Source organism: Mytilus californianus, unplaced genomic scaffold, assembly GCF_021869535.1.
Source record: "Mytilus californianus isolate M0D057914Y unplaced genomic scaffold, xbMytCali1.0.p SCAF_7, whole genome shotgun sequence".
Lineage (NCBI taxonomy): Eukaryota > Metazoa > Mollusca > Bivalvia > Mytilida > Mytilidae > Mytilus > Mytilus californianus.
Window position 1 is genome coordinate 71,856,656 of NW_026262723.1, and position 144,179 is coordinate 72,000,834.

Below are 144,179 nucleotides of genomic sequence, written 5' to 3' on the forward strand. Positions count from 1 at the left end.
GATTCAGCGGTGCAAAAAGGTGAGCAATTCTGATGAAAAAAGTTATTAGTAGGAAAGTTGTTTAAAAAGTTTGCACATGGGTTGTTTGATTAAATGTGCAAATTGGTGTTGGATTTACAAATATACAGCAATATGTCTAACCTGAACCTAGAGAAAAAGATAAAATTTGATCGCTTTGTATCACACAGTTCAGACTCCACACTTTATATTCATTTAACATAGTTTCAGATTTTGAACCTACATGTATATCATTTTTTTAGTATTGAGGGGATATTGAATATGCAGCAAAAAAGGAAGGATGACCTTTATTAAATAAAGTTTAATGATATAACTGGTAAACAAGAAACTTCTTCTGTGTTAGAAAGAATAAAAAGAAAGAAGAAATAATCATGAGTCAATTTGTGAAAATGTCATATTGAATTCATATGAATTAACTTGATCTTTTGAATTCATTGATTTATGTAAGATGTTGATAGACAATGTCAAAGTGAATTTCTTTCCCCTCTTAACAATATTAATTCAGACACTGCATGTTTGTATTACACTAACATACCTGCAGCCTACTAGTAGCACTTTTAATTTTAACTGTTATTTTTTTTGTTTTAGGAATTCTGACTTTATTTTATCAATTCCCTATGATATAACAAAACTGCACATAGACATTCCTCTAAGATATATTTGTTAAGTTAATAAGGTATTTCTTCAGGCTCTGTCCAGATTGACAATTGATTTGTGTGTAGATATATAGACAATCTAACATTTCTAGGTCCTATGCATAAGTTTGGGATGTTGAAATATTTACAAGTATATATATGTACTGTTAGTTTATACAGTACACATAGAGTGGTTCAGGTAAATTATGTATAATATTATTCTAAACGAAATTTGTAAAGTAAATTAAAAAAATTATCTGTCACCTGCCATTTTCTAAATGGCCTTAAAAATACATAAAAAAATCAACGTGCATGGATTTTAACAAAATTTGATATCTATTACCTACATGTATGTAGAAGATGTCCTGAAATAATTCCTGTTGTCTAATTTATTCATTGATTGTTATCTTCAAAATGGGTGTCTAAATACTCCAAAAAACTTTCATGGATTTTGGATTTTAAGGAAATTTTCAATCTAGGTAGAATAAGATATCATGAATTGGTGTCAAAAATTATGCATTTGCTGCCACCTTCAAAATGTATTAAATAAATGTAAGTGTTTCAAGAATGTCCAAGTGGGTCCATTGCTGTCATATCAGTTTTCTAGTTGTACTAATAAATGATTACCTTATTGACTTGCAATATCTATTAGTTTCACATTAACATATCACTGACTACACTACTTTATATTTACTTTTTCCCATTTCGTAGTTTTATTTTCTGTTCATTTACATGCAAAACACTTTTTTTCCTTACTGTATTTTAGCGGTTGTACCCTTTGACATGTATTGTAAGTATGTGTTTACCTGTTCAAATTCCTTATTTGTTTATTTTTGTATGCATTTTTTGTCACACGTCAATGAAATATATATTTTTTTATATAGTTATTCTAAAAATTCATTTTCAGCTAAAAGTAAATTTTGTCAGTTTTCGTGTAATAAAAAACATTTGTTTGAAGTCCATATGAACGCTTGATTAAAGTATCATATGCATGTTGAAAATATATATTTTCTTATAAGAAAAAGTAAGGTCTTGTATAAAAAACACCTTTCTGAATAAATGATGTAAATGGTTTTTGACATCAAATAATATGTAAAGCATGACCCTTGAACTGTATATATTGTTCTGTTTCTTCAATATTACAAAGCATGTCAAATACTTTCATCTCTTTCTCAATTGATGAAAATGGTACATATACCTGAATAATAATTGTATTTACAAACTTGTATGTATTAAATAGTTCAAATGTAAATACTGCTATTTATGATTTTATGCAGGTTTGATTTTTATGCCTCATCTTCTATAGTAAGGGTGCAGTATGTTTTCCTTCTGTGTCTCTGTTTACCAGGAATTTGTGGTCACATCAACTTGGAACTTGTTATTATAATGTGAACTTTTTGAAATATATGCCAAATAAGGGGTTGGACCCAGATTTTGTAGTTCACTAATTTGACACTAAACATCATGGAAACGTGATAAGCCATGAAATGTTATCCTATGGATCCATATTCTTATGTTAATGATTTGAATAATATCTTACATAGTATGTGATCTAATAAGCCTCCCTTTTTTTATCAAAAATACCTATTTCAACTCGACCTTATGTTTCAGTTTTATTTAAGACCTTACTTGTAAGAATCTCATTCACTGTCAAGACCTTACTTACAAGAACCCTGTTCACCACACTACACCCTACACGTCTAATACCTTTATTGTAGAGGATGTTTTTTGACAGTTTTCCCATTCATACAACTAATGTCAATACACAGAACTAACCTGTGACCTGCATGTACAATTATTTCATTTCTTCTGTAAAAAATAACCCACTACGTTGCAAAATTCATAGTAGTTAGGATTACAACCAACCAGTCTGATATACTCTTCAGAATTGTAAAAGTCCTGAACTATTTAGGAACTTACCTGAAAGAACGACTATTTTACCTTTCAATTAATAATTTTGTGGAGCATCAAGATTATCATTTACATAAGAAAGATATTCGCACATTATTCCTAAATTGAAGATGAGGATATTTGCCATTGTGTATAAATATAGATTTGTCTTTCATGCATATTTCAATACTGTCTTTATAACTTTTCCAATTATGGAAAATATTCTAGATCTTCAATAATGACATCAGCAAGAATTTATATAAAAAACAGCTTTGTTTTGCATATTTAAATTGAATGAGGACACTGAATGTATGGCTTTCCTGATTCTTAACAAAAACTTGTTAATTGTTCCATTTTTCAAAAAAAAAATTATATAGTTGAACCCCCCCCAAAAAAAACAACAACAAAAATATCAAGCCATCTGTTACCTGTTTTTCTAGTGTGCAGTTTTCACTTGTTTGCATGATTAATATTATATTGAAATGAATGAGGTTATGATTTTATTTATATTATCCCTTTTGAATTTCTAGGTAACAAGAATTATCTCCCTTCTCACAAAATCCTTTTGAACCATTGTTGTTTAATGAATATACAGTGGCAAATATTTCATGCATGTTCAGGACATGAGAAAAATTCTTTTTATAGCCATATATAATTGTATAGCCAAAGTTATAATAAATTTTTTTCTTTACCCAACCAAATTCAAATGTATGGGAGTTATACAAAAAGTGTTTTCTTAAGAAATTCATCTCTCTAGGTCCATAATTATACATTTTACCATGATGCTATCTATTTTAGTAAATTTTTCGATGGCTTTTTCTTAGAAAGTTTAACCAACTAACATTGAAACTTCCAACCAACCTAACTACTTTTATTAACTGATTAACACAATTTTTCTTTAAGACAGACCATCAATGATTTACACTTACACATAAAGAACCATTTAACCTTGGAGAATTTAAGTTAAAATTGGTCAATATAACTGAAAGATTTCATTTACATTTCAGGTCCTAAAAGTCGACTACAGAACAGATTGCTATTCCATTTATCACACAAGTTCAGTGATGAAAAACGTTTGATGGGCTTCCATCAGAACTTACAAGACATTATAGAGGATCAGTTATCCCTAGCATCTATACATTATCTCCGCAGTCATTATCAAGAGGCTATAGACATATACAAACGTATTCTCTTAGATAATAGGTTAGCACATACACATTTAATTGATGGTAGTGCAAATATGAATTAAAGGTTATCTGTATACATAGGACAATGAGATAGCAACCCATAGAAACAAATAAAGACATCTAGAGGTGTAAAAATCTTTTTATTTTACACTCCTTACTCATCTGATTCTTATATTGTCAAACTATTATGTAGTCTTGCTCTTTTTAAGTCCATGAGCTTTCATTTAGAAGAATTGTCATGATTTAAGTTTATAAAGAAATAACAGTTTTAACACATCTTGATGTTAAGAGTTTTATGATTTGGAACACTAATTCTGACTTATTTCTGCAAAATAGATACTGATTAATGTAAAGTTGTTAATCTCAGTGAATTTTGTGGTTAGACCCAAGTACCACAGCAATAAAGAAAACTCGGCCCTTAACCATGGATTTTTTTTATTTCAGGGATTTCCTGGCATTAAATGTATATGTTGCTTTATGTTACTACAAGTTAGACTACTATGATGTGTCACAGGTAAGTTAACATAATTGCACTCAAATTTATTCTTTTAAAATAGCAGCTATATTATTATCCTGATTATATATAATCTTATACATCTAAATATTATATATTGTAAAGAAAATTCTTATGGGGCAAGTGTTTGTTTAATAATGTTCTACAACACTCTATATTTGTGTACAATATTTACTGGCAGTCTCTTGGGTGTTAAAAACTGAAATATCTTTGATAAACCAGTTGTATGTACTCACTACACATCACTGGTACTGCAAGTTCACCTTGTCTTTTTTTCCAATGTCTGGTGCAAAATTTTTTACCCTTACTATGGTGTTGAAATGATGAGGGAATCTACACATGTCTATTTAAACCAACTTCTTAGTACACCCATCCATTTGACAGTGTCCCCCTTGGTCAGTGAGTCTGATCAGTTCGGATTTTAAATTCCTCTACTAGGATATAGCATCTCATCTTTACAGTTAACTTTCTTCACAACATACATTTTAATCCTAAGGCTTAATTCTTTAAACCACAAAATGTTTGCAATCATTTACAAATATATTGTTTTTGTTGCTTATATTGACTCCTGGTACAGATACTCTTACGCATTTGTTTTCTTCAAATGAATTATTATAGTACTTGTATGGTTTTGAAACTAATTATATTGTATCATTGTAGGAAGTTTTAGCAGTATATTTACAACAGTATCCAGACAGTGCTATAGCCTTAAACTTGAAAGCATGTAATCATTTCAGATTATACAATGGGAAGGCTGCAGAGGTAGGAACACACATATAGCTTGGCTATGGAATAAGAGGTTTGCTGGCAAAAAATGTACATTCAGAGGAACAGCAATTTTTTACAATGCATTTCTTTTTTCTTTGTTTTTCATGTCTTAAAATTTTGATCGGATAAAACAAAATGATCTTCTGTCTTAGCAATAATTGCCAAATGCAAAATCTGAATTTATTTGAAAATCAAACATATTTTTTCAGAATGTATTTTAAAAAAACTTCCAGTAGGCCATTAATATATAGGCAGGTAGTCTGCTCCATCTGCTTCCATGCCATAATTTGAGAATTTTTCAACCCTTTTAATTTTGAATATAGAAGAAAAAATGGAGGTCAAGTCATATATTGACAATTTTCCATATAGGAATATAGGGATAGGGTCCTTGATTGATTGAAACATGGCATTTCATGTTGTTTTATTGCGATAACTTAAACTTGGTTTAACCTATCCTTTTCAAATTTGATATGCAGTTTCTGACAACTACATTGAGGTTGAGTCAGATTTTGACAATTTCAGCTAATGCTGCTCAAGATTTATGGCCCTTGTTTTATTTAACGCTCTAGTAGAAAGTTGAGTCATTCATCTCCCTTCATTCAAGATAAACTTAATTATCATTGCGTGATGTCGAGGTTGTTATATTTATTCTAAACTAATATTTATATGTTATAGGCAGAATTAAAGAGTTTACAGGAAATGGCCTCACCATCATTTGTGTTTGCTAGAGATCTCATAAAACATAACCTGGTAAGTCATTGTCGCACTGAGCACTGATTTGGTAAGTTAGTATCAAGTCATGTAGTACCAAAAATGTCTTATACTATTCATAATCATCTGTATAAAAGATAAATTGCATGAAATACAACTGTAAAACAGAAATTATGATTGAAACAATTACATAAAATATATGATAAAATAGCTCTAATAAGAAATTTAGAATGTTAATGAGAGCATTATATCTTTGTTACCATTTAACTCACATTTTATGATTCATAATTTTCTTTACAAACAAGAATGTCCATAAGATGTGAAAATGAATTTCACTTTTACTTTTATTCATAGTAAATCAGTTTTCATAAAGGTTACAGAGGTACCTTTTACATTATGAATTCAATAACATGTAAAGTTTTTCGACACCCATTTGATGTCTTGCAAATGATATTGTTCCAATTAAATGATTTTATGTTTTAGGTTGTATTCCGTGGTGGAGAAGGGTCATTACAAGTATTACCTCCCCTGATTGATGTGATACCTGAAGCCAGACTTAACTTAGTTATTTATTACTTAAAACAAGGTAATAACAGATAATTTGGCAGGAGATAAAAATAAATCAATAAATCTTGAGCCTCTGCTACAAGATTTCTAGGAAGTCTACTGTAAATGGATGATCCTTTAATAATGTAATATAACCACACTAAAATAACTGTCAGATTAATGAAAATTGGTACAAAATGAAAAACACAATGCTCCATGGCAATATTTCTATTTCAGATGATGTAACAGAAGCATACAACTTGATTAAAGACTTAGAGCCAACAACCCCACAAGAATACATATTAAAAGGTGTGGTTAATGCTGCTTTAGGACAAGAATCTGGATCAGTAAGTACTTTATTGTTATGAGTTGCTTAGTAACAATAACTTTTTTGTAAATTCTAACCAAGTGTTATATATTGTAATAGCTTCTTGATATTTAATTATCATTGTCATTCAGGTTTAAACTATGTCATTTAAAGTAATTTTTCTACTGACATGATCGCACATTGTAAAACTTTCCTCTTGAACATGTGTAAATGACATTCCATTTTTCATCTTAGTTGTAATGCCTTGAATTTGTCTTGAAGATATTTTTAAATGTCTTCTTTGAACTCTATTTTGCATAGATGATAACTTACCAAAGTGAAAACAATAATCTTTATTATTAAAAATGCATTGGTAAAAATAGGAACCTACCCAGAAAGAAAAGGGAAGTGGTCCTCCTGTTGAAACAAAGGTATCAGATTTTTAAGGAAAATTGAAGTGTAGCTTTTTATACCGTTTTTCTGGTACTTTTTGCTAATTTTTGGTTCCTTCATTGGCTTTTAGGATATTGTAGTAGCAGTCTTTTAAAATCTTTAGATGTGTTTAGCCTTTCAGATTTCTTTATTTGGGATAGAAGCCTCTTTTACAAAAAGACTATTACTTCAATGCTTGATTTTCATTTTACTAGTAAACATTATTTAAATCACAAACTAGGATGCACTGATGTAGAATTTTTTACTTTGAAAATTTAAATGCATTTTGACAAAAATGTGTTCAAGTATTCACCCCTTGTCACCCCTTTTACTCTTATACATTAAGTGAAATGTTATTTATTCAGGATGATTCAACTGTGGTAAGAAAGTGTCCTATTGAATTAACAAACATCTTCGCACAAACTAAAGTTACTAATTCATTTAAAGGAATGCATTACACTTTAAATATTAAAAAAGTTCAAATTCATATGAAAAAAAAGTACTCAAGTTTGTTAAAATTATTACACTAGTACTAAAAATTGAGAAAATTTAATCATGAAATATTTGTTTATTTAACAAAAGATATATATAGATGTGTGAGTTGCAAAGACTTCTTGTTTCCCTTATATTGGAACACAAGCAATTCCTTAACCGGTCATTCATAGGTCTCATTGATATTCTGATGTGTGCAAACTGCAAATAGAATTTCCTAAACTTTATGTATTGGTACATGCTAATCATTGAGTTCTATATTAATCTTGGGCTGTTTCCAAATATAGATAAAATTGGATGTTAGCTGAACAGAGGTCTAGAAATCTTTCTCACTGTCTGGCATGTCAGAAAAAAATTTGGTTCAGGCAAATAGACTTTCAGAATGTGTCTGACCAAATGTATGATAGAAATATCTCAAAATTGTCGATAACTATATTATTAAACTGACAGATTATCTTTCCGACCTCTTATTCTTAGAGGCTCTCAGCCTGGAAGTCTGACACACTATCTCATACCAAGAATTTGTATGTCTGGGTAAATGTCTCCATAGTTTGTTGAAGAAATTCGAAATTTGCTGAATGTTGTTTTAAGTTTTGTAATAACATCCTGTTTTGTTTTTGGCTTTCATATAAACAATTATTGTCGAAATTTCTTAAAGTTAGATAGCAACCAATTTAGAATTTCCAAAATTACAAACAAATCCAAATTGCATTGAATTGTACTTTTTTGTCAACTTTTCCCCTCTTTCCAATACATATAAGAAGCCATTGTCAACTTTGGAAAATTGAGAAATATGGATGACCTCTAATGTTAGTTTTTTTTTTGGCACATTTGAATATTGCACTTGATTTTGATCAATAGTTACATTCTAGTTTTGCTTTTTATCAATCAACAAATAGGAAAAGAAAACAAATTGTTTGTGAAAATGAGATAGAACAATGTTACAACAAACTTTTAAAGATGACTTCTATTAATTTCAGAGAGAACATTTGAAGATAGCTCAGCAGTATTTTCAGTTAGTTGGTGGATCTGCCAGCGAATGTGGTGAGTATTTTATAATGATATTGAAACTATTTGAGACTAATGTAAATGCTTCCTTGCAAGTTGATTTTTGTCTAGCCTGTGAAAGTCGCGGAAAGAGAGACATAGATGTTGCTTTTCCTGATGCTTAGGGGTCAACAATTGTTAAAGTTTTCTGCTTAAGTCAGTCAGTTTGATAGGAACTACTGATAGATCATTGATGTTTTCTATCAAGTTGCATTACTATCAGCACATATCAGTTTGATGACTATTTCGAGGCCCTTCCCCTAGGTCATTGTCCAGCGACTTCTATTAGTAAGCAATTTTCATTGTTAGGTTTTCTGATCAAGTTAGTTTGATAGGAGACTACTTGTGATGGACAATGATTTTTTCTATAAAGTTGTATTACTATCAGTACATCTCAGTTTGTCAACCATTTGGAGGCCCTACCCCCTAGATCATGGTCCAGCAACTTTGAGTTAATAAGCAATATTTCAAATGTTATTATTATAATGTTTATCATAAAAATGGTTTGTTCTTACTAAAGGGTTGCCGAATTATATACAAAGTACGTAAGTGAGTTTATTGTTGATTTATTGTTTTCTTTTAGTTTTCATCGCAGAAGCAAGACATAGGTACTGCATTTCCGTAGGTGTTGCCCCTGTATGTCATGGTCCAGTGAATTTTAATTTATTACCAATTTTCCATGTTAACTTTTCTGCTTAATTTGATTTGATAGGAACTTCTTATGAAAGACAATGATGTTTTCTATAAATTGCATTACTATCAGTACATCTCGTTTGACAATCATTTAGAGGTGCTGCCCTCAATGTCATGGTCCAGCAACTTTGAATTAATTAGAAATGTAACTGTCCATCAGATTGTCTTTTTCTTAATTTTCTGCCGACAGGCGAGATATATCTCTGTGCAACAGTTTATTTTTTGTATTTTCATACTTTTTTAATACATCTTTACTTAAAGGAGACAGTCACTTTTTGAGGACTGTGTGTTGCACTCTGTATGTCTTTTGGTAAATTTTGTTGTTTGGTTACTGTCTTATTGACATCAATGACATCTTCTAGTCAAATGTACATTGAATTTTATGAAACTTGATCCAAAGCTTTTTTTATTATCAAGGGATAGCAACGTTAGAGAAGCTTCTTTATTAACAAGATCTGAAGTTTATTGAGCCAATTGAAGTGATGATGTGAACTTTGTTATCATAAATTACCTATATTTCATTGACATTATACTTACATAGTGTCTACATTGTTGACATGATATTATACATACTTATTGATATTTTCAGACACCATTCCTGGCAGGCAGTGTATGTCATCCTGTTTCTTTTTATTAAAACAGTTCGAAGATGTATTGATATATTTAAACTCTATAAAGGTATGGTGATCTAAATAAAGTTATCTCTGAATATTATGATATTAGTGTGCGTAAGAGGAGAGAGTCCTTGAATATCCTATTAATAAAATTAAAATAATACTACAGTACACTAAAATTAGACAATTTTGGCTGCAAAATAGTTTTTTGACTCTTAAATACATTGTCATAATGAAGCAACAAGTGAAAAACCTAGATATTTTTTTTTTTTAATGTCAAAACCATATCCATAAATTTTTCTATAGAAATCGTGCTGAAATTTTATTTGAATTTTGATGGATTTTCATAGCAATTATTGAAACTCTTGTGTATAGAATTCAGTTTTATTTTCCCAAGTATGTGTAGTGTTTGTGTAAAATAGTATTTAATGAGAAATAATGTTTTTATGTTCTTGCAAGTTTCATTATATAGATTAAAATAATGCTGTCAAAAAGAAGGATACTTATGATTGTTGATATTATTTTTGTCCACCACTAGAGTTGGGAATAATATTGACATGGCTGTTTCCAAGGTCAATGTCAATACAGTATTTTAAGATAAATACAAGGGGTGGGGCTGGGGTATCCTTTTATGAGCTTTGCTCATAGTACCTTTAGTTAACCTAGAAATTAGATATACCTATGTGTTGCTTTTGTAAATAAAATTCTAGAAAACAAACAAATCTTTAGTCCATCTCATTAAAAGTCATTGTTGTATAGAATAGAATTGAATGATATTGAAAAATGTTACAGCTTTTTGTTTTCTTATATTGAATGATTATGTAACAAACTAACGAACCATACCTGCCAACCTCTGAAACCTTCAAAGAGGGAGATCTCCCTCTCAGCTATGACAGCTGAGGTGGAGATTTTGCGCGAACGACATTTTCAAATTAAATATATGACCTGTTTACGTATTCATCTACAAAACGACAATAAGAGTTAATAAATATACTTTATTTCTTCAATACATGGTTATAATCTATACAAGGCGTTTTTTTTTTTTAGCCTTTTTCAATACCTCCGAGTCTCATAACTCATAGCATTCCATATTTTGATTTTGTTGTGTGTCTCACACTAAGCATGCTTTCAAACATCGTACAGACCACCAGAAGAAATCGAAAAGTTGACTGAACATGATGTGCAAAAAGATTCATTGCCAAGTTCACTTGGTCTTGGTCGTAAAAATTGAAAATCTTTCATTCAAATCTGCTTGACATTTCGATTTACAGTTATCTATTTCTTCTTTTTTACACTGCTGCTTGGTCCAGACAAAGACCTCTATCTTGTTGGAGTTGACATAGCAGAACTGAATTTCGATTACTTATATATCGAACATAAAAACTACTGACCAAAGTTTTTAATGATCGCCGATTGTTTATTTATTTCTATTGAAAGTAATGAAAAAGCCAGAAAATTACAAACGCTGGTTATTCCAGGTCAAAATATCCAAAAGTGGGAGATTGTATACTCCCGCGCGGGAGCGGACCAGCAAGTGGGAGATTTCAGGAATTTCATTGTTTGGGCAGAAGACTCCCGCTTAAAATGGGAGGGTTGGCAGGTATGTAATAAACAGATATTAGACACTATCAAAATTAGACTTTTCATTAACCTCAGCATTTATTTTTTTGTAGAGTTACTTTTACAATGATGACACTTTCAACTTTAATTATGCTCAAGCCAAGGCAGCTGTAGGAAACTTCAAAGAAGCAGAAGAGGTAACATAACATTAATCATCATTTGGCCTATATGTAAAGGTGTTAAATGCTTGGGTGTTACTCCTGGTATATTTTTATATTTCTAAGTACTGGGTGCTTTATTTTTGTGTAAAAATGTTGGTTTTTTTGTCAAAACTTTATATTTATTAGGTAGGAAAAAAATTCAATGAAATGAGCTTTTAAAACCTTTAAGCAGGATTCTCTTATGTTATAACTTTGCTGTTATTAGAATAAAAACTAAACATTCTAATTAAAAGTTTTATTAAACAAACTGAGACACTCTAGGATCAGTTACATTAAAATAGGGAAATGATTATCAATGTTAAAATGATTTAATTACAGCTAAATGCTATTCATTTTTAAGAGCTGATTAAAAGACAACTACCCAAACATTCCACAGTCTATGGAAGACTTACATCATATGTATATATATATATATGAAGATTTATTTGTTGATAGATGTTCAATATTTTATAGGTGTTTTTATTAATACAAAGTGAGAAGACAAAGAATGACTACACATATCTCAGTTGGTTAGCAAGATGTTGTAAGTACTCTGGAGTAGATATATCTTCCTATCTTTGCCTACTGCAAACTCTTTTTTGGTTAAGGGTTTAGTGGTTTTGTACATTGTACAGATTTTAGATAGCCATTAGCATACCAAATATTCAGGAAACAACAGAAAAATAATAAACAATGAAAATTGAATCCATGTTTAACAATGGTATTTTCAGAGTTAATTACTGTTCATCATGTAGTTTGTGTTGTTTTACATGTATACAATGTTATCATGATGAGAATTTGGTTTAATAACATGAAAAATTGTAAATAACAAAACTATTGAATGAATACGTTTTTATGAACAATATTTAACAGCACACATTTCAATTATTGAAGAAAAAAATGTATACACAAAAAAAAACCAATCACATGCAAAAGAAACACATTTTATAAATTGTTACAAGATGTATGAATACTTTTATAGATATAATGAACAGAAAGGCACGACTGGCCTGGGAGTTGTATCTAAAGATGGAGACTTCAGGAGAATCATTTAGTTTGTTACAACTTATAGCAAATGATTGTTACAAGGTATAGCATTAAAGAAACTTTAAAAAGTTGAAAGATCATGTTTTCCTATGGTAGAATTTTTTCAGGCACTTGTCTTACAATATTTGTTAGTTTCTTCTATTATAATGTTTGAATTTCATAAGTAAAGTTTTAAGGAAGCTAGAATTAATGTTATTTGATTTTTAAATTATCAATCAGTCCCAAGAAAAAAAATTCAATCAAAATTTGGTTGGTTGACAATGAATGAATTATACGAATTATTATATAGATGGTGTTGATTTTAATGAATTTCAGATTGTGATAAATTCCAATAATCTCACGTGAAATATTTCTATTCACTTTGTGACTTTCCATGCCTATAACCGGCATCTCACTTTAGACTTCCAACTCAAGATTTGGGCCTTAATAATTAAAACAATCAATCGTCTGGGTGCTTTTAAAACAACTACTTGCTTCATAATAATTGCACAATCTGCATCAATCTTCTCAAAGTGACAATCTGCCATTTTGACAACTGAGTGCAATACACATATATTCATACGCCAAATAAGGACAGTGAAATCCACATTACATAAATTGAATCTAAATAACGCCAGTAACACAGCAAAGAGTTTTGATAGACGTTTCTATATAATAAAAAGTATAACTAATTGTTGTAAAAAATAAAACCTCTTGTGACTGAGTGCAGCTATCTTTTAAACTGCTGCACTCGTTTAATTCTTCTGGTCATTTGGTCACACTTTATTTTTGATAATCAATTATGTTGATTGGTGATACTATAAATATCACTGATCATGCTTAGGTTAACTTATTTTCAGCCTTAATAAATTAACAGACAAAATTATTTTTACTAGATGAAAGTGTAATCTGGGATGTAATGAGGAACTTGTAAATATTGAGATGATTCAGTGAAACTATACCTTGGATTATTTTCCTCTAAAAACTTTCTATCTAATTGGACAGAATTCTGTGGGAAATATGTTCCTATGCCAAATGACTTGAGAGATATAGATTCCACCACTGCAACAGGTGTGTTATGATATTTCTCCACTCAAGACAGTTAAATTCTAATATTTAAAGCGTGAGGCTTGCCGAGCTTTTTGAATAATTTAAATTTAACTGTTGAGAGTGGAGAAATATTGTAATACACGAGTTATAGTGTTGAAATCTGTTTCTCTAATGATTTTTATCCTCCTTTTCAAAGATTTGCAGAAAGTTGTGTTCTTTATATGTGACGTCATCAGGCATGGTCACCTTTTTTTCATGACATCACTATTGAAATTCATAAGAAACCAAGAAAATTTGACGTCATAATTAAATTTCGACCTATGATTTGCAGAGAACAGTTATTTCACTAGTGAGGAGAAAATTTTTTTTCACAATCGGTTGGGAAATGTGAAAAAAGTGAACAAATTAGAGAAATTTACATTCATTATGTTCCATTATGATTTAAATGCCAGGTAGAAAAAAAACACTTAAATCAGATATACATGTACTACTTCCATAATTCTAAATTTACATAAGCAGATAATGATGAAATATGCTTTAAAGGATCAGCTCAATTTCAGTTTAAAATAAATGAAATTTTCATTTGGATCCTTGGTTGCAGATAAAAAGTAAAATCCTCTATTCTGGGTTTTGATCACAAAGAATTTAGAAATGATTAATAACTTATATTTCTTTTACTGTAGATGGGACAGTTTTACTATGCAGCTAAGGCATTTGATGTACTGGAGAGACTAGACCCTAACCCTGAGTATTGGGAAGGCAAGAGAGGGGCCTGTGTGGGGGTATTCCAGATGATTATAGCTGGACATGAACCTAGGTTAGTATATCAAAAATAGTTTTCCTTCTGTGGTTTTGTCATCATTAAACACAATAAATTATATAGAACTTGTCACAACAATAGTTTAACGCCAAATATTAAAATATTCCAAAAGATGATCAGAGGATAACTCCAAACACATATCAATATATCCAGTAAGATATTTAAGAATGCAAGCACAATATTTTCTATTACTGTGATATACATTTCTTTAAATGCTGTATTCACTGTTGAAAATTCCACGTTTGAGGTGAATTCCACATACTTAACTTTGAAAAGAGAAGGGTAACTAGGTAAAAACAGGCAAAGTCCTATTTCATAGAACTATGATCCTACTATCAAATTGCAGTTTTGAAAATACAATATTTAAAACAAAAGAAGTACTTGAAAGGAAAGAATGGTGACTTTACAATGTAGAGTCTGTCAAATACTTTCAAGAAAGGAGTTAAAGCTTAGCATTATGTTATGTGTCAACACACGAGTTAGATATTTTCCGTGAACTACTTGCTAAATTTTTTTCCTTTATCTGTGCAGAGACCAGCTACGTGAAACTATTCGACTGCTGCGGAATACTAATAATCCACAAGCAGAATATGTTATAAGGACACTGAAAAAATGGGCAAAAGATAATACTGTACCAGTTTGAATGTATTATTGTACACCATTATTTTGTTGTCGTTTTTATGCCTTTGTATATTTTTATGCCTTTGTACATTTTTAAAACCTTTGCAACTTAATAAGAAGATTAGTTTGTTTAAAGTTCTGAATTAGTTGTTGAAAAATATTTTAAAAGAACTAATCAGATGATCTTTAGCAAGGATAATGACATATAACAAAATTTACACATTTTTATAAGAATATAAATATATATGCATAATCACTTACATATATTATTTGCATAGCACAGCTAACTTTCATTATCAGTATAAATTGTAATTGAATTTCAGTAGTCATTTAAATTTACACAATTTCATGAGTTGTCATTAGATTGTTGATCACCCTATGTCTTCAAGTTGATGAATATAGAATAAGCTATATTTTTTAACATTTGTATAAATCTTAAAATATATACATGACTCATTTCAAGTCTGCATAATGGAAGTTAACTGTACTTACTTGCATGAAACACTTAGGTTTTAAGTTAGAAAGATTACTATACATTGCATGCTTTTTGCCTGTAGTATTAACCAGTAGTATATTTGTAGGGACACTTTACGGGATGTCATCAACATGTTAAGGAATACCAGTAATCCACAAGTAGAGTACATTGTACGAACCATGAAGAAATGGGCCAAAGACAACCTAGTCCCTCTGCCTTGAGGAGGTCTTCTAAACTGTGATATTTATTTGTTAAACACTGTTTTATTTTGGAGATTTACTGTAAAAGAATAAAGATTTATATTCAAATTCATATTACCACATTATTCTAAACCTTGAAAACTTTATTTAGATAATTAAGATCTTACTGCATGAAAACTCTAAATGAAGTTTCAAACTGCCAATTGTGGCGAATTCACAGTATAATGGTATGATAAAAATATCTATTTTCTCAATATACATGTACTTCAACACAGACTTACAGCAATATAGAAACTATGCAGTTTCTACGTCGTATTTGATGTTTTTTCATGGGTCAGCGATAGCAATAAAATTAAATAGTGATGGAAGAAAAAGTTAGCCATTTAAGCAGACATTACTTGTTTTTTAAAAGTTTACTTATGAAAATTGTGACAAACAAGGTAATTGATTGCAAGACCTGTCAAAATAGAATTTTTCAGTATTTTACAAAATATTAATTGCTGAAAAATTATATCTTCATTGATTTTACTTATACAAAGCTGTGATGCTGTAATATTCTTGTTTATTGTGCATTTGTTGAATATAATAGCATACCAATAGAAATATTTCTGTCACGCTTCCCTCCAAAATCCACCCTTGAAAATTTTCATTAAGCAATGAATACCTCTACCATTCAAAAAGCTAAAGATGGTATGATTAATTATGATGATCTACTAAAATGCAGTATATAAATACAATCTGCTTTGCTGTACAATGTATTTTAACATACAATAATTGCATGGAAGTTAGATAATGCTTGTCCACTTACTGCAAAGATGATATGTATAATTAAAGAAAATGTTGAACACAATACTAACAGTGCCTGATGGTTTGTATATCCAATCAGCTTCAGTCCTTCATGGACCTTCTTGAAAGACAGAATCCAATGCACCTTTCTCTACTACAACATTTTATCATGAACTGCTATGTCCAATGTCAACTATTAATTTCATCTATCCCACAAGTTCATTCAATTGTACTACAATTATGTTCACATGTAATACAGAGTATTCAATTATATTGTTTATGTAAAATACATTTAATTTACATGGAAGTTGTCTGAATGAATCTTGCACTTTCACCCAAGATATTTCTCAAGACTTTGTTTATCATCTTATTCCATCCAGAAAAGTGCTTCTGACACACTTAATTTATAAAGTGTTTTTATTTCATATTGTACAAGGTAGACCAATGCAACTCATAACACTAGTATTTTTTGTAAGAAGAGAATATTTCTTCTGTTTTCTTGTTTGTTAATGATGTGTGTTGTATTTATAATTCTGTCCTTTTAAGGGTTTACTCTTTAACTTGTGCTGATTGTTTGAGTCCATATTTTTGGATTTTAGAACTGTAAAAGGTTAGATCGATGTAATTTCCACAAAAAAACAAGTAAGAAACCATAAAGCTTGCAATAGACATTTTGTATTTCTCCATAAAAAAAATGATAAAGGTAAAGTCTCTTTACTAGGAAAATCAAATGTAAAAGCTATATACCTGTAGTATGTTTTAAGTCCGTCCTGAGATGTACAGTGATATTTTTTTACTATTTATGATGCATTCCATTTGTAAAATAGATGTTAAATTTAAAATATGAATATTGATAATTTGTACAGCAAAATAAAATATTTATAAAGCTGTTTGTGTTTCTTGATTGGTATGTTTTAATGATTAATTGGTAATTTATGATTTTGCTTTGGAAAAATATGTCTTTTTAATATCATGTGCTTTAAAAGGTCATAGCTTTGTGGAAAAAAGGTTTTGGATAACAATCACACCCTGACAATAAAGATTGCCTTGGTATTTAGGAATCTGTCCATCTGTCTGTTATCCGTGCTAGTTATCCTATTTAAACTTTTGAATGCCTTGCAAGATGTTAATGACAGTGTTCTCATCCTTTCATGATATCTAGAAAAAACCTTGAATTTATTCCATTTGTGCCAGGGCTAAAACAAAATTTCAAGTTTGTGGAAATGGCAAAAGTCCAGGAATTTCTAATGTTTGTTAGTTATTTTTATGCCCCATTTTTAGGCCAGGGAGGCATCCTTAAGTGATACCCTTGACCGTCTGTCCTTCCATCCTACTGTTTTTCTGCCCATCCCATTTTCATTGGAAAGCTAGGTTAGCTTGAGTGGGGGCATTCGTGTCCTCAGACACATTCTTCTTTTATTTTTTTTTTAGTTCAAATTATTTCCCTTTTGCAATGCAATGTTCCATTAAGAATTATTGGTATTGACATTGATATGAGACTTTGTTTTGCCTTTGATTTAAGAACTAAGTTACGTAACATGACTCAAGTCTTTGGAGTGTTTGTTAGAAAGGCTATTTATTTGGTATACTTCCTAAACTTAATGTCTTACAGTCAATTGATAATTACGGTTTCTACATATACAAGTATTGCTTCTTTAACAATCATTTAAGATATATTAATTTCCTGTAAAAACCCTGAAATGTTTTGTTGCAAAAATAGTAGGAACCCTGTACTGACACTAGGTATTATTGTGTCCACTAATAAAGTGTGTGTAGTGTGGATTAGGTTGGAATGTCTGCCTGCAAAGTCAGGGTCACAAATTAGTTTACATACCCATGATATTTAAGTCCAACTCAGTTCTTGAATGCCTTGATAGATGTATTATTGTTGTGCAACACCAAAGTGTGTGTTCCTAGACCCAATTATGGTTGAAATATTTGAATGAAATTTAAAGGTCACAAACTTAGTTCAACTTTACAACCCGCCAGTTATCCAATATCAGAGTCGTGTCCAACTCAAAACTTATAAAAGCCGGTATTCCAATATCAGAGTCGTGTCCAACTCAAAACTTTAGAATGTCAATAAAGATCTTATTTATACTTTGTACTGTTGTTGACTACTACCAGAGGTGTCATGAATAAGATCCACTTGTCTCTTGAAGGTCAAGGTCACAGATTCACATTTTTAAAGTTACTTCCAACTCTTTTGCATGCCTTGAAGGATTTTAAGGATACTTGATATTATTGTTGCCCACCACCAGAGTACCAGTATGTTGCAAATAAAGTTCGCCGTAAATACTACACAGATGTTCTTAAGAATGAAATTTTAAATTCATCTTTATTCAAGTCCGTGCGCTCCACAGAGGAGTCATATAGTAAACAAACATATCATAACCACATCACAGCTCAAGCCTCTTCTGAACATTTGAAGTTTCCTACTATGTATTGGTTACTTAAACTACACAAAAAACTAGTAAAATATCGTTTCATCTCGGCCTCTAGTAAGTGATCTACAACTAATCTTTCAGTGCTTTTAACTAGTTCCTTAACTACTATCAAAGAACTTATCATTAACTTTTGTAATAAAATAAATGAAATTAGTGGAATTAACTATTTTTGGAGTGTAAAAAATTCTTTGGATGTTTTAGATAAATTACATGCTTTTGATGGTCCTTGTGATTCTGTTGACAGTTTTTACTTTTCAACTCTTTACACTACATTTCCACACAATCTTATCAAACTAAAGTTTTCCTATTTAATTAAATGGTCATTTGGTAAATCTGAATGCAAATCTATTTGCTGCAACTCATTTAAAGCCTTCTTCTCTAATGAGAAAGGTAAATATGCTAGATATACTTACTGGAGGTGTGATGAGATGATTGAAGCTGTTAATTTTCTCCTTGATAATATTTATGTACGTTTCGTCAATAAAGTTTACTAACAGGTATGGGCGCCAATTGCGCCCCTTTAAAAGCAGACTTGTTCTTGTACTGTTATGAATCACAGTTTATGACCAAACTCAGTAAAGACCCATCTAAATTGCATTTAATTGATAAATTCATCAACACTTACCGTTATCATTATGATATTTTTTCGTTAAATAATCAAGAATTTTCTAAATATACTGCGAAATTTACCGAAAGGAACTTACTTTGAATAAATCAAATATAAACGGTAATAACTGTCCTTTCTTAGATTTAGATATTTCAGTTTTACACGTAAACTCTACACTAAAATTTACGCTAAAGGGACGATTTATCGTTCCCTATTGTTAATTTCCCTTTTTTGGATGGTGATTTTCCTTTGGCACCATCTTACAGTGTTTATATATCACAACTCATTCACTGTGCCCGTGTCTGTTGTGACGTTTTGGATTTTAATGAATGTAATCTATGTATTACTGGCAAATTATTAAGTCAGGGATTTCATTACCACAAATTACTTAAAACCTTTACTAAATTCTTCCATAGATATAAATATTTGGTTTTGAAGTTTGGTTGTACCTGTAGAAAACTTATTTCAAACAGGATAGCAAATCCTCATTTTTACAGAGATGTTGTTTACCGAGCCCAGAAATTTAGAAACGTTGGGTAAACTTATCGATCTTGTAAATAAACTGATTCTAAAAGGTTACCAATTCAACACTGTAATTAGATCTTTGAATATTGTTTTTATTGGTATTAATATTGATTTTGTTATCAGTAAATTAAAATCAAACTAAATATTATTGTTATATACATATGCACATTCATGGCTCTACAATCTGTCGATACCTGTATCTTGGCATTGCACAAGGTCATATTTTTCTCTGACTGTTTATAACGTCTACACTAAATCCATTGGATGTTGGATGTGTACTGATTGATAATTTAGTCTTAGATGCATGATTTTTTTTATTAGTTGTAATTGGCTTTGAACTAGCTGTCAGTAACTGCGAGTACTCTGATATCTGTACTTAGTGTCTTTTTGTTGTTTGGATGTACAAGTACCCGTCCATGTCCACTCTGTGTTTTTGTTAGATGTATTTCTATTTGTATCCACCTGATGAGTTGAGCCTTTTTCAACTGATTTTTATTGTTTATTCTTATGTTGTACTGTTACACCATTGTCCCAGGTTAGGGGGAGGGTTCAGGGGGCGGATCCATGATTTTTGGTAAAGGGGAATGCAAAGTTAAATTTCGGCGAGCTGCGCGAGTCGAAAATGTTTTTGAGGTAAAATTATCGAAATATTCTTTAAGCTGAGGACAACCCATGCTTTGCAAATTTTAGGGGGGCACACGCCCCCGCCTGAATCCGCCCATGGGGTTGGTGCCTTCAAACTAGTTTAACCCCGCCACATTCTGTATGTGCCTGTGCCAAGTCAGTAGCCTGTAATTCAGTGGATTGTCGTTTGTTGCTGTGCTACATATTTGTTTTTCGTTCATTATTTTGTATATAAATTAGGCCGTTAATTTTCTCGTTTGAATTGTTTTACATTTGTCATTTCGGGGCCTTTTATAGCTGACTATGCGGTATGGGATTTGCTCATTGTTGAAGGCCGTACGGTGACCTATAGTTGTTAATTTATGTGTCATTTGGTCTCTTGTGGAGAGTTGTCTCATTGGCAATCATACCACATCTTCTTATTTATATTCAAATGTTTGGCTGCAAGATTAAGGTAAATCATGAGTAAATACAGATGATTTTGTGAGCTTCATCTAGTTTTTTTGCACTTAACAGTATTTTCATTGGTTTCTTTTCTATAATATTAAAGATAACACTTCTAAGTGGAAATAAATAAACTGTAAAATTCCTTGTTATTTGGCAGTACTTAGACTTCCTCTTCATCCGTATGACTAATTGTTTTGCTTTCTTCGCTCACCTGGCCTAAAAGGTTATGTGAGCATTGGCAATCACTTGTTGTCCGTCTGTCGTCTTAAACTGCCAGAATCGTATATAGTTAAAAAAAAAAATAAAGCGATTGCCTGATTTATTGGAGGCTGTCTAACGTCCAACAGCAAATATTACATGCATATTTTATCTCTTGCTATTTATGAAAAACATGAGTCCAAACAAGGTTGAAATTTTAGAAATGTCCAAAGTATTGAATATATACGATTAATTAACCTACGATACCAGTTCCAGGGTGCACAGCACTAATTGTTTCACGATTCATACATTTATCAGGTAGAGTGTAATCATGAACCCAAAAGACCGAAACAGAACAGCCAATACCGTCAGTACAAGCCAAAGTCGACTTTCCAATAGACACAACTTTATTTTTTGTATAATTTCATAAACTGCAAAGGAAAAATTGCCAATCCCAAGTTCTCCTTAACTGACGTCACTTTCAGAACCAAAATGAATTGATTTGTAATTTGTTGGAAACTACCCTATTTTTATTTAGACCATAGCAGTAGCGAAGCAGTGTACTTGACAGGTGCAATCCTCAGAGACTTCACAATCCATCAGCAGTGAAATTTTGTGACAGTTATTTAAAGTATCAAACCGGTCACGTGTTTCTGGAATCCCCTTCATTGGATACACTAGAAACTAAAAGTCTTAAAATACATCAACGTATGGGCTTATCAAATCTAAAAGAGTCTCAACAGAACACTTTAAGCCTTTTCTGGATGACAGACTGATGATATGTAATAACCTAAGTTAAAGTATGTAATCACAAAATTTAACTGAAAATCAGGAGGTATGATAAGGGCCCCTAAAATTGATAACAAAAAAAGTGACAAGTTAATGCAGTTGGTCATTTTAGCGAAGAAATGTCTTTGGTGTTTTTATTGTAACGGCAAAAACATGTCGTAATCTAAATTTGACCAAACATGGACACTTTATATATAGTTTTATGTTAAATTGAACATATTCCACTTAGAGCAACATTTTTTAATAAAAAAAAAAACATTGTTGCAAAATATCCTTTTTGGGTAATGTTATATTCCTCCTCCATAAATATGGATGAAAAGATATTAAAAGGATGCAAATTCACCGATGTTTCCCTTAAAGACAAGAAGTTTGAGGGTTTACAGAAAATATGTAAGATATTCAAAGTTGAAGTTTATTATTTCTGACAAATAAAAGACTTACTCTAGTAAAAATTATTAGAATGTTGTATCATTATTATTCATTTAAAGGTTTAAATTTTTTTTAAATAAATGATTGTTTTCATATTTCCATAAATCAAAATGCTACTCAGCGCTGAAAGTTGCTGTAGAAAGTATTTTGATCCGAAATTAACTTTTTTACATTTTTGCATCGAAAGACCTCTTTAAACAAAATAAATTAATTTATATTTGAAAGACAGTACATATTGCTTTATTTCCGTTTTGTTCTTCTTTAAGATTTTTGGGATCTACCAAAGTTGCGTGAGTTGTCTATCGCAAGGCGTTTATAATTTGGAAATCTGTCTGAAAAAGCCCTAACGATGTTAAAACATCAAATATCTAGTACATACATTCGGCTGTGACACTGGGGACATCATTTCAGTAAAAAAGATTGATTGGAAGACATTCGAAAATGTCCTTCGTGTGAAATAAATTCAGGGAAAGTTGGCTTTTCTTCTTTTAAACATGGCTTTTCGAGTTAGTTTAAACATATTTTATTTGCAAAAGTAGCAAAAGGGATTTGACACAAGTTATAACAACATTAGTGACGTCCTCTCCCTATAAAAATATAAAAACAAAATAAAATTATATAATGACGAAAAACATAGTAGGATGGCCACAGCTGCATGCCGGATTGGGTTTAATATTAACACGGCGCAGATGTGCATTTAAAGAACTGCACATATTTCTCAAACTTGTATGAATAATATTAAGTTTTCTATCACCACAACTAAAATAGGAGGGTGGCTGTATCAATTTAGATTTCATCTTTCGTTTGAATATATTTATATTTCTGGAAATACGTATGTCGGGATTTAGGCTATTCCATTCAATGGTAGTAAACGGAAAAAAGGATTTTCTGGTTATATCTAGTCTATACCTGGGTACTACATAATTATTACTGTTTCACAAATCATAATTAGATAATTTGACCAACAAGTTGGGGCATTAAATCGCAGAGGTAATCAATGTAAAGAATAGAACATATTGAGCTTTCTGGACTTTCTTCTGTCTACTAGCAATTGTCAGCCTGTTTCGAAATATATAGCTTCCCGACTAGCAAACACGGGCAACACAGTTACTAATCATCCTGCTTCCAACTGAACATGTTCTAAATTGTCGGAATCTTGTTGAGTACAACCATCCCATAACTCACATGCATATTCCATAATTGGTCTTATAAATGTTAAGTATAAACGAGCAAGATAATTTCTATTCAATACATATTTCAATTTTTTAAGAACATTTAATCTTGTGTTTGCACCATTTAAAATGTTTTCTATATGTGTATGGAATTTACCATTAGTATCAAAAGTAATTCCTAAGTGTTTGTGACAGGAGACAAATTTTACTGCTTGATTTTGAAATTCTATTTCGATATCATCTGGGGAAGTATTACAGGAGAATATCATAGCCTTTGTCTTATTAATATACTATATAATAAAATATTAATTTTCGCGAACCATTTAGGTCACAGAAATTCCAAAAAATGAGATCAGTAAGGAGAGTTGTACAAATGATGTGAATACACAGAACCCGGATCCAAATTATCGTTTACTAAAATTATTCATCATTTTCTGTTTTGTATGTACTAACAACATTTCATTTTTCTACAATTTCGATTAAAATATTATAAAACCTGCAGTTCAATAGGTCACATGCCCCAAATAAACATTCCCCGATTGGTCGAACTACTGTGGCCTCGGTGTAAAGCAAAGCAAGCCTCGATGTAAAGATCACGCTTCCAAAAATAGAGGTATGTCCCAACTTAACATTCCCCGATTGGTTGAATTGCTGCTCGATGTAAAGCAACGGAAGCCTTGATGCAACGAAGAAAAGGGGTTGACAGGATAAACGTAATCGTTATAAATTTTAACTTCATGGTTCTTATGCAAGCAAATTTAATAAACAATGATTTTATACAGTTGTGTTATTGTTTTCACCTTACATAGGGCTTTATTTCTGATCTTATTTCTGTGTACACAATTCTGAATCTACATATTTCACCTATATCAATATTAGGTAATCCGTTTGGACGATTCCATATACTATTATGTTTTAGGGTTTTTAGCTTCAGTGTCGAGTTGGTGTATAATATTGAGGGCTATCTGCGAGAAATAAATCTTTTTTTCTGACAGATTAACTAAATCCAAAACCAATATAAAAATAGTTAACACATTTATTTTATTTAACTGAGTAAATTGATCGGAATGTGAATGATACATAAACTTCTTCTTCTTCTTCTTCTTCAGTTATACAACAAAACTTCAGGATACTGAAGATTACTTGTTGTTGCGCATGCGTGTTTAAATTTAATTTTCTTGTAGATGCCAAAGAACAAAAAAAAAAAAAAAAAATATATACAAATTTGACAATTTGTGCATGTATATTACAAAAACTAGTGATTAAAATAAAATTTATATACAAAAATTTAAATCAGTTGGCAGAGAACACCTTGTGTAAGGTGTGCTCTGAAACTGTCAACTGTGGTTGACTGTACTGTGGCTATAGGTAGCATGTTCCATTGTATGATGGTGTGTGGGAAAAATGACCACTTATATGTTTCCTTTGTGGTTCGTATATGTCTATAAGTATTTGGATGGTTTTGTCTTGTTCTACTGTCTGTTGGTATTAAAATTTCAGATGGTATGGCAATGAGGCCGTGAATTACTTTGTAAAATATAATAAGACGTGTTTTAAGGCGGCGTTCAGCTAATGTTGGTAGTTTTAAATTATTCATCATATTTGTAACGCTACTGGTGTTATGGTAGTTGTTACAAATGTACCTAGTTGCTCTTCTTTGAACCATTTCTATTTTTTGGGTAGCATCTTTTGTGTGAGGGTCCCATAAACTGCAGCTGTATTCTAATTTAGGTCTGACTATTGCTTGATATGCTCTTGATTTAATGTCTGTGTTTGATATTTTTAAATTTCTTTTAAGGAATCCTAAAGATAAAGGAAACCTAAAATTCGTTTTGGTCTATCCCAGTGATGACATTTGCGCGGGAATTTAGTCCATTGACATCGTAATATAATTTACTTTGGATTATAATTATCTTTAGATGTAATGTTACAGGATTTAATGTGAAATCATTTGTCTCTTCTTTTATAGTACACGAGTTTGGCGTCAGGTTTGTACACATGAAGTCTCTAGTCTAAAAAAAGCCAGTGACAGAAGGATAAACAGATATTGAGATAAGCAACTGTCTAGGGCCAAGTAAGGGAGGTGAAAAAGCCAGTATTACGCAGAACGATAAACAGTTACATAGACGGATCCAGGGGGTGGGGAAAATTTGGTTGATTTTATAGGGAAGCAGGGGCGGGTCGAGCCATTTTATAAAAGGGGGGTTCCCAACTCAGGACAAAGGGTGGGTGGGGGATGTGTTCCAACTATGTGTCCCCATTCAAATGCATTGATCGTCCAAAAAAAGGGTGGTTCCAACCCTCGGAACCCTCCCCCGGATCCGCCACTGGGGAAGCATGACGGGAGTGGGCAACCCTTAGGTCAGTCAGAGGCCACCCCCTTTTATGAAAAGTTGTGGATCCACCACTGAGATTTATATAAGCAGGTTTTCTTTGTGTAGATACCTTAAAATATCACCAACTGTGACTGAGTACAGAATTTGATTCATTTTAGCTCATTAACTGGGCTCACTTGCTAAAAAGGTTCATTGCGGGCCTGCTCACTGGCTAACATTTTACGATATTCATGACTCGTGTAGAAAAGCCGATAATCTATACATGTGTGTGAGGAGTAGTTATCAAGTTTCCTTTCGTCTGTAAAAACTGTCTTAGGCCAAGTTAGGGAGGTGAAAAAGCACGTAATAGAAAGATAAACAGATGATCAGGTTTTCTTCATATTAATCCCTTAAAATATCCCCCACTGAGGACACCAATTTGATTCATTTTAGCTCATTAGCTGTGCTCACTCGCCATAATAGGTTCATCGCGGCTTACTGGCTAATATGTGTAGAAAAGCTGATAACCTATACATACATGTACATGTATATGGTCAGATCATATGTTTTCGTACGTCATATGAATTTGTACTGTGCATGCCTTTTCAATGGAAATTGTGACGACAGTATGCATTCTTAATAGCACGAAAAATGATGAGAAGAGGATACATATGTCAACCAAAACTTTTCAGCAACGTCAAAATATGTGAGGACACCCTATCAAGATCTATCAAGCTTGTGTTCATGTTGCGTTAAAACTGTTTTAGGAAGGTGAAAAATACCAACAACATAACAATAAATAGATAATCGATATTGTAAAATATCAATGTGTTGAAAAGCCAATGATCTACATATATACTTAAATATGTCAACCATAAAATAAAACTGATTTAATTTACACCACAACTGTTGAAAAAACCTTTATGTTTATATAACTTATCTCATTCTTGTCCATTCAACTGACAGAATTGGTGTACATTTCATGAACTCTTTAATAACAAGAATCATCATGGACTATTCTTTATAACAATATCTGTTAGCCATTGAGGGGTCTTTTGCATTCAAAGTTTAGTTTTAGTGGGTTTGTTTTGCGAAAAAGAACTCAATTTCCAGATCAAAGTTAATATTTTCTATATATTTTGCTGTGTCAAAATGACCTAATAAATATAAAGGACAGTACCCATATAGACCCAAAAATGGTATATCACATTCTACACATGACATTTTAGCAGGAAAGACTGCCATTGGAGTATATAACTTTTAACCTGTGTATATATAATTGAAATACGATAATAAAATTCATGTCTTTTTCAGGACCTCTGATCCAACCATGTAGTATGGCATGTTTGTGAGATATGGTTTTGGTGGATAGGATGTTCTTGAAGGACCTGTAGTACAAAGTATATCACTGGATTGAGCTCTTTGTCTAAGTGTATTATTAAAGTGCTTTGCTTTGAGCTCAGTTCATTGTTATGCAATTCATTCTTTGTGAAATAAAGATTTGACAGACAACTCCCATGTACAAGGATTTGTCAGGGTAGTATCCATTCTATGTACAATGTAAGTAATAAGGAGATAAAAGCATTTTATTATGATTTGAACCAAACATTTTTTGTCCATTAACCAAATTTAAAAAAAAGAACAAATTTACCCGACAATGCTACACTCGCTACTAGCAATATGATGCTAGGTTGTTTTAATACATCTGTACTGCCTACTGATGACTCGGTCCTGAGTGTAAATGGTCATTCAGTATGTTAAAAAAAAAGGGCAAAATTTATAAGGCCTATCTGGCCTATTTAATTTCTAAAACTATATTTCATTGTACATGTTCAACATTTTTCATTCATTTGTTTATTTCTTAATTTGTGTGAATTAACATTGTTACAGTAAATGTTAATTACTACACTTTCATACCACAACAAATACTGTATTGTATCATTTATATTTGTATCCATATAACAAAAAAAATTGAAAAGAGAATAATTTTGCAATACCTTTTTCATATTGAATACTATAACTTTTTTGATATTTAGACATATTAAGTAGATTTTCATAATACCCATTTGACATGCTTGAAATTCTATCGGATTACTTTTGGAGCAGTTATGAGTCTTTGAAGCATGCTCACAAAGGTTTTTTTGTTGATATCATTTTCATATTGGTCAAAACTTTTTTTTGCTTGGGCCAGCTTTGGAGGAGATGTTATCAAAGAATTGATAAAAAACAACACAGAAGTTTACTTTCTAGCTCTTCTAGCCCCAAGCATCATGTCAGGCATTGTCATTACTAAAAACCAATAAATGTCTTCTAATCTGAGAAACAATTTCAACATTTTAACAGAATATTTTACGAATGATACTTACAATCCACCACAAAGTAATATAAATAGAACCATACAAATAGTGAGCAAATACATATAAAAAAGATGTGGTATGATTGCCAATGAGACAATTCTCCACAACAGACCAAAATGACACAGAAATTAACAACTACGGGTCACCGTACAGCCTTCAACAATGAGCAAAGCCCATAACACATAGTCATTTATGTTATTTATGTACACAAAATAAACGAAAAACAAATATTATGTAACACATAGACAAACGACAACCACTGAATTACAGCCTCCTGATATCATGTTCTCAGATATCATCTCCCATTTAAAAAAAAATCACATGAAAAAATGAACCTATTATGTGTTGCTCTCCTAGCTACAAAATGAAACCAAAATCAAAGGTGTGGAAAATATTCTATCATAATCATTTGGTAATTAATGCAATTAGTGCCTCTTCCATGCCCGTCTTGAACATAAAATCTAAATATTAAATAAACCACACTCCTCATGCTCAGGTTGGTTGTCATCGTGCAACACAGTTAATAACAACATATAGGAAAAACATAGAACTCCTTTTGTCATATAAAACACTGTCAAACATCCAAACATACTATCCACATTCATCTGTGTCCACACTTGTTAGGATTACAATTAATTAGCCAATCTTAAGATCATGCTGAGATTTGTTCTAAATCGCTATTTAAGACTTCCTCTATTGTGTAAGGACTATTACTGGAATGAGAAAGGCATGTGTCATCAGCAAACAATCGAGTTAGACTTATCAAATTATCAGCTATGTCATTTACATAAATAAGGAATAGTAGGGAACCTAATACTGAGCCTTGCGGAATTCCTGCATTAGTATTCTCAAAAGGCGAATATGAAATTGAAACAAAAACACTTTGTTTTCTATTTGAAATATAACTTTCAACCATTTGTACAGTTTTCCATCAATACCATAATTATGCTTTCAGCTTTATCAAGAGGCCAGTATGCCATACCCTATCAAAAGCTTTCGAGATATCACATAATATTAGAGATGTTATACAGCGATCATCAAGTGACATACATATCCTATAGTAAATTTCTATTAGCTGGTGAACGGTAGAATGACCTGGAATAAAACCTGACTGGAATTTGTATAATAACTTGTTTGCTATTAAGTGATTAAATACATTTTTGAATACAATTCTTTCAAATACTTTGCCCATTGCTGATAATAATGATTCAGATGGGTCTATAATTGGAAATCAGCGATTTGTCTCCGGTTTTGAAAAGCGGCATGACAATAGATATTCAAAAGGCATGCTTTGTCTTAATTTTCAGTGACTAATTAGTAGAATTACCCGATGTCTTTACCAATTTTTTCATTAAAGACCAATACGATTTCGAACTTCCACATGCGAACTCATCCAACAAACTATTCGCGTTTAAGTAAAATTGGTCTTTTGTATATCGTTTTAAATTATTCACATTATTTCTTTGCTTTTTATACTTATTCAAATCAGGAATACTATTGGATCCACGAGCTTGTTTGTGTGGTCTATTACGTTTTCGTATTTCTCTTCGTAGGTCAGAATTAAACCAGATTTTATCATTTTGGTCGTATCGTTACTTCTTTTTGTGGGATACAGTCATTAATATATCAAAGAAATTTATTTGTAAATTTTTTACAATTTTGATCCATACTATTTTCAGCATTGATTATCGATTTCCAATCAAAAGTAGCAATGAGCTCGTTACATTTGTGAAAATCGGCATTTCGATAGTCCCAAATCATTCTTTTATATAAATAGTATTATTTTTTGACCTAGTGAGATTATTCAAGAATATAATAGTGCCATTATGACCACTGTACTTACGATCTATTTGTATTACATGGGAATCGTAGACATCACGTACGTGAATCTGATACTAAAATAGGATCTAACAAGGACTGGCGTGTGGCACAAAATCTGGTTTGTTCGTTTATAACATTTGTTAGTCCATTTAGTCTCATAATGGCTTTTCGATATCTTAAATAGAGAGTGGGGCTATCAGTTTTGACCTCTGCTCACAGGTTTTCATAGTTTGATAATGTATGCAAACGCTATATTTTAATTGGTAAGTCAATGCAATTAGAATGCTTAATTGATAGAGAGAGACCCTTTTCACACAAAAAAGTATATTTTTTACAACGTTAAATATATAACGCCTTTAATGTATTAGGATATTGCATGAGTTATCGACAACAGAAGGGTGACAGCCGTGTGTCCATACATAAACAACGAACATACTAAACGGATTTAATTATATTAAAAACGCAAAATATCATATCTTCGTCTTCAGACTTGCTATGCTCGGCTAAACATTTTCGTGCGACGAAATTCCTGGATCGACTCGCGATTCCACTTTATCATGTTTATATTAAAAATTCATAAATCTTCAATTTTTTCAACTAGTTCAGAATAATTCTGCGATTTTACGATTTCGTCTCCTCTGTTGTTTTTGAGCTGTGCTATCATCAGACTCGTCTTCACTATCTGTCGGCATTCTGCTTTGCTTTTCTTTCTGTTTCTTCTCCTTCTGTTTCCTGTCAAAGTTGTCAGTGTTCCATTCATCTTTTGGAGATGGTGTTCTACGTCGACGGTCCCGAGACCTTGTTCTATGTCTTTTGGGAGATGGTGTTCTTCGTCGACGGTCCCGAGATCGTGTTCTTGGTCTGTCTTTGGAACGTTCGCGTTTCCTTGGTCTTTCACGAGATCTGTCACGAGATCGTTCTCTGGGAGTGTAATTTTCATCTTCTGATTCTGACATAAGCCCGCTGTCCTTTGTTCGTCCACGTTTTGGTTTTCTGTAAAATGAATAATAGGATATGTTTATTCAATTTATTTTACAATGTAAAAGTAATTGTATTTGGTAAAGCCAATGCAGCTGTAGATTTACAATGGAGAATGCTATTTTTTTTTTGCCGTTTATTTTGCACGTCATTGGCGGTTAACGGAAAAACGGAAGAACTAATTCTCAAAGATGATCCACAATTTTCAAGGAAGAATTTTGTTAGTTTTAAGTATATATTCAAAGTCAACTAAGAAGGTGAAAGGCACTTCTTGGTATTGAGAATTTTTGTGTGCTAAAACTATTGATTTAAATTTCGTGGTTGAAAAGTTTTTCATGAAAACAAACAAAATTACCACCGCCACGTTGTCAGCGAGCATTAAGATTATTTCTAATTGAGTTTTTTGCGTTTTTTTTTTAAATTTTGAAAAGAAAATTTCTTTAGTGAAACATTTAAAAGTTCAATTGGTGATTGTGTCTTTTTGTCTATGTTTATCTGTCCATTCAAGTCTTTTAATTATTTTTTGGTCGCCCCATTGGAATCTTTCTTATAAAAAAGTACAGCACGACTAATTTTGGCTTAAACGGTAAATAAATTAAAAAAAGTCTAGTTTTTAAGAAACTTATTTGAGGCATACAGCGTTCGTACGTATATCCTTATTTTTATAGTAGTGTTTTACAAGCTGTCGCATCTACAAATATTGAAGCAAATGTTCAAAATACTCAGTGTTTTTTTTTAAACTTGTCTTACATATTTACTATAGCAAACTTCTTAAATTTATTGTAAACTCAAGAGTGCATACAATGAAATGTCTACTTTACTGACCATGATTGATTATATGCTGAAAGTGTTTTTTTTTCTATGTGCCTATATATTTTCAAAGATCCATGACATTGAGGTCAAGGTCAGATAAAACCTGTCAGACTAACATGTACAACTTACAATTACTCCATACACTAAATATATTTGACATATTGCTTATGGTATCTAAGAAACAGACCAAACAATGAAAATGAGATCAAGGTCAGATGATACATGCCAAACAGACATGTACACCTTAGAATCATTCCAATCACTAATTGTTTATAGTATACCGGTATACGAAACACTCTTAACCAGGAATGCTATAATTAAAGATTGACCGATGAACAATGAAAGTTAGATCAAGGTCAGATAAACCCTGCCAGACAGACATGTACACCATACACCAAATATAATTGCCATATTGCTTATAGTATACGATACGAGGACCAAACCATGAAAACCTAATATTGACAAATGAACCCAGATAATGAGGTCAATGTTAAATACCTGCCAGACAGATATGCACACCGTATGATCATTCCACACACCAAATATAGTTGACATATTGCTTATAGTATTTGAAAAAAAACCAGACCAAAACACAAAAACTTTAACATTGACCAATTAATCATGAAAATTTGGTCATTTGGTGTTCAACGTCCAGTGGCAAATCTTATATGCATATCAGGACGAGGACATTTTAATGTGATATAAATATGAACCCTACTACACTCCAAGTCTGATTTTTAACATGACAGATCACAAAGTAACAGCCCACAGACATGTCACCCTACCTGAGCATATTATCCCGACTGCTAGCCGACCAATATTTGCTCTAACACCTTAATACTGCATGTTAAGCAAAATAGCAGCAAATCTTAGTTTTTAAGTCATTGGTTTGGCCCGGCCATGGATCGAACCACAAACTCCCGCATTGAGCGAGAATGCTACCACGAGACCACCAAGGCGTTTTATTCATTTGAACATTTGATTGATTGATTGGTTTTTGATTGCTAAACGTCCTTGACAATTTGAAGAATCTGGCTAATAGATAAATAATGTGTAGTAGAATCTGAATATAACTAGCGACACACAGGGTTAATCTTAATTTAAGTTACCCTTTTAAACCGAGCTCATATAAATGTCACAAATAATATCCAAAAATTGTAAAAAAATGATATTCAGGGACAATAACTCCAAAACAGATAGACCTATTTTCTCCAATATTCAGGATAGATACATCTTGTTTTGCTGACCCTTTTATCATTTTACACTATAAAGCAAGCACCTAGTATTCAGAATAACAGCAAATAACTGACAACAATTGGAAAATAAATTCGATATTTCAGGGGCAATATCTCCAAAACAGTGATTACGATTTTTCTCTTATTTTAAGGGTGGATGCATCTTGTTGTGCTGATCATTTTTGCTATTAACACTTTTAACCTAGCTCCTTTAGTTTCAAAATTAAGTCAAAACTCTGAAAATTGGTAAAACTTACATTTCAGGAGGACTTACTCCATATAATGTCTACAGATTTTTCTGAAATTTTTAGATATTGAACATGCCATGTTAATCATTCCATAATAGTTTTTTGAGACAATGGCCAAGATATGCCTAAAAGTTTAAAAAAAACAACATTTTAGGGATAATTACTCCAAAACGGATAGAATTTTGTAACATTTTCAGGGTAGCTTGTTGTGCTGACCATCTTTACTCTGCTACTAGTTTTTCCTTTGGGACAAACATAGAGGGATGTGATATGATTGCCCATGAGACCAGGTGTCCATCAGAGACCAAAAAGACGTGGACGAAAAACAAGTGAAATTTGAATGTGTTTTTGATTTGGTGTGCTTCAACAATGTTATTTTATAGAGAAATGATTAGTTTTAAATCATTTATTTTACTTGTTTTTTATAGGCTTCATATTTTTAGCAAATATTGGGGTCTGTCAAGCACAATCATGGCGCTTTAGAATGTTCTGGTATATGATTTTTTTTGTGTAAAATCTAACCTCCCTTGGTGTGGCAGATCACAAATGATTTGGATGTATCGAGTCTGTAATGCTTGGCCTCTTACAGACTTCTCCTATGACATTTGTTTGCTTAACATCCAGTTGAAAATTCTTTATATACATGTATACACAAGACGACAACATGCAAATACAATTGCAAGTTTTGCCTAATTCTGCACACTTATGAACTTGGACATTAAATTTAACCAAGGTCAATTAAGAATCAAATCTAGGTCATAGTGACCAAATTTTGTCATGATGCTGGCTTATTCATAAATATACATTTCTACAAAAGGTTAGATGCAGTTCCCAACAAAAATCAATGAAGCATAAAATGTAGGTTAATGTCTTACTTTTGCCTTGATGCTGACCTACCCCCTAAAAATGTGATATTCACACAAGTTCATTTAAGCATGGCATGTAGGTCACAGTGACCTATCCATAAAATGAATATAATTACAAGTTTAGAAATCCTATGACTTATAGTTACATTGATAGATATGACCTCAGACTTCATCAAAGTCAATGCAGCATTAATTGTAGGTCACTGAGCTACTTTTGCCAAGATACTGAACAATCCCAAAAAAGGGATATCTATACAAACAAAATAAGACTTCTTTAAAAGGACTAAAAATAAGTCATAGTTCTGCTTAGTGGACTTTCAGGGTTGAAGAGCCAAACATTTTGATTGCCACTGTATTGCCAGACATTAGAAGTCCAGTCTACTGTGTTTTCTCTCATATGTCAGTGCTTTTTGTCATTTTATGCTGATGGCAGATCATTGATAGTATCTGTTACATTTTTTGAAAACTTTTTTAGGCTCAGTGAGATTAAGAGAGCTTGACAGTTGACACCCTATGTAGACTCTTGTCTATTGTTCAAAACCCTTTGTTGACCTCTAGACTGAAGTCTTATGATTTTTTTGTGTCAGTGGGTTGTCATCTCACTGATGTATATCTCTTTGTAATTATATTTCAACATTAAAAATCAAGTTTCTTCTTTATTTAATAGTACTACAATATATAAACCTCATTATAAAAGTACTACAGTGAAGATTAACAAAGTGACAAGGTTTCTTTTCTATAAATGCATTAATAAATAATATAACAATAAAAAAAAAGATACATTAAAATTGGACATTTTAAGGACGGTTGAAGGTTAGTATCACAATTTTCAAAACAACTATTTATTTCAAGGCATTTCAATTATTGGAATGCATAAAATGTTCAAATATATATTTATCACAGTTTAGCTTACTTGTATCAACATAAAAAAGAATAAAATAAATGTCTGAACCAAATTGGAAAAATAAAAAGGACACAGATCAGTGTGGATAGTAATTGGTTGATAAGTGTTAGTGTGTTTGACTGTGTTTTCTGAGCTTTTTCTATGTCTTTCTAATATGTTTCTATGTGGATACGTTCCACAATGACAGCCATCCTTTTTAATAAGTAAAACATTTCAGATGGAAACAAATTACTAGAATGGATCAATTCAGATAATGTGAAAAGGACTGTTACATGCATGTTCCTGAATGTTATTACTAAAACTATACAAGGCACAAGATAATGGTTACAAAAATTATGAAAAATGAAAGGTGAAATGAATGATTACTTTATCAAGGTACAGGCGCAGATCCAGCCAATTTTGAAAAAGGAGTCAGGGGTTCAAACCCATAGAACACTATGAAACATTCAAATAATTGAAAAAAAATTGAACACCCCTCCAGGATCCGCCAATGAGGTCAAATGTAGCACTGTTTAGTAGTCAAAATCTGTTCATGAAATCCTTTTCTAAATCCTTTAAACAATTAACTATTCAAAAGAAAAAGAAAAAAATCAAATATTTTAATTTTCTGCTCCTCACTATTGGATCAATAGTGAACTTTAAACTAAAAATAGGCTATTATAAAGTATCAAATGTTATATTATGACTTGCAAAATACCTGTGAGGAGGACTGGAAGTGACAGAGAAGTCTATCATTTTCATGTATTTTTTTTGGATTCCAAAAGCTTTTTTTTATCTATGTAAAAATTAATTTAACTTGAACAAACTTAATATCACATTACTGTATACTAATAATCAGTGAACTTTTTACTGGGATGGCCAAATCAAACCACATTTGCTATTTGTACTCCAATTGTCTTTGTAAAGTCATAGTTGCCATATTGGTTTGATATAGGCATCATTGGATAAAGTTTACAACTAAAACAATCTAGGAATGTTCTGGCAATTTGTTAAAATTTGCCTATGATTTTCATTAGAATTTTAAGAAGATTAAGGTACCTAATGACACAGAAATCAGATGCAAAGTGATGATCTCAGAGGTATAAAAAAAAGATGAACATTCATTAATTCATTTCAAGAACAAAAAATGTATATAGGTTGATAAAAACTTAATAACACTTCCCTTTTATTCTCAAAATAATAATCATCCATCACCAATTCTAAAATGATGATCCATGCAATAAAATCATGGTTGTCCATTTTCTTCACATACACACATTCATATTGTATTTATGTATAACAATCTTCATAACTATAATGAATGGTTTACAATACAGTACAGATACAAACAAGGAATTGTTCTGAAAATATTTACTCCCCTACTTTCCCAATAAAGTGAAATCTGTGGGGTATAAAAATAAAGTTTGATTTCAAATTGGTGGTGGGAAATGGGTTTATCTTTTTACTCTTGAAATAATTTTCAGATCCATAATCATTACATTGACAGAAATATGGCAACAAGTTTGTCTTAAACTGATGTTTGACTGATATTTCTAAACATGAAAATGTGGTATTAGAGGATAACATGATTATTCAAGCATTTTCTAACAGAAAAATATATTGTTATTACAAATGTTTCAAATTTAAATATCATTAAAATGAAAGTATTTGATCTTCCAGGCAGATTTGCAGGACAAATTGGTATTGTGCCAAAAATACAAAAAAAACTGAAAAGAACTTAAATGGTGGTATCTTATACAATTTATATATCAAACAGTTCCTGTAGGTGGTGGTTTTGCTGGCCTTAAGGTACCAGTATTTTCTGTTTCCAGTTGCTTTCGAGAACGAATTTGCCATAGAATATACATAAGTTTTGACTTCCATCGTAACCATCTGAAGAGAAACAAAAAAATAAGCTATAATGCACTCAAGAATTAACATAATAAAATTAAGGAATATCATTCTATATTTATCCTTTTCTGTTAATTTGAAAGACATTTGTTCAGGTTTTTAAGGATCGTTTTACATTATATTTACTTTTTTTGAAAAAAGTTCTCTTCTGAAAAAGGGATAAATTGAACATGTATGTTATTCTCAATCAAACATAGTACATGTAACAAACAAAAAAATATATAATCATAATGCAATTCAGGGTAGATAATAACAAGTGAGGGAAATTTAAGCTTTAAGTAAATTTATAACTTTTCACATGTTATGATTTTTGTGAAGTCAGCATTTTATTAAGTTTTTTGATGATTCCATCTCAATCATAAAGTAGACATATTATAATTGTCATATTAAACTAATTTATACAGATTTAATTTCTGACTTAATATTTTGTAAATTTTAAACAAATGGTTAAATTTATACAATGCAATGTTCATAATAGCACTAAATATACACATGCATAATAAAGAGTTTACTTTTGATATGAAAGTATCTAGAATACATTCAGGATTCAGGCAGAAATAAAACACAAAATATCTCTGCAATAGCAGTAAGTTATTCAAGTTTAAATTTTGTGCCAAGAGCAGATTTTGACAAAAACACCTTAACAGGACCAAAATTAACACAAAACTCGGCTCTGAAATCAAAGGGTGATCTTCAATTTACAAATAATTTAAATTACAAGTTTGGTTTATTTAGTAACTATTTCTGTAATCAGATTCCAAAGTATGCATATCTTAAAATGAACAAAATAAACAAAACATTAGAATTTTTGTTACAAAGTAAAGAAAAAGAAAAAAAGAAACTAATGAAGATAGTATTCTTGAGTAGAAAGAAGATGAGTACCAGTAAGTATTTACAGATAGAATATAAATAAAATCTAATACAAAATTCTGAAATTTAAAAATAGTAAATAAAAGAGAATGAATAACAATAGTTCTCTACAAATTATATGTATACATCATACATATATCTACAAACAACATAAACATTAACAAAGGTAAAGAAAAAACATACTGACAAAGGATTAGTTTACATTTTTACTCATTTAAAATAAACTCTCTCAGTCATTTGATGACCAACCACGTTAACACCATTTACCTAGTCCAAATAATTATGACGTCTTGAAAGGCTATTATATTTTTTTTCTTTGACGCCTTACATCTAGTAAGGCGTCAAAGAAAAAAATATAATAGCCTTTCAAGACGTCATAACTATTTGGACTACCATTTACCAAGAGAAATGGTAACAAAATGTTCATGACTAAATTTGATGCATGGTACAGCTTTAGCTGATATTTACAGGAAATTTTTGTAGAGCTATGCAAGTTTCAAAATTATTTCCAAAAACATGTATTCCAATACAGATATAATCTCCTTTATCATTAGAATTTGTCAGTATGTTTTTGAATAATGCACTCTGAAATAAAGTATCAGAAGTTACGTTGAAAGTCATGTTACCATGGTTTCCTAATATGTCTTTTTCCTTCTGTAAATTCAACAGAAACTATTCAATAGACTAGCATAATAATTTGAAATATTAACTGATTCCTTTATGATGTAAAAAAATTGAAATCAGAATTTTGTACTGGGCAAAAAGAAAGAAATATTTCAAGGTCATTTCCCATTTCAATAATTAGTTAAGGTTTTGGAACACATAAAATCTGAGAAAACTATCCCAAATAATCAAATAAACATAAACTGTAAATTCAGAATTTTCTGTGTACATTTATCATTGTGATTATTGACAATGTACAAAATGAGAAATTTATTATTAAAATTTCAGGAGATGCTGTAAACAAATACCCAGTAATGCTTTCAAAATTTAAAAATGTGAGTTTTCATATTTTGAAAAAACTATCCTGTAGCAATTTTGCAATAATAAAAACATTGCAAAAATTTCTGATTTTACAGTAATTCATCCAAGGAACATTTATCTATCAACTGTATTAAGTGAAAGAATTGTGGCAGGAACAACTAAAAGATCTATGTAGTTGCAAGTCAACAAAAGCATTTTTAAGTGAACCAGACCATACTGTACATGGCCCACTAACAGATGATTGAAGGACACTTTCCCTCAATAGGTGTTTTGTAATTACCACTAGGGGGTGTTTAACGACCTTGACTACCCATGAGGGTCTCTCACGGTCAGTATTGTAATTAGTGAAAATACAAAGAGACATTTATACAACACAAAATTCATGCTTCAGTTTGTTTATCTGACAACATTTAATTTACATGCATAAACAGGAACAGTAAATCATGCAAGAAGGAACATCAATTAATGTACAACGTTTACCTGTCTTTGTTAGCTAGTTGAGCAAACAACAGAATTATTTTTAATATTTAAAAGTTGTTTCCAAATGATAGCATATGAAAGACACATATTCAGTAACTGTTTTAATATATTTTCAAATGTGAATTAAGGACCAATTAACTATCATGATAAATAAATACTAGATGGTTGCTGATATTTGCTTTCTGATGGTTTTATTAATTTTTTTCTAAATCAATCGAAGTTTACTGTAAATTTGCAGTTGTAAAATTCACTCTACATTCAGAATATCTTAATATATTATAAGATTGAATCCATACACAATATATTTTGTCGATGGATGGATTGATGGATGAATAAATGGAGGGATGGAGGGAGGGAAGGAGCAATACTCAGCAACCAGGGGGTAAACTTATGCTGCAATCTTCCTCAACTTCAGAGACGTTCTAGCTCCAATGAAACAATGAGGGAACGATATTTAACCCACTCTGATGAACATTCAGATATCTTGCATGATAAATTAAAGAATCAGCATATACCGGTATATAAGTTTGATCTGGCTCAATGATGGATGGATTGATGTTAAACATCCAGTGACAAATCAAATGCATATTCAGAACAAGAAGATAACAATGGGATATGAGTATAAACCCTGCTTTGTACTAGACTGACACATTGAGCCTTATTTTTAACATGCTAGCTCCCAAGGAAGACATTTCACCCTACCCTGACACATTATTCTAACTTTAAGCTGACCATTTTTTTCTCTTACTCCTTAATGCGGCAGGCTTAGTGCAGAAGCAGCAAATAACAATTTTCAAGTCTTTGGTTTGACTAGGCTGGGGTTCAAATCCATGACCTCCCACCTTGAGGCGAACACACTACCATGTGACAACTGAGGTAGTTCTGGCTCCATGCATGAAGCTAGAGATCAAACATCAAACCAAAGTAAAGCATGCATTTAAATCATTAAAATTATCAAGGTGAATGAACACACTGTAATATTTTGACTTTTTAACAGAAAATGCTGATTGACTGATCAATGCTTTCTTAATGTCCTGTGGGAAATTTTACATGCAATGTCATATTCATGGCAAGAACAAATTAACAATAAATCCATTGGTAATGTTGTGCAAACTGGGATGGGGATGATAGATACACTGCCATTTGAAAATGAGGCTACGTTGGTTAGAGGCAGCAATTTTCCAAGCAACAGGCTACCTACATACATTCAGCTATAGATGTTGTGTAGGTGATTTGTGTGTCTGTGCAGGACATACATGGAGACATGTGTTCAGTGATTTTTTTGTGCATGTTCAGTGGAATGGTTAACAATATGGTTACCAATATATCATTTTTAATCATTTTCATCATCACTGAAAAAAATATGAATATTGTCCATCAACACACTACATGTATCAATATTCAAAATAATGTATTTTATACATAGATAACATACCATTTACCTACCTTATTGTTTCAAATTAGTTTTGTTGTCATTTCAAAATCTAATTCTTTACAGATGAATTTCATTTTTGACATTTTTAGCATTAAACAAACATTAATTGATTAGAATGAAAAAAAAATCCATAATGTTAACAAAGGGAGACAAGTCATTATCAATATCACATATAAAGTATAACTGTATCAATATCTGAGCTAAAATACAACATTCCTACAAGTAATGATGCATCCTTATCATTCTGTATCTGATTATAAGATGACCTGGATGAAAAAGCACCATAAAAGTTTGTCATATATTTTATAACATTCATCATTTACTAACAATTGATAAAGAATGAAATAATATTATCTTTTTAACTGCCATTTTAGTATAGTACTAATATAGCCAATCACTGTATGAGTGAGAATGAAATCACATTTTGAAAATAAATTAGTATTTTGATATGACAGACTTCCTTGAGTGATTTTCCAAACAATGTAACATTTGCATGATTTGTGCCATGTACATCCCATCAATCAAAAAACAAAATTAATACTTAGAACAACCCCTCTCCCCCCAAAAAACAACAAAACACATGTACACAAACAAATAATGCCAACTACAGTAGTATACCACCCAATACTACCCAAAATATTAAAATGTTTACACCAAAATAAATCAAGAACAACAACTGACTAATTTGCATAATTCAATCATTTTCTTACTAAAATTATCATTATTAGAAATGTAAATGTGGCCGTTGCTATTATGCATTTCACGACTTTCTCTTGCATTATTTTTTTTAATATACTTAGCTGGCATTTTACTAGTGCATCATATCTAGACAATAAACAAAATCTGGTGCATACATAAAACATACATGTGCTACAAAATGAAATAAACAGTGCCATTAGTAAAATAAAAACAAACAGAAAACGGAATCCTGTAACTCCAAAACATTCCATCATTATAAAGCTGGTGTCTTTGGTGTGATCGCAAAATAAAAATAATTTTACAATAAATAAAACCTATTAGGATTTTGTAACATCTTATGCAGTTACTGGCTTTTGCCAAAAAAATATGCAGTAACTGAATTTGTAACAAATTAAGCAGATACTGGCTTCTGTAACAAATTAAGCAGTTACTGGCTTTTGTAACATATTGTGCATTAACTGGCATTGGTAACAAATTATGCTGTTACTAGCTTTTGTAACAAATTATGCAGTAACTGGCTTTTGTAATAAACTATGCAGTAACTGACTTTTGTAACATATTATGCAGTTACTGGCTTTTGTAACATATTATGCAGTTACTGAATTTTGTAACATATAATCCAGTAACTGCAGGCTTCTGGTTGACTTTCAACCATAATCATGTTCAATATCCTCCTGAAACCATTCTAAATGTTTTATAATTTATCTCAAATGATTACTTATAAAATTACATTATTTTTTTCTTTTAAAAATGTGTCCTGGGCTCAATGATAAGGGTATCTTCCTATCCATTGCAAGTTGATTTATATTGCTGTGTGTGCATATCAAAAAATAAAAAAACAATTAAAATTTTGAAGGAATTGTTGATTAATATTGCAGCAGTTAAGATACAAACAAAGAACCCTCATTTTGAAATTTAGTCAAGGAAAAAGTAACAAAGTTCCGATATATGCAGGAAATGGTTAGGATGAATAATGAACCTTGAAGTATTAAGGTGTGTATATGGAAACATTTTTAAGAATCTGTTTAAACAGTAGAACAACTTACTGTGCAAGTTAACATTGGTGGATGAACACACAAGACAACAGCATAGCAATTTATATTGCCCCCTTCAAACTCTGTTGGGCTAGCAAAACAAACAATGCAAATACACTATCAATGTTGCTGTCTTATCCCTTAAAATAATCAAAAATGTAAAGTATCCTTACTTTCAAAACGTCTGTTATTTTCAAGTTGTTTTGCAAATATACAAAAGCATACCATGTAACTGCACAGATGATCAAAATCCTGTCAATCTAGGTTTTATTCTTTTGCTATGATGACTTGACAAATCACAATACTACTGGCTATGCAGGCAATGGGGACTTACCTATAAGCATTAGCAACACTGTGTCTATTGACATCAGGCGTGTCATCGCTCCGTCTATTGGGATCTTTGACAAAATTTCGAGGTAGGGGTTTTTTCACTAGCGGTTCTATAGCAGTTCTCAATATAGCTATTTCTTCTTGTAGTTTCTGAATTTCTTCAGCTCTCTGTAGACAAGAAAATTAACTGGTGTGTTAACAATTATTAAGTTAAAAACATTAATATAATATCCTTTTGCTTGAGTGTTAAATAAATGCTTTTATAAAAGTTTCTTACACAAACAATTTATCATAAATAATAATTTCAAGAAATTGTTCGTGAGTTCAAATTTTGCTTAATGTTTATTTTTCTAATTTGTGTATCAAACCTTTTGAAAGCATTTATTTATATTCAAAGCAGCATTATTTGTAGCTGAACAGTTGAAGTTCTTCATTTCTTGTACCAGCTTGCAGATAAATACTTCAGAGCAACCAAAAAGTTGGTATTGTAAGGGAGAACATTTTTATATATGAAGCTTTTCTACAATAGAACTCAAACTTCCTCAGCAATATTTTTGTGGAATTCAGTGATTTAAATTTCTTTTAATTAAAGATTTCAAAGTTTTCACTAGAAATGTATCAAATTATGTATTTTTGTGCACCAACAAGTGTCTCTGAAGTATTATGCATATCTGAAAGAAAAGGAAGTTAACACCTAAAAACCAATGTCAACCTGAAAGAAATGTTGATCAAGAAATTAGTAGAGACATTCCATATTTTTTCTACAACATGCAGTATTAATAAATCCCAATACTGTTAGTCTGGTAAGAAACCACACCACATGCTACTATTAAATAAGAAATCATGGTTAATATATGAGAGGTCAAAGTTGTAAGAACACAGGTCAGAGGTGAGAGTTCACAGCAGTGAAAATCATTACCATTTCTATGAAGTCTATACATTAGACAAACTGACTGGAGTCCCAGATCCATCATTTTTTGTATTATTCTTGTTTGTAGCACTCTTTCTGCCTGTTGTTGGAGTCACATTTCTAGAATTTGTTTGGTTGCCTGTTGGAGTCTGATTACGACTCTGTGATGGTGTTTTATTTCCTGTGGGAGTTTGATTTCGACTCTGTGATGGTGTTTTATTTCCTGTTGGTGTTTGATTTCGACTCTGTGAAGGGGTTTGTTTCCCATTCTGTGCTGGTGTTTTATTTCTGTCCTCAGAGGGTGTCTGGTTCCTACCATATGAAGGTGAAGGAGATTTATTTTTCTGATTTTTTAAACTGGTTTGAGAATTTGTCCTTTTTGTTTCATTTCCTTCAGGAATTGGTCCCATTCCTGCATTATCCCCAGGACTTTTCCTGCCTTCCTGAGTTGTAGCCCTTGGATTTCCTGTATGAGAAGGGGTAGGATCATCCCAGGAGGCAAATCCTGTGTCATACCCATCTGAGGGATCATCTTTCATACCATTACTTGTGTACCTAGGCATGCCAACGTTCACCTTGACCTGATTCACTTGTGTTTGTAGGTCTTCTAGACCAGATATTCTCTGTAAATTTATCAACAGTTCAATGTTATCCACAGACAAGTTTATGATACAGTTCAAATAAATTTGGTAAATTATGGGCAAAAAACGTTCTAAATGGTTTTCCTAAGAACAATCTTTTAACCCTTCCCCTCCTCTCACTTACTTTTCTCTTAAAATATAGTGTGCAACATTGTAATCTAACAAAAATAGTATGATATAAATCAAAATAGGTCGTAGAAGGCAAAAGATCAAACACTTAATTTTTGTAAAATATGGATGATTGCCAATGAGACAACTATCCACATGTTCAAATGACATGGATTTTGCACATACTGAAAGTTGCTGAAGTTATAAATACCTTCTAACCCTTTTCTTAGTGAAAACAAATGCATTGAAACAAATAATAAATGGAGACCCCAGTAATTTGTTCACATTGGAAAGTTCTTTGTATGATGATATTAAAGAGGAAAAAATGCAAGTTTGCTTTTAAAAAAGGAATCCATGTAATAAATTCCAAAACTTTACAGATATTTTTTTTATTTTATTCTACAAAATTTTTTGTGGAATATCTTAGGATAATCAACAAGTGATTTGTTTGTTTCAGCTCCAAATCAGTATAACATCAAATTTCTACATTGTTGTCTGATTCTGCCTTTGTAAAAGCAAGGAGCTTATTTTCTAAAGCATTTTAAAATTTTAAAAATATGATTGTCTTCATTGGAGAAATAAAAAATCTCACTTTATCTTGTAACAGATGTAGACACTTGAATGTATATTTATATTTCTCTAATTCTTAACTAATTAATCCTTTCCAGACCTGTTGACTATCTGTTTTTAATCAACATGTGATTCATTTGATCTCAGTTCTTCATTGATCAAAATTTAATTATGACGTCAAATTGTTTTGCTTACCTCTGAATTTCTTATTGTGACATAAAGAAAAAAGGTGATATTACATAGAAAGAACACATTGTTTTGCAGATCATTGGAAAAGAAGGATTAATTGTGTCTGCATATGGTATAAAAATCATTAAAGAAACAGATTCTACCTCTATTCTCGTGCAAAACAATATTTCTCCACACTCAACAGTATAATTTTAAATACTTAAAACGTTCGGCAAACCTCACGTTTTGAATTTTAAAAAGCATTACTATAATTCCTAAAATTACAACAACAAAAAAAGATACAATCATGAATAGGATAGATAAAACTCCAAATTATTGGCTTGATTTTCTACTATTACAAAATGTATAAAATGTCTTTTTGCTAATAAATTCAAAATTGCTTCTAATGTTTGCATGTAGAATTTCTTAACTAGGTCACATTCAATTCAAAAAGAAAGAATAAAGGTATCTATTTATGTTAGATGCAGTCAAAACATTTTTTAAAAGTTCTTTTTATCTGCATCTTTTCATTTTACTTTAACTTCTAACTAATTATTCATAATATTTCAATGAAAACGATCAATGAAAATAAATTTGAACAAATATACTAACCAACTTCTGTTCGGACTGTATTTTCATCCCTAATACAGTCTTAACTGTTTGTATAGAATCTGCTAATTTCCTAACACTGGCTTGTACCTAAGAAAAAAAAATAAATCAAACTTATTATTTCTCTGCAACATTCTATTAACTGTTTACTAGTAATACAACCTAAATTTCTTTCACTACAATGTATAGAAACTGTTTCATTGCTACAATTCTCTTTAAAAAAAAATCCCTAGGTGTATCCAAATGGATGGATGCATAACATTCAAAGGTTATCTTTCAACTCCATAGGAAAAGAACATGTCAATGTAATAATGTATATGTAAAACATACAGAATTAGATAATTAACATGCTTGCTCACATGTGAACGTTTGCTTGGCCTTGAAACAGCAAACACCAATATTCAAAATCTTTGGTTTGTGCTAAAGGTCGCAAACTACCTGAGAAAACCAAGTTGTTTATGTAATTGTGTGTATGTTTTCTAAATTCAACATATTCAAGTATACAATATGAGGTAACACCAACCACTTCTTACCAAGAATTCTAGGTTTGCATGTACTTTATAATTTATTACATATAGAATAAACAGTTTTTTCTTATTTCTAAGCAATTTACATTTGAAATTTTTAATATAATACAATTATTCTTTTTTTTTTTTTTTTCCTTTTCATATATTATTTTGTCACAGGTGAAATATATATATTTATCATTGTAACAGTTAATATTTGAATTTCAAATCATATGGACTACAAAACTAGCAGTACAAAAAATTACTATGCTAAAATTAAAATAAACTTTATTCTAAACTGAAATTATTTTTTTTAAATCTTAAAATTCTATTCTTAAACAATCAAATATTTTATTATTTAAATAAAATTCAGCAAACACTACATGTATTCCTATCTTAAAATAATATGTCAAACAACACAGAAAAAAATATTTCATTCTCTCAAATTCAAAAATCCTAAAAAAAAATTAATAAAATTGAATTTTCTGATTTGCATCTACTTGCATCTATTTGAACAAAAGAATTTCAAGTAAGGCACACATTTGACTACAAAATTCACCTCTGCTGAATTACCACCTGTTCCTGCATTTGATGGTCTCTAACAGTAAATATATCACAAATGTTAAGAGCTATTTTAATCTTATTCCCCTTGCAACCTAGATTACAGGGTTTTGTTTTTAAGATTTTTAAGGAGATTTGTTACAAATGTTATGAAACAAACACTTGGCAACAATCAATGAGTCATTTAAAAATACAAGAACATGCTGGAATAACTTGCCTGCTTTACTGATCATAATTGAATTATATTTTAAGAGTCTTTAAGAATAAGGTTTTACTACAGGTATTGTATAAACTAAACAATTATCCATGGAAATCAAGGTCAGATGAACCCTGACAGACAGACATTTATTCACCTTACAATCATTCCATACACCAAATACGGATGCATACATTGTTGTGCTAAGCATACCAAACTCGTTATTCAAAGTATTGGAAAACAAGAAATAGGGATCTTATATCCAAAAAGCATGCACACCTTACAACTGATCACAATCAAGCTGCTGATCAAATATGAAATCATTCTGACTGGTAGTTTTTAAGAAAAATGTGACTAAAGTTTTTGTTTTATTTAACATGTTGATAATTCAAATTATCAGCAAACAGGAAGTGGGAGTCACACAGATCCAAAAAGCCCTCGCATGATACAACTCAATATGGCCAAGCTGCTGACCAAATATAAAGCCATTCTGTGAGTAGTACTGAAAAAATTTAAAGTTTATTCAACATATTGAAATATTCAAAGTATCAACAAACAGAAAGTAGGTGTCTGACAGATCTGAAACACAAACATTACCAACTTATCACTGTCAAGCTGCTTTTAGAGTGGGGATATTTTATAGTTAACCTATTGCTTATAGCATCTGAGAAATGAAACTAATCACATAAACTTTGCGTTGACCAATGAACCATGAAAATAAGACCTAGGTAATATAAACCCTACCAGGTAGACATGTAATCCACACCTTAAAGTAATTCAATCCACCAAAATAGTTCACTTGTTTCTTATTGTATCTGAGAAACAGGACTAATAACAATAAACTGTTGACACAGAGACATGTCCTGCCTTCATTGAAATGAGGTCATGGACATCTGATATTTGCCAAACAGAAACTTCAGAACATAAGGCATTTGTATACATGATATCAAGTATCAAGTTCTTCTATCTTTTGAAATATAAAGCTTTATACAAACAGTTTATGCCCTCACCAGATTAACATCCCTATGTTTCAAATTTTGCAATATTTGACATACACGACAAAAAAATACAGGTCATGATAATCTCTCAGTATTGCTGATATTCTACATGTAAAATATTGACCCTAATGAAAAAATTTAACATCAAGGAATTCAGTCTCTATACACAAAATCTAACAACCAAAAGCTCTACTGATCTTGACAGTTCTTAAACAATGTAATATAATTTCTTGTGGAAAGATCTATTTTGTGAGGTATTTAAGATATTAAGTTGATTGGTGTGTGCTTTATGGTTTTATGTTGTTTTAAAACTGCTGTCAACTGATGGAATCATGAAAGATTGTCATACAAGTGGAAGATTGGCAAAATAATATCAGCTTTCAAAGGGAAAGTCTGAGTACCAGGTCATAAAACAAATATCTAATTGTTCCAAAAGCTGATATGTTAATGCAAGCATTTTCCCATTTCTGTCAGAGAAAACAAATGTTCAATCTAGATCAAGTTTTGCGTAAACAACATATATACATACATTTTCTAAGTCATGTATTGTAGCTGGATGAGGATCTCTTCTGGCCTTTAATTGTTGAATTTCTTGTTTTAAACTATCAACCTCTCGATTTCTGAAAGAAAATATTATCCATATTGATTTAACTTTCAGGGAAAAAAATGTTTTACACACCTATCTGCATAAATTACTCCTTTCAAATAAATTATTAAGCACATTTATGCACTAACAAGAATAAATGCATGTAGGAATCTGATGTTCAGTAGTTGTCGTTTGTTGATGTGGTTCATAAGTGTTTCTCGTTTCTTGTTTTTTATATAGATTAGACCGTTGGTTTTCCCGTTTGAATGGTTTTACACTAGTAATTTTTAGGGCCCTTTATAGCTTGCTGTTCGGTGTGAGCCAAGGCTCCATGTTGAAGACTTTGACCTATAATGGTTTACTTTTATAAATTTTGACTTGGATGGAGAGTTGTCTCATTGGCACTCATACCACATCTTCTTATATCTATGTAAATATATCCATTCAATTAAATGTGAAAGCATAAGATTATCAAAAGTTATAACAGCCATCTTACATATAGATAGGTTATTTGTTTCTCTATCCTTTTCTGCAATTTGTATTTACTTCTTTATATAAATTAGCCACAAAGATAATGTCATTGTACTTAAAATAAAAAAAAAAAAATCCCCATAGTTTGTTATACAAACCTAGCATCAGACTCTGCTGTCATTCTAGAGTTCATTTCTGACTTAAGAAGTGTCTGTTTTTCCTGCACTGCATAGATCTAAAACACGTAAATATACATTAATTTTCAGTCAGTATAAACTTTTAATGATAATTTAAAGAGGCTGATTTCTTATCTTGTAAAAAAAAACAAATCACGATCTCTACCAGTGTCAGATTGTAAAATGAAATAAAACTCTGGTTTTACTATTAAAGGCAAAACAATAAATGTTCTTAAATGCAAAAATCTTCCTAAGGTTTAGCTTCACCAATATCAGCAGTGGATATTATGACTGAGGGAAATTAAATGCCTAATGTAGTATGGACATTGTAAATACAGTATACACATTTAGGGTTCAGTACAAAACATAATGATTTAAAACTTTGATTTGCAAGAAATGCCCAGAGTTCAATTTTTCTCTGCAAGAAAAGTATCTTTATTGAAGTTATTCTTTATCTTTAAGTAACAATACATTATCAACTTTTTATTTATAATTTTAATCAATTTCCCAATAATGCTTTAAAAACCCTATCAAAAAGTCAAACAAGGGTACCACAAAATCTACGGGTAATTGCCTGTTTGCTGATTAATTTATTGACAACTTTTATAGACCCATAATGATTTAAAGCTTGATTTATTGTATAGACACCTGTCTACTCTTGAAGACAATATGTAGCCCACTGGATGTCTTTTTAGTTATTCTTATTGTTTGGTTGCTGTGTCAGTGACGTATACCCCTAAATCTCCTTGTATACACATTACCTTGGTGTTGGAGATTGTGTTGACAAGGTTGCAATCTTGACCCTTGACCTAAATGACTTTTGATTCCAGATCTTGGAAATCAAAATAGTCATTATCTGGTCATGATGATAATTTAGACCAAGTTTGATGAAGTTCGTTAAACATGCTAAAGTGGGTCAGTCTTGTCCAGGTCCTTCACCTCAGTTTAACCTTGAATCCAACTTTGAAAACTAATAGGGATAAATTTGTTTACAGGGGATAATTATTACAATATATGTACCTCATCTGGTAATTTGTGCACACTATTTTGAATTTCTCTTAGAGACGATTGAGTGGTGTCCTGCCAGACAGTGATAGCATCCACTTTTTCACGTAAATTTTCTCCCAATACTTGTGAAGCCTACAATTGAGAAAAGACAATACTAAAGCAAACTTTACAAAAAAATATCACAAATGAATAGTTAATTTGACAAGCTATTTACCGGTCTATGAAAATTTACTTCCAACATTAAAAAAATTTAAACTTTTACAACATTTTTATGATGATAATGATATGATACACAACACAAATGTATATAAATGAAATGTTTGGATGAACTAAGGAAAATAAATAGTTTTAAATTTCAATCCTAATTTTTAAATTTGTATAGATATAACAACATTCAGTATTTGTAAGACTTAAGACAAACCAAAAACTACCTATACATTGCAAGGAATGTACTTCAATACAAAATAAGTATGATAAACTAGACAAAACACACAAGACAATTTAACTTATTAAACACCTCCCCAAAATTAGACTAGAGGCTCTAAAGAGCCTGTGTCGCTCACCTTGGTCTATGTGCATATTAAACAAAGGACACAGATGGATTCATGACAAAATTGTGTTTTGGTGATGGTGATGTGTTTGTAGATCTTACTTTACTGAACATTCTTGCTGCTTACAATTATCTCTATCTATAATGATCTTGGCCCAGTAGTTACAGTGGAAATATTTTGTAAAAATTTACAAAAATTTATGAAAATTATAAAAAATTGACTATAAAGGGCAATAACTCCTTAAGGGGTCAATTGACAATTTTGGTCATGTTGACTTATTTGTAGATCTTACTTTGCTGTACATTATTGCTGTTTACAGTTTATCTCTATCTATAATAATATTCAAGATAATAACCAAAAGCTGCAAAATTTTCCTAAAATTACCAATTCAGGGGCATCAACCCAACAACGTGTTGCCTGATTGGTCTGAAAATTTCAGGGCAGATAGATCTTGACCTAATGAACAATTTTATTTCTTGTCAGATTTGCTCTAAATGCTTTGGTTTCAGAGATATGAGCCAAAAACTGCATTTTACCCTATGAACTATTTTTTAGCCATGTCGGCCATCTTCGTTCGCGGGCGGGTCATCGGACACATTTTTTAAACTAGATACCCTAATGATGATTGTGGACAAGTTTGGTTAAATTTGTCTTAGTAGTTTCAGAGGAGAAGATTTTTGTAAAAGATTACAAAAATTTACGAAAAATGGTTAAAAATTGACTATAAAGGGCAATAACTCCTTAAGGGGTCAATTGACAATTTTGGTCATGTTGACTTATTTGTAGATCTTACTTTGCTGTACATTATTGCTGTTTACAGTTTATCTCTTTCCATAATAATATTCAAGACAATAACCAAAAACGGCAAAATTTCCTTAAAATTACCAATTCAGGGGCAGCAACCCAACAACGGGTTTTCAGATTCATCTGAAAATTTCAGGGCAGATAGATCTTGACCTGATAAACAATTTTACCCCACGTCAGATTTGCTCTAAATGCTTTGGTTTCAGAGATATAAGCCAAAATCTACATTTTACCCCTATGTTCTATTTTTAGCCATGGCGGCCATCTTGGTTAGTTGGCCTGGTCACCGGACACATTTTTTAAACTAGACACCCTATTGATGATTGTGGACAAGTTTGGTCAAATTTGGCCCAGTAGTTTCAGAGGAGAAGATTTTTGTAAAAGTTTACGGACGACGGACGCCAAGTGATGAGAAAAGCTCACTTGGCCCTTTGGGCCAGGTGAGCTAAAAATAATAATAGACGTTCACACTGAGTGAAGGGGTCACAACTGTAAATCACATATATCCAAATAAATAAAATTATTTACATTCTTATTTCAAATTGCCTTTACTATTCTAAATTTCTAATTTAAAATGGAAAAAATTGTGCAACGTGAAACTTATAAAAAATTGTTTAATATGTGCAATTGGTGACAATAAACTAAATAAGCAATATTTTTTATTAACTGCTTAATATGGTAAAGCTGTCACATCTGTAAAAAAAAAAAACAACTAAAAAATATTGGGCAGAAACATAAAATACTATAATAACAAATGAATTAAGGTGGATCGGGACTATTCGACTGCGCATAATTTCACACATGAATTACCATGCACACGAAAAGTTTGTGTCGTAAATTCACTATTATTTTTTTTAATATTTTGATTGATTAAAAATGTTAAATCATTGTACTTTTGTCACTAAAAAATAATTATTGTTATTATGTGTATCTGTGAAAGACTCAAAATGACATTTCACCCAATTTCACCATTTTCCCGCCAAATTTTGGGTTTTAAGGCAATATATTTTTTTTTCCTTATCGATGACCTATGTTTTTTATTTTCTCATTCTTTAAAGCTATATTTCAGCTTTTTATATTACAGTTTTGGACCAAGTGTCACAGAACGTTTTTTTGATATTCCGATAAAAATATGTCAACACCTCTACTTTCCCTATCATTTCATTGAAAAACGGTCCCTTTTACATACCTCTTTAAAAGTAATATTTTGAGCTTAAATGGTCCGGGACGCCCTATTTTTTTTCGAACAATTTGATTCACTCTCTGTAAAGATTAAAAAAACAAAAAATACGGCACTTCTGACAGAAACTTCGAATAGTCCCGAGCCACCTTAAATATATTTTCAGAATTGTGAAATTAGCAGTACAGATTTTTAGATTAATATTAAATTTAATTTTCAAAAAACTGCTTTGTCTAAAATTGACCATCCTTTTTTGTCCGCAATAATATATCTAAATTCACTCCTAAAATTTTTACCTTCAGGCCATATCACAACAACAAGGATTAAAGGAGTACATCCTAAAAATTAACTAGAAGATGTGACATTTCAAATTATTGCTAAAAATATAATGGGGGTATACATCAATAGCTGAAATTTACATTCTATTAATAGACTTAATTACCTCTGTATTATCCTTTATAAATAAAACAAACAAATTAATTGTTGAAGTACAATATATTCATAGTTTTGAAAAAAATGTAAATAAAGGAAATTCATGGTTGCAAACATATATAATGGTATTGCATATCTGAAAATTACGTGTTTTGATAGTTAGTTGATCTTAGAACAACTAATCAATTCCAGAAAAAAGGTATAGCAGCAATCTAAATGCAGATTAAATGTCAATGAGACAGCAATCCGACTAAAACAGGAAATATTTATACTTCCAAATCACCTACATTCAGCCCTTGTTTTGGAGGCGTTTGTTTTGCTCAATCTCTATTTATGTGTTTTATGTTTCTTAAACTGTTGTTTGACTTTTTTTCTGCCAAAGGGTTATCTGACTTTTTTTTTAATTATAATTTTTGATGTATCATCTTTTTTTTACAAGACAACGGAAACAAATTACAGTCTATATGATGTTTTTTTATATATAAATTAGTTGTTTACCAAGCAAGTGATGAACTAATTTTAAAATATGAGCTATTACTTTTACCATAAGAGTACATTTTACAACCATAAACTCTCCATAGAAAAATAAAAAATTGTGATTTAAAAAATATTTACTTGTTGAATACCAGTTTTAAGATTTGAATAAATAATATTAACTTTTAGTAACCGTTTCCTCTTCTACATATTTTTAATAAGTTGATCAAACAGTGAAAGGATTGAATAGAACAATAAAAAACTGGTGTCAACAAAGTGCTATGGAATTATAGAAAGAGTTCAGGAGCAACTGAAGTTTTGTTTCACCTAAAGAACAAATGCTGTCAAAAGCTTAAATGGCAACAGTAGTTTAGGTCTGATGGTCAAACACACTTCTATCGTCTAAGAACACTTTCCATTGTTGTATTGTATTGTTGTACCCTCATGTTTTGAGAATTTTTTTTATAAATAAATAAGTACAAAACATATTGGAGGATTTATATTATTAGCCACTCAAAAATAAACAAGACCAATTATTACCAGATATGGACCTGTGTTGCTGCATGTAATTGATTGAGGTTGCATGTATACTGAATGATTCCCTTTCTTTGAAAGCAAGAAAAACTTTGACGAAAATTTTCCTTGTACAATGAGTGTTGTAAAATGTCAAACTATCACCAAACAGGAAGTAGCTGATGATAAAATAGCTTACATGCTTTAGCACATCATAATCAAGCTGCAGACCAACTATAAAATCACTCCCTTCCATGCAAGCCAAGAAAACTTTGACAAAAAATTTCCGTGTACAATGAGTGTTGTAAAATTATCGGCAAACAGGAAGTGTCTTCACAGCAAATGTAAAAATTGCATTTACGCTACAAATCTTCATTCTCAAGCTGCACCACCAAATATAAAATCATTCCCTTCCATGCAAGCTAAGAAAGCTTTGATGAAAATGAGTGTTGTAAACTTTCAAACTATTGGCAAACAACTCATCATTATCAAGCTGCAGACCAAATATAAAATCATTCCCTTTTAATAGAAGCCAAGAAAACTTTTAACGAAAGTTAAAGTTTTCTACTCAAGGTCTTTTGGACGGATGGACTGATGAACGAACAGACTGAGTCGAGTGGTATCTAGCCCTGCTTCCACCTTTGGTGACATAAGTAACAAGCAGGTAACAATGATATCAAGTTCGACAGTCAACAATGATATCATGTCCAACAGTCAACAATGATTTCTGTTTCCATGTCCAATAGTCAATTTTTTTAACTTTTACCTTGCAACAAACTACTTGAAAAAAAATTTGATAATTTCAATTTTCATATTTTCAAATCCGTGAAAACATGAAGGTACAACAAAAGTTCCATGGTATATCACTCAAAACCACATTTTTGTTCTGTGATGAATTGCACTATGAATATTCACTGCAAATTTTTTCTGCAGATCTAAATCTATAATTCTGCAGTTATCTATGTGTACTATGTAAAATATTGTTGTGTTCTAAAACTCCTGAAAAAAAGTATCTAGTCAACTGCAATGAAAATCCATGTGTTGTACCCAGTACCTCAATAAGTTCCTCCGTCTGTGTGCATTAAAAACGATTCAACAATATTGTAAGTATTTTAATTCTTTGTTTGCTGTTTTTCTAAACCAATCAGCACATTTTCACAGAGAATCAGCCCTTTTAATAGTATCAGCATAAATACTTATTAACCTTTCACAATTAATATTTATTTCCTCTTTTGCAACTTTAACCATGTGTAATATTACCACAAATGAAGCATGCTTCCAAATCCATAAACTATCATTTTAGTACCTCATTTTCTTGCTTTTTCTCATTTAGTAATTTCTAAAACAATTTACATAATAAATTATATAATTCTTTATACTGATGTTACCAATTTTCGTGCAACTGGTCACATACTGTGCACATTAAATTAAGAAGGCTTTGTTCAACCAATTGCTAAAATGTTTAACCCAATAACAGTTTGAATTTACCTCAATAAGCCGATCAACTAGTAAAAAACTTATTGATTACATGAAATTGATAAAGCTTATTGATATAAAAATAAGGAGATGCGGCATGATTGCCAATGAGACAACTATTCCCCCAAGTTCAAATGAAGTGGATGTAAGCAATTATAGGCAACCATACGGCTTTCAACAAGGAGATAAACTGTTGACACAGAGATAATGTAAAAAATTGGCATAAGTTAATGAAAAGGCAGTATATTAGCAAAACCCTAGTAAAAGAAATAAACTATACAGTTTATAATGTTATACTTTCACAGGTTTTATGCATTTGTATACGCATAATATACATGAAATGTGCTAACCCTTCAAAAGAATCAGATATCATAACTTTTTTTATAGTAGCTCATAATGGCAAGGTTTTTAATGTTGTTGTTTGTTTGCATGTACCCATATGTTTGATCTTTGAATGTTGATAGTTCATCTATCTAGGTTTGGTTTTTTTCACTTCCAGTCTTGTATGGTATCTATGAACATTGCCAATGTCTAAATCTATCACTTGGTAATGTCTGCATGTCTGCATATTGATTAAAACTACATTTTAACACCAAACAGCATGTATAATTTCTAAATTCTGAACAAAATAAAATAAAAAAAAAAAGTTCTACTAAATGTCCTTATTAGATAAACGCTAGAACTTAAAATAGCACACCAAGAGATTTTGAACATAAAAAAAATCATTAAGAGATTAAACAAATTGGATTGTGTTTAAATTTGGCATATCACAAAGTTTCTGAACAAACATATTTCATTATCTTCCCACTATCTCTCAAACTGTTCATTTATAACATAAATATATCTCTGCTTTGTGATATTACGGCTGTTTGACCTAATCTTTGCCTTAATGCTTGTCTTAACAAGTCAGCAATCCCATCGCAATTGTACCGATGTTAATTCTATTGATTTAAACATATGTTGTTAGGGTCATAAAAAACATTGAATGTTAAGTTTTCATCATGAAGACAAAGCTGATTTATACATCATTAAGCTTTACAACCATACTTTTGGACTCAGTTATGAAGAAAAAATCTTGGTATTGTTATAAACATATGACATTTAATAAAAGAAGAATGTGTGTGAGAACATGAATGCCCCCACTCAAGCTTTGCAATTTTCCAAGTTAAAAAGGGGCATAACTCTAGAACAATAAATGCCTCTAAACCCGTATTTGAACTCTGTCTGAGTGTTGTGGTTCTTAGCATTGTGTATGAGTTTCATAAAATTTGGATAAGACAAACTTAAGTAAGAGTGTGGAAACTAAAATGGGACAGACGGATGAACAGAAGATGAAGGGTAACACTTAATGCCCCTGTTGTCTATGGCGGGGGCATAAAAACATTTTACAAGCTTCATATCAATATTATGAAAGACTGATATATAATGTTCATTCTGAAGGATAAAAAACCAAATTTAAAATGAAATCCGAGCAATATCTACAAACTATCTATACTGTCTTTTATGGACAAGAAACTTATTACTAAAAACAGATTCAATCAAATAAAAATAATAGAAGATTTACACTCCATTATCGCAAATACTACTTTATTACCTCAGGATTTTTTTGCTTTGCCGTAAACTATAGTGTACATGTAGAATATTTTCAAATAATTTTGTAACAAACGAATCAAAATTTTAAGTTTTTGTACTTGTTAAACATATGATTTTAAACGAAAGAGTAAGGTAACATTTATGAGAACAAAGAGTTGAAGTTATATTTCAGAGCTGAGTTTAGCTAATTATCCTCTTAGTGTTGAACAAGATTAGAACACAACACTACAAATAAACATATACACTCTTCAAGCAATGATATACAGTGTATGTAAATCATAAAATCTTTTTTAAAAACCTTTCATCTGTTAATTTATAGATCCTATGAGCTGTAGTCGAAAATTTTCTCCCTTCTTTTAATTTTTTGATTTAAAGTGTACCTAGTTTCAGAGCGAAAATGGTTTGCAAGTCAATCAAACTGTCAATTTATATTTAAACATAAATATCCATATATCTTTTGCAGCTTTGACAAAAGCCCTTCCCAGAAACTCATTACCAAAATCACTAATTTTACTCTAAAATCATAATTTAAAGTTGGTTATCTCTCTTTTCTGGAAGTACAACTGTTAAGCGGCAATGAAGCTCAAAGAATAGTCAATGACTGGTGGTTTTTAATCCCTGTACCTAAGGAACACAAGAATTTATGATATTCCCCATTACTTTTTCCTTTAAATATTTGAAAGATTTATAGTATGTTGCAGTGATTTTTTACAACAATATTATGTGTCATTCTTTCATTCATTTGGTGCAAACATTTGTTTTACCAATTTAGATAAACTCTTAGGCTGTTTTAATACAGGCTGGTTTCCTTCATCATTTTCCTGTTATTCAAATTACAGTTACTCAAACACACCAGATAAACTTTAAACTAAAAAAAAGTGTAACGAGCAGTGTGCATTAACTTGTTAAAAAAGGGAAGATCTGAATCAATTTAGATTTAAATTTGGCAATTTCATATATGCTTCATTGATCAGATAACTATAAAATATAACCTCACATCCTCAATGTGTACAAAACCTGATTTTGTTTTATAAATTTTACTCCTTAAATAGTTGCATTCAAACAGAGATGACTATTTCAATCTTAAGAACAATGGACCTTTACATTCTTTTAACCTGAGTCAACAAATCACTGAAAAACTAATAATAATCTTTTAAACCATTATAACTTCTTTATACTGTTCAAATTATTGTTCCCATATAATAAAAAAATTTCATTTTAAGATATACAATTTTCAAAACTAGAGATTTCATAATAGGCAGAAGTGAATAAACTTTACGTACTGTTGCCACTCTAGCTTCAAGTTTTTCTTCATTATCATTCATTCTATTTTTCAGATGAGAAATTCTAGCATCTAAGTCTGTCATTCCTCGAGTCGTACTGTCTTTTGATTCTGCTATTGTTTGTCTCATTTCTCGACGCATCTGTCAAATGAAAGATTTTTTTATATCATTTTGTAATATATTTGAGTAGAAAAAAAGCTAATTTTCATTAAGCTACTACTTCAATGACTTTTTTTTTTAAGAATAACTATACTTTGAAATGGGTAAGTGCAACATATTGATCAAGGAATAATGTCACAAGGACATAAAATACCAATATAAATCAGCTGTGAAAAGGGATTTAACTGAACTAAAGATTATCCTTAATAACTAATCATATTGTTAGTAATAAAGATTCATTTTAACAATTTATTCATTTAATAGAAATCACTCTAAAATGGCTAAAATATCTTTATTGTGGTTTCTCGTAATCTTTTATCATCAGTATCAAATAGTCTATCTACATTAAATCTTTGCTGTTACCTTTTCATTCATAGTATGAAACGACTGGGTTACACCACCTATAGCTTGCTGTAGAGTTGAGGTAGCAATCTGTAATTTTTCATTCATTTGTGACAAACTTTCACTAATATTTTTTGTATTTGTTTTTCTGAAGAAGAAAAAATAATATATATATGAATCTTTTACAAATACAACATTTTTATATACATAATAAATAATGGACATAAAAAAGGCTGCAAGTCACTTCTAAACTAAATAAAAGAGAAAATGTGGTCACTAATGTTTAGAATATTTGAAGCTAATATCAGTAACCATACATCTGCTCACAAATTTTGATGCAAGGAGTCTATCCTCTTTAAATTCTACCCAGACTTCCAGAGCTACATTAAAAATATCAGCATTGAAATAAAACTGTTAAGAATGTATATTACAAAATCAATGGTAAGGTCACCTGAAGCAAGTTATTTCATCTGAGCAATATGGATATTAATATCTAATAATTGCTTAAGATAGAATGGAAGTATAAATAAAAATGGAAATATTTTTTTATTCTTTGCAAAATTATAGTTTAGTAAACATCACAGAGCTTATTTTCCATAGTAGTTTAAAATTTTGATATTTTGTTTGTTAGGATAATACAAGGAAAAAGCACTATAAAAAAACATCAGAGATAGAATTTTGAGAATAAAATTTAAGAAGATAGCTCTTTTGAAATGCTTTCCGAAAATTAAAAAAAAAAAAAAAAAACTTGGGTCACAGCACTTATTTTATTGCTACATAAAAAAAGTAGATAATTAACTATACATCCTTGTATAAAAACAAAAAAATCTTGAGTTATGTCCCCTTATAAAGCAACCATTTAAAAACTTTTAAATGAATAAAATAACACCTTTTATTTATTAAAATAAGTTACAATATGAAAGTTAAAAAAATCTAAAAGAAAATTCCAATAAATAAATTGAATTTAAGCTTATAAGATTTGCTGATTGTAGTAAAAAAGACATGCATCAATTGCTGTCATTTGTGATTCAAAAGATTTCGAAAAGACTCCCATACTACTTTTCAAAATAGCTCTCTATGGAATTTATACAGAAATTGTGAAAACTATACTGGCACAATGCATACATACCTCTGTGTAATTTCAGCACTCATTAATTTTTCAAACTGTCTTTTATTTTCTAATGTTTGTTTCTCTATAATTGATATTGATTCGTCTAATTTGGTTATTGTTTCTTTTGATTTCAATTTTTCAGCCTGAAAAAAAAAGGAAACAAGGTTTGGAAATATGAAAAATGGAGAAAGATTTCTTATGTACCTGAAATAAGGAGCTATTAAATTTTCTGGCACTTGTTGTTGAACAGATGTCTCAAGTGATCACTGCTTTTTGTACTTGTTTAATTGATTAAGTACATATCTCACAAGAGAAAGTGTGGTCATATACTTCAACCCTGGTTGAATGTATGACTGTAAAATTTATAAATAATGGTATCCCTCCAATATTTAATCTCAACACACTACAAATAATAACTCTCAATTTTTAAAAAATTTCTAATTCTGGAATAAATGATCACTTTACCAACCATAGAACTAGATCTTTAAATTTTAAAAACAAAGTCATATAAAAGATGTTGTTAATATAATCACACATTCACAGGGAAAAAAAAAGTATGGCAACCTTAAATTCAAAGGAATTCTCTAAGCTCGTGTGTATATATATGAGAAAATTTATAATACCAGACCAAAACAAGAGGCTGTCAGATTGACAGCAAACTGGATTTCCTTGCATGAAAATGATATTTGCAAATCTGGAACCCCAAACAGGATCAAGTAAAATAAAATAAACGAATTTTTGAAGGGTTTAGGAATGGAAAGGCCAAAATCAATCTTGACCTATTTATCATAATCGACATAATATTGGAATTTAAGAGAGTATATAAGTACACACACATTTGTTAGGCAGAAATCATGCAGTCAATAATGAAAGAAATTAGTTTATGAGATTATAACCTTAAATATGAAACCATCTAATCTTGTGGTCACTCCAATAATTTTCCAGAAACCCACTTTCAAACAGTTGTTGTCTTGTTTCTTCAAAGAATCAACACAAAATTCGAACTTGACCTTCTTTTAGTCACAGGAAAAAACATATCTAAATTTGAAAAGATTTCGTCAAAGCTTTTTCAAGTTTTTGCACGAACACTATTTGACAGCCCCCTGCCGCCTGCCGTGCATCACCAAATTCATAAGATATTTTCCTTCAGAATTCCGGTTAATAAAACACATACTTTAGCTGTAAATATCCATACTGTTCTTTATACCATACATGAACTTGTCAAGTTTTTTAAGAATAAAAAGTGTATAGAGGACATAAAAGGAAGGAATCCAAACCTGAAGTCATATCCAGCTTTGTCAGCAGGGGACAACATTTCTAAACATATTAAGCTGCTAGGCAACCATTACCTTTAAAGATTCTTTTAAATCAATGTTGAGTTCATCATGTGCATGTTTTATAGCTTGCCATTTTCTGTCAGTCTCTTCTCTTGTTGCTCTTTCATACTCTCTTCTTTGTATCTGTTCTTGTTGAATTAACTGCAAACAAATCATTAAACTGTTAACACAGAAACATACCTCATCTGCTTTGTAGCAAAATCAGAACCTTTGTTTGTCTGGACTGTCATGTAACTCTTATTTTTAATCATGTGTATATCACCAAAGTATTTCTAAAACTCATCTCATTAGAAAGCTAGTAACATTTTAAAATATGTGATTTTGGTGTTTTGGCAGATTTTTGAAGTATCTGTTATCATATGCCTTTTCTTGGTTTTGTTGTGCAGTTTGATTGCTACCTCATTTACATTTATATCCTTTGACTGATATGCAGTAAGATAAGAATAATCTTTAATTTATCTTAGTCCTTACTCTTTCTAAATTTAAATATCTATCTTGCATTTCTTCTCTCATTTTGATTTCTTTAGATAAAAGTTTTTTATTAACATCTTCCACAGTGTCTGCTACTTTAGAGGTCAAGGTCATTCTTTCAGCAGCAGATACATGCTCCTTTTCCCGTAATAACATGTCTACTGTGTGCATGCTTTCTTCTCTCTTTCTACTGGCATCATTTAATTGCTGCTGCAGCTCATGTACTCTGTTAAAAAAGCAAAATACGATTAACTAAATTTTCTCTGTACACATAATGCAAATTCAAAAACTATGCATGCATTTTGTATTATAAATTATTGAACAATAACAAAAATGCAAGATAAAAATTACGATTCTATAAAATGCTGCATACAAATTATTCTATTAAAATCTATAATGCAAGTTTTTTTTTATGCAAAACCTATCCCATTGCAAATTTCTCAATAAAACAAAATTGAATCTTTTACTGAATTTACAGAATAATGTTGAAAGAATAGTAAAACTGAAAATTAAAGGAAATCATTACAGACACTTGATATTTTATGTTGACCCTAAGTTATCTGATTAGCTTTATTTTGTGTTATTGTGTTGCTGTCTTCTTGGCATATACCCCACTTCCATTTTATATCAGTATCATAAAAAAAATATTTTTTTTTACATTTTATAACATACATCATTTTCTTATCTTCTTCCCTAAATTCAATCAGAATTCTGCAATCAGCATTCACTGTATTTTTGTCCCAATTATTTTTTTAGATATGTTTAGCTTTTTAAAATTGTTTGAAGCTCAACATTATACATAATTATTACCTTTGAGAAAGTGTTGTTTCTAAATTTCTTCTCTCAGTAATTTCTATGTCATGTTTTGCTCTAAGATCAACCAGCACCTCTCTTAGCTCTGACAATCTGTAATACAGAACAGTAAATAATCAATAATAATATTCTTAAATATACCATCAAATCATCCATTTATTCACAAAATCAAAGAATCTGTGATTTGTCAAGGGAGGTAACTTTTGAAGATCAGGGGGATAATTCATCAGAATATCAGAATATTACCATAAATCAACCAATTTTCACACATTTTTAGTGTAATAAAAAGTTTCTATCTTCAAAACTGTAAGAGCAGCTAGACTGACACAGTATGAAAATATGATTATTTCGTTACAGTTGACTAAGTTCAGGAACCTTTGTTACAAATTTACTAGTAAAAGAAGGTGTATTTTGTAAGTTTATTACCTAGTTTCTACCTGTCCTCGTAACTGCGTTGTCTGATGTTCTGTTTGACTTTGTACGGTCGACTGCTTACGTAGATTGTCAAGCTATAAAATAAAAAAGTCTAAAGTTAATTCTAAGCATAAAGTATTTATTCAACTTTACATTATTAGTCCTTCAAAGTAACATTTTTAACTACAAAGTTAACAAAATAAGTCAAAATAATATCATTCTTTTCTTTCAAACAAATCTTTGAAATAATACCATATCTTTTAAACATTATACTTTTCAAATACACTTAAAAACCTTGTTGGTCTGTTTTTTACTGGATGTATTAAAAAACCATTCATAAAGATGAAAAGTGTCCACAATAAAATATGATTCTTCTCAGTGAAATTCTGTTACATCCTTGCTATTTAGTATCCTTTTTGAAAGTGTCTTCATTGTGTGATGATTCCTATGGCTAACCTCAGCAGATGGGCAAATTTTAAACAAAACCCCTCATCACCAAGGCAAATTTTACAGGTAACACTTTAAATGACACCAAAGTAACAGTGCATTGCAATAGTTAATCATATTCAGTTAACACAACGATATTTACCCTGTGTGAAAACATCTAACAGGAATATGACACACAAAGATCTTCCAAAGGGAGATTGCTTATACTATTAAAAAGAACTTACAAATTGAAATATTAAGTTGTCATTTATTGCAAATAAACATAACTATTGACACAGAGATTTGTCTTGCCTGTCGACATAAAATTCAGAAAAAGACAATGTGACGGACATTGCTATTCAAAATTCAAACTCGCCAGACCATGAACTAGTGGGCAGGGCCTAGAAATATGACAAACTGAGATGTACAGACAGCAATGTAACTTTATAGAAAATATTGTTGTCTATTGTAAGGAGTTCACATCAAACAGATTAAAGCAGAAAACTAAATGAAAAATGCTAAATAATTCATAGTTTCTGGACTATGACCTAGGGGACAGGGTCCTAAAATAGTCATTTAACTGAGAAGTACTGATAGTAATGCAACTTCATACAAAATATCATTGACCTATCATAAGTAGTTCATATCAATCTAATTGAAGCAGAAAACTTAACATTTAAAATTGCTATATAATTCAAAGTCACTGAACTATGGCCTAGGGGGCAGGGCCTCAAAAAAGTCGTCAAACTGATATGTACAGATAGTAATGCAGCTTCATACAAAATATCATTGATCTATCACAAGTAGTTCCTATCAAACTAACTTAAGCAGAAAACTTAACATTTAAAATTGCTAATTAATTCAGTCAATGGACAATGGCCTAGGGGGCAGGGCCTCAAAAAAAGTTGACAACTGAAATGTACTGATAGTTATGCAACTTCATACAAAAAATCATTGATCTATCACAAGTAGTTCGTATCAAACTAACTTAAGCAGAAACCTTAACATTGAAAATTGCTAACTAATTCAGTCACTGGACCATGACTTAGGGGGCAGGGCCTCAAAATAGTTGTCAAACAGATATGTACAGATAGTAATGCAACTTCATACAAAATATCATTGATCTATCACATGTAGTTCCTATCTAACTAACTTAAGCAGAAACCTTAACACTTAAAATTCCTAATTAATTCAATGTCACTGAACCATGGCCTAGGAGGCAGGGCCTCAAAATAGTCGTCAAAATGAAATATACTGATAGTAATGCAACTTTATATAAAATATCAATGGTCTAACACAAGTAGTTCCTATCAAACTAAGCAGAAAACTTGACAATTGTTAAAGCTGTTGTTGCTATCCCTATGTCTCGCTGGAGGTGAGACAAAAACTATAATGTTCATAAAGAATTATCTTGTAAATAGCCCCATTAATAAAAAAAATTATTTGCCAATAATGCATACACTGTGCTGTGAACCCCAGAACAAGTTCGTGTGGCCATATTTGTTGCCAGATTCAATATTATTTGTGTGTAACAACATGCAAATCTATGTTCAGTGCATCCTTGAAAAATGTTCTGATATAATTCTTTTATATTTGTGTTAAATAAAACGATCAGCTTTATTGTGTGATGAGCATACTTACCCTCTATAAAAATATAAATATATAAAAAATGCTTTATTGAAAGCGGATGTTGCAGTAAAGTTTTCTTTAAAATACCCTAAACATTTGCTTGAAGTGAAAACAAAAGCTTCAAAAAGAACAATTTGACAAACTGTTTATTTACTGTAAATAAATACATGAAAGAATAGCAATTTTATATTATAACTCAGCATTAAGTAAATTGAATAAATATGTTTTTGGTATCTACATTATAGCATATGGGAGTAACAGAAATAACAGTAAGGCTAACATATATATAAGAGTACTAAAAAAACAATATACCGGTAGTAAGTAAGTTTTGACCAAAAAAAAAAAACCTAAATGTTTATATGTAAGCATAGAAACTTTTCTTCATAGAAGTTCTGTTTTCAAAGTTTTATAAATGGCGAAATGCTTTTGATTTAATTATTCTCTACTAAAAAAGAAAATAGGAATACAAGTTTATAAAATATATAATTTCAAGGTATGGGACAAATAATGGGATGAAAAAAAATCTTTTTAACCATTTTAACAATATCTACTGTAGGTTTAATTTGAAATCTACTACTCTAGAGCTAGTTACCTCTTCTGTCTGCATGCAATAATTACAATGTTATCATGATTAGGAAGAAAGATAGACTGAGATAGTACTAAACTAACATCAAATACATATCATATTATGTTCATATTAGATCGGCTCCATCTGCATGAGACAAGAGCTAAATATAAGAACTTTTAATTTTATGTAAAATGGCCATTGTATGGTATGGTTTTTGCTCATTGTTGAAGGCTGTACAGTGACCTATAGTTGTTCATATCCTCGTCCCTTGGACTCTGGTGGATAGTTGTCTCATTGGCAATCATACCACATCTCCTTTTTTTTATGTTGATTTCTCATGCTATATGTGTCAAATGTGACTTTTTAAGAAAAACCTGTCTGTCACTATGTAGATAGTGGTAATAACAAATTGGCAGTATCACAGATTGTTTATCAAAATAACAGTTGGCTGATAAATGATGTTCACTAATGCTGTGAAGATAACATAACCAATTTTTTTTTTGCCGATTTAGCACTTTCCACAAAATGTAGGTTGTAACAACTATTGTTACAGGAGAATGGAACAAAACGTTTACTTGATGACTTGACTTTTGATTATCATTGACAGAATTCAATCTTCAGTGAGTGATTAAATTACATGCACATTATTTTAAATTAAATTTTCCTACCATTGATGTCCATGTATCAAGAAGTAAGAGTCACAAACAATTCATTTACATGATAACAACATACAATCAGGATGTTTTCATTTCAAGTTGTCCAAGAACCTCTTTTCAAACTAATAGATGAAATTAAAGACTTGAATATCATTAAACCAGATCTTAATTACATCTACACAACAGGTTATATAGAAAACAGCAAACTATGATTGAAATATTTATGTACAAAATCTATTTCTCACCTACAGTTAAAACCAGATAACATTCCACTTTTAACCTGAGGTAACAGTCACAACTACTGTATACAGTTAGAACTAACATACACAACTGATAATGGGAGATAACTCTCCTTTTCCAGAATAGTTTACTCAGGATATATCTTGTACAATGTAAAACTATATTTAGTTAATCATAAAGTAACTTAGTTATCTTCATGACTTACAAAATCAGTCAGATTTAAGTACCTGCAATCTATTGTCATCTTCTAGTTTCTTTGACTTATTTTTGAGATCTGTGGACACTGTAGCAAAAGTTGCAGTATGTTGCTCCACTCTCATTTTTAAATTTCTGATGTCGTCTGCCATTTGTAATGTTACCCGTTCTAACTGTTGTTTTGATTGCAAAACTTCATCTAAATCTGTCCGCACATCTTGTAATCTGAAAATATTTATTCATAGTACTGTGGATTCATTATTATTCGTTGGATACCAATATTCATGGATTTCGTTGGTACAGGTGAACCACGAAATAAAATGTTCAACGAATGACAAATTTTCTATAGGCTTGTATGCAGACTTTTGCAAAACCATGAAATCAAGTATCCATGGACATACAATCTGTTCTCAACCCACGAAAATAAATGAATCCACAGTATAGTTACATAAACAAAAAAACTTTACTAATTCTTCTTTAAAGCATGCTGTTATTGCATTGATGTTTTTCAATTTGTGATTCTAGTGAAAAGTTTTCGTCTGTGTTTATTTTCATGTTTGGTGGTTTTTAGATTTTGTATCACACTTTTTTACAATTTTGCTGTCATTGAAACACGGAATTTTGCAATTATCAATAAAGTTTATTCTTTCTTTTTTTGTAAACTTTTTTTCATATGGGCAATTCTTAATGACTACTGAAAATACCATATACTCTAATATGTCACCTTGAAGACTGAACATACCATATATTCTATTATGTCACCTTGAAGACTGAACATACCATATATTCTATTATGTCACCTTGAAGACTGAACATACCATATATTCTATTATGTCACCTTGAAGACTGAACATACCATATATTCTATTATGTCACCTTGAAGACTGAACATACCATATATTCTATTATGTCACCTTGAAGACTGAACATACCATATATTCTATTATGTCACCTTGAAGACTGAACATACCATATATTCTATTATGTCACCTTGAAGACTGAACATACCATATATTCTAATATGTCACCTTGAAGACTGAACATACCATATATTCTATTATGTCACCTTGAAGACTGAACATACCATATATTCTATTATGTTACCTTGAAGACTGAACATCTTTTTTGGTGACCAGTTCTTGCTGACTACTTTTTACTGCCTGTTCAACACCTTTCGTATGATTAACAAGTGAACTTAATGCCAACCGTTCATCATCAAGTTTGTGTTCAGCTTCTTTAATTCTTGAACCTAGATGCTGAATAAGTTCATTACTGACTGTGATAGCATTTTCAATATTTCTTCTGGCACTTTGTTCCTCACGTAGCATATCATCATTATGTCGGGTAGAACCTTTTAAGTCACCTTGAAGTCTTAGCACCTCTTCTAACAAAGCACGGTTTGATTTTTCTGACACTGCAACTCGCATTTCTAACTGTCTAATTCTTTCCTCTGGTTCCATGTCTGAGTTATTTCTTATTATTGGACTAGCTTTTCTTTTAAAAACAGGAACCAGTTGGCCATCCATATGTCTAGGTGATATGTCAGGTAAAGATGGATACTTGCTTTGGAACTGTACTGGTGGCCTATGAACAAAAATGTTTAATAATTACAATAAAATACTGAAATGAAAAAAAAGGTACATTTAACTTTAAGTATAGTTTTTGATGAACTGACAGTCTGTCATTGCAGATTATTCAGTACTGAAAAAATAACTTAGACAAAGGCACACTTATGTACAATTTTAGACAGTCTTTTCAGTTTATCCAGAAATAAAAAAAAAATATATATACATAGACACACTTATATATAATTTAAGATAAACTATCCTTGCAGTTTATGCACTAAATAGATAATTACCTAGACATAGCTGATATAAGAACATGAATAACATGAGAGTATTCATGAAACTACTGAAAAATGGAAAGTTAACAACAGAAAAAAGAAATAAGCAAATTCGTCATAGATTCTTCAGTACCATAATGCAATAAATGAATACTTAATTTCTTAAAGAGCTAATTATTCTTTCATTTTGTTCCAATGATTAAAAATATAAATTACTTTAATCTCTGATGACCAGATCATTTTGTTCATATTTTGCTTATGGGGGTGAGTTTAAACCAACAGTATAATTGGGCAAATTTGCTATTGCATATGGAGAGTCATAATGTTTCCAACAGCAATTCTTATAGTGTTTTGTGTATTTTAAATCGAAAACCTACAAATACTTCTAAATTAATTATAAATGGTCACACATTGCAAATTTATAATTTCTAAATAATGCATGCCAACTATAAAACAATTCAAATAAAAATTATTGAAATAAAACAAAAAAAAGAATAGCAAACAACAGCTTATCAAATTGTCCTTATAATGCATAAGTCAGAGGCAAAATTATATTGAAATAAATAACTTGAGTTGATATCAAGCGATATCCAATTCTAAAGAGTTGCTAAAGCTATTTCTCTTATGGTGAACATTCTCTGTGTGAAAAAAAAAAGAAAATTCAGCAAAATGTTGTTCATTTCTTTGGCACCTAAGCAGTATGATGTTATTCTAAGGTCCTCTTCCAGTGTCTAAAATTAACATCAGATGTTTTTGAGGTTTTTTTATGCTTCAGATTGGAAGCAAATTTGACAATTAAATAGAAGATTTTCCGATAAAAATGTCAGTGTTTTGTATGTTTGTGAAATCACAGATATCTCCATTGTAATGAAGGAAAAGTAGATCTTTTTGACCTTTGAAGGTCATCATTGACCTAACGAATAGACATTTTTGTTTTTGCGCAGAATATGCCAACCAAATTCACACATTTTTCATATTACTTATTCATGTCACTTTCCATTCAGTGCACTCTGAGAAATATCTCTTCAAGTGAGAAATAGATAACAGGACACAACCATAAGAGAAAAAAAATTAATTATATCATGCTCCATTTTTCAAAATAAAAAATTCATTCACGCCATTAACTATATCTATATCATCAAACAAAATCATAAAAAGCAAAATAAATATCAACCTCTGGAGACTATAAAATATACCTTGGTGTTGACTTAGCTTCTTTCTCCATCCTGTTAATTAATAAACAAATTAAAGAAAATGTTCCAAATCATTGAAATCCATCCTTTTCCATCCTGTCAACCTTTTTGTAACATACATCAAAAGATTAAGAAATTAACACATTAATATATTATGAAGTAACAATTACTGTGCAATTCCCATCTTCATTAAAAGAAATCATTTATGTTATTGGAAACCACTAAACATAGTCATTTCTCGTTAAACAGGATAAGTTGAAAGTCGATAAGTTCCACTCTCTCAACCAACAGTACTAAATGTGCTTCATTGATTTCATAGGCTATAATCACTGAAAAAATATAACTTTTCTTATTGATTTTACATTTGAAAAAGTTATATTTGCATAAGGTCTGAGAAAATTAAAATTTTACTACATTTCAAATAAATTCATCAACTAGAATTCTCACTAAGAGGTGCTTATATATTTTCTCATTGTAATGTGACTTTTATGATTTTGAGACATATATATATATTAAAAAGATGTGCTGTTGGAAATTGGGGCCTTGGGACTTATTGGTTTAGACATTGCACATGAATCAATGAAAATTATCCCTTTTGTACCATTTGTCTGCCTCTTGTTACAGTGTAAACTGTCTAGAGACTAAGAGTGTTAATAAAAGTTGAAGTTGAAGTTTGGTATTGCATGCATTTAATTTCTTTGACATTTGTAATCCGTTATATAATTATAAGAATTCATTTTATCCAACACAAAATATTTCAAAATAAGCTGATACTAAGACTTAGGCTATACATAGCAAGTATATATAATACAATTCTTAAAGTAGGACATAGTACTTTTAGGGAAATCTACAAGTCCAAGATATCATGCATAAATGTGTTTATATAATCTATCAGATATATTTTAAGTATAATCAGGTAAAATTGCCTAATTCCTACCAAACGTTTTCTTGTATCTTAGATAAATGTAATAATTTTAACAGTGCAAGATCATAAACCTATAAAATTAGAAATTTAAATGTCTAAAACCTGACAATTTTCAATGTTTACACATCAATTATTTCTTGTTGAACATATAAAGATCTTACCGTAATGTTATATGTCTAATACATAAGTAAACATATAAAACGTTTTGAATTTGTCATCCCTTTTTCATGAAATTTATTAGAGTATAATATGAATGTTGTTTGACAATATACATTTTTTTCAATTGTAATCTTTTTCTTTTTGATACAATATAAAATTACATGATCATATTTAGTTTTTATTTGATTCAAAAAGTTCATATTTATTCATAAACATTTAGTTATTTTCCCTTAAAAATAGGTGTAATTTATTTTATTATATTTAACATGTTAGTCAGTAGATCTTAATTGATTCAGTGTAAAAAAACATCATGCCTCTGCTAAAGATAAATTGGCTGTTTTCATTGTTTTTTCTTTATTTTGGCACACTGAATGAAGACAATAAACATTCTTTTAACATGAATATGGACTTTTGTAACCTGTAAAGATTTATTGAAAAATTGTAACAAGCTCCATACAACGGGGCCTACAATGACAATACATATTATATTGGAATCCAGGAAACAAATGTCAAAACTAGCAAACTAAAACAAAAAAGTCTTCTCTTAGCTGCAATTACCCATTCTTAATTCAGAGCATTAATTGATCAAGATTGGAAAAAAAATCGTTCACCAAAAAATAAGCAGAAACATTAATTGAAAAGTTAAACAATTGTATGTTTTTGTTTTATTTTATTTCATTCCAACAGATTCCCATTGGGACCATTTAAGTACTGGTTAGGGATAATGTATAGATTAGAAAAATAAATATCTATTCTTTTACAACAACAGCAAAGAATAAAGTTGCAGCAAGCAATCATGTAATGTTAAAAATCGTATCAATAATTCAATTCTAAAACTTCTGATACTGAATACATTGTAACAATCAACAATTAAACATATTGAAAAATTTCAAGAAAATCAAACGATTACTGGCCAGACATTGATTATCTTATTTCATACCAGAAAACTATTATTTAATTTTCTATAGTGTCTGAAAATGTGTTTCCTTACTACATACATATATATAAGTTTAAATTTCTCTTCAAAATCAGGTAAAAAAATATAACAAACTATTAAATCTATATTTTCTTTTCTAAAATGTTAGTCTGGCAATTAGTGTTGAGCTTGTATATATTGATGGTCAAAATTAACTGGGTTAAAACACCTATTGAGAATCCCCTACAAGGAATTAAGGTGGAATCTGTCTGAATTGAACCTCATATGGATGGGAGAGTTATTTTGGAAAAGACAGGTATTTGGTTTATACAGGTTAAATAACTAAAGAATAGATTCACTGTATGTTCTGATACACAGAGATAACAAGACACCAACCCAACAACAAAAGAAACAAAAGAGGTTGCCAATAGACAAAATACACATACAATTTGTCAAGCTCTAAAACAACTCTTGAAAAGTTAATCAATAAATTGAACAGAAATCTGTCAAATATCTGCCAAAATCAGTTGTTCAAGTAGGTTTCCAGTTATGCTTGGTTCAGTTTAAACATGGTTCATTGTTTATAAAGCAGACCTCTGGCATATAAGAAATAAAACAAAGTCATGTGACCTCCTACATCTATAGTGTTCTCAGTAAGAAAAAATTTGTAAGGTTTCCGCAGAACCCAGTATCTCGCCTACTTTTTCTGTTAATAGCAGGCTCAACAAAAATGAGGAAGTAAATCAATAAAAATATTCCTCTTGATACTATCTTTTGATTGTAAGAAGCTTCTGTCCAAGTTTGGTAAATTCCAGGATAGTTTATGAATCTAATAAATGTTTAAAAACTTTAACTGCAGACAGAATGTAATGTTAACTGGAAGAAAACAAAATTTCCTTCTAGATACTAGCATTTGATCATAAACAAGCTTCTGACCAAGTTTGGTACAAATCCAAAATAGTATAAGAAAGTTATTAAAATTTTAAAAACTTGAACCACAGAGTGAATATGTTGTTTCCTGGCAGAAAATCTAAGTCCATTTAAAAGTAAAATACGGAAAAAATGGATTTATTTTTTTTATAAATTTCCTTCTAGATACTAGCTTTTGATCATAAACAAGCTTCTGTCCAAGTTTGGTACAAATCCAAAATAGTATAAGAAAGTTATTAAAATTTTAAAAACTTTAACCACAGAGTGAATGTAATATTTACCGGCAGAAAAACTAAGTCCATTTATAAGTAAAATATGGAAAAAATGGAATTTCATTTTTACAAAATTTACTTCTGGATACTATCTTATGATCATAAACAAGCTTCTGTCCAAGTTTGGTAGAAATCCAGGATAGTTTAAGAAAGTTATTAAAATTTCAAAAACTTTAACCACAGAGTGAATATTTGTGGACTCCGCCGACGACAACGATGAAGCCGACGGAATGTAGGATCGCTATGTCTCGCTTTTTCGACTAAAGTCGAAGGCTCGACAAAAACACATCATATATGTAATACACATCCTTGTTAAAGAGAACAACATTTTTCTTTTACGCTTCACACTTATTTCAAAATTTCAAACTGACTGCAAAAAATTGCTGTATTTTTTATCTAAATAATCTTACTTCATTATTTAAAAGGCTTATATCTCTCTAATCACTAAATAATGTAAATTATATCTTCTTTGGTTTGTTTTTTCACCTCACATTCTTTAAATTTCCAAATATTAGTATGCTGCAGTTATTTGTGGTTTTTGGTATTAAGAGCAACAAAATTTATTGTTCAAGTGCAAAACATCAACTTCATTCAGTGTTTTATTGGGATGTGCTCCTTTATGAACTAGATAAAGAAATGATGATTACAATAGTCCACACAAAGTTCTATGTCCACATTGCATGCATCATATGGAAAACCAACCCCCATTGTCAGGTTCTTTTTTTTTTAATTTGTCATTAAACATTCTCTTTTATCTATTTTTGTCTTAAAATTAGTACTATGAAGCCTAGCCTTAGCAGCCTAAATGAACTTTGAAAGAAGATATTTAACTTATTTCTGGAATACTATTACACCCACTTATATCTAATCGCTGTATCAAATAATACTTCATTAAACTATGACAGACATGAATTCCTTACTGTGCATGCACAACAGTGTAAATCATTTCTCAGAACTGTTTCCTAATTAAGAACATACAAGCTGAAACTGAATTGTAAAAAAATGAACTTCAGTTCCAGCTTGTAGTTGTTATTGCATTCAGATATGAAGGTGCTTCACTGCAACATGCTCAAAACTGCATCTAGCACACTAGCCATGCCTCTACCCTTACCTTGGAGTTGGAGAAGTGTACTCATTTGACTGGTCATACCATTCTGTCCTAGTGTATGGTCTGGACTTAAAAGTAGCCATTGCACTTAACCCTTAATACCTACATTGATAAAATTTACTAGAAAATTAAATAAGTTATAAATTTTTAATACTCTTAGTAACTGTATCTGTATGAGACTGCATTCAAATTCATAAACTTACTACTACAACTATCGCTTCAAAATTATGTTATAAACCTAGGTTGCATAAAAATGAGAATAGGGTTCCAGAAAGAAATTTGTATGCTGTTGTTCTATCAGGAGCTTTTGTTATATGAATACTCATAGATGGATCCAAGGGGGGTCCTGCCCCCCCCCTCCCCCCTTTTGTGGGAAAAATTTGGTTGGTTATCTAGGGAATCACTGAAGCAGGACTGTAGGGGGCCCCCTCTTATGGCAGTCAGTGCCCCCTCTCCCCCCCCCCCCCCTATAAAAAGTTCTGGATCCGCCACTGAATACCCCAAAAGCATGTGTATGATGGAAAATTATGTCCTATTAGATTTGTACTTCATTTTACCTTATGACTGGTTTACTAATTAAGTGCTAATGATGTAGAATACTTAGGTTCTGATTAGAATATCTGTCTTTCCTTGAAATCAATATAGTATTCATACAATTATTATTATTACTGTTTTTAAAACAGTCGTCAAGCATTAGTTTTTACTACAGACAGTACTATACTATAAAATAATACAAATATATAAAGGCAAACACACAAACTCATAGTTGTTTAAGAGGATTGACTTACCATTCAAGTGTTTTATGCAAGTTTTGAAGATTCATATTGTCAATTATTCTTTCATTTATAGCTAGTTATTGATTATTTCATTTATTATTGATGAAATTGCATCGTTTTGATATTTATAAATATTGTGATTTATAAATCAATTGGTAAATGTAATTTAAAGTTGTTTGATGAACTATCCAGTTTAAATATAAATAACTTTCTACCTGAGCTTCTTATGGTTTTTTTTTGAAAACCAAATCATGAAAGAAATAAATTGAATAAAAAAAAAGGGGGGATAATATTAAGTAAATATTTTTTTCTTATAATTATATAAAATTAAGTGACAAATTAGGTAGCCTATAATATTAAATAAGAATAAGATGTGGTATGATTGCCAATGAGACAACTCTCCACCAGAGACCAAATGACATAGAAGTCACTCTATGGCCTTCAACAATGAGCAAAACCTATACTGCATAGTCATCTATAAAAGGCCCCCAAATGACAAATGTAAGACAATTCAAACAGGTAAACAAATGGCCTGATTAATATTCAAAATAATGAATGAACAAGAGTGCACACGCTGAAATGTCTCGCCTTCTTTACTAACCATTGATTTTATGTTGATAGTCCTAAATACAAAGCTTTACTACAAGTAACACATAAACTTAACATGATCAAAGAAAATGAGGTCAAGGTCAGATAAACCAAACGAGAAATACATGTACACCTTACAATCATTCAATAACCAAACATAGTTGACATATTGCTTATTGTTTCTAAGAAACAGTCTTAAACAAGAAAATTTAACATTGACCAATGAACCATGAAAATGAGGTCAAGGTCAGATGAACCATGCCAGACAGACATGTACACTTTACAATCAATTTAGGCATTAAATATAGTTGACCTATTGCTTATAGTATCTAATAAACAAACTTAACCATGAAAACTGAACATTGACCAATGAACCATGAAAATGAGGTCAAGGTCAGATGATACCTGCCAGACAGACATATACACCTTACAATCCTTCCATACATCAAATATAGTTGATCTATTGCTTATAGTTGAAGAAAAACAGAAAATGAACCATGAAAATGAGGTTAAGGTCAAATAAAACCTGTGAGACTGACCTGACATGTACATCATAAAATATTTCCATACACCATTTATAGTTGACCTATTGCATATATTATTAGAAAAAAAGACCAAAACTCAAAAATTTAACTTTGACCACTGAACCATGAAAATGAGGTCAAGGTCAGATGACACCTACCAGTTGGACATGTACACCTTACAATCATTCCATACACCAAATATAGAAGACCTACTGCTTATAGTATCTGATATATGGACTTGACCACGAAAACTAAACCTTGTTCACTGATCCATGAAATGAGGTAGAGGTCAAATGAAAATTGTCTGACGGGCATGAGGACCTTGCAGGGTACGCACATACTAAATATAGTTATCCTATTACTCATAATAAGAAAGAAATTAACATTACAAAAAATGTTGACTTTTTTTCAAGTTGTCACTGAACCATGAAAATGAGGTCAAGGACAATGGACATATGACAGAAGGAAACTTCGTAACATAAGGCATCTATATACAAAGTATGAAGCATCCAGGTCTTCTAGCTTCTAAAATATAAAGCTTTTAAGAAGTTAGCTAACGCTGCCGCCGCTGCCTCACTATCCCTATGTCGAGCTTTCTGCGACAAAAGTCGCAGGCTCAACAAAAACGAAAATGATATACAGCAACAAACGACAAACACTGAATTACAGGCTATATATGACCACTTTTCTGTTGTCAAATCCAAAGGCCTATGGTGTGTCTAACAATATCTCAATTATTTTTGGTTTATAATTTTTCATGAAAAAAACTGTTATGCAGTATGAGCTACATGTACAACTGTATTTAAGAAAATATTTATGTAGTTAAAAATATGCACAAACCAACTGTTTAGACATGATTCTTCCCACAAGAAATGGCAAAACAGACAAAAAGCTGCAAATGAATATTTATGTTGAAAATAATCACAAGAAGTTTGTATCATCAAATTGCATTTAATAAACAAGATTAAAGAGTAGTTCACATTTTTTCTGCAGTTTCTGTTGTCATTACAAAAATTGAAGACTTTCCTTTAGCCTCGAATTTAAGAATTTATTCTGTTTAACTAAAATTACTTCAAACTTATCAAATTCAAAGAAGTTGAAAAAGTTTCAGGGGAGATTATCATTAACACTATAATGCACTCTGAACGACCTGTTATTGGTTTGGTTTATGACAAGTCTTAAAAATGGAATCTTATCAGTGACACATGATTTCAAATCTGAAATAAAATCATTGCGCAGAATAACCCATTGAATCAGACACAAAAAAAAATCTGCTTTCTTCTTAAACAAATCTAAATGAAACAGAAGACAAAATTTTGTTTTTGTCAGAACTTTTAGGTACATTGTTTATTTCTGATTTTTACTCTGCTTTTAGAATTTGACGGGAGAGGTTGTAAAATTTTCCGTTCATTGGAAAATTATTTTCCCTCAAAATATGAGGTAACAATTGGGCAAACACATTTTAGTAACAATTTTAAAAACTTTCTCTAAAATTATATATAAGCACGGTAAAACAAATTTTTGTGTGTAAATATTTCAAATCATAACAAAAGCTGACTCTTATAAAATAAAAATACAAAAATGACAATACAAAAAACTTATAAAACTGCCCAATAACAATTGGTAAATAGAACTTATTTTGGCATGTAATATGTTGATATACTTAAGTTTTGAAATGAGACAACACTGCTGACATGACATTAAATTTTTCACTAATACATATTTATAATAGTTTTTTTTTAAAATAAAACCAATTTGGCTGATGTTTTACTATAACTTTTAGTTTTAAATAATCTCAAAGATGAAAGAAAATTAAACACAATTACAAAAAAATCACAATTTTGAAACTCATTTATCTCGAAAACAATTTAAGCACTGTAAAACTATGTTATATTTCATGATTTTTTCACAGAACATAATTATCTCGATCTACATCATATCTCAAAACTACAAAAATGACAATATAATACTGTATTTTTTCATTTTAATCAATTTTCACTTGATGTTTAAAAAAACAAAATACCTCAGTTATTATGGAAAGTTTTAAGCATCTAGCTAAGTAGCTCTTATTGTATCATACCCATGTATATTTAATCAGTATAACATTATTCAAATTGATCTCTGCCATGTAAAATCCATTACTGACCAAATTTTTATACAAACAGTTTGAAAATTATCTAAACAGAATTTGTAACTAAAATCTGGGACTAAGCTAAAATCTAAATGATTTCAAGTTTAACTGACATTTATAAGTTTTCATACTCTTTCTTAATGTAATCAGCTTTGTCTATGGAAAAATCCTCCACATATCACGAAAAAAGAAAGTTTGATCAATTTATCCAATTTTACTTGTCTGAGCATAATAAAACAATAACAATATTAGAACAACCAATTTGTTTAATCAATTGATTGCAAATAATGAAAATGGTAGCTTGCTACAGATATGTATAACTAACATGCACTATAATAGTATGATTTCTGATGAGACATTACTACCCAGCCGAGATCAAAGGACGAGGATATCAAGACATCCCCTCAGCATGTTAATTGAGATGCAGTTAGGATTATCCATGTACATGTACTTGCACAGCTAGTTCAACTAGCTTTTTGACCATGACTATTTATAACATACAGTTTTCTTCCAGGTGCAAGACATATATTATAGTAGTAGTGAATAATAATGCTAAGTTTCATCCTTGAACTACAAGGGATTATAAAGTTTGAGAGCATAAACAATTTTTGTGTATAGCAAGAATGATTTATTCAAAGTTTGACTTTGAAGTTTAAATCTCATGAAGATTAGATTAAAAGTCTCAAGACAACATTAAGAGTTTGCTGATCTGATTTATCTATAAGTTTTAGCAAGTTGTTTTCAAAATGTTATTATTAAAGAAAACAATTTTCAAGTCTAGTTTAAGTAACAATCTGTGGCGATATTTTAAAACTTCATGAAAGGCTTTAATTTATCTTGTCTATTATTGTCCAGAACTAGGATACCAGATACCAAGATAAGCTGGACAACGTCAACAAACAAAATTATCACATAGCGTTTTCTACTAAAAGATTCAAAATATGTAAAATGTTTGACATTTCTTTTATTTTATGAGAACCTTTTCTAACCCTAAATTTTACATTTTCACAAAAACTAAAGACCATTAATGACGAAAACATGTGTGGTCTTCATTCCTATTAAAAGAAGAATTGTAATGGCAACAACTATTTTATGATTTTTCAATCTTTTTTCTTTTTTTTCAATTATCAAAAATCTACGATTATGTTCTTATGTTTTTCTTTATGATTATGTTCTTATGTTTTTCTTTCCTTCCATTTATAATACATTGGAAAAACCCTCAAAATTTTTTCTGTAACCATGGGATTGTAAACATACATGTACAAAAAATTAGTCCTTGAAAATGCAAAAGAAAATGTGAAGATTGCTATCTGGACAAATCTTTTAAAAGTCAATTTCTGAAAAATTTGAAATATTACATACTAATTTTCAAGTGCTTCAGTGTAGAAACACATCAAGAAAATGTTCTTAAATTAATAGCAATATCTACAGAAACAATAGCAAAGCTATTTCTAAACTTGTGAAATAGTTTGGCATGAAATTAAGTGAATTACCATGATTACATTTAATAGATAGTTACACTAATTTCAATACAATTTTCAAAATTGACCTACATTATATAACACTAATGAAATTTGTGTCAATATAAACTTTAATGCCAGTTAAACTCACTTACAAGAGAAGATTGAAACAGTATTATCAAGTATCATGAAAATATTCAACATGATCAATAATCACAGAAATTTATTAACAAGTTAATTCTTATTTTATAGAAAATCTCATCACATCTAAGATTAACATGTCAAAGTTGACAAGATGACCATATTATGAACTTTGAAATTCCAATTGGAAAACAGGTTCAAACTAATTATATCAGAATTATGGTTGAGGTATGAACTTTTATCGACTTTTAGTTTTATCAAGTATAAATGTGGATATTACAAATTTTTACACTTTGTTATTATATAACAATTTAGTAAAAAAATATTAAAAAATCAATTAAAACAGCAGTCAGTCTTTAGAAATGTATAAAACTGGTAGATGCTTTAAAATTCAAATGAAAAGATTTAGCATAAAAAATAAGTGGTAATATACTCAGTGATTAACACAGAGCAAGGTGCTTATACACATAAAACATACAACATGTAAATCTTTACAAAAAAAAACCACTGTAGCTAAATAAATTTTTGTCATTACATTTACTTGTCTTAATATTGCATACATTTAGAAAAAATCTACAACACCGAAAGCATTTACCTTCTTCCTATTTTATCAGTGACATTTAAAGCTGTTGGCACTGAATGTGATGTAGGAATACTATTTCTCCTTTGTTTATTGTTTCCAGGTCCTTGATACAGCTTTTTCCAAAATGAGCTCCTTTCCATATTAATTAGCAATAATTAGAGCACAAAAACAAGTTAAACTCCATTGTTGCAAGACAATGCAAAGAGATGATAATAACATTCATTTGATTTTAAAATATAATATTTCTAAAAGGATTGCATGATTATCAAATCAATCATTTACACATGTTTTTATCGATAAAGTATCACTGACTGCATTTTCCTTCTGATCAGAATCGTTAAACAATAAGCATTCAGTTGATTATTAGTTTTGTTTAGTTGTAACTATAGTTCTCGTAAAACGGTCATTAATTCCTAATATAAATTTTTCATCCTTATTTCTAGGAATATTCCATAGAGTAAAAAAACCTTGTGAATATTTAATCAAAGTAATTAATTCATTGGCTCAAATGACTACTGTCAACAAAATGCAAAATAATAAACTCTATGTACCTCCACACAAAGGTGCACTCCTTTCATTTTATTTTTCAATATTTTCCCCAAACAAATAAAGTAAAGTAATAGCGAGCAATTATATTTTTTTCTCTCAAACCATCAGAGAATCAGAATTATGAAAGGATAAAATGTCTCTGTTATGATAGCTGGTGATCATATATGTTAATCCTTGAAATTCAACTTCTGTTGTGTTTGAAACTTACAAGCAAATCATTTTTTCAATATGCACTAATAATAAATTAGTTTATTCTAATAGTGCAGTTCCTGTGAGAGTTCATGCCTACATCAAAGTGAAGTATTTCCATCAAGAATTAATCCAATAATTGTTTGCAAATATCCTAGAATCTTCAGACATGTCAATTAAAAACTTATTGCTACGAGCTTCATCAGTTTTAGGTGCAACTGTATCAAGGTACGTAATGGAAAAAAAAAATCATTTGTTATAAGCTGTCACTAAGTATCAAATGAAAACAAAGTTATGACTGCTAACACATCAATTTCAAAATAAGTCTCCTTGCAGAACATAAAGATAATGTAAAAAACTTGACAAGAACAAAGTAAGATTGGTCGATTTCCTGTTTTTAATGAAGCCAATGTTATACCAATCCATTAACTTCCATTCATACTTTTGACATAAAACATCAACAAGAAGACACAACTTACATCAAATAGAATAAAGCATCAATATATTGAAAATAATAGATGGCAATGTTTTGTTCACTCATGCAGTCAATTTCAACATTTTGACATGATGACTTTCTCTCAATCAATTACAGTGGTACTGGTAGAAATTGAAATATGTAAAAGTTTTTTCTGTTGTCTGAGGCTCACCATCAATAACTCCTATACTAATCAATAGCTGTGCTTAGAATGAAATTTTTTTTTTTACAAATACTCGCACTCCAAAATAATTAAGATTTTCCATAACAGTAATTCATTGTAATTTACTTATATACATTTTGTAAGTAAATGTCAACAAAACTATTTTATCAAAGGGTAAAATTTAATGCAATAGTCTAGAATGAGTCCACTCATTGCCAACAGTAAATAATTTGCCAACATTAGTTATACTTCATCTATCCTGTAAATTTCAAGGCAAGCAAATTTTGTAGTAATTTTATTTTAAATGTTTTTAAAGTTGGTTTTAAATCTAATATGAATACACAATGTAACCTGTGAGTTATCAGGTAATAATTTATAAAAGCAATATTGTTTATAATTTCACTTGGAAATTTTCCAACAACCAACATACCTACTGGTTTATATTTGAGGATCAGAGGGTTTTTCAAATTTTAGTAATACTCTTAAATTAAATTTTACCAAACAAAGACAAGTTATATTCTGTTATTTAAGTAGAAATTGTCATTGAGGATTTATTTTACCTATTTGTGGATCACTTAATCAAATTAAAACCTCCAATAAAAAAAATAACCTTAATTACTAAGAACAGTGATTACTTTCTTTACTTTTTTCAAACAGGGAAAGAAACCTGACAAAGAACAAACCTGCATCAAACCAATTTTATAGAAAAAACCCCACTAAAATATTTTTACATGCTTTACTGTATACTGAATGTACATAGCAAACTTTCTAAATAGTCTTTCATTTAAAATTTCTGACATTTTATTGACTTTCATTTACATTTCCACTTAACATTTTTTTGTCATAGTTTCATAACAATAAATTTATATTTAATGTGTGATTTGATATCTGCCATTACAACAGATATTTATAAATTAAAATATCATATAAAATGGATCAAACATATAAATGTGTATTTTCAACCAAGTTGACATGAATTAAATGCTTTGAAAGTCATTTTTCTGTTATTTGATGTATGCCATATTGAGTTTCATATAAAATATTGTTCCTGAATTTTCAGAAACAATTATTTTCTCATTAATCAAACTCAAGCATAAGTTTCTGAATTGATTATATATCTAAGTACAAAAGAAAATGTTTCAAAAATCCAATTTACCAAATGCAGCTTTTAAAGTTTCACTTGAAATTACGTGTGGTTTATTCAATTTAACTATCGTCCTTCAATGTGCATGAAATACTTATTACTTAAGATTAAGCAAACATCAATCAAACGATTAAATGGAAAATGCTCTAACATAATAAATAAAGAAATTTAGAATTAAAAAAAAACCTGATATATGCTTTTAATGTCTTAAATAGTACAAGCCTATGCAAATGATTTTGTATTGTATTGAATAGCATGAATAGTTCAGTACCTTTGATTAACAAAGCTGTTTGAATATGAAATAAAATGAAATAGTAAGCAAAACTAATTTCATGCATACAAAATATTGTGATAGTACATTTGTAGTTCTTTAGTATGAATGAAGTCACATGCATTCCATATTTTCATTGTTACATTGACAAGGATGGACATGAAGGCATTACTGCACAGATGTGTGAGGTCACATTGCTTTAAAAATGTATATTCTTTAATACCAGGTCTTGTCTATGATCTAAGTATATCATGTAGTAAAGTCAAAGGGAAAAAACACAAAGGGCCACTAAAGATACATTGCAAAAAATGTACATTTCACTATCTGAATCATAAATCAAATTGAAGTTGATACACATGAGTATATGATACACATACAGTAACACAATTGTTATTGCAAGTTTTTTCTGACTAATTGATAGAGCTTTGGCAATACTCTGATCTCGTAGTCATGTCTAGGTTTGGGTAATCAAACATTAAATTGTCAACATATAAGTTTATTTCTAATTATTGAGTAATCAATTCATTACTACTAAATAAATAAAAAATCATACTGAACTTATGATTTTTAATGTTTGTATTGTGTATGAACTAAAGCATCATGTCAAATGTGGTAATTTATCTAATTTGCAGAATCTAATGTTCAATCCATGTACTTAAATTTGGTAAAATCTAGATAATACACAAACACTTGACCGTTTGACACATCCACATTGAAAAATGCACAGAACAACACTAACCAAAAATAGATTTTAACACATAAGTGTATTTTGAGTTTATCTATTAGTATAGATCACATCTATTCATGACAAAATATATTTATTTTAAGAAACATTTCTATGTGCATTTAACCAAAACTTTCCAGTGCATGGCAGGTGCTTTGTGCTTGAATTCCTGATTTTGTATATCCGTGATGTAACATATATACAATGTACTCAACAAATAAAGAAACACACCACCGCCATTAATCTTTTTGGAGTAAAAATTTCTATTGCAAACTACATGTACTGATTTAAAAGTCATTGAAATTATTGAAAATTGACACAACCTTTCTGAAGTCATAAACATAAAATTATGTGAAAATGAGAATTTTCTTAATTTTAGTTTTTGATATCTCAAAAAACCCATTTTTTTTACCAAAAACAATAAACAGCTGCGTCATGAGCGCATGATACGCCCGTCGTCTTGTGTGTGAATTTTTATGCAATAAGCATAAACAGTTTCTGACATACGGCGTGACATGCGAAAACCCCCCTTTTTTTTTAACAAAAAACTCAATCTCTCTAAAATTAAATTTTGAATCAAAACCAAAAAGTATACAGATCTTTAGATTAATATAACTAAGAAGTGTGTAAAATTTTAAGCAATAATCATAAATTGTTTTTGAGATACGGCACGACATGTGAAAACCCCCCCTTTAAAAAAAAAAAAAAATTCAATATCTCAAAAATAAAATTTTGAATCAAAACCAAAAAGTATACAGATCTTAAGATTAATATAACTAAGAAGTGTGTAAAATTTTAAGCAATAATCATAAATCGTTTTTGAGATACGGCGCGACATGTGAAAAACCCCTCCCCCTTTTTTTACAAAATACTCAATAACTCAAAAACAAAATTTTGAATCATCACCAAAAAGTATACAGATCTTAAGGTTAATATAACTAAGAAGTGTGTAAAGTTTTAAGCAATAATCATAAACTGTTTTTGAGATACGGCGCGACATGTGAAAAACCCCTCCCCCTTTTTTAACAAAATACTCAATATCTCTAAAATGAAATTTTGAATCATCACCAAAAAGTATACAGATCTTAAGATTAATATAACTAAGAAGTGTGTAAAGTTTTAAGCAATAATCATAAATTGTTTTTGAGATACGGCGCGACATGTGAAAAAAAACACACACCTGTTTTAGTTACCAAGTCCCGTAACTCAAAAAGTTTTAATCTTATTTTCACCAAAAAGTATACAGATCGTTTGACCATCATAAGAAACAACTATGTTAAGTTTCATGAAATTTGGATAAGTCATTCTCAAGTTACAGTGCGACATGTTTACGCCGGACAGACAGACGGACAGACAGACAGACGGACAGACAGATGGATGCCGGACATTTGTATACCATAATATGTCCCGTCAAAAATTTGACGGGCGTATAAAAAAATGGTCACCAATTTGTGTAAACTAAAATTGTGTGGACCTTTGCACTTGAAACAATGAATATGACCTTAGTTTTCAGTTTTTAATCGAATTCTTGTCTGATGCCCAATTTGAAATTTAATCGTAAGGTATCATTGACGAATTGTGAAAATAATCCAAAATACGTGAAAAGATTACATCAAATCCGCTAAATTTTATTTATTCAAGACAAAGTTTTCATAAAAAGTACAACAAAGTGGTAATCACTGCGCCTATGTTGATTCACAGAAAATGGCGCAAATTATACTGTAAACATGTTGAAATCACACGAGATCTAAACAACAAAACAAACAGCAGTAAATTTCAAAGTATATGACCCGATTTGCGTTTCAACTGACGAAAATGTCTTTGGTAACTGAAAGGCATTATTACAGACATTGTTTCTTTGTACAATAATGGACATGTGCTATTTCAACACTTCATGACAGGAGGAGATAACTCTGTCAGAATTGCCACAATAACAGTATGCCTAGTATTTTCTGTAATAACTTGTATATGTTATACCCTTGACTGCTAATTTTGGACAGGCTTATAAGAATTACACAATATCTTAAGGGTGAAATCATACCTAAAGAAGATTTCATGAAATTAAAATACATTATAAATTTTTACTTTATTATTATTTGCTTATTGGATTTATTGAGTTTACCAATGTGTAGCCAAAAGTCTTAAGGTTCATCATAACTTTTCAGCAAATATGGCCGTATTGACACCACAAATTTCACTCTGAGTATACAGACAAACCTGTGCACGTGGAAAAGTTTAAGATCATGGCTAGACCTAGATATTTAAAATTAAAATGCATTTTAAGTTTCAGAATATTAAAACTTAACTGTATTTTGCTATGCATTTTTTTCATTCCTGCAGAAGGTGCCAAAATAGACTTGGGATAGAGGTTTGAGAAGCTCCCCTCATCATGCTCATATTATTGAATCCGGGTCCGTTCACGCCCAATCACGTTCGCCCCCCTTTCACTTTCGCACCCTACACGTTCGCGCCCAATTTTTATTGGTTTTGTGTTTAATAATTTGTAAACAAGTTTTGGTAAGTGTATTGCTATTAATATATATTTTTTCATTGTTTCTAAATAAAGTGAGATTCTGACAAGGTTTTTTTTGTGTCATGTTAAATGTATTGCTATAAACATTTTTTTTCATTGTTTTTAAATAAAATGAGATTCTGACGACCAGTATTTTATTTTAGTGTTGAATAATTTTTAATCATGTTTTGGTTAGTGTATTGTTATAAATATTTTTCATTGTTTCTTGTAAATAAAGTCCAAATCTGACAACGTTATTTTGGTGTTGAATAAATGGTAAGCATGGTAAGTGTATTGCTATAAATATAGGGTGCGAATGTGTAGGGTGCGAACGGACATAGGGAGCGAACGTGTGGGGTGCGAACGTGTAGGGTGCAAACGTGTATTGGGCGCGAACGGACCCGATACCCATATTATTAATGTTGTGAGTTGTATTGATTGAAATGGACAATAGACATCTGCAAACAATGGGTGATTTAAACTGTATAACTTTTATATATATCTAAGCCATGCCTTAAAAGTTTTCTAGATGCATCGGTTTGTCTGTACTCAGAGCAGATTTTGTAGTGTAAACAGGCCATATTTTTCAATTTCCTTTCATGAACCTTAAAGGTGCACTGAACTACTAGTGCTACAACTTACATACTCTAAGTTTTTCAATATTATCTAAATAAAACAGGTTTTTATATGAATGCACAATCAAGAGTTTCATTTTTGCAAATGAACGTTTTACAAAATTGGAAATATTAATTATTATCAATATAATCCAAATAAATACAGAGTAATTTGCATAAATTTATCAATAAGCTAATCTGACATCTACCTACAGTAGATATGCGATTCATTAAAATGCCTGCATACAGTGCTAGGGGCATAGAGCATACATCTTAAAAGTGTTGGGGACATATAGGGAAATCTGCTTAAGTTCTACGAGAATATCAGTGATACCTTTCATTCCATAACTGTTCGGCCATATTGTTTGTGTGTATCGAAGGCTTCAGTAATTTTGGCCGCTCTGATTGGTCGCAAATCATACACGACCCGGAAGTGAAATATTGAACTACACACCACATGGTCAAAATGGGAGATAAACAACAAGATGAAAATGTTGAAAAATCTGACACCGAAGACGATGATGAGATGGAAATGTGTCAGATGGACGGAGCTGACGAGGAAATGGAAGATGAAAACGAAGACGATAAAGTGTATCTCCCTGGGGAGCCACTAGAAGAGGGAGAAGAGTTAGTGTGTGATGAATCTGCATACATGATGTATCATCAGGCACAAACAGGTCACATATTTTAAATTTCTTTAAAAAGTGATAGAAATTGAATAAAATTGTATATTCATTACACAATTGCAAATGAAAATTCATTGAAGAGTGTAACTGTAAGTGAGCATGACAATTGTGAGCTGTGTTGGTTACAAATAATCATGAGGTCTTGTACATGTTGTACAAATGTATGGCTATTTTAAAAATTTTGCTGTAATGTTTTCCTTCAAAAGGGCAGAAGGAAGAATTGCAGCAAATTTTTTTTTTAAATTACGCAGAGAAATCCAGAATGTAGATACAGGAACAATGTCATTATAGACAATCAAGTTTACTTTTGTGGCGAATCAGATTAATTTCTATTGCATTTTTACTACAGTTTCGTTAGATTCAACAAAAATTAACGTTACTTGAAATAATATTTAAGGAATGACTGCAATACTTTTTCTGTCTATGAAGAAATAACATAAAAAAATGTGGTGCTCACTGAATAACCCGCGTAGCCTTATAATTTAATTCTAAGGAGTAAAACATGAAAAAAACGTTGATGACGTCACAGTCAAGTGACAAAATTATTTCTATGAGCTGATAGATCAAAAACAATCAGACAATCAGAAGACGTTATACATCCAAAATTAGATTATAAAAGTATAACGTCATGGTACCCAAATTGCACCTAGAACCCAATTTGCACCCATTTTGCACAAAAAGCAACTTGTCAATCTTCTACATGTAGGCTTTCTTAAAAACGTAAAATTTATATTTTTTTAATTTGCCATTATGCACATCTTTCAACATAGCTAATTATACACCAAACTGTCACATAGCATATCAACAGCTCAAGTATCCACTGAAAAAAAGTAAAATTGACAGATACATGTATGTTGACGTTCACGAAATGTCAACTTTTAAAAAGGAACAATTGAAGTACATGTATGTCACAGAAATCTTACAAAATTCATAGTATATATGACCTATTGTGTTACTGTGTTGGGGCAAAAAAAAATGTGCTGGCAGTTCGTTTGATATACAAATATTCATGACAGTTTCACTCATTAACTCAAAAACATAAAACAACCGTTCGAAAAACTTCATGATGGAAGAAAATAAAATCCCAATCTACTGACCCTATTTTTTTGGACATGGCCTTGTTGTTTGTGCCAATCTAATGAGTTTAATCATTTTTAACTGAATTTAATAATTTGTTCTTATGTTGTGGTGTTACACCATTAAAAAAAATTGTGACAGGTCTCAGATTGAGTGCACTCAAAGATGTTGAAAGGAACACATATTAGATGTGCCTGTCTCAATTCAGGAGTCTGTAATTTAGTGGTTGTTATTGGTTCCTGTCTGTCATATTGAATTGTTTCCCTTTTTGTTATTTCAGGCCATTTATATAGCTGACTTAAAGGTACAGATTTTTCTCAATGTTCAAGGTGACCTATAGTAGCTTAATCAACGTCATTTGGACTTAGGTGAATAGTTGTCTCATTGGCAATCATACCGCATCTCCTTGTTTTATAATTTTCCTTCTCATTATATGTAGATTCTTGTCAACCTGACCTTACTATCACTGACCACTAATCAAGATTCACGTAAACAAAATTAAAACTTGGAACAATTTATATTTTACTAGGTGCACCGTGTCTCAGCTTTGATGTTATACCAGACTCTTTAGGAGACAAAAGAGAGACCTTCCCATTAACATGTTATTGTGTTTCTGGTTCTCAGTCAGAGCATGGACACTTGAATCATGTGATTGTCATGAAAATGGAAAATCTACATCGGACTACAAAAGAGAAAAAAGAATCAGATGAAAATGAAGATGAATCAGATGAGGATGAAGAAGAAGATGATGATGAAGAAAAAAAACCAGAATTAGAAACAGTGTCAATAAAACATAGTGGCTCTGTTAATAGAATAAGGGTAGGATATAAACCTTTACCCTAGTATAAATATAACTTCTTTTTAAATCAGGTACAAGAACATCAGTTAATACTTTTAGTAAGATATGATTAAATCTGGAAATGTTTTAAGAATATTAGAAAAATGGCTTTATCAAATTCATAGTTGTTTAAAAAAAGTACATATATACTGTAAAAAGTACAAAAGTTGCAAGTTTGAAAATCCCCTCATTCATGTATGTTTGTACTTTGGGTATCAGTTTTTTGTTTATTTCATTTTGTTTTCAATTTTGATTACCATATGAAATGAATATACCTGGTATCCAATTAAAATGTTGTAAGCAACTGCAATTGCAAATTTATTAAAAAAAACATGAACACACCTTTGATTTTTACACATTCATGACTATTTGAATCCACAAAAAAAAGTATTCTACATTTATAAAAGTTAACAGGATTTTTATGGCCCCGCCCACTTAGAACCGAGACATTAAGTTTTACCCTTATCCATCATTCTATCATTCCTTCATTCTGCAACAAACAGTTATACAGACTTTCTTTTATACGCCATCACATAGTGAGGTGATTTTTAGTATGTGGTTCTAATATGATGAGTTACAGATCAAGTTAACATTTGGTTGCGCTCTGCTGATACTTTGAAAATTTCCACTCCTAAAAATGACTTCAATCTTTTTTTGCGAGTTTGGGCCATTGGTGTTGTTTGAAAAATTCTTGAAAATAATAGTTATACATTTTTTTCTAAACACCTTCACATATTGAGCTAATTTGTAGTATGTGAGTCTACTATGATGAGTTACAGATCGAGTTTACATTTGGTTCCACTCCGCTGATTTTTGCTAAAATAACAGGCTTTGGACTTTGAAAATTTCCACTCCTAAAAATGACTTCAAGCTTGTTTTGCAAATGGGCCATTCCTGTTATTCGGACACATCTAGTTCAAAATTATTCTAAACAGCGGTTCAAAAAGGGCCAAATATGGCCCCTATTTCAGGTTTAAAAAATTTAAATTACAATTTAATGTCTATCATTACAAATAAATATTGTTGTTGAGTTGAAACAATGACTAATTAGGAAATAGGTTTTTTTTAAAAATTTACAAGTCTGCTATTTATGCCCCCGTTGTATTTAGTTCCACAGTAAGCAACGGAGCATTAAGTCTTACCCTTGACCGTCCTTTCTTTCATCTGTCCTTCCCATTTTTGTTTCTGCACTCTTAACTTAAGTTTTCTTCATCCAAATTTTATGAAACTCATAAATAATGCTAAGAAACAAAACTCGCACACAGAGTTCGAATTTTGGCAGTGAGTCACTTACCATACTAGAGTTATGTCCCCTTTAACTTGGAAAATTGCAAATTTTTTCGTTTCTGCACTCTAGCTTAAGTTTGCCTCATCCAAATTTGGAAAACTAATACACAATGTTAAGAACCACAATACATAGACAGAATTTGAATTTTGGAAGGTAAGTCATTTACCATTCTACAGTTATGCCCCATTTTAACTTGAAAAATTGCTAAGCTTGAGTGGGGCATTTGTATCCTCAGACACATTCGTCTTTTATTTTTTTATGATGTCATAATGAGCCAAAATTTCATTTTTGAACAAATTCAATTTAAACAGTCCAATTTTGAAGTAGTTTTTATATCCTAAAACACAATGTTTGTTATAACAAACACTCTATTTAGTTTGTTGAATCCTAGGGTCTATGTTTTCTATACCTAAATATGGTTAACATCCATAGGATTTTGTCAAAACTAATTTTGACATATTTTGTGTGTACATTTCAAAGCTTTATAAGAAAATGGGTACAAAAATATTTATAATTGTGTATTTCACTTTCTCATACGTTTATTCATCAACTTGAAACACTTGAAGTATCAGAACAAAAAAATATACTTTGCAAAAAATTACTGTTAATTTATATCATGCTTTTTTTAAAAATACAATAAAAAGTATAGGTACTGAGCAATGCTAAAATTGTTTTCAAGCTACAAGTTGTGTGAATTTCTCATATTCTGTAAGATTATGCTAAGATTAAAACCCACATTTCTGTGACAGAGAACTAAAGGATAGCATAAACTGAACTATCTGTGTTATCTCCCTTTATATAGTAAATATATATTAGTTTGTGTTTTAGTATTCTGTACATGAAACCTGGTGAGTGATACTGTCTCATCAAAGCCTTTAGTGAAATTATTTATCAGTTATATATAAAAAGACATTTTTTTTTATCTAAGGTAACAACAATTGGTCAAAAGAGTATAGCAGCTACTTGGTCAGAGAATGGCAAAGTGTATATCTGGGATTTGACACGGCCCCTTCATGCTGTTAATGACTCTAACATCATGTCAGTTTACATACGCAATGAAGAATCTCCACCTCCTATTTATACATTTAAAGGCCATCAGGTAGAGGGATTTGCTGTTGATTGGTCTCCTATTATGGAAGGTATGGGTATATAATATGAATGAATGTTCACCCAAATAAGGAAACATGAAAGATACCTTATAATCAAAGTAGAATTTGAAGGGTATTACTGTTTCATTAATTTCATTAAAAATAAAAGCTTTTGTAAAATATAAAATAGTTAAATATACATTTCTCCTCTAAACCATAGCAAACTTTATAGAGTTACAAATTTAGTTTTGAAGGGTAACAACTGTAGACCTTAATGCATAGTATTGTTGAGTTAACACAAGATTCACTAATGTCAAGTTTCCTTCCATTGTATTTCTGAATGTGGCATACATTACTAGCCCTTGATATAAAGAGGGCTATGTATATTTTGATATTGATCAACGAACTAATAAGTGAATATTATGTTTTATTTATCTTAATTTTTCTTAATGTAGTGTAGACTGTATCACAAAATATCTCTTTTCTTAATGTTAGTGTAAACTAAATCACACACTATTCTAAGCAATGATTTATCAACTTTTCATATCTTGGATATTTAAATGTCTGTACTTTTAGGAAGACTACTGACTGGTGATTGTAAAAAGAACATACATATGTGGACTCCAAAAGAAGGAGGAGCTTGGCATGTAGATCAAAGACCTTACAGTGGACACACCTCTTCAGTTGAAGATATACAGTGGTCTCCTAATGAAAACAATGTAAACATTTATTTTTGTAAAGCTTGAATTTTAATGATCCTTGAATGAAAAAAAAAATCCAATTAGAAAACTTTTTTAGAACATTAGGACCAGTGGCATAAAGGTTTTTTCCATTTGAATAAACAGATAAAAAATATATACACATAATAAAAAATATATACACATAATAAAAAATATATACACATATATTCCTGTTACCAGTGGTTAATTTTGAAATTTTGAACTATGTCATCAATACAAGTTCATTTTCTTTTTTATGCCCCCGCCGTAGAGGAGGTGGCATTAAGTGTTTCCCTTGTCTGTCCCCAAAATTGGTTTCCATTCTCTAACTTTAGTTTGCCTCAACCAAATGTTATAAAACTTAAACAAGACAGATCAAGTTTGAAATTGGGTAACGTCACTTTTATCGTTCCTAAGTTATGCCCCTTTATAAACATAAAAATTTCTGAATGTTTCATTTCCTTTTTCGAACTTTAGTTTGCCTCAACCAAATGACGTCATAATGAAAAACTGAGATCTTGATTAAATAAAAATAATCAACAGGTCAGAATATATCGGCTAAGAATGAGAGAAAATTTGTTAACTGATCTCAAAAAAACATATGACATTGTCAGGTATGATGGTATATCCCTTATGTGTTTATTTATAGGTTTTTGCCTCGTGTTCTGTAGACAGATCAATCAGAGTATGGGATGCAAGAGCTGCCCCTAATAAGGCATGTATGTTGACTGCTGAAGAGGCTCACGACAGAGATGTTAATGTTCTACACTGGAATAGGAACGAACCATTCATAGCTTCAGGGGGTGATGATGGTGTTATTAAAGTCTGGGACCTGAGACAGTTTCAGGTAATGGTTGCAATTCCCAATTTTTTCTGGTTTTCACTGGACATTTGGTTCTGTAAAGAGTGAGCTATTAAAGGACTGAATAAACTTTTACTGGACCAAATAAATCTCAACATTTTAAATCCTTCTGGCAAAATTTGTTACCAGAGGCTGTGAAATTAGTTTGCTGAACAAGAGAATAATCCAGCTAAAATAAAATCATGGTACATATTTGTTCAAATGGAAAGCTAGATATGCTAACTAATGTGTAAATTATCTCCCTTGACAATATTGTTGACATACTTATTCATGGATGCAAATTTTTTTGCAGATAAATTATTGTCATACTTTGATTAAGATATACCTTACATATCACAAGACAATGCAGTGAATAAATTTTCTTGTACTGTGGATTCATTTATTTTCGTGGGTATCAATTTTCGTGGATAGAGAAAAAAAGACGTTTCGTGGTATACGTAAATTCAGGGATCGCTGATTACAAAAAAAAAAAAAAAATCAAATATGTAATTCTTGGATTTCTTTTTGATTTTGGAGATCATATAACCTCCTTGGTTTGATCAATAATAGAACAAACAAAAAAGAAGGAATTCATTGAAAAAGTTTTGAATTGTCAAAATCCTCGCTTGGTCATTCTAGGTTAAAGTGTTCATTGAAAACTTCTATTACAATAATGGACAGAGACAACTAATTATTTGTTTGTTTTACAATTTATAGATTCTTGTCGGAATTTTATAAGGCATTCAAAATTCTATGATTGAAAGCTCAGTTCCCTAATCACGATATAATAAACAGTCATATAAGTAAAAGGTGTGAAAATAAATGTTCCTGTCATAAACAATATTACCTACGGGCAATATCCCTGTACTTAATCCTATTGATTTTTAATCACCAGTAAACCAAACTATGACACGGTAATTAACACCTTGCAGTTATTTTCCATGAACAGTTTTAATCAATTTTAAAAGGTAAATTATCACTGATATTCGATATAATTATTGTTGATTTAATCAAAACACTTGTATCTTCTTTCAATAAAAACACGTGTTATGTTACAATGTTTATCGCTAGTCAACACTATACTAGAACTGCATAACATAACCGGAAATAAACATCCGACTCCATACACATTTCTCGGGATTATTCTTCGTTGAATTCTTAAATTTGTGGTTTGCTGTGACCCACGAAACCCACGAAAATTGGTATACCACGAATAAAAATGAATCCACAGTACATCCATTTTCATGGTTTTATTGATCCATAAAACTACAAAAATTTGATACACAACAAAAAAATACTTTGACCCAAAACATTGTTAAAATAATGCAGGAGCAAGTGCAAAGTACAATTCAGAACTGAGAATTTCTGTAAAAGGCTGACATTAATCCAGTCAATGGTTAAGAGGAGTTGCACACACAGGATATGCTTAAATGTTATTAGGTACTAAAATTTCACAAGTAAAATTCATTCACTGGTATAGGTGAAATAGTGGCTACAATGTGTTAACAGGCAAATGAACAAAATAATGGACACAATAATCAGTAGATGCCAGTAATATAAAATGAGATGTGAGAGACTGGCTATTTATTGTAAACAATGATATAATGATTTTTTTTATCTTCATTGTCACATTTTATACATAGTTAAAGAAAAGTCAAATGAAAGCTTACTTGACACTTTTGTGTATAATAGCTGTATTTAGTCTCCGAACGACCATAGATCTGTCTCCAAATAACCATCTGAAGTCATGCATGTAACAATTACTTTTAAATTACTGGTACGATGTCAAAAAATAATATATTGTGGGAACTTTTGTGGTTTTACACAATGTACCTAATGGCTGAGAAATTTGAAAACAAATGTAAATACCGGTATGTCATTTGTTACAGGTAAAACAAAAATATCAGCTACTCTAGTCTACCAAAATTTACAACCATTTTTACCTAAATTAGATTAACAGTTTGTTAAAAATATATTTTAAATTGTTTTTTTTTAATTTTAATTTTTACAGAAGGGTAAACCAGCAGCATCATTTAAACATCACACAGCACCAATAACATCTATAGAATGGAATCCTTATGATAGTTCTGTGTTTGCTGCATCTGGTTCTGATAACCAAATAACAATATGGGATTTGTCAGTAGAAAAAGACAATGAAGGTGAAGGGGAACCAGATGTTCCGCCTCAGTTGTTATTTATTCATCAAGGACAGACAGACATTAAAGAATTACACTGGCACAAACAGTTACCTGGTGTAATAGTTAGTACAGCGCATAGTGGTTTTAACATCTTCAGAACGATAAGTGTGTGATCATTAAATGATTTTAATATGGTTAAGTAGTCTATTTTCTATGCCTTGATCATTCATTAGACCAAAGAAAATATATTTTTATGTTCATTTTCATGCTCATATAAATAAAGGATTGATAAATACAAAAGAGAAAGAGTAAGGTGTGGATGTACTTGAGACAATTTATTTAAATACTTTGACATGAGCAATCTAGTGCATATATTTTGTATTGATGGATCTAATTGGATATTGACAAAAGTTCAAAATAAGAAAAATCTAAATACAGTATGCATTGTTTTTTACCTGTGTCACCAAAGGCGGAAGCAGGTCTAGTATCCGCTCGACCCACTCTGTCTGTCCGTCCGATAGAAATCTTTTGTCACAAAGATCTCAGCTTCTATGAAAATGAATGATTTAATATTTGGTCTGCAACTTTATAATATTGAGTTGTAGCAAGTAAGCAATTTATATACGCCCGTTTACAGGATGTATTATGGTAAACCGTTGTCCGTCTGTCCTGTCAGTCCGTCCATCTGTCATCAACATGTCGGACAATAACTCAAAAATGCTTTAACTTATTAACATGAAACTTTGGTGAATTGTTTATATCTATTGACGTGAGCTTCCTTTTGATTTTCATAAATTTTAGATTTTAGGTTTCAGAGTTATGGGGTGTTATTCATTAAAAAATGGGATTTTTCCAGTTTTCGGACAATAACTCAAAAATGCTTTGAGCAGTTTTCATGAAACTTTGGTTTATTGTCGAGCCTTCGACTTTAGTTGAAAAAGCGCGACATAGCGATCCTACATTCCGTCGGCGGCGTCATCAGCGGCGTCCACAAATATTCACTCTGTGGTTAAAGTTTATGAAATTTTAATAACTTTCTTAAACTATCCTTGATTTCTACCAAACTTGGACAGAAGCTTGTTTATGATCATAAGATAGTATCCAGAAGTAAATTTTGTAAAAATAAAATTCCATTTTTCCGTATTTTACTTATAAATGGACTTAGTTTTTCTGCCGGGAAACATTACATTCACTCTGTGGTTAAAGTTTTTAAAATTTTAATAACTTTCTTAAACTATCCTTGGTTTGTACCAAACTTGGACAGAAGCTTGGTTATGATCATAAGATAGTATCCAGAAGTAAATTTTGTAAACAAATACCCTGTTTATCCTTATTTTACTTTTAAATGGACTTAGATTTTCTGCTGGGAAACAACACATTCACTCTGTGGTTAAAGTTTTTAAAATTTTAATAACTTTCTTATACTATTTTGGATTTGTACCAAACTTGGACAGAAGCTTGTTTATGATCAAATGCTAGTATCTAGAAGGAAATTTTGTTTTTTTCCAGTTAACATTACATTCAGTCTACAGTTAAAGTTTTTAAACATTTATTAGATTCATAAACTATCCTGGATTTTTACCAAACTTGGACAGAAGCTTCTTACAATCAAAAGATAGTATCAAGAGGAATATTTTTATTGATTTACTTCCTCATTTTTGTTGAGCCTGCGATTAAAAGAAAAAGTAGGCGAGACACTGGGTTCCGCGGAACCCTTACAAATTTTTGTTTATATCTAATGATGTGAGCTTCCTTTAGATTTTTATAAATTTTAGATTTTACGCTTCCGAGTTATGGGGTTTTATTTATTAAAAAAGGTGGATATTCCAATTTTCGGACAATAACTCAAAAATGCTTTGAGCAGTTTTCATGAAACTTTGGTGAATTGTTTATATATCTATTGACTTGAGCTCCCTTTTGATTTTTATAAATTTTAGATTTTAAGTTTCCGAGTTATGGGGTTTTATTCATTAAAAAAGGGGGATTTTCCAGTTTTGAGGCAACAACTCAAAAGTGCTTTGAGCAATGATAACTGGTTTATATCTATTAGAATAACCTCGCTTTAGTTTTTTATAAATTTTTTATATGACATTGAGCAGTTATGGAACTTTATTCTTTGAAAAAGCGACGGGCGTATCATGCGCTCATGGCAAAGCTCTTTATTACAAATGCCAAATATCCACTTCTTGCTTGCCAATAGTTTGTAATTTGACAGCTTTCATTGTACAAGTAAAATTTTCGTAAAAATTTTCTCTGCTCCTGTTTATTGGAATGACTTCATATTTGGTCTGCAGCTTAATAATGTTGTTGTAGTGAATTAGCAATTTCACAATGTATCCACTTCCTGTGAAATTTAAAAACACTCATTGAATAAGAAATTTTTTTTGTACAAGTTTTCTCGTCTCCTATTGACGTGAATGATTTAATTTTTGGTCTGCAGCTTGATTATGTTGAGTTGTAGTGAGTAAATAATTTTTACATCTGCGGTATAGTCACTTCCTCTTTGCGGATAGTTTGAAATTTTATAACACTCATGGTACAAGGAAAATTTTCATGAAAGATTTCTTTGCTTCAGGGAAATTGAATGATCAGTTATGCTCCACTCAAATAAACATGTTACTTCAATCAATTGCATGCAGTACTGCAGGTTCAGACCCGGTATTGGTCTTGTTCTTATAAAAAACTTTGAATGATTTGTGCAATGTGAGTGTTTTTAAATGAAGCTATGAGATATTGTGCATATATATTTTAATCATGAACTATGCAGGACTCGTTTTCTTGCTACAAAACAAAAAATTCATAACACCTTCCTTTAAAAAAGTTACAATAACATGGTTATCTCCCTTTGTTTGGTGAAGTTAAAACAAAAAATATTTTGTTTTTGTAAAAAACAGTAGAAAAAATATAATAAAACATATTTTTCTTCATTAAGATGTTAAGCCTAACAAATGAATTACATTCTTACAAAATTTGGACTTTTAATTAAAGATCTAGATGGATTGTGTTCTGCTATTTTAAAATCCCAGATGGCAGAAGACACCTGATCTACCTTAAATCACCTTTTAAGTTTCAATAGTTAATTTTATTTTCAAATATGACCCATTAAAGTGAGATAATCATTAAATACACTAAAATATTGCTTATCCTTTCTGAAAAACAGAAGCCTAGGCAGTTTAAGTGACTTCTAGTTGCTATCATCTATGACATCTGGTCTCTGGTGGATATTTCTCTCATTGGAAATCATACCACATCTCATTATTTTTTTCTAATCACAAAAACTTAATTTTGACCTAAGAACCATGAAAGTGAGGTCAAGGTCAGATGTACCATGCCAGACAGACCTGTACACTTTGCTATCAATTCATACACCAAATATCTACCTATTGCTTGTAGTATAAGAGAAACAAATGATACCATGAAAACTAAACATTGACCAATGAACTGTGAAAATGAGATCACCATCAGATTAAGCCTGCCAGACTTACATGTACGCCCTACTTTTATTCCTTACATCAAAAATAGTTAACCCACTGCATATAGTACCTGAGAAACTGACAACCATGAAAATTTAACATTGACCAATGAATCATAAAATGTGGTAAAGGTCAGATGAACCCTGCAAGACAGACATGTATACATTTAATTCATTCAACACACCAAATAAAGTTGACCAATTGCTTATAATGTCTGAGAAACACATCAAACCATGAAAAGTCAATACTGACTTATGATCAAAGCACATGAGGTCAAGGTTAGATGAACATTGCCAGACAGACATGTATACCTTGCAATCATTCCACACACCAGCTTTTGTTCATCTATTGCTTATAACAATTGATAAACTGGCAACCTTCAAAACTGAACATTGATCAATGAACCATTTAAAAAAGTCAAGGTCAGATGAAACCTGCCAGACAGACATGTTTACAAACATTTGATTCCATACATCAAATATAGTCGACCTATTGCTTATAGTATCTGAGATCTAAGATCTGACCATGAAACTTTAAACTTGACCGTTGATCCATGAAACTGAGGTAATGGTCATATGAAACCTGCCAAAAAGAAATGTACTCTTACAATCATTACAAACACCAAATATAGTTCACCTTTTACTCATAATAAGTGAGAAATTTATAGTTTTTTAAGCAGTTGCTGAACCATGAAAATGAGGTCAAAGGAAAATAACACATGACAGTCAGAAACTATGTATCATAAGGCATCTGTATACAAGGTATGAAGCATCCAGGTCTTCTACATTCTGTAATAAAAAGCTGTATACAAATAATTATGTACGCCATTGTCAACGCTGCTGGATAAGAATCACATTCCATGACCTTCAGGATACAACTAGTTGGCCCAATTGGTTCAGATTAATGTGGCAAGGCAATAAGCTGATTTTTCATTGTGAGCTAGCACTTTAAAAATGTCTTAAGGGGTCTATTACAAAAAGCAGGGTATCTCAATAACATGTCATCCTGAGTAAACATGTTAGATTTCTATGAACATTAATGAATCAAACAGTTTGTAGATAAATATTGAGTTAAGCCAGTTTATATATTTCTATGCAGAAAATACACATAAAATCCCTTTTAGAATTCTTTTAGACAAAAATTGCCAGATAATCCATATTGCAAACTTTTCAGCTCCCCCCCCCCCCAAAAAAAAGATTCCAAATATTATGTTATATACATCAAATATATATTAAAGTTAAACACCAAAAGGCTTAGTGATATCAGAAAAAGAATATATTACTATTTTTATTGCATAAATTCAAAATATCACAGATATAGTCTTCATTCTACCATTTTATTGTCAATGCATTTGTCATTTTTTCTACTTCATGATATTGAGTATGCAGTAGTTTTCTACTTCTCTCGGACCCAACTTCACCTAACCATTCATTATATACATCAATCACAGTTTTTAAGCTATCAGGCAAACTATTGTCTATTGAATTATATGTTGCTGTTACACGATCTACAAGTTCTTTTGGTGTTTCCTCTCCTTCAGGTCTGATTTGTCCACCACCATTATTACAACCTGAGGGACAAGCCATAATTTCAACAAAGTGGTATGGACACTTTCCTCGTTTTATCTTTTGAACAATGTTCTGAATATTTCTAAACCCATAAGCTAATGCCATTTTGATGACTGGCTGTCCTGGTACTTCTAAAGTCACTTCTTGAAAATCTTGGTTCCTAGAAATGTAAATGGTAAATAAAGAAAAAAAAATCCAAAAAATTCTATTTGGCATAATCTGTACTCGTATCTTAAGTATAAAGCAATTTAACTTTCCCTTTAATTGTAGCTCTCAAAAAAGCAATACTCTTCATTAATGTAGCTACTGAATTAACAAAAATTTTTGCTTAGTCTTTGATCACCAGGTTACAACGGAATTTTTTTTACAGATATTGGTCTTTTTTCTTAACCTGAAATTAAAATTTTATAATTCATAATCAATAAACAATATCATCTTTGAAAAAATATACTATAAAATGCTCTTTAAGTTATTATTGCTTTAATAGGTGTTTTGAAGTAAGTTTTCACAAAAAATCTGGAAAGTAGAAAAAATCTACGAAGAAAGACTATTCTTTACAGAATTTATCATAACAATGAAAAAGATGAAGATTAGAGAAGCTCTAAAAATGAAAGATCTATAATGATAAAACTGTCACCTTAAAACTTTATAGTCTATCTGTGTGACATCCTGTCCAAAGAGATTATGTGCAGTATACTTCAGTATATGTTCTAGATAGCCACCTGATCCTCCTCCAGCATGATTCAATAACTGACCTTCATGTATCTGTGTAAATCTGAAATATTAATACTGATGGTAGATATTTGGTAGTCTTTAGAGCGGTATATGTTGTATAGACACTTGTATATTGTGGAAGACCAAATGTGACCTCTAGTTTTTTGTCTGTTGTTGAGTTGCTGTCTTTTTGACTAATTTCCCATATCTCCTTTTACACAAACATAGTTTTCTGTATAACTATTCCATACCACTAACCTAAAGCATTTTCCAGAAAAGTATTTCCAAACGACTGACTTTGGCTCTTAATATAAGTTATTCCCAGTTTTGGGAAGTAGAACTGGTTATTAAAGTGCAATGAACCTATTATCGACAAGATAATAATTTAAGTTATACATGCCCTAATTCAATTGTGATTTAAATGAAGAATAAGCACGAATGGTCCTCTTAGGCTCAGAAATTAACGTATTTCAAAATTATATTTGTGAGTGGGAGATATTGAGTACATGGAAGTACCACAAAAAATTTACATGAGAGGTTTTGTTCATACAGTTCAAAGATCAAGGTGAATTATTAAGTTGGTACCTGCATGTGCTCTATATTTGTAGGTCCAAACACTATTAAAACAATAGTGCACATGCTGAAATGTCTCGCCTGCTTTACTGACCATTAATTTTATGTTGATAGTCCTAAATATAAAGCTTTACTACAAGTATCACATAAACTTAACATGATCCAAGAAAATGAGGTCAAGGTCAGATAAACTAAACCGGAAATACATGTACACCTTACAATCATTCCATACACCAAATTTAGTTGACCTATTGCTTATAGTTTCTATGAAACAAACTTAATCAGGAAAACGTAACATTGACCAATGAACCATGAAAATGAGGTCAAGGTCAGATGAACCATGCCAGACAGACATGTACACCTTACAATTAATCTATGCATTAAATATAGTTGACCTACTGTTTATAGTATCTGACAAAACAAACTTAACCATGAAAACTTAACATTGACCAATGAACCATGAAAATGAGTCCAAGGTCAGATGATACCTGCCAGACAGACATATACACCTTACAATCATTCCATACTTCCATACACCAAATAAAGTTGACCTATTGCTTACAGTTTAAGAAAAACAGACCAAAACACAAAAACTTAACACTGAGCAATTAACCGTGAAAATGAGGTCAAGGTCAAATAAAATCTGCCAGAATGACATGTACATCGTAAAATATTTCCATACACCAAATATAGCTGACCTATTGCGTATAGTATTAGAAAAAAAGACCAAAACACAAAACCTTAACTTTAACCACTGAACCATGAAATTGAGGTCAAGGACAGATGACACCTGCCAGTTGGACATGTACACCTTACAATCATTCCATACACCAAATATATGAGACCTATTGCTTATAGTATCTAATATATGGACTTGACCATGAAAGCTTATCCTTGTTCACTGATCCATGAAATAAGGTAGAGGTCAGATGAAAACTCATGAGGACCTTGCAAGATACGCATATACTAAATATAGTTATCCTATTACTCATAATAAGAGAGAAATTAACATTACAAAAAATCTGAACTTTTTTTTCAAGTAGTCATTGAACCATGAAAATGAGGTCAAGGACCATGGACATATGACAGATGGAAACTTCATAACATAAGGCATCTATATATAAAGTATGAAGCATCCAGGTCTTCCACCTTCTAAAATATAAAGCTTTTAAGTAGTTAGTTAACGTTGCCGCCAGATCACTATCCCTATGTTGAGTTTTCTGCGACAAAAGTCGCAGGCTCAACAAAAAAAATCAAAATCTTGAAATTTTCAAGAAAATGTGTAAAAGGGACTTTCAATGATGTCACAACAACATTTATTGTGACAGCATGGATCATAAACTAAGTTTTGTTTTCATTATCTTCCACAATAAAACTAAAATTCAAATTTCAAATTTCAATAAAAAGTTATGTCAGATAACACCCTTATCACACCCTCCTTTATTCAATTTGCAGAATTGAAGGTCCTTTATTCAATTTGCAAAATTTAGCGTTGAAACTAAGACTTGCAATAAAACTTCATGAGTATCATCAGCCATAAAAAAACTAGAAAAAGTTGTGCTCACATATTATCAATTTCAGCTGGTTCAACATCATTCAGAGATATTCCTTCCTGCTCCAACATTTTATCAACTTCAACTGAAAAACAGCAAAAATCTATCTTATTATATCATGTACATGAAAAAGTCATTAAATCTTTCTTTAAGAAGATCACTAGGGTTTAGGAATGAAGATATATTTGTTTGGTTTTTTTTTCTGGTGAAGTTTTATACCTCTTTCTGTTTAGTTTTTGATAAAAAAGCCTTTTTTTTGTCTCATTTTAAAAACTATTTTACTATTTAAAGCAAACATATATATATATACACAAGTCTAAATTGAAAACAAAGTTCAAACCTATGATTGCATAGGATAATAAACAGCTGCGCCACGAGCGCATGATACGCCCGTCGTCTTGTGTGTGAGGTTTTATGCAATAATCATAAATCGTTTCTAAGATACGGCGCGACATGTGAGAATCCCCCCTTTTTTTTATAAAAAAATCAATAACTCTAAAATAAAATTTTGAATCATCACCAAAAAGTATACAGATCTTTAGATTAATATAATTTAGAAGTGTGTAAAGTTTTAAGCAATAATCATAAATCGTTTTTCAGATATGGCGCGACATGTGAAAACCCCCCCTTTTTTTCCAAAAAACTCAATAACTTTGAATCATCACCAAAAAGTATACAGATCTTTAGATTAATATAACTAAGAAGTGTGTAAAGTTTTAAGCAATAATCATAAATTGTTTTTGAGATACAGCGTGACATGTGAAAAAAACACCCCCCTGTTTTAGTCACAAAGTCCCGTAACTCAAAAAGTTTTAATCTTATTTTCACCAAAAAGTATACAGATCGTTTGACCATCATAAGAAACAACTATTTTAAGTTTCATGAAATTTTGGATAAGTCGTTCTCAGTTACGGTGCGACATGTGGACGCCGGACAGACAGACAGACGGACGCCGGACATTTGTATACCATAATACATCCTGTCAAAATTTTGACAGGCGTATAAAAACCTCAATTTTTATATGTGTGCATACAAAAAAAAAAATTCTTAGTAGAGGGGTCTAAATACAGCACAAACAACATTTTCCAAAAGACCAAAAATAGTGAAAAGGTACATTTTAACAAAACGCATTTGACTAGCAGGTCGAACAACGGATGTTCTTAAACCCTGCTGACTGCCATGGCGATTGCCAAATAAACTGATCAACAGATCATGCAGATGTAACAAAATGGATCTTAATTATTAAATTAATACCAAACAGAAAACAATAAACTTGCGGAAAAGATAGTATACCGCAAACATATATATATATATATGTGAACGTTGTTTTCAATTTAGATTTGTATATATATATATATATATGAGAAACTCATGTTACATAATTTATTCCTTTCAAAGAACATACAATGGTGATGACATTGCAATTCTTCAACCACTACAGAAACTAATGTCTATGTCTATATAAATATAATCAGTCATACCCATTGTTTGAGAGTTCACATGTAAGAATATACAGTTTGGAATTTCTAAAAAATATTATTACTCATACACAAAATGGGAAAGGTAAATAGTGAAAATTACCTGAGGTTATGACACAATCTACATCTCTTGTACTATAGATGTCGTTGTAGAAATCTGATCTTGATGCCTCTAGTTTCTTATCAAAACAAGGCATAACTGTCACATGATAGATCAGGTTGGCTGGTACCCCCCTACTGGATGCCATGTAATCTTTGACTAGAGAACCCATAATCTGCTGTGGAGATTTAGTTGTACTAATGTATGGCAGGATGTAAGAACCATGTGTTTTCTCTGCATAACAAATCCAACCTGCAGTTGTCACAAAAAGAAAAAATATTTTTACATCTACAAATTTCATATACTACTTTAATTTACATGCCATTAAAAGAAACATGCTTTTTACAACTGATTTTTTCCAATACTCTTGGTATACTTTGAATATTAACGATAGACAGCAGTATTTATTCTTTATTATTGTAGTTGTTAATATTGATAAAAAAAAAGTTAAGTAGCATGTTGAATAGAAGTTTCAAAATATTTTTTTTTTAATCATATGAATGTGTATTATGCCATTTATTTATGATCACATAATATGTGTATCAATAACCTTAATGGTACCACTGGCAAATTCAAGTATCAACTGATAATAAAATACAATGTTTCTTATTTTGAAATTTAAACCAGCATGATATTAACCTGGACAAGCCGACGACAACATTGGTAAGGCTGTTTTGTTTGTTTCTGATTCCTTATATCTTTGTACAAATTCTCTACAACTCTCTAACAAACTGAAGTTCCTAGAAAATGTGGTATCAAAAACATAGTGTACACCTGTAAATATAAACAAACAAAACTTAAAAATTAATATTGACATGCATAGTACACATCACTGTTATTTTCCTTTGTTGAACAAGTTGATATTCTTTCTGTACATGTACAATGCATGCCAATTAAAAATTGTCTATACTTTCAAGAAGTTTCGCTAATGTGACGGAGAGCAAAAGGGTTAATGAGAAAGTTTTCATTTATACCATTTTTTTTATACAGAAAACTAGGTAAATACTGACATTCTCTGTAATTTGTAATAAACAGTGTAGTAATTTGGAACTTTTTTCAACTATATTTCTAGTTTATTTGCCAAGAATAAATACTTTGATTTATTCTTTCTCCTACAATGTATGTTACTATTACCAACTATTCAGCCTATACAGGAATACAGAGACCACTCTGAATGCATGTCCTATTGTGTTTTTTCAGATTGTACTAAGCTTTTGTAGGAGTCTGCCCTATCAAAGCATCACCTAAAGCTTGTTCAACTCTTTGTGCAGTTGCAAAACCCACCTGTTGGAAATAGAGTTGTTTGAATAAAATCCAGGTTTTTATTTCAAATTACAACAAAAGTACGCCAAAACATAATTTGTTCATATAAACTCATTCATAGAATTTCTAAAGATCTGATATAATCAGATAATATTATAGCATATTTTTTTTGGCAAAGGCCTTAATGAGAACTCTAACACTTGCATCATGTTTGAAGGAACCTAATCCAACATTTTTTTTTCATAATCAATTGGAGCTTTTACCATATCATTATATTCCCAAAATACTGGTTTGAAGCTGTCCTTTGTTTGCCTGTTTCAAATTTATTTTCAAGTGAACATATTATATAGATAAATACCTAGTTTCTTGAAGAATCCTGTCAGTTTGCCAGCAGTTTCTTGTACAGATAGTTTATACTTGGCAGCTAGTGAGGCTCTACACTGGGGAGCTATTGACACAACTACTAACTTCTGTTGCTCAGCTTGTCCTGTCTGAAATAAAGACTTTATACAAATATTACACAATCATGGTATAGAAGCAGAACAGTAGCTCCTATGATCCTTGTGATGTTTTTGGATACAGATAAATGTCTGCACAAATCATGCACATCAGAAAATCAGTCCCATAGCTAGATCACAATGTACCTTCTTCTACAAAATTTCTTTCAGTATACATGTTAAATTTTAATTGTTGGATTTGTTTGTCTCATTAAAACAGATAAAATGTATTATGATTCTGTTTTAGAAACAATTTCTATAAAAAAAAAATAATCACATACATGTATCTGCAATTTTAAGGTATAATCATTTTTATGATTTACTATATTTATTTTTCTTTCAAGAGTGATATATAAAATGAACAAAGACATAATGATTTGTGGTGCCTTTACAGGTTTACATATGAACAACATATATGCAAGTGTTTTAGTTAGAAAAAAAATAGTTGATAGGCTTCACATTCTCATTTTCAGGCAAATTATATGAGAAAAGTTGATGTTATATGATTAAACCAATATTTTTTATGCTTTCTGCAAGTCATTTACACATCTGTGATTTTATTATATGCCTTTAATTCAAAATTAAGTCCCATTTTAAAATCCTAAGAGATGACAAAGAACCAGCTTGGCTACCTCTGACAATATAATCAATTTCACACCAGTTTTTTTTTCTCATTCTTAAAAATGGAGCCTCTTATGCACATGATGTAAACATCAAAATGGCAGACATCAAGGAAATATTTCTTCATAATACTTTCTGCTGTATGTATCAAATCTTTCTTGAAATATTTCCATTTGAATTGAAAATAATGTTTAGCCTGTTATAACACTTCTACTACAAATGTATTTTCACAACATTACAAATGTTTCAAACAAAATCACTTATTTAAGTAGCAAATTCAAAATTTTGTCACAAATTGTGATTTTGTAGTTTTACCAAAATTTTATTAAACACATAGGTTTAGATTATACCTTATTATTAGTAAAATTAAAAAAAAAAATGAACCTTTTGCTATTTTTAAGTAGAAAGGTTTATGCCTTTGATGCAATCAGTTAGCTGTAAATTCTATTTTTGTTGAAAAAAATGATATAATGAAGGCTTTACATAATGAACTGATACTTTCTTAACAGATTTTTCCCAGCAGTGGGAGTATTTTTCCTGTAAAATTCAAGGTTTCATCTTACAGATTATGTAATAAAATTTTACTGTTCGCGATCAAAATTTCACTGTTCGGGGGTGTTGAAAATTAGTGGGAGTTATTAAAATAATAATACTTAAAGAAGTGATTTTTTGGAAGAAAATAGAGGTATGATACTTGAACAAATGATTTTTATGTCATTATCCCAGATTGAGTACAAGGTCATCACCTGACAGGACTGGTCATCCTATCGACACAGATGTTAGTTCTGATAATTTTAGCAACATAATTAGCCCCTGGATCATTAGTATTGTATATCTAAAGCTACAATAAAATTAAATCACTTAGTCTAGTGATTTATTTGTACTACTTAAATAGGTGATTATTAAAGAAAGACAACTCTTACTTCCAACATTTGTGAACAAAATGTTACATGAATCAGTGATTTAGAAATCATTCATTTAAGTAAGTCCCCTGACTGTACTAATACTAATGCAGTCAACGTATCCAGATTAGGCTGTATTAACTTCTCTTTAGCTGCAGGCAAAATAATAAATGTATGTGTGTACATGTACCTCTTGCAACCTCAAATTTTCTTTCAGTACTTTATAAAGTTCCTCTTGACTTTGCTGAGTTATGAGTACACTCTCTGCTGATGTAATGCACCCACTACAAGCCAAACAGTCATTCAATGTAATCTTTGCCTTCTCTAGTCTGGTTTCCTGTCCTTCATCATTAATAGATAGATAAGAACCATCATCTTCAATTCTTATTTTGCCAACTTTTCCAGGTTTTCTGTCAATTTTAACTGGTTTGATACATTCCTGGAATAAATAAGGAATGTAATTGTTTTGTAATAGATTAGGCCGCTAGTTTTCTCAATTGAATTGTTTCATATTTTTCATGTCGAAGCCTTATATAGCCGACTATACTGTATGGTTTTTTTCTAATAGTTGAAGGCCGTACGGTTACCTATAATTGCTTACATCCACTTCATTTGAACTTTGGTGGATAGTTGTCTCATTGGCAATCATACCACATCTCCTTATCTTTATATAAATTATTATTTTTAGGATAAAACCCTCAACTGTGTTGTCTTTATGCAATGGATTTTTTTCTGCACATCACATACAACAGAATCATGTTACAATTGTCTTTCACATGTTCACATGTTCTGTATATATGTTTGATTATGACTTCCACTATTCCAGTTAGTTTCTAAATTGATATGTGTGAGTATTAATTTAGAATCTGGTGCATGCATATACACTTTAAAAAATTTCCTAGGTGGTTTCCTGTATTCTTTTTTTATTTTGGCAGCTTTAATCAACTTTCAAACTTATCAGATTTCATGATGCATTTGTTGCATTTGGAGTTATACAACTCATGCGAAAGACAGCAATTTTATCCATCATCAGTAATGGACTTGACAACATTAAAGCTACAAAGAATTGAAAACTTGTTATTTCTGGATAGCTGAGTGATTGTACATACAAACCACCAACAGAAACAAAAAGATAAGTCTTGTTTTTTGTTGATGCCGGTCCCTACTTTGTATGATTTTAATGGAAATCAGGTTCATAAAATGTGCCAGTGGGGAACAGATTACAATATTTGAATTTTTTTATCTTTCCTGTCTTGTGGAAAATAATAATAGAGTGTCAAAATTTATAAACTACTGTTATTGTAATATCTTTTGGAAAAGATCAAGAACACATTATGTGAAAAAAAGAAAGAATATTTACTGAAAAAAAAAATTAAAACAAAAAAATATTTAAAAAGATGGAGGTCCATTCCCCAAGTGCTGTGTACAGTACATGTGCATTTCATGAGACAGAGAAAGACAGGAGGATTTTGAAAATAAATAATCTGACCAGGAAGAACTCAAATAAAATAACATTGCTAAAAACAGAACAAAATGCAGAAAATAAAGGTGTACAAAAGTGAAAATATAATTTCTTGAAAATTTCAGCGCAAAAAATAAAACCGAGACTCTCATTGAGTCTCAAATATTTTGTCTGCAGAAAAAAATCCTGCCCCTCCCCCTAAATAAGTGCAATATCATGGTCCCTTAAATACAACTTTGGCCACACCATTACTTCAAACACAAAAAAAATCATTCATGACTTTACTTAACCTCAGGGATGTACTTTAAAAGTTAAAGTATAGGCAGAAGTTTCTCATATGGATCTTTCGTACTAGATTTTAACCTTTAGCAGCTTAGTAGAGATTTAAAATAGAAAAAAAATCCATAGCGAGAGCAAGTCTTTTAGGTCTGTTGGAAAAAAACAACATGCATACAAAGTGACAAATGAATTGTTTAGACTACAAAACTATTATGTTTAACCTGTGATGGTGTGATAAAATCGTTCAAATCTGTGAGCTGAAGTGCTCCACTAAAGTTGGAAGCCATGTTTTTTAGAAAACTAGAACACCAATCATAGTCGTCGAGACAATCCCAACCGCTAATCAAAATATTTCTAACAAGTCCGTTTGGCAATATTTATTTACTTCCGGTAAAAAATTTTGCAATGCAGCTTGAGATAACATTTTTAAAGATGACTTCTTGAATAATAGATGTTGTCATCTTTTATTTGTGGTTTAAAATGAACGGATCAAACACAAATAACGATCCTATTATACTAGCTACTGCAGGATATGATCATACGGTCAGATTTTGGCAGGCTTACAGTGGAATTTGTCTGAGAACTGTGCAGCATCCAGATTCTGTATCCATCAACAAAAACCATTCATTAATAACATAGGACCAATTCTGAATTAACAACTGTTTTGAAAAAAATATGTTAAACTCAGACAACATCAAGTCTCTAATCGACATCTGCTCTTCAAATCAATGTTTGATTTTACGTCAAATTCTCAAATCAATTGCCGATATTTTTACCCTCTAATTGACTTCATGTATAAGTAACCAAAATGATGTCCCATGGATTGGAGTTGCCTCTAATCTTTAATAAATTTTTTCCAGTTTGATCTTTCTTTATTTCACTGTAGTGATCGTTTTGTTTTTGTTTAATGTTGCCTTCGATCTATGTTGTTTCATTCCTTTTATACCCATATGAGTAAGATGTGGGTACATGTTTATGAGACAACAAAAACATAAAGATAAGACAAAGATAACCCAAAGACTACTAGCATGTCAAGAGGTACAGTGGCCAACAATAGAAATACATCTATTCAATATGTCGAGCTCTTACATCATGTACATGTATTCGAAAGTATAGCGAATAAAGAATTTGCCCTAATTTATTTCTAACCAGAGGCATTCTTAAAGTCTTTCAATCTGTAAGACAATTAACAGTATCATTGCTTCATTTTTATACAAATGCATATTTAAGAACATTTAACCACAACTAACATGACTAAATTTCTACAGATAAGTTGGAACCACAATTTTAATAGATAGATTTTTACAAGTTTTTAGATTCTTTTTCAAAAATAAAAAAGAATGACCAAATTTCTATCCGAAATAAAACTTTGTCTTATACCTGTATTTTGTATACAAATAAGTTGATGTAGCTAAAACAATGCAGTCTGCATCATTCCTTTAAAAAAGGCCTTCAACAACAATGATTAGTGCAAAATAACTTGTAAGTTTTAGGAATGAAAAAAAAGATTGTTCAGAAACTTTTAAGTATATAATTTGAACTCTGCTATATTAAAAATCAAGTAGTTTTCAAAAAAAGTCCTATGTTTACCCTGTGAGTGAAACATATACACAAAAATTAGGCCCTCCCTCTTTACCAGAAACAATCAAAGATCTGCCATTAATAGTCAATTCTCAAAATAGTCAATTCTCAAAATAACTAAAAACATTCAGAAATGACATACAAGAAATACATGTAATGACAAGGTTCCGAAATTGGGACAAGGAAATAGTTGTGTTAACAAAACATAACTGAATCCCCAGAAAATAGAAACAATATGTCAGACAGGGGTACTACTTGTACAAGTTATCTTTATTTACTTGAAGAAGTAAATAAAATATACTTATATAAGTTAATTATATTTTTTGAATAATCTCCCCTTAATTTTCTCAAAAATTTACTTGTATAAGTAAAATTTTTTTTAAATCCCACAAAAATTCTTAATTTTTGAGATGTAAAATCATGCCTTTAACAATTTGTCTCAGGTTAGCTCATAATTTTTGATAAGAGTTCAATGTTTCATCTCATTAATTCAACAAAGAAACTGATTGCGCAAAGATCTTAAGTATTTGTGCAAGGCCTTCAAAAATTGCTCCTTGGGGCCTTGTAAATGAGCAGTGTTCTGAAGATAACAGACAAATGAGATTTTCATTGTCCATGAAATTACACTTAAATGATTAGTAAAGACATCTGCAAAGGACAGACAATTCAAAATTCTGTTAGAGCAAAGAAGTGCTAAGAATTCAAGAAAAGAAGATAGGATAACTTTTTTACTTGTATTTATTAAAAAAAACTTTTTTACTTGTATTTATTAAAAAAATCTGAATGTCTAAGGGACATAATTAGGCCAAAAATAATTTACCTATACAAGTAAATAAAATACACTTGTATAAGTATCCTAAAAATTTACTTATATAAGTATATTGATATTTACTTCTTCAAGTAAATAAAAATTACTTGTACAAGTAGTACCCCTGACTGTATGTAAATTAGTGTGATAGTTATAATATTAACAGTGTAATTTTTACTGCAGAAAATGCTTACTTCGACAATTAATGTCTCTACAGTGAACATCATTTCAAATTGATAGCATGAATTGTTTACATTAACATGTTCGATGATAAAATTATGTAAGCTATAAATTTTTATAAATTTCATTAAATAACATCTAATTTTGTTTGTTACAAATGATTTGATTCGTTGTCATGAGGATTCAGTCCAGCGGTAGAAGTTAATTTAAGAACAAAAAACAGACTTCGATTAGAGTGGCATAGAATTGGTCGTTGATTTGAAATCTTACTATATTATGTTGTCAAAATTGGACATAGATTTTAGGAAAGGATGTCCATTAGAGACAGTTGTCGATCTGAGTCTAACAAATATACAAGAAGTAGTCAATCACCTCTCTGTCTCAACCCATTTGTGATTTATGTTAGAGTAGTTTCACCTCAACCTTCCCTCTGTTAACAAAGGGGAGTGGGGCAAGATATAGATGACTTTCGAATTCCTGCATTTTCCTATGTTACAATGCTGATGTTATTACTTTACAGTACGAGTCAATTATTCAATGACATCATTTCAGCAGAATTCCTGAAAAATCTGCCAATACCATGTCAATTAAATTTTTTTATATTTTTCTTGACAGGAAATAAATTGGAAAGTTTCACCATACAATGGTAAAGAAAGTGCAGTCACAATTGAACAAAATTTGTTTTATTTTCTATGAGATTATAGCATAAAAAATTCCTCTTGTTTTCAAAACACTATATAATCTGTACATGTAAATAAACATTGTCATATATCATGTATATTTCAGCATAATTCTGATCTGTCTGTGTTTTTCCTTAATTTGTTTTCTAGCAAGTAAATGCATTGGAAATAACTCCAGACAAGCAATTGATTGCTGCAGCTGGTGAGTTTGTAAAATATATGGAATAGTACATACAAAACATATTTACAAGATTTAAAAACCAGTAGTACATGTAAAAATTTTCAAGTAACACAACAGATTTATATTTGTGTATCCCATGTATCCAGAGCAGGGGGTACCAGTGGTATGAACATTCTATTTCTCTTTTTTTTTTTATCAAATCATGTAAAAATTCACAAAAATTAAGCTGGAACCATCTTTTTCAGGTGGAATACCCTTAGCACTCAATTAAAAAAATTTCTGAATCCATGTTTGATTAGAAAGTTTTCTTTCTTACAGTTCAAATTATGCTTTGAAATGTATGAGAATGATGAAATTAAGGTATCAAGTATTTGTCTGTGTTCTTTCTAACAATAAATTCCTTCTTCCAGTTTTTAGTCCCCTACCGACTAAGTGGAAGGGGACTTTAGGTTTGCACTCTGTCCGTCTGTCTGTCTGTCCGTCCATCCGACAGTCCGGCAAATCAGTTTTCCACACTTTTTTCTTTGTGCTTCAAGATATTGATTTGATATTTGGTGTATAGTTTTATCATGACAAGTTACAGATCAATTTCGAATTGTGTTCCGGTCTGATGAGTTTGTGCAGAGTTATGGTCCTTGGACTAAGAAAATTCTCTCAAATAATCAGTTTTCCTCACTTTTTTTCGTCTTGCTTGAAGATATTGATTTGATAATTGGGATATAGTTTCATCTTGACAAGTTACAGATCAAGTTCAAATTTTGTTCCGGTTTGATGATTTTTGAGCAAAGTTATGGTCCTTGGACTTAGAAAATTCACATAAATAATCAGTTTTCCACACTTTTTTTCGTCATGCTTGAATATATTGACTTGATATTTGTTATATAGTTTACACCATGACAAGTTATAGATCAAGTTACTATTTTTTTCCAGTACAATGAATTTTTAACCAGTAGGGGACTATATATTGCCATGCAATACTCTCAGAATGCTTGTTCAAACATGTAAATAGAGGAATTATTATTTCAACTTGTTTCCCCTCCATCAAACCTAGTTAGGGTCAAGGGTCTTATACCCGTACAAAATAATCCAAGTGATTAAACAATATTATATCATAGAAAATATATTTGAAAATAGATATACAAATTTTTGATAAATAAATTCTTAGCACAAATGAATCTTGAATGTAGAATTATGGTCCAAATGTCAGCTTTTACTATTACATTTTTGTCCTCCACGCAAGGAATTGCGGGGAACATAGATATAACAAGGGTCTGTCCATCCGATCTTGTTAGCGCTCTCAAACGAACAATTCTTGCCAGATTCTTATAAAACTTATATCGTAGGTTTATATCAGCAATCTCTCTGATGAGTTCAAAAATCAGTGCTGATCAACTATTTTTAAAAGAGTTATGTCCCTTGGAAACATTAGTTATATGGAAAATTGCATAGTTAGCCCTCTCATGTGTACAATTCTTGCCAGATTTTTATGAAATTTATATTGTAGGTTTTTATCAGCAATGTCTCGGACGAGTTTGAAAATCAGTGCCGATCAACTATTTTTAAAAGAGTTATGCCCCATAGAAATATAAATTATATGGAAATTTGCATTGTAAGTGCTCTCACATGTACAATTTTTGCCAGATTTTTATCAAATTCATATCAAAGATATAAAACAGCAATGTCTTGGACAATTAAATAAGTGCCAATCAAATATTTTTAATGAGTTTCCCTTTGAAATATTAAATATACTGGAAATTGCTCTCAAGTCTTCAACTCTCTAGTAAGATAATTCTAAAAAGTTTTAAAGAACAAAAAAAAATTTCTTTTTTGTTTTTTGCCCTTGGACAAATTTTAGACAGAGCAGATAAAATATGTGCAATGTGGGGGACATTGGAACTCTGTTATTTTATTTTTTATATTTATATGCAAAACCTGACTATAAAAAAATCATAATAAGCTAATTTATGGGCAGTCTGGGAATAATGCAGGAATAATTTTGACTTCCACTAAAAAACAAGGGCATATTGGATATGATTAAAAATTAAATCTGTAGCAGGTCACCTCAAAACTTTTTGAGGAGCCATTTAATGTGAAAGAGTGTGGCATTTACACAATATGTGACAAATGTTTCACTTATTCAGGAGTAATACCACCATTGTATTTTCCCTATTAGTCTTTGTTAAATTGGTATTTTTCAAAATAAATGTGCATAATAATGTTTATGACTGAATTTTTTTTCTGCAATGAAATGCAGGGTTTATTAGGGCCCCGGCTAGTGGCGGGTCGCCCTATAGTGATCAGTCTGTCCATCAGTCCGTAACAAATTGTGTCCGCTCTATATCTAGAGAACCTTTATATTTTCATACTTTATACTTGACATGTATATTAACCAACACCAGAGGGTGTGTCATAATATTTGTACAACTTCCCAGGTCAAAGTTCAAGGTCAAAAACTTTGGTTTCAGGTCTGTCCGTCCGTCCATAACAAATTGTGTCCGCTCTATATCTAGAGAACCGTTATAATTTCATTCTTTATACTTGACATGTATATGAACCAACACCAGAGGGTGTGTCATAATGTTTGTACAACTTCCTAGGTCAAAGTTCAAGGTCAAAAACTTTAGTTTCAGTTGACAACCCCATGTCCTATGGTAAAGATCGTGTCCGCTCTATATCTTGAGAACTGTTATGATTTCAAAGTTTATACTTGACATGTATGTTAACCAACACCAGAGGGTGAGTCATAATTTATGTACAACATCCTAGGTCAAAGGTCAAGGTCAAAAACTTTGATTTCAGTTGACAACCCCATGTCCTATGGTACAGATCATGTCCGCTCTATACCTTGAGAACCGTTATGATTTCAAAGTTTATACATCAACCCATATATCCATAAGTCACCTAGTGGTCAACAATGAATTCACACCATGCAGTCATATCACTATTATACTATGAAAGTAAGTTCAGGATATTTATCAGTTTAATTAAATTGCCAAATATAACACTTTAACTAAAAAACATAGAATAAAATCACTCTCAGCACATAACGAGACTATGTAATAACTTAAAAAAGTGCTTCATATCAGCTTATCCATACAAAATTTTTACCACACGTTATTTACAGCGGGCCCACAGAGATGGCTCTCATATCAATAATGTCTAGTTTCCTACAACTGTCAAATTCACGGGAATTTTTTTTTTCAACCATTTTTCGTATGAGCCAAGATGTGATGTACTGTGTTTTTATGGTATTACACCTTCATATAGGCAGAATTTGTTGTTCTAGATATTAATTAAAATCTTTATTGTACAAGTCTTGGAAAACTGAACAAAATTGTACTCCTTAGTCCTTATATAAAATGAAATGTCTTCTTAGTAAAATGATCAGTATTATATTACAGAGAATAGTGATAATTTGAAAATAGATATATATTTATAGGGTACCAGCACATTCGAATGTATGATTTGAACTCAAATAACCCAAACCCTGTGATTAATTATGATGGAATATCAAAGAATGTTACTGGACTAGGTTTCCATGAGGATGGCAAGTGGATGTACACAGGAGGAGAAGACAACGCTGTGAGAATCTGGGATTTAAGGTATTTTAAAAATATTGTGCTATTTATAGAATTGAGAATGGAAACGTGAAATGTGACAAAGTGACAACAACACAACCAAAGTGCAGAAAACAGCCCATGAACGCCAATGGGTCTTCAACACAGCCAGAAAATCCTGCAACCTGAGGCAGGTTTCAGCTGGGCCCTAAGCAAAAATGTACACTAGTTCAGCAAAAATGGATGTCCCACTAAACTCTGAAACATATAAATGAACCAAAATTTAAAAAAAAACATACAAGACTAACAAAGGCCAAAGGTTCCTGATTTGGGACAGGCTCAAAAATGCGGCAGGGTTAAACATGTTTTGTGAGATCTCAACCCTCCCCCCTATACCTGTAGCCAATGTAGAATAAACAAACACACAGCAATACGCACAGTAAAAGTCAGTTGAAAAGAATTCAAAGTCCGATCTTAGAATAGGTAACAGAAGAAACTAAACAAAATGACAATGATCAACATAAATTAACAAAGGACTACTAGCAGTTACTGACATGCCAGTACCAGACCTCAATTAAACTGATTAAAAGATTATGTCTTCATCATATGAAAATCAAGCACAATTCCTCCCGGTAACGGTTTAGTATCATACCATCATAAAAACATACGTGAAGAACATAACCCGCATCATGCCAACAACTGGTTTTAGAATAAATGTATTTATTACCTATGTGAAGACCCTATGAATGAATCAATATTAATTCCAAAAAATGCCATCTTTAATGACCTGACAACAGTGTCATAACTATATCCCTTCTGAATGTGTCTGTTTAAAGGTTTGGTTAGCTTTTGAGATGAATGACGACATTTTTGTGCTTTCTATAGAATATTCCCATAAAAGATGGGATGTGAAATACCTGCACGTTGATTTATATTTACGAATGATGTCCTTGTACCGATGATAAAATTTAGTAAATGTTTTGACATGTATTCTGAAAGATGTGGCCATATATGTTCACATATATAAAAATTTGCATCTTCATTGATATATTAAGATAGCATGTCAATATGACTGTTACAATATAGCATAACTGATGTAATTTATGTATATTTTATAAGGTTAGAGTGTTTTATCAGTTTCATATGAAGGGAGCTCAATACAGTTCCACACATATATAGGTATCAGATACATAAAAGTGTTGCACTCACTGATAATCAATACAAGATCTGTTAATTTTTTGTAGGTCAAGAAATTTACAGTGCCAAAGAATATTCCAAGTAAATGCTCCAGCTAACTGTGTGTGCCTACATCCTAACCAGGTTTGTGCTAATTAAGGACAAAGTACCATTAACTCTTGAACAATTTCACTCAATTCTATCAAATCTCAAATTCTAAAATAAAGCATTTTATATTGTTGTTTTAGTTTGCCTCGAAGCAGAAAAAAGTAATTTATGTGAGGGTCTGGAAGGGGGGGGGGGGGGGGGGGGGGGTGGGGAGTTTGGTGATGGTTCTGTATTCTGAATTTTTTAAGGCAACTCTTCTCTATTCATTTTTATTCACATTATTCTCTATTCTTTATATTTTAGCACCCCATTATTCTCTATTCTTTATATTTTAGCACCCCATTATTCTCTATTCTTTATATTTTGGCCAATTATTAACTATTAAGGAGGACCTAGATAGTTGATAACATCTATATCATGTGGTGTTTGGTGGATCGTTGTTTCATTGGCATACAAGTATCTCCTTATTGTTCCCTGTGCAATGCCTTGCGGGGACATAAAAATACCGGGCGTCCGTACGTCTGTCCGGTCTTGTAAGCGCTCTCACGTGTACAATTCTTGCCAGATTTTTATGAAACTTATATCATAGGTTTATATCAGCAATGTCTTGAACGAATTGCACAGTTAGCGCTCTCATTTGTACAATTCTTGCCAGATTTTTACGAAACTTATATCATAGGATTATATTAGCAATGTCTTGGAGGAGTTTGAAAATCAGTGCCAATCAATTATTTTTAAAAGAGTTTTGCCCCTTGAAAACATTAATTGTATTAAAAATTGCATAGTTAGCGTTCACTTGTGTACATTTCTTGCCAGATTTTTATGAAACTTCTATCATAGGTTTATATCAGCAATGTCTTTGACACTTTTGAAAAATTAGTGCTGATCAAATATTTTTAAGTTATGAGTTATGTCCCTTGGAAATATTAATTATAACGGAAATCGCATTGCATTTGCTCTGAAGCCTTCATTTCTCTAAGATATTTATCAAAAGTTTTTAAGAACAAACAAAAAAAAGTGTTTTTTTTAGCTCACTTGGCCAAAAGGGCCAATTGAGCTTTCTCATCACTTGGCGTCCGTCGTTGTCCATCGTCGTCCGTCGTCGTCGTCGTTAACTTTTTACATTTTGAACTTCTTCTAGAGAACCACTGAATGGAATAAATCCAAACATGGCATGAATGTACCTTATGAGGTGCTGACCAAGTGTTATTACTTTGTAGCCGATCCATCATCCAAGATGGCCGCCAGCGGGGGACTTAGTTTAACATAAGACCCTATGGGAAATACATACAAATGCCTTCTTTTAGAAAACCAGTGAATGGAATGAAACCAAACATGGCATGAATGTTCCTTATGAGGTGCTGACCAAGTGTTGTTACTTTGCAGCAGATCCATCATCCAAGATGGCCGCCAGCAGGGGACTTAGTTTAACATAGGACCCTATGGGAAATACATACACATGTCTTCTTTTAGAGAACCACTGAATGGAATGGAACAAATCATGGCATGAATGTTCCTTATGAGGTGCTGACCAAGTGTTGTTACTTTGCAGCAGATCCATCATCCAAAATGGCTGCCAGCGGGGGACTTAGTTTAACATAGGACCCTATGGGAAATACATACACGTCTTATTTTAGAGAACCACTGAATGGAATGAAACTAAACATGGCATGAATGTTCCTTATGAGGTGCTGACCAAGTGTTGTTACTTTGCAGTCGGTCCATCATCCAAGATGGCCGCCAGCAGGGGACTTAGTTTAGCATAGGACCCTATGGGAAATACATACAAATGTCTTCTTTTAGAGAACCGCTGAATGGAATGAAACCAAATATGACATGAATGTTCCTTATGAGGTGCTGACCAAGTGTTGTTACTTTGCAGCCGATCCATCATCCAAGATGGCCGCCAGTGGGTGAATTAGTTTAACATAGGACCCTATGGGAAATACATACAAATGTCTTCTTTTAGAGAACCGCTGAATGGAATGAAACCAAATATGACATGAATGTTCCTTATGAGGTGCTGTCCAAAATTCACCAAATGCTGTTATTTTGCAGTTGGTCCATCATCCAAGATGGCCGCCAGCGGGGGACTTAGTTTAGCATAGGACCCTACGGGAAATACATACAAATGTCTTCTTTTAGAGAACCACTGAATGGAATTAAACAAAACATGGCATGAATGTTCCATATGAAGTGCTGACCAAGTGTTGTTACTTTGATGTCAATCCATCATCCAAGATGGCCGCCAGCGGGGGACTTAGTTTAACATAGGACCCTATGGGAAATACATACAAATGTCTTCTTTTAGGGAACCACTGAATGGAATGGAAGCAATCATGGCATGAATGTTCCTTATGAGGTGTTGACCAAGTGTTGTTTCTTTGCAGCCAATCCATCATCCAAGATGGCCGCCAGCGGGGGACTTAGTTTAACATAGGACCCTATGGGAAATACATACAAATGTCTTCTTTTAGAGAACCACTGAATGGAATGGAAGCAATCATGGCATGAATGTTCCTTATGAGGTGTTGACCAAGTGTTGTTTCTTTGCAGCCAATCCATCATCCAAGATGGCCGCCAGCGGGGGACTAAGTTTAACATAGGACCTTAAGGGAAATACATACAAATGTCTTCTTTTAGAAAACCACTGAATGGAATGGAACCAAACATGGCATGAATGTTCCTTATGAGGTGCTGTCCAAATGTTGTTACTTTGCAGCCGATCCATCATCCAAGATGGCCGCCAGGGGGGGGGGGACTTAGTTTAGCAACGGATCTTAAGGGAAATACATACAAATGTCTTCTTTTAGAGTACCACTGAATGGAATGAATCCAAACATGACATGAATGTTCCTTATGAGGTGCTGACCAAGTGTTGCTACTTTGTTGCTGATTTACTGTTCAAGATGGCCACCAGGATATTTTATTAAATAACGGGACCAATATTAAACCAAATTTGGCCTCAATCATTATTTGGGTATCTGTTATGATTTTTATCTATCTTTACATGATTTCTAAAACCAAAGTAGAGTCAGGTGAGCTACACAGGCTCTTGAGAGCCTCTAGTTTAATTATTGTCCTTGGACATGTTGGATAGATAAAATATGTGCAACGTGGGGAACATTGGAACTCTGTTCTTTTATTTTTATATTGATGTGTAGGTTGTTCCTGATGCAGTCACATGAAATGTACTGATGATCACTGATTGTCAGGACAGGTACAGCATTATGATGTTGGCAATAACTCTGGATAAAACAAATTTTGTTGCTAATCTTAATTTCCTAAGAAGTTACTGTTTATTGGTTTGTTTGTTTGTTAAGTTTTTTCTTTAGATTTATGCTATTGTTGAAATTTGTTATAGTAAGGACAATACAAAAGAAAAATGAAAACAGTTAAATTATATGTTTCAGGGAGAATTATTTATTGGAGACCAGAGTGGATCTATACATGTATGGGACCTAAAAACAGATAATAATGAACAGTTGGTAAGTTCTACTTATTTATTTTAAAATGGGATAGTTTATATAAATTACCTTTTGTCGATAGTATTTATTTTTGTAGGTTAATTAGGATATTATGATAGGATTGAGCTCTAAGCATCTATTTTTGTCTTAAAGACACATTTTGAGATTTGTTAGGAAATAAACCATTTTATATTTGATTGAATCTCTTTATACTAAACATCTATAAACAAAAAAATGAGCATAATCAGCTTCTTTTTTTTATTAAGAAAATGTCAAATAACTGTTTAAATTTTGTAATCAATTATACAATTAATAATCTCTGTTGAACACATCTATTTTTGTCAATGAACTATTTTTAAGATGAAACCCTTTTGATTTGGGAAAAATAGGATATGGGATTGATGTTCATTAGACAAAAATATAAATTAAAAACGGTTATTGTTATTGCTGTTTTAAATTGCATCAATTGTACATTTATTATATTGCTAATAAAAGTCTTCAACAACAAATCGAAAACCGCACACTGAACAGTTTTTTCAATATATTATATGCTTTTATATGCTGTTTAAAATACAAAAAGAAACTCTGGATTTGAAAACAGTCTGTTCTGTTTACAGATACCAGAACAAGATGCCTCCATACAGTCTATCAGTATAGATCCCATGGGAACCATGATGGCTGCTGTAAATAACAAGGTATTAAGGATAGAAAGAAAATATACAATTGATAAGTTTTCACTTTATGTGCTAATATGCCTGCATGCATGTGAAAGAAGTCATGAGTATTTACAGGCTGATATCTACCAACTGGCTATGTATGATGATTTTACAAAAACAATCTAATGGAATACATGTATTGAATAAATATTTTGATTAGACTGTAAGAATATATTTTTAACTATTTTATAATCCACAATGAATATTTATTAATTCAGACAAACCTTAGCTAAATGGCAACCTCGCTTGGAAATGCATGCAACTACTAAGTCTCCTTCATTATAGAAGTAAAGTTCATAGTACCCGAAACTTGTTTTGAGAAGCCTTATTGGCTTAATATTTAGGATTTATATAGTAAAACTGCACACATAAAAAAAATGTGTTCCATTCAAACATTTTCATCTTATTAAATTAAAAACCCCTCAATTGAATATATTCTGATTTGAACAAAAATTGTTTCTTTGGAATATAACTTCTTTACATTTGCATTTAAGAAAGGAAGTCCCAAAAATTTCCTTCACTAAAATATAATGTGATACATGCCTCCTATATGCAATTTTAGCAGTATCTGATCTGTGTACTGTATCACCTAAAATGTATTTTATTAGCTGATCACAATTTTAGAACTTCTTTTTTTTCCAGGGTAACTGTTATATATGGAATCTGACTGGAGGCAAAGGAACAGAACCCACTAAATTACATCCCAAATCAAAATTTGAAGCCCACAGTAGATATGTTCTGAAGTGTTTATTTAGTCCAGATTCTACGTAGGTTATTGGTTATATCAAGACACTCCAACATCATTGGTCTATTTTGCTGTCAATAAAACCATAAATTCTTCTATAGGTCATCATAGTTCTCAACATTAGACATTTGTCTCTAGCATATATCAAGCTCTAATTGCCACAATTTGAGACAAATAAGGTGATAAAATATCACAAAATTACCAAAGAATAGTCATCAACACCAAGTCCAAGAAAGAAACAACCACAAAGGTGTCTAATGATAACCACTGATGAGGTTCAAGACTTTGAACAATTTTGATGCATCCATGTTTAACAATTACATAAAAAAATATTATATCATTTATTTTTTGTCTCGCCTGCGATGAAAGTCTCATTATTTCGTCGCAGTATGCGAGACATAGGTATTACTATCAGGCGGCGGCGTAAACTATTTGTATAAAGCTTTATATTTCAGAAGGTAGAAGACCTGGATGCTTCATATCTTGTATGCAGATACCTTATGTTACGAAGTTTCCGTCAGACAGATGTCCATTGTCCTTGACCTCAATTTCATTTTATGAATAATCAGATAACTATATTTGGCATATGGGTTCATTGCAACATCTAGATGTCAGTCAGAGTTCACCTGACCTCGACCTCATTTCATGGATCAGTGATCAAGGTTAAAGTTACGTGATTAGGTCCGCTTCTCAAATACTATAAGCAGTAGGTCGACTATATTTGGTGTATGTAATGATTGTAATGGGTAGATGTCAGTCTGGCAGGTTTCATCTGACCTTGACCTCATTTTCATGGTTTATTGGTCAATGTTAAGTTTTTTTTATTTGGTCTGTTTTTCAAATACTATAAACAATAGGTCATTATATTTGGTGTATGGAATGATTGTAAGGTGTACATGTCAGTCTGGCAGGTATCATCTGACCTTTACCTTATTTTCATGGTTCATTGCTCAATGTTCAGTTTTGATGTTTTTGTGTTTTTCAAGAACTATAAGCAATAGGTCAACTATTTTTGGTGTATGGAATGATTGTAAAATGTACATGTCTGTCTGGCAGGTATCATCTGACCTTGATATCATTTTTAGGGTTCAATGGTCAATGTTAAGTTTTTGTGTTTTGGTCTGTTTTTCAAATACTATTAGCAATAAGTCAGCTATATTTGGTGTATGGAATAATTGTAAGGTCCACGTCTGTCTGGCAAGTATAATCTGACCTTGACCTCATTTTAATGGTTCATTGGTCAATGTTAAGTTTTTGTGTTTTGGTCTGTTTTTCAATTAGCATATGCAATAGGTCAACTATATTTGGTGTATAAAAAAAATGTAAGGTGTATATGTCTGTCTGACACAATTTATCTGACCTTATCCTCATTGTCATAGACCTTTAAAAGTGTTAAGTTTCTGTAATGCTTTTAGTTAAACCTTTATTTTTAAGACTTTCAACATAAAATTAATGGTCAGTAAAGTAGGCGAGACATTTCAGCGTGTGCACTCTTGTTTTAAACAACAAAAAACTTAAGATATGACAAAAGGCAAAGCACTGATGATGGTCCTGACCTAGGACAGGCAAATAGATATGTGTATTTTTTGTAGTAGCTTTATTATACGACCGCAAAAAAATTTTTGTGGTCGTATATTGGTATGACGTTGGCGTCGTCGTCGTCGTCCGGCATCGTCGTCGTCGTCCTGCGTCGTCGTCCGAATACACATTGGTTTTCGCACTCTAACTTTAGTTTAAGTGAATGGATCTTTTTGAAATTTTACCATAAGGTTAAATACCACAAAAGGAAGGTTGGGATTGATTTTGGGGGTTATGGTACCAACAGTTAAGGAATTAGGGGCCAAAAAGGGGCCAAAAATAAGCATTTTCTAGTTTCCAGACAATAACTGTGGAACAGTGTATGGATCTCTCTGAAATTATACTACAAGTTTCCATACCACAAAGGGATGGTTAGGATTTGCTTTGGGGGGTTATGGCTCAAACCGTTTAGGAATTAGGGGCAAAAAAGGGGGAAAAACAAGGTTGTCCTGGTTAATGGACAAATACTTTAGTACAAAACATAATTTAAAGCAGTGTAAGGGAGATAAGTCAAATACATCATTGAAATTATCTCCCTTACACTGCTTTTAAATTATGTATAAAGTAATGGTTAATGAACAATAAAGATAATTTAAAACAGTGTAAGGGAGGTAATCCAAATACAACATTTTGGTTACTTCCCTTACACTGCTTTTAAATTTTGTTTAAAGAAATGCATATTTATAAAGGAAGACCAGTAAAAATATCTGCAAATGTTGCATCATTTTATTTTACAAAAAAATCCATATGAAAGATTTGACACTATATTTTTAATTCTATTATAAAATAGATTAAGTTAGCACTATTGTAAAATTAAATGGGTAATTATGGTTGCCAACTCCATTGGAAATTTGAATTGAGATTATGACCATATCTTGAGGGAAAGAATTTTTTGGGGGAAAAAAGGGGGGGGGGGATAAAAAGAAATTGTGGGGGGTCAATTTTTTCTCATTTCAGATTTCAGAAATTAAAAAGAATTATTCTTCAAATATTATTTTTTTTTCAAATTTCAAATATTGAAAATTTCAAGAAGTAATCTTTAATTGCACAGTATGGCGCATTAGATTTGTAAAATCTTTGATCACATTTATTTATTTGTTATGCCGAATCTAACAGTGTATTTAGATTTTTAATTTTGGGTCCAGTTTTCAAAATAGTCTACATTAAGGTCCAAAGGGTCCAAAATTAAACTTTGTTTGATTTTAGCAAAAATTGAATATATGAGGTTCTTTGATATGCTGAATCTAAACATGTATTTAGATTTTTGATTTTTGGCCCAGTTTTCAAGTTGGTCCAAATTGGGGTCCAAAATTAAACTTTGTTTGATTTCAACAAAAATTGAATATATGGGGTTCTTTGATATGCTGAATCTAACCATGTATTTAGATTTTTTATTTGTGGACCCCGTTATCAAATTGGTTCATATTGAGGTCAAAAGGGTCCAAAATTAAACTTTGTTTGATTTCATCTAAAATTGAATTATTGGGGCTCTTTGATATTCCAAATCTAACCGTGTATTTAGATTTTTAATTTTGGGTCCTGTTTTTTAAATTGGTCTACATTAAGGTCCAAAGGGTCCAAAATTAAACTTAGTTTGATTTTAACAAAAATTGAATTCTTGGGGTTCTTTGATATGCTGAATCTAAACATGTGTTTAGATTTTTAATTATGGGCCCAGTTTTCAAGTTGGTCCAAGATAGGGTCTAGTATTTAAACTTTGTTTGATTTCAACAAAAATTGAATATATGGGGTTCTTTGATATGCTGAATCTAACCATGTATTTAGATTTTTTATTTGTAGGCCCCGCTATCAAATTGGTTCATATTGAGGTCAAAAGGGTCCAAAATTAAACTTTGTTTGATTTCATCAAAAATTGAATTATTGGGGTTCTTTGATATGCCAAATCTAACGGTGTTTTTAGATGTTTAATTTGGGTCCCGTTTTTTAAATTGGTCTTCATTGAGGTCCAAAGGGTCCAAAATTAAACTTAGTTTGATTTTAACAAAAATTGAATTCTTGGGGTTCTTTGATATGCTGAATCTAAACATTTGTTAAGATTTTTGATTATGGGCCCAGTTTTCAAGTTGGTCCAAGTTGGGGTCCAAAATTAAACTTTTTTTGATTTCAACAAAAATTGAATATATGGGGTTCTTTGATATGCTGAATCTAACCATGAATTTAGATTTTTTATTTGTGGGCCCCGCTATCAAATTGGTTCATATTGAGGTCAAAAGGGTCCAAAATTAAACTTTGTTTGATTTCATCAAAAATTGAATTATTGGGGTTCTTTGATATTCCAAATCTAACCGTGTATTTAGATTTTTAATTTTAAGTCCTGTTTTTTAAATTGGTCTACATTAAGGTCCAAAGGGTCCAAAATTAAACTTAGTTTGATTTTAGCAAAAATTGATTTCTTGGGGTTCTTTGATATGCTGAATCTAAACATATGTTTAGATTTTTGATTATGGGCCCAGTTTTCAAGTTTGTCCAAGTTGGGGTCCAAAATTAAACTTTGTTTGATTTTAACAAAAATTGAATATATGGGGTTCTTTGATATGCTGAATCTAACCATGTTTTTTGATTTTGGACATTGGACCATAATAGGTAAATTAAAAAAATTCAAGTTCTTAGACCACATTCTTTCTGTGTCAGAAACCTATGCTGTGTCAAATATTTAATAACAATCCAAATTCAGAGCTGTATCAAGCTTGAATGTTGTGTCCATACTTGCCCCAACTGTTCAGGGTTCGACCTCTGCGGTCGTATCAAGCTGCGCCCCAGCGAAGCATTTTATTTTGAATATTGATTTGTATAAATAAGTTTAAACAGATACTGCTGATTTTTCTTTTGTAAAAGATGATAGACATTTTTATCAATTTTCTGAATATTCCAAAGTTAAAAAGTTAAGTACATGTATATATGGACATGATATATATTTTCTGTAATGAAAAGTTGTTATTTTACTTAGATTATTAGCCACCACATCTGCTGATCAAACAGCCAAAATATGGCGGACTGCAGATCTGACATTAATGACAGAATTAAAAGAAACTGCACAGAGATGGGTCTGGGACTGTGCATTTAGTGGAGATTCACAGTATATTATCACAGGTAATTCAAAACGCATTAATATGATGCTAAAAATGTATAATTAAAGGACACTAAAAATGTATTAATTAAAGGACAAGAATATGTAAGGGCTTATTGGGTCTAAAATTTCATTCAAGTTTATTTTTGGAATTGGAAACAAACTGTTATTAAATTATTGTTCAACTGACCATCATAAAATAACAAAAAAAAATTTCATATTCCTTGAGTGTTCATGTGTACAAACGATCATTAGAGTTGTGATTTGGATTCTTGTGCTATATGATGACCTATTAAGATTTTTTTTATATTAAAATTATGTTTTTATTTTAAATGTATTATCTGTTTATTTTCAGCATCATCAGATAACATGGCCAGATTATGGAGTGTAGATACAGGAGAGGTCAAGAAAGAATATAGTGGACATCAAAAAGCTGTTGTGTGTTTAGCATTTAGAGATGAAATAGTGCAATAAAATTTATATTTTAATATTTAATCTCTGTTGTTAATGTAATCGTGAATGTAGGTCTTTTCTTACATGGTATAAAATTAATAAATGTGACAATTGTAAACAAATAAGTTTCAAATCTTTTACAATGAAAGCTGTTAAAAGAGTATAGTTTTATTGTCTCGCCTGCGATGAAAGGTGCAGTATGCGAGACATAGGTATTACTATCCGGCAGTAGCAGCGGCGACGTAAACGTAAACTATTTGTATAAAGCTTTATATTTCAGATGGTAGGAGACCTAGAGGCTTCATACCTTATATGCAGATACCTTATGTTATGAAGTTTCCGTCTGTCATATGCCCATTGTCCTTGACCTCATTTTCATGGTTCAGTGACTGCTTGAAAAAAATGACAGTTTTTTTGTCATGTAAATTTCTCACATATTATGAGTAATAGGATAACTATATTTGGTATATGGGTTCCTTGCAACGTCTACATGTCCGTCAGACAGGGTAAACCTGACCTCGACCTCAATTCATGGATCAGTGATCAAGGTTAAAATTACGTGATTAGGTCCGTTTCTCAGTAACAGTCTCATTTTCATGGTTCATTGGTCAATGTTACGTTTTGGTGCTTTGGTCTGTTTTTCAAATACTAATAACAATAGGTCAAACTGCAATTGGTGTATGGAATGATTGTATGGTGTACATGTCTGTCTAGGCCACACTTAAAAATATTTTGGTTTGCCCAAACCCTACCCAAAGGTAGAGACAGTGGGAAGGTAGGTAGGCATTTTCTTTTTTTTTTTTTTCGGTAAAGAGTAATTGAAGTGTCAGATGATTTTTAGTCTTCATGCCTATCTGATTGAAAAAAAAATTTTCACATCAGGACAATAAAAGATTTTGAGTAGGCAGCTATTATATGGGTAGGTAGGGTTAGGGCAAACAAACATATTCTTTTTTATGACCCTAGCCAGTATCATCTGACCTTGACCTCATTTCCATGGTTCATTGGTTAACATTAAGTTTTTTGTGTTTTGGTCTGTTTTTCAATTACCATATGCACTGTGTCAACTATATTTGGTGTATGGAATAATTGTAAGGTGAACATGTCTGTGTGAAAGTTTTTATCTGACCTTGACCTCATTGTCATTGATCTTTGAAAATGTTAATGTGATACTTGTAGTAAAACTTTTATCTTTAAGACTTTCAACATAAAATCAATGATCAGTAAAACAGGTGAGACATTTCAGCGTTTGCACTCTTATGTTAAAAAAGCTGAACAAATTTTGTTACAGTTGCACTAATTTGTGTGTTGAATATTTTGATAACAACAATACCTAATTGGCAAAATTTATGAAGGTAAGATAAAGATATGGGTAACAAAAGCTTGTCTTGTGATATTTTGACTGATAAATTCCTCAAGAATTAATGTCCACTGTTTTGTTACTTATAAAATGTTTAATGACTGCTCATTATTTTTACCCCTCCCAAGTCAAGTGGGTGTTATATAGGGATTATTTGGTCCCTTCATTCATTTGTTCATCTGTTCCTTCATCCTTTCTCAATTATATGATCAGCAATCTTCCTCTTAAGCCAAGGAAACTTTAAAGAATTTTCAGTAAATAATGTCATATTATTTTATTTTTTGTAACAAAAGATTTTTCGATAGCTAAAATATGGACTTTGCTATATGTTCAAAAGTGGATATGAATCCTGTGTCCCTTACTCTTGAAATTCGTTTACTGTAAATTCAGAAATTGATGCGAGCTTTTCATTAATGGGAATAATGCTCCTCCTTAAGTATCGCAATAATAAGAACTCTCATTCTGATATATGATACATATGTATGTATTAAGCTTTTCTTGAAATCTCAGTTATTAAAGTAGCATTTTTGTTAATTCTTCAAAAATCGCAATAATAAATGCACGCAATTATTTATGAATCAACAGTATTCAACCCAAGAGAAAATGAAAACGGGATCTATCGGGATCCCAGTCAAATCCCGGTAAAATTAGCGGGATAAGCCGGGATGGGCCTCAGAAGTCGGGATTCCATTCGGGATAAATATCTGAAACTGGGATCCCATTCGGGATATATGTCTGAAACTGGGATCCCATTGGGATATCTGTCTCAAGCTGGGATCCAATCCCAGTTGAAGCAAGATAAATATACGAAACTGGGATCCCATTGGGATAACTGTCTGAAACCGGGATCCCATCTTACTTTAAACAGGGAAACATAAACCAGAATTTTGTGTGGAATTTAAAAAAAATTATCCTGGAAATGTAAAATATATCCTGGTTATAGATTTCTGTGAAAAACCTAAATTTTGTAAATTTTCCTTTTTAAATCAATATATTTTGAATGACCCCACTTAAAACTGGTGCTTTGAAAATTTGGATGCCCTTTTTTAAATGCCTCTCCCCCACTAATTGCTTCTAAAAATAAAAGTTGTCCTCTTTCAATGAAAATTTGAATTATTATTTGAATGCACTTGATAGATCAATTAATGGAAGTAAAGATGAAAAAAATAATTTTCAAAATATTTATATTTGAAGTGTTTTCAGGTTAAAAATAATTAAAAGTAATATTCTGATATGCATTTGCATTCAATTTGTTTTATTTTTTTTTTTTTAGAAAAAAAACCAATAAATTTAAGGAATATATTGTGAAAAGGTGATAAAAAAGGGGAAGTAACTGAAACATTTTTGAAATACACAAATTATTTATGACATAAAGCAAAGGTTATTTGTGTTAATTAACAATGTGTTTGACACCAAAGCTGTCAGGTGAAGCCCTGCACTTAATGGGTCACTTAATTTGACAGTTTACACAGCTAGCTGAACTTCTGTTGATGGAAGAATTACAAATTTTAGTTTGACAGTATTTCAAAGTCAGAAAAATGCCGAGATTTTCGCGATAAAAACGAAAGGGCGCCCGAGAAACGCCAACGGCTGTTTTGCCAGACAAGCTGGATCGTTTCTGATTTTCTACCTGTTGTCCGGCATTTAAATAACATAGAAAAATTATCAGATCAACGATAGGCCAACGATCGACATCGTAAAACCTTGGTTCTCAACTTATGTAAACAAGTCATGACCACGTGGTTTTTAGTAATTGTACTGAACAGTCCGACCCTAGAAAATACCGTCCTAGATAATGCGGCCACTAGTTCATCCGCATGCACCCTGTGCCGATTAAATTAAAGGTTTTTTTTTCCTATTTTTAAAAACTGGCCAGTAATAAATACTTTTATACGACACCCTTGATTTATTTTTATAATACCGTTACGGGGACGGATCAACTTCTGGCCGATATAATATGGGGCGAGATTGTCACCTCGACGTTAGAGTACTCAATAAAAACGTCATCAAAATGTGATTACGCTGTAGCAAAATAGAAGATTCCATGTGATGGTGAAGATGTTTTCAGATAAGTGCATTAAAAATTTAATTTAACATGTGTATATAATGAGATTATAAAATATAATTTATTGAGGAACTATGATTTTTTTATGGTTTTTTTTTTAGCAAATCAACATCAGAAAATCTGAAAGCATAAACCTGGGAACATGCAGATATATCTAATATATATATGTTCCTGCATAAACTGAAAAATATATTTATTTTTAACAACATTGAATAATCTTGTTGTCACATAACAGGCATAACTGGTAGATATGTAAAAATTTAATTGAATTGTGTGAATGGTTATTTGGTGAAAATAATAAGTCGCTAGTTTTTTATCTTCAGGGGATAAAAAAAGAGGGAGGGTAATTAATTTGATTCCAACTGGCTTCCAATGTATACTGTATAAACATGCAATAATATTTCTATTGAATTTATTGCTTCAAAATGTCTAGAACAATTGATTCTTTGTGGATTTTTTTGATACTTTTAGGGGATTAAATGATTAAATGGAGCTGCCAATTTTGAAAGTAAACGGATTGCATGCAGATTCCAGTTACCTTTACTCAGCAATACTAGTTGGAAGTACAGAGACAGCAAATTTAATTACAGAAAGGAGGAGAGGAGAACTTCACATGTATCCTTTATATCTGACACACATTTTTAATATTATAATATTTGAAACTGAACAGCGAGCATCATTAAGCCATGGTGAAAACTGCGTATCTAAATACAATTAAGACAATGAAATGCTTGAAGGTGTTAGTGAACATGGGGAGGAGGGGTGGGGTGAGTACCATATTTAATTAATGGGTAATTTAACAATATAAGCAGCCATTAAAAATGGCAAACAAGTTTGCTAGTAGTACTAGTATCTATAATTTTGATGGAAGTTTAAGGATCTCAGGACATTAAATACAAGTACATTTTTTTTGAATGGGAACTTGACAGCCATTGAAATAAGATATTAAACATGGCCAATACAATGTAATTCATGCCGCAATGTTTATATATACGTGACAGATTTGATACAAGGGCAATATTCATCTACCTTATAATGAGTAATAAATGTGTATATTCCCTCAGAAAATGCAAAATCGTAGCATTTCGGGAATCCCGCCAAAAGTCCGGGATTCCCGATGTAAATCCCAGTGGAAATATACTGGGATCCCAGTATATTTCCACTGGGATAAAATTTCGGGAATCCCGCCAAAAGTCCGGGATTCCCGATGTACGGGATTCCCGCTAAAAGAGCGGGATCCCAATCAGAATCCCAGTATATTCCAATCAAAATCCCACAATATCCCAGTGGGATCCCAGTATATTTCAACCGGGATTTACATCGGAATTCCCGGACTTTTGGCGGGATTCCCGAAATTTTATCCCGGTGGAATTAGGTGGGATCCCACTTGGAATCCCATCAAAATTCCAGCTGGGATTTCAGTGGGATTCCAGATTTATTTTCTCTTGGGAAAACTTTCAAAGAATATTTTTTTACTGTGCAATTTAGCATTTCCTATTATATTTTAGATCAGCTGGGCCATAAGTGTAAAATGCCGTTTTTGGCTTATATCTCAAAAACTAAAGCAGTTACAACTAATCTGACAAGGGGATTAAAATGATCATTAGGTTGATATGTGCTGTAAAATTTTCAATCGAAATATACAACCTGTTTTAGAGTTATTTCCTCTGAAATGATTATTTTTCATGAAATTTCACAGTTTTTGCCTTGTCTGCGACAAAAGTCTTAGAAGTCGAGACATAGGTATTGCTTTTCCTGCTATGACGACGTTGTCATAGTTGGTGTCAACAATTGTAAAGTTTTCTGCTTAAGTTAGTTTGATAAGAACTACTTGTGATAGATCAATGATATTTTATATGAAGTTTCATTACTATCAGTTCATATCAGTTTGATGACTATTTCGAGGCCCTGCCTCTAGGTCATGGTCCAGTGACTTTGAATTAATTAGCAATTTTCAATGTTAAGTTTTCTGTTTAAGTTAGTTTGATAGGAACTACTTTTCTATACAGTTACATTACTATCAGTTCATATCAGTTTGACACATATTTAGAGGCCCTGCTCCCTAGGTCATGAAGTGACTATTAATTAATGAGCAATTTTCAATGTTCAGTTTTCTGTTTAAGTTAATTTGATAGGAACTTTTTGTGATAGATCAATGGTATTTTCTTTAAAGTTGCATTACTATCAGCACATATCAGTTTGATGACTATTTTTAGGCCCTGTCCCATAGGTCATGGTCCAGTGACTTTGAATTAATTAGCAATTTTCAATGTTAAGTTTTCCTGTTAAGTCAGTTTGATAGGAACTTGATCAAAGAAATTTCTATAAAGTTCCATTAATAACAGTACATAATCAGTTTGACGACTATTTCTACTTCCTGCCCCTGTAGTCCAGTGACTTTCAATTAATTAACCATTTTCAATGTTAAGTTTTTTGCTTAAGTGAGTTTGATAAGTTAGTTAGTTTAGACAATGATATTTTCTATAAAGTTACAATACTGTCTGTACATCTCAGTTTGTTTGTTCATTTCAAGGCCCTGCCCACTAGTTCATGGTCCAGTGACTGAATTGATAAGCAATGTTGCTGCCCATCAGATTGTTTTTTTCTGAATTTTATGCTGACTGGCGAGACAAATCTCTGTGTCAACAATTTATTGGTTATTATCTTGCCCACTAGTTCATGGTCCTGTGGCTGAATTAATAAGCAATGTTGCTGCCCACCATCAGAACAAAGAGCAGATAACAGCCAAAGGCCACCAATGGGTCTTCAACACAGCGAGAAAATCCCGCACCCGGAGGTGGTCCTCAGCTGGCCCCTAAATAATGGGGCTGAATAGTGAATACTGTGTTTTAAATAATTATTCCTAAAGTAATGAACATAGAGATATTCCGCTCGGACACACACTCCATTAACTAGTATATTATAGAAGCATAAACCTGAAGCACTCTACTGTCTCCACACAGCATGTCTGGTAGATGTACAGACTATCACTTGAGAGTTCATTTGTTTTTTGTACTTATAGTTAATTGTTTTCCTTGATCTAGTAATACTGGGGTTAATCTTTTATATGGATAATTCGTAATCTAATCAGGACATGCTGGATACATTCAAATTTGATTTTAAGAATATCCAAATTTAAGACTCACATTTCAGCAGTAAGATGAATGGAAAATACAGATAACAATTTCATAGAATTCATAGAAACAGTTTCAGAATTTGGGCTGTGTAGAGATGTATGAATTCAAGCAGCAGAATTCAAAGCTTTAATTCTCACCTGCATATGCTATGTTTGTAGTTAATGATAAATCAGGTCAAATAATTTTTGTCTTCTAATATAAGATAAAGAAGGATTATATTAGTGATACACTCAGAAATATTAACTTTACATCATGTGGTAAAATATTTTTCCTTGATATAAAATGCTTGACTTCATTTTTGAGGAGCTTCCAAGTAAATACATAATTAAGATTGAGCTATCACCTATTTTGTTTGTTGTTCTTGGATAAAAGCAGTCCAGTCCTTTTGGAATTTGATTTAACTTTTGCAAATATAAGATATAAAGGAAATTGCTATTTAATAATCAAATGCAAGTGAATATAGTCTTTGCTTCTTAATGGAAATAACACTTTATCAAGTTTGTCAAATTTCCCTGAAGGAGTTGGAACCTTATGTTCTTATCATATTTAACTTCATCAACAGATAATTTAGGAAAGGTATTTTGCTATAAATCATGTCAGTACTGGAGCATTTACTACTGAGACGATGATACCCTCTGGGACAAGCAGTCCACCACCAGCAGTATCGACCCAGTGCTAGAAAATAATAATGGATAAGTGCCTATCTCACATGGAAATCCCTGATTTAGATGATATCAATAGTTTGCTATGAGTTAAGGTGAAGCAATTAAAGCTGACTTGACCAAGGCAGATTTAGCACTCCACTCCAGCCCTATTATGGAGCTACATAGCTACATATATGGTAAGTGCATAGACATTTTACAAGTCCCATTCCCATTTTTAATTGTTACATTCCGTGAATTGTTGTTAATAATTTACATTTCCCTATAATGAAAAAGATAGTGCACGACTGCAGTGCCGGTAATTTTAACATGAAACACAGAGTTTTGGGGACATGGCCAATCTCTATTAGCCTAACCCCAAGACGGTTTACAGCTTAAAGAGGCTTAAGAAAACAACAAACCAGCAAGCTGTAAATAGATTTCAGATTGTCTGGAAATGACGAAAATGCACAAACAGGAAAAAGGCAAATCCATTTAGAACCATTTCGAAATGTGCCGAAATATTAGTCTCTATATGAATGCAATACCATAATATTTCCTCTCATCTGTTCATATATATTTTTATCAGTGTTGGACTTATCCTGGGAACAGTATATCTATGTTCCTGACTTATCTGAAGAATTGTATTTATGTTTCCCTGCCTTGGCTATGGTTTTGCCCTTGCATAAAAAAAAATCATCTGGTGTTTTCCCCACTTACAAATAAATGTGAAAAAATGTTTTTTTTTTGTACTTAGGTCGCTAACTATCACAGATTTTGTTTCGCCATCGTATTGAGAACAGATACTATCGAAAAGGGGGGTCACTATATGACCACAGACGATGTTGTTTTTAAAAAATAGACATTGAAGGTGTTTATTCACTTTGTCAAACTCTAAATCGCTCTGTCTCGAAAAGTTATGATAAATTTACCTCAGATTATCAAAAATCTGCCATCAATGCCAAATATCAACAATGAAAAAAACTTACTGCAACTGACGTGGTATAGAACCTGGCTTTGGACAGGCACGTGATTACTTGGCGAATGAAACGGATTTTCAACACATAACAATTTATACAAAACAAAGTAATTCTTTATACATCTCTCACAGCTAAACGGCTCGGTAAGAGTTTAATAAGGGCTAATTTTCGTGCAAAGAGGCCGCAAGTAGCTTACCCAACATATGTAATTATATTTGAAGTCGTGAATAAAAATCCTGGACGTGACTGTGTATTTTTGGTTCTTAATGCTATTCTTCTTTGTACTTTATTTGGCATTTTAGATTTTTTTTATACGAGCGTAACAGATGGGTCTCGTGTAGACGAAACGAGCGTCTGTAGGCGTACACAATTATAAGCCTGTATCTTTGATGAGCTTTTTTTATACATCTAGGAAAATCTATGATGTACTTTTTGGAATAAATACTAAAAATTTACCATAATTGGTCAAAATGGGGGTTTTGGGCTATTTCTAGTCGTTTATCATTTAGATGACCTGTTCAGAAAAAATTAAGCCATAATAAGCCAAATTCATATGATAGAGCAGTAATATGCAAAATACACATAAGTGCACATTCTTTAATAATTAATGATTGAAAGGGGAAGACATCTTAATATTCCAAGGGCAGAAAGGCATTGTCCTGTCTGTAATAAAGGGCTGGAAATTGAAGATGAACAACATTTTTTATTCCAATGTGTTAAAGTGTAATAGATGTGCCTCAAAACGAGAAATATCAGAAAACAAAATCAATGTTATATTTAAGATACAGCGTATTAATCCATATTGGTATTATTTTAGTACGTTTTCTCTTTATGTGTGTCTTACTGTAAATTTATCTTAAACAAAAGTACTTATATTCAATAAGGCAGGCAGACATCTCAAATATAATTTCAAATACAATGGAAAAATTGTTGAATGTGTAACAAAATGTAAATATCTTGGCATTACTTTCTGTTCATCTGGATCTTTCTCCTACGCTCAAAATGAATTTTATCAGAAGGGTCTGAAAGCTTATTTTAAACTGTGCAAGGAATTTATTTCTCATTGTCCTTCACCCAAAATCTCATTACATGTATTCGATCAAACTATTATGCCAATATTATTATACGGTTGTGAAATTTGGGGTTACTTTAATCCCTTTACGACAAGATTGAAAAAAACCCTGATTTGTCGTTTGATGAAATTTATAAAAGACTTAAATGCGAAGATTTTAAGTGTTAATATGTTAAATTATGTAAATTTGTTTTGGGTTGTGGGAAAAAGAGTTCAAATTTTGCCTTCTTGTCAGAGCTTAGCAGATTATCCACACATTTTAATGTTGTCACTGCAATGCTTAAATATTGGCACCGCTTAGAAAATTTAGATAATCAATTTCCTATTTTAAAAGATGCCTATTTAACTTCCATATATATAGAGTTGTACGAAAATAAACATCCTTCTTGGTATGGCTCTGTGAATATACAGAAAAAAACTAATTTTTGACAACCAAACTGACTTAAAGTCAATGAAAACAAATAGTTTTAAGAAGACATGTAAAAAATATATGAAAACTCATTATATTAATCTTTGGCAAAAGCAAAAAACATCATTATAAGATAGCAAACTTTGTACATACTTCAACTTTAAACAAAACTTTGGATTTGAAAATTATTTGAATATTATAAAAGATTTTGGGCAGAGGAGAATTTTCACCAGATTCAGAATATCAGCTCATAGACTTCAAATAGAGTTAGGAAGATATCAAGGTATTATCAGGCAAAATAGATTGTGTACTCATTGCTCATCTGGCGAGGTAGAAGATGAGAACCATTTTTTTACTGACTTGTACATTCAAAGTATAAAGTTGAGCGTTGTGATCTTATTAATGCTATTAGTATGCAATGTCCTAATTTTACCCAATTACAAAATCCTGAAAATTTATTTTGATGATGAGTAATGAAGATAATGACATTTTATGTAAAATTTGTTGCCTTATAGCCAAAAATGAACATCCTAATTAGGGAGCATTGGGACTTCACTTGCACCTGCTACTGCTATGCTAGAGTGTTGAATATGTATATATATATGCATATGTATGTATAATTATATACGGTTTACAGCTATATGTTAATGTTATGATCTCAATGAAGATTTTATTTCGGTCAGTTAAAATTTTTTAACATTATATCTAAAAATATTCAATAAATTTTGTGGATTGCTGCCACTGCTGAATGCAGTAACCACTTCCTTGAATGCTTTATAAAAAGTGTGTTGTTAAAAGTAATCATTATATTAAGACAAATAGATGCCTAAACCTTTTGGTATCATCCCTTGGTGATTTTTGCATTAAAGTGATAAAACAAATTACTTTAGTGCACTAGTCACTCGGAAGTTAAGACGGTATCTAAAATCACACTTGCTAACATGTCCAATATGAATATTTATATATGTTACACTTTTTGCTACTATCCATTATCATTTTATTGTGTTCATGTGATCACGTGGTTATTTAAACTTAACAGATTGCACGGACTTTTTGCGATCTGGTCAATAGATGTAGTATACATTTAGTTTTGTAAAAAAAAAAAAATTTATATTGTTTTATTTTATGTATTCTACTCATTTCGCTTCTATGTTATTTGTAAATTTATGTGTATTTGTCGCTCCTGTTACGCAGGAAATCTGCGTCTGACGGTGTATTTTGAATAAACAGTGTTAACAGTGTTAGCAAACTATATGATGAAATTATTAAATTATTTGTATTTGCACTCTGGCATGGCAGTTAAATCTAATATATGAAAATTTGAAAGAACAAAACTAACTTATAAATAATAACAATAACAATTGTTTTATGTTGTGATATTTTATATGATTATATATATATTCTATGATAATCTCATCTACTTCATGTGAATTTTAATTTTATCTTCATTTATATGTTTATGTGTTATGAATGAGAATGTATTGTGTATTGTTGTCATTATGTCCCATCAGGGGCCCTTAATTGGAAAATAAAGAACTTTGAACTATGAACTTTATCAGAGACATATAATACAAGAGATTCGCAACTCTAGTAGAGTCTATACAACAGCCAATGAAATGACTTGGCCACCGGAAAGCCGATTATACCGATGGATTTTTGGGTAAAATCCGCCATTGTTGTGAAAAAGGTCCTACGCCTAACGATTTTTATAATGGATAATGCCGATACTTTTCACAGCTAAAGCATGCAAGTATATTTAAAAATTACAAAAAACGAATTCTAATAATTTGTTATTGATAAAATGTGTTCTAATGATGAGATTAATCAAATACAAACAAGGTTAAAACTCGGCCCATTTTACTTCACCTATTGCCGTAGAAACCATTTGATCTCCCAATTTTTTTCTTTAAACTTGGAAATATGCTGATAAATATATAATTTTATGGGGCAATAATACTCCTAAATGTTGTTTCGTGAAAATAAGACTATTTTCGTAAAATTTGATCCTAAAGTGTTTTTTTTTCAAAATTATCAACAAATGTGGCGATTTTTTCTTATTGATACCCGAAGCCAGCTGTGCTGGAACTATCATTTTATCTCGTAAAACTTGGAAATGTGCGAATAAATATTCAATTGTATGGGGCTATATTACTCTCAGATGTTATGTCGTTAAAATAAGACCAGTTTCGTAAAATTTGATCCAACAGTTATTTCTAAAAATATCAACAAAGGTGACTATTATTTTGTTATTTATACACAAAGCCAGCTATGCTAATTATTTCAATCTGTTTCGTCAAAACTAGAAATTTACAAATAAATATGTCATATTATGGGGATATATATTACTCCCAATTTCTTTTTTTTTTTATTAAACTGGCTAAATATTGAAATTGTTCATGGACAAATTTCCTTAAATCAGTTCTTCATTTTTGTGCACTAAGAAATTTATAGCCTGCATTTTGTTTGGCAATTTATTCATTTTTCATTCTGTTTATGGCAAAGTTTTTTATTTTCTCCTATTCTGAAGTCATTGTTTTTTTCTTCCTTTTAGGGTGGCGTGCCAAAGATGAACGAATGCAGTAAATTTACAAAAGGAGTAAAATTTTCCTAGTAAAGGAAACCTTCTGCTGGTCGTAATATTATGAATGAGCTTCATGCATCTGTTGTCGTTTCAGACTACGCTTCTCATTCAATCATGAACTTATTCATTTTTAAATTAAAATCGTATTAAGGACATTTCAATGGTGACTGCAAAAGATATATAAATATATATATATTTGATAATAAAAAAATGTATTTACACCAAGGATTTGTATATGTATACACACTTACTTTTAAACTGCCATCTCTTTACCCCAGAATAAAAAAGACAAAAACCACTACAAATGATTTAAAGACAAAAACCACTACAAATGATTGTCTCGTGGAAAAAAGGTTATAAAAAACTTTTTAAATAGTGTCTTCCATGTTGCTTTGATGTATGACCTCGGCTCCCACTTCAATGTTGTGTTTTTTTATAGATTTTTTGTTGCTTCGAGGACACACATATCCATCTATGTATGCAGTATTGTCAATTGCTTTTGTTGGTGGGTCTCTCGCTTATGTCTTCGTCACTTTCACTATAAACAAAGAGTTCGTTATCAGTTTATTCAACTAGGAGAGTATCTAAGTAGTAAGATTGTCATCCCACGAAATAAAATCGGAATTTTCCATATTGCGTGCACATGAATGAAGCTTTATTCAAATGAGAAATTAAATGTAATTTTCTTAAATATTAATTCTCAATACACACTTCGAACATGAAGAAACCATAAATTTACCGACAATCAATTAAAAAACAACTCAATGCAAGCCTATGAAGAAACTGTCAAACAACTCATAGAAATCAAACATTTACCGGCAATCCCACAGAAAAAACTCAATGCAAGCCCAATTAATGATGTTTATAAAAATAAATAAAATTTTAATAATTTATAAATATCAAGAATAGAAAACAAAGCTTTTCATGATTAACAATTAATTAACAAATAAATTAACTTTTTTTCCACATTAATTAATTTTACATTTTGTGAATTGTATTTTTGGAAATCGTGTGTGGACACCTGTGGTGTAACAACTTCTTGTTTACAGGATGTCAATTAAAACTCATTATTTATAACATGTTCGTGATTTACCTGGTCATCGAATAATTCAAACCTAATATACATGTCACACTGTGAAATTATGTCTCCGAGACAGGTGTGTATTCAATGGAAACCTATTATGAAACTATCAAATAAAATGAACTCTGACACAATTTATCAAGTGTTAATTATTTACTATCATTTTTTTTTTAAATACAATATCAAATTATGTCTCTTTTTCTATAATACAAATCTTAAATCAAAATTACATTAAAATAAATAATTATATATGAACTCAAATTATTTAATTAATTATGATAAATTTAACACTGAAACAGTTTATGTTATGCTTAAACATTCGTCCTTACTTCGAGTACTTTTAATACTTTTATTCATGACTTTATTACCTAAGGAGATCTCGCGAGGTTTAACTAGTGGCCGCGTGTTTTTACGGGATTTCGCCGAGTTGCGAATCTCTTGTATTATATGTCTCTGACTTTATGAATTGGATTTTGAATAAAAAAGCACATTCACCTGGAGAAAAGTGATGTTTCACTGCGCTGTACGTCACGCGCTTTTAACTGTTATGGTAAAATGTTTGATATACAATTGGTTTTGGTAAATATTTGACATCAAATACATTGTTTTCTCTGGGAAAATGGAATAAAACAATAACTGTCTTTTGTTTCGTTAAATGTGTGGTTTAATTGACTTTTGATAAACTGATATTCACTTCGGCCGTCGGCCTCAGTGAATATCAATTTTTCAAAAGTCAATAAAACCGCATATTTATCTCATCAAAAGAGAGTAATTGTATATAATTCCATATTGATAGAACTTTCGTAGATTTTTCTATATGAATGGGATTTTGAATAAATAAGCATATTCACCTGCGGAAAAAAGTATATTCGCCGCCAAAACGTCGCGTCCTTTTACGTGTATAATTATGTTAAAATCGTTTGATGTACAATTGGCCATGGTTTTGGTAAATAATTGTCATTACATACATTTCTCTCGGTACTCTCTCGGAATAAGGAATAAAACAATTACTGTCTTTTGTTTCGGTAAATATGTGGTTTAATTGACTTTTCTGGATGTCGAAAAGGCCAAATTGACTTTTGAAAAACTGATATTCACCGTTCGGTCGTTGGCCTCAGTTAATATCAGTTTTTGAGAAAAGTCAATAAAACCACATATTTAACGCCTCAAAAGACAGTAGTTGTATAACATATACTGTCAGTGAAAAAAATTCTCTATTGGTAAACAATAACTCAGAATTATTATCAGAGACATATATATATAATACAATTATTGTACTATATGTCTCTGTTATTCTCTCTCTCTTATTAATCGAATATTTTAAGGATTTGTGATTCGTTTAAACTTGATCACATGTACATTTGTATTTACTCAGTTTGCACGCCAAAACTGTTGTTGTGTTCAGCTTTTCGTAGGTCAAAAACAGTATATTGCACAGGGCAAACAGCATGTTACTAAAAATACATTCTAGAAATCCCCAATTTTACATTGGTCATGCAATAGTTGTTGATTAATAGTATAACAATTGTATAGCCTTTGGTTGAGGTCAGTACGATGTTATATCGACCCAGAGAAGCATATCAACCTCGGACTTAGTCCTCAACCAATATGCTTCTCTTAGGTCGATATAAACTCGTATCGACCTCATACAAAGGCTATAATTGTATAATATACATAAACTGTCTTCCTCTTAAATAATAAGGAATAGTTTAATAATATGATATATTAGCATGGAACTTTTGATTCTAACATGTATGACATGTATGGTTAATATTATCAGAGACATATAATACACATTATCCCCGGCTTAGTATATTTCTAGGATTTTGATTGGTTAACGCACGTCGTTACAAAACCCATAGCCCCTGGGTGTTGCTAACCCATATCCCCGGACGTTGCTACCCATTACATCGGGGAATTTCA

General features: G+C 31.1%; 5 protein-coding genes across 14 annotated transcripts in view; 3 read left to right on the forward strand and 2 right to left on the reverse strand.

Moving 5' to 3' along the window:
* The window catches only part of LOC127707462 (intraflagellar transport protein 56-like), a 20,752-nt gene extending 3,270 nt beyond the window's left edge, over positions 1–17,482 (forward strand). The window contains exons 4-17 of one of the 2 annotated variants that reach the window (XM_052211988.1): positions 1–19; positions 3,551–3,746; positions 4,175–4,244; positions 4,905–5,006; positions 5,688–5,762; positions 6,207–6,309; positions 6,507–6,616; positions 8,481–8,544; positions 9,830–9,918; positions 11,528–11,611; positions 12,089–12,158; positions 12,597–12,703; positions 14,374–14,507; positions 15,713–17,482. The exon at positions 1–19 is cut by the window's left edge and continues 96 nt beyond it. In XM_052211988.1, coding sequence (XP_052067948.1) covers positions 1–19; positions 3,551–3,746; positions 4,175–4,244; positions 4,905–5,006; positions 5,688–5,762; positions 6,207–6,309; positions 6,507–6,616; positions 8,481–8,544; positions 9,830–9,918; positions 11,528–11,611; positions 12,089–12,158; positions 12,597–12,703; positions 14,374–14,507; positions 15,713–15,827 — 1,338 coding nt within the window. In that variant the 3' untranslated portion in view covers positions 15,828–17,482. The other variant, XM_052211989.1, reaches the window with a different exon arrangement.
* Positions 17,483–35,106: 17,624 nt separating this feature from the next.
* On the reverse strand, positions 35,107–87,859 carry LOC127709494 (coiled-coil domain-containing protein 154-like). Of its 9 annotated transcripts, XM_052215096.1 has the most exons (20): positions 87,789–87,835; positions 80,826–80,945; positions 70,304–70,333; positions 68,369–68,848; positions 67,297–67,489; positions 63,563–63,645; positions 63,134–63,229; positions 62,324–62,549; positions 61,865–61,993; positions 60,534–60,658; positions 59,426–59,552; positions 58,904–59,044; positions 55,858–55,890; positions 50,610–50,729; positions 49,572–49,648; positions 48,886–48,976; positions 46,099–46,185; positions 43,094–43,257; positions 40,912–40,943; positions 37,092–37,239 (listed from the first exon to the last, which is right to left on the reverse strand). In XM_052215096.1, exons 1-19 carry the CDS (start codon positions 87,812–87,814, stop codon positions 40,925–40,927), a joined length of 2,367 nt encoding a protein of 788 aa, XP_052071056.1. In that variant the 5' UTR covers positions 87,815–87,835; the 3' UTR covers positions 37,092–37,239; positions 40,912–40,924. The 9 variants fall into 9 exon arrangements, with proteins under 9 accessions (XP_052071055.1, XP_052071056.1, XP_052071048.1 ...); XM_052215095.1 differs by lacking the exon at positions 40,912–40,943 and having other exon boundaries at positions 35,107–37,239; positions 87,789–87,834; XM_052215088.1 differs by lacking the exons at positions 40,912–40,943; positions 43,094–43,257 and adding an exon at positions 44,009–44,622 and having other exon boundaries at positions 87,789–87,836.
* A 21-nt stretch (positions 87,860–87,880) lies between these two features.
* LOC127709495 (glutamate-rich WD repeat-containing protein 1-like) lies at positions 87,881–96,323 on the forward strand. The gene is made up of 6 exons (XM_052215098.1): positions 87,881–88,131; positions 89,747–90,036; positions 92,272–92,482; positions 93,008–93,150; positions 93,800–93,997; positions 96,003–96,323. The coding sequence occupies exons 1-6, from the start codon at positions 87,912–87,914 to the stop codon at positions 96,300–96,302; spliced, it is 1,362 nt and encodes a 453-aa protein (XP_052071058.1). The 5' UTR covers positions 87,881–87,911; the 3' UTR covers positions 96,303–96,323.
* A 4,553-nt stretch (positions 96,324–100,876) lies between these two features.
* Positions 100,877–110,919, reverse strand: LOC127707984 (cytosolic Fe-S cluster assembly factor narfl-like). Its single transcript, XM_052212762.1, has 8 exons — positions 110,834–110,919; positions 109,062–109,310; positions 107,210–107,342; positions 106,228–106,362; positions 105,592–105,840; positions 104,023–104,095; positions 101,808–101,945; positions 100,877–101,330 (listed from the first exon to the last, which is right to left on the reverse strand). Exons 1-8 carry the CDS (start codon positions 110,897–110,899, stop codon positions 100,931–100,933), a joined length of 1,443 nt encoding a protein of 480 aa, XP_052068722.1. The 5' UTR covers positions 110,900–110,919; the 3' UTR covers positions 100,877–100,930.
* Positions 110,920–110,993: 74 nt separating this feature from the next.
* On the forward strand, positions 110,994–128,967 carry LOC127707565 (target of rapamycin complex subunit lst8-like). The gene is made up of 9 exons (XM_052212163.1): positions 110,994–111,215; positions 114,012–114,063; positions 117,482–117,644; positions 118,844–118,919; positions 122,297–122,371; positions 122,968–123,045; positions 123,709–123,833; positions 128,358–128,500; positions 128,833–128,967. The coding sequence occupies exons 1-9, from the start codon at positions 111,093–111,095 to the stop codon at positions 128,949–128,951; spliced, it is 954 nt and encodes a 317-aa protein (XP_052068123.1). The 5' UTR covers positions 110,994–111,092; the 3' UTR covers positions 128,952–128,967.
* The last annotated feature ends 15,212 nt before the right edge of the window (positions 128,968–144,179 follow it).

Bases quoted from the DNA above. Each gene is read 5' to 3' on its own strand.
- LOC127709494 (XM_052215088.1), bottom strand. From the start codon at position 87,814: ATGGCCGAACAGTTATGGAATGAAAG. The intron at 59,045-59,425 runs GTAACAGCAAAG...TTCATTTGACAG, and splicing joins TTCATACTATGAATGAAAAG to ATGCGTCGAGAAATGAGACA. The intron at 44,623-46,098 runs GTTAGTATATTT...ATAAATTTACAG, and splicing joins TACAGTCCGAACAGAAGTTG to AGAATATCTGGTCTAGAAGA.
- LOC127709495 (XM_052215098.1), top strand. From the start codon at position 87,912: ATGGTCAAAATGGGAGATAAACAACAAGATGAAAATGTTGAAAAATCT. The intron at 88,132-89,746 runs GTCACATATTTT...ATATTTTACTAG, and splicing joins GTATCATCAGGCACAAACAG to GTGCACCGTGTCTCAGCTTT. The intron at 90,037-92,271 runs GTAGGATATAAA...TTTTTATCTAAG, and splicing joins GCTCTGTTAATAGAATAAGG to GTAACAACAATTGGTCAAAA.
- LOC127707984 (XM_052212762.1), bottom strand. From the start codon at position 110,899: ATGGCTTCCAACTTTAGTGGAGCACTTCAGCTCACAGATTTGAACGAT. The intron at 107,343-109,061 runs GTACATGTACAC...TCTTTATTTCAG, and splicing joins AAAATTTGAGGTTGCAAGAG to ACAGGACAAGCTGAGCAACA. The intron at 104,096-105,591 runs GTAATTTTCACT...GCTGTTTTTCAG, and splicing joins AGATTGTGTCATAACCTCAG to TTGAAGTTGATAAAATGTTG.
- LOC127707565 (XM_052212163.1), top strand. From the start codon at position 111,093: ATGAACGGATCAAACACAAATAACGATCCTATTATACTAGCTACTGCA. The intron at 111,216-114,011 runs GTATCCATCAAC...TTTGTTTTCTAG, and splicing joins CTGTGCAGCATCCAGATTCT to CAAGTAAATGCATTGGAAAT. The intron at 123,834-128,357 runs GTAGGTTATTGG...TATTTTACTTAG, and splicing joins TTATTTAGTCCAGATTCTAC to ATTATTAGCCACCACATCTG.